The sequence below is a fragment of the Rana temporaria genome, chromosome 2, assembly GCF_905171775.1.
Source record: "Rana temporaria chromosome 2, aRanTem1.1, whole genome shotgun sequence".
NCBI classification, from domain to species: domain Eukaryota; kingdom Metazoa; phylum Chordata; class Amphibia; order Anura; family Ranidae; genus Rana; species Rana temporaria.
In genome coordinates this window covers 84,997,167-85,141,345 of record NC_053490.1, presented here as the reverse complement: position 1 = coordinate 85,141,345, position 144,179 = coordinate 84,997,167, and the positions used below count along the sequence as shown (strand labels likewise).

General features: G+C 40.2%; 1 protein-coding gene across 1 annotated transcript; it reads right to left on the bottom strand.

Annotated features, from left to right (window-relative positions):
* Window positions 1-29,815: 29,815 nt before the first annotated feature.
* Window positions 29,816-108,574, bottom strand: FLT1 (fms related receptor tyrosine kinase 1). Its single transcript, XM_040340474.1, has 13 exons — window positions 108,211-108,574; window positions 81,686-81,779; window positions 77,827-78,047; window positions 69,752-69,876; window positions 65,425-65,590; window positions 65,198-65,334; window positions 61,968-62,142; window positions 61,640-61,757; window positions 51,121-51,290; window positions 50,880-51,036; window positions 43,156-43,273; window positions 38,477-38,585; window positions 29,816-30,964 (listed from the first exon to the last, which is right to left on the bottom strand). Exons 1-13 carry the CDS (start codon window positions 108,269-108,271, stop codon window positions 30,567-30,569), a joined length of 2,049 nt encoding a protein of 682 aa, XP_040196408.1. The 5' UTR covers window positions 108,272-108,574; the 3' UTR covers window positions 29,816-30,566.
* Between the last annotated feature and the right edge of the window lie 35,605 nt (window positions 108,575-144,179).

Here is a 144,179-nt window from a genome sequence, read left to right as displayed (position 1 = left end):
GTATCCAAAAAACCATTAACAAATTTATTCGGGCAGGCAAGAAGCCTAGGTATAGCTACGCTCTCCTACACCGTCCACAGTTGAAAGGCGGCCTGGGTCTTCCCAACCTTTGGCATTATTACCTGGCCACTAAACTCTCCCAGTTATCCCAATGGTTCTCCCCACTGCAAGATTTACCTTGGAGGAGGTTTGAATCCATATCAGTCCTTCCATACCACCTCCAGGGCATATTATGGTCCAATACTGTACTTTATAGAAAACTATCCAAACTAAACCTAGTTGTTGCTCATCTCTTTAAACTATGGGTAAAAATTAAAGACACCCATCTTCTCTCTTCGCCTATATCCCCCCTCACATCATTTCTAGGTGACATCAGATTTAACCTTGCATACACAAATAGACCACATTTCTCACACTGGATTGACAATAACCTTATTACCTTAGCCTCACTTCAATCTAAATGGTTATTCAAGTCCTTCGCTACGATACAGAGAGACTGCGGCCTCCCCTACTCAGAACTAGAGAACTACAGGCTTATAAAATCCTTCTTCGCACAACACTTTTCACTCTCCACCCTCCCCACTAGAACCTTATTTGAGAGGTTATGCCTCTCCTCCTCAAGAGATAGAGGGATGATTTCTCGTTTATATAACTACCTTACGTACATAAATCTGAATGAGAAATCCTCTCAGATGCTTCACTGGGAAGAGGATCTGGATACCACAATTTCTCCGGAGGCGTGGTATTCTATGGCGGAAAATCTCTGCAAATGCAACAAAGCCATAGCCTTCAGAGAAACTCCAATTAAAATATTCTCCAGATGGTACTTTACCCCCTCTAAACTACATTCCTTCTATATATCCGTCTCCCCAAACTGTTTCAGGGGTTGCGCGGAGCTGGGCACACTACTGCACACCTTCTGGAGCTGCCCCCTCCTAGACCAATTATGGAAAACTGCAGAAGCTAAATTTGAAGCGACCTCAGGTCACAAAATTTCCCTTACCCCTCAAATAAGTATCCTCTACGCGGGGATCCCTGATATGCCCACTCCGAGCCTCAGACTATTACATTCCATGTGTAGCTCTATACAGTGGATGGTTGCACTTAACTGGAGAATCAACACGATTTCCTGGCAACAGGTATTGGACCGTATGGAAACTCTCAAACTCTCTGAAAGAGTCTACCACACTCTTAACGATAGCCTACATGTGTATAAAGCCAAATGGTCTAACTGGTCCTCCCATATCTAAGGATGGCCCCATCTACTCTCTCTCTGACCTCCGCTACTTATGCAAAACAATGTTCCTACTTTTATATATGATCCCTGGCTCCTGCTTTACATATCATGAGATTATACAATGCTATTAGATATCTTGTGCATAGATTTTACATTGCTGTTACAACATGATCAATGTACTCTCTGTCTCAATACTTAGCTGAATTTTGTTCTGTCTTTTTTTATTATTGTCTGTATGCTTGTTCACATTTGCAACTACAATAAACTTTGGTAAACAAAAAAAAAGTAGTGCTGAGCTGTTAAAAATATATACCGTAATGTGCAAAATAAATCTCAATGCAGAAGGTTCCAGGTATGGATGCTAATTGCTAAACAATATGGAACAAAATGCAATACTAATGTCATAAAAAACACTGCCTGTGAGAAAGCAATCTTACCAGCAAATGCTGTGGCAATGGTAAAGTGCAAAAGTGCTAATAAAAGTGCAAACATGCAAACGTGATGATTTAAATAGTTCTCAGTACAAAATAGTACTCAGTACAAAAAACAGCCTCTATCTTATTGCATGATAAACTGAACATGCAACTATAAGTCCAAAGGTGCACAAATGAAGTGATATGTGCAAAATAAGAGTAAAATAAGAGTGCTGAGTGCCGATTCTTTATATAGTATTCACACTGGGGTGCTCTTCTTGTGGTATTTATTTATTTAATTTATTTACTACTATTTGTTTGTGAAGCGCACATATACCACCAGTCGGTGGTGCCAAAGCGCTTTGTGACAGATAGCCCCGATGTTCTGCCGAGGGTAGCATAAATAAGAAAAACTGCAGTAGGGCGAGAGAAAAGATAAAGAAAAAAGAGAGGAGGAAAAGGGAGAAAAAGACAAGAAATCAACGAGTAGATGAACGTAGAAAAATTGGCCTAGGATTGAAAAGCTTGGCCGAATAGCCAAGTCTTCAGCTTCTTCCTGAACGTATATAGGCTTGGGGAGGTGCGAATGTTAAGTGGAATTTGGTTCCAGAGAGTTGCCCCCGACGAGCCAATCCGTTTTCCTCCTATGGAAATTAGCCTGTCGTTATTGCCAATGATTAGGGCTTTGTCGGCTGAACGGAGACAACGTCTAGGTATATAATGTGGGATCAGGTCTGAAAGGAACTGTGGGCCCAGCTGGTGGTAGCCCCTGTAGATCAGGCAGAAGATTTTAAAATCGGCACGTTTTATAACAGGGAGCCAGTGGAGTTCTCTGAGCACTGGGCTAATGTGATCTTGCTTTTGGAGATTGTAGATAAGCCTGGCTGCTTGATTCTGCACCAGCTGCAGTTTCTTGGACCATTTGATGTAGAAGCCTAGTAGGACTCTTTGAAAAGTCAAGGCGAGAGATAATTAGTGCCTGGACTAAGTCTTTCCTTTGATCTTGAGTCAGGAGGTGTTTAGCCTTGCGGATGAGTCGTAGAAAATGGGTGGCTCTCGAAACCGATTGTCTGACCTGGGGAATCATACTTAGTTTTTCGTCAAGGATAACCCCCAGGACCGTCACCTTATCTTTCGGATTTGGTATCAAGCCCAACTCGGTGGGCCAATTTTGAAGGAAGTCGGTCTTGCCTTTTTCTTGGTAGTAGATAGATAGCCTCTTACCTCACTGCTGTGAGGTTACAGCAAATAAATTAGCCCAATTTCGATCCAGCCTGGTGCTATTCAAAATATGGAGATGTGTTGCCTGTGTATTAGACACAGTTCGCCTATCCGTGGGGTATAGGATCTTCAAAAAACATAGGGTCTCACAGTGGCATTTCCAATTAGTGTGGAGAGGATGAGAAGGAAGCCCAATATAGTGTAGTATTTTCAAACTTCGCGTTTATTAAATTTAAAAGAATCGTACTCACATTTAAAAAGTAAAAACAAGCATAACAGATACGAGCGCCGAGCTCGTCCGCGTCACCTCTGGTGCCTGTGTTGTCCCTACGCGTGGCGTCATCAAACACGTGACTTCATCAGGGGATCCCCTGATGAAGTCACATGTTTGATGACGCCACGCGTAGAGACAACACAGGCACCGGAGGTGACGCGGACGAGCTTGGTGCTCGTATCTGTTATTGTCAGGTCACCTGTGGCCAGGTGACAAGTGCACCCCGTTGGGGTCAGGGATGCACCACAGGGTAGTGAACCCTACTGTATAGCCGACTGCTGCTATCAGAGAGGAAGCGTGAACCCAAGATTCCCCAGGGTGCGGAGTCTAAGACACAGCTTTGTGTTCACCAGAGCCTCTAGTGGTGAGGATGGCCTTCGCCGCAGCTCCGCAGGGAGAGAGGGGAAGCAGCAAGCAGGACAAGCGATAGTGATGGGTAAGCCGAGGTCAGGGCAACAGGCAGACAAGGGTAACCGAGGGACAGGCAAAAGGTCAGGGTCACAGGCAAACAGGAGAAGTCAGGGCGAGCCAAAAACGGTACACAGGAAGGTAATCGTAGCACACTGCAGACAGGAACTTAAGCTAACAACACGGTTGAACAGCACTGCAGACCTGTAGTGCAACAGTTAATATAGACTTCCTGGGATGGCCTGGGTGGGGCCATACAGGAAGGAGAGGTGATAAAAAAGCAACCAGAACAGAGTCAGGCCTGAACAGATGCCAGACTTTATTGCATTTCCATGACAGTTATGCTTGTTTTTACTTTTTAAATGTGAGTACAATTCTTTTAAATTTAATAAATGCAAAGTTTGAAAATACTACACTATATTGGGCTTCCTTCTCATCCTCTCCACACTAATTGGAAACGCCACTGTGAGACCCTATGTTTTTTGAAGATCCTCTACCCCACGGACAGGCGAACTGTGTCTAAAACACAGGCAACACATCTCCATATTTTGAATAGCACCAGGCCGGATCGAAATTGGGCTAATTTATTTGCTGTAACCTCATAGCAGTGAGGTAAGAGGCCATCTATCTACTACCACAAGAAGAGCACCCCAGTGTGAATCTATATATATAAAACTCAACGTGTGTGTGTGTATGTATGTTCCAGCATCACGTCCAAACGGCTAAAGATATTAACATGAAACTTGGCACACATGTTACTTATATGTCAGCAACAAACATAGGATAGGTGGTTTAACCCTTACCCACCCCCATTTGCCATGGTCGGGGTTTTTCTTTAAAGTCCCATTCAACTCTATGGGAAATACATGTTACTTCATAACTTCCAAACGGCTGTACATATTTCGATAACACTTGGTCACATGTTACTTATATGTCCACTTAAACTATAGGATAGTTAATTTATCCCTTAACTACCCCCATTTGTGAGGGTCGGGGTTTTTGTTTAAAGTCCCATGCAAATCAATGGGAAATGTATGTTCCCACATAACTTCTGTACGCCTGGAGATATTTCAATAATACCTGGTACACATATTACTTATATGCCAAATAAAAATATATGACAGTTAAATTAACCCTTACCTACACCTTTATATAAAAGATGGGTATATTTATATTACTATGATTTTCCTCCCCAAAAGGTTAAGATAGGAAGACCGGGCAACGCCGGGTATTCAGCTAGTACTATATAAAGAATCGGCACTCTTATTTTACTCTTATTTTGCACATATCATTTCATTTGTGCACCTTTGGACTTATAGTTGCATGTTCAGTTTATCATGCAATAAGATAAAGGCTGTTTTTTGTACTGAGTACTATTTTGTACTGAGAACTATTTAAATCATCACGTTTGCATGTTTGCACTTTTATTAGCACTTTTGCACTTTACCATTGCCACAGCATTTGCTGGTAAGATTTCTTTCTCACAGGCAGTGTTTTTTTATGACATCAGTATTGCATTTTGTTCCATATTGTTTAGCAATTAGCATCCATACCTGGAACCTTCTGCATTGAGATGTATTTAGCATATTATATATTTTTAACAGCTCAGCACTACTTTTTATATACACAATATTTTTTATAAGGTTTAGTTACACCTTTTCTAAGTGTTTTGCAGCAGTTGACACATCACTTATAGTAGCGGGGTAATATTTTTATACATATAGTGAGTGAGAATTGTCACCCTAGGATAGGGAATGTGTTATTGGCAGCATCACCATATGAAAATAAAAGTAGAAAAAGCTGAGAAAAAGAAAGCAAAAGCAGCTATCACATTTAACCACTTAAGGACCGCCTCCTGCACATATACGTCGGCAGAATGGCACGGCTGGGCACATGTATGTACAGGTACGTCCTGTACTAGTACCCAGCCATTGGTTGTGGGCGTGCGCCCGCGGCGCGCTCCCGCGACTCGGTCCGAAGCTCCGGGACCGCTGGACTCGTGGACCCGATCGCCGATGGAGTCCCGCGATCGGTCCCCGGAGCTGAAGAATGGGGAGAGCCGTGTGTAAACACGGCTTCCCCGTTCTTCACTGTGGCAGCAGCATCGATCGTGTCATCCCTTTTATAGGGTGACACAATCGATGACGTCACACCTACAGCCACACCCCCCCTACAGTTGTAAATACACTTCAGGTCACACATTTTTGTTTTTGTGTTTAGATACAATGCAACTACATAGAAACAAACTGCAAGCCTGTTAAACTTGAAAAGGAGCCTAAAGCTCCATCTTCTGAGGGAATGCAAAATATTTGTATTCAATAATTCTAATATATTTGACAAGAAAAAATAAATAACTGTAATTTTATTTTGCGAGTAAATACATGGCACATCAAAGCAGATTATTACATGATTAAAATGTTACAAGTCTTAAAGTTTTTTCTTTACAACACAGGGGACATGCTTTTCTACCATACTGTGACTTTTATTTAGAAAGAAAACAAACTGTAAGGTGTGGAACTAGACATGTGCAATTCATTTTTGCAATTTTGACCAATTTGGTGACTCAGAAACATCTGAATTAAGGAGAACCCGTTTAACGAGTTTTTCCGAATATTCGTAAATTCAAATATTTGAAAGTTCGTAAATTCATATTTATGAATTTATTTGTAAATTCATAAATTCAAAAATCCGCAAATTCGCAAATTCATAAATTTGTAAATTCGAAAACCTGAAAATTCGAAAATCTGAAATAATAACGAACTATTAAATTAGAATTATTGGAATTTCCTTTCAATTTTGTCTGTTAGTGAACATAACGAATATGAATTTATCCTAAGTTACGAAATATCCGAAATAACGAACGAATGCCTTATCTAAACGAATGGAACGTAATGAATTAATAATAATAAATAACAGTAATAATAATAATAAAAAGGTTTTATTATTATAATTTATTATTAATTTGTTCCGTTCCATTTGTTTAGGTGGAATCACAGGGAAAAAAAAAAGTCTAAACAAAGAAAACCAAAACCCAGCCTGATCAGTTCTCCCAATAGAATCCCCGGCTATTGTTTGTACACAAACTGGCCATGGATACACCATGGAGGATACCGCCACAAAATGACAGCTTTCCAGCTGGATTCTGTTTGTAAACGAACAAGCGGGAGAACCTTGGTGATATTTTTAACTAGTATTGATAACCCAGCTTCCCCGGTTAGTTTGTTTGCAAACAGAAGCTGGACGAGAATCTTTTGGCTGATGTAATGTGGCAGGACAACCTTGTGTTGCGGTGGGTCATCGTGACTCACACTGGATTCATGGCCACTGGATGACATGATTGATTTACATATTGCTTTACTGATACACATTGTTTACTGAATTTTATTTGCAGCAAAGAGCTTTATCAAAATAATGATTAATAAGGTGTACTCATGTACCTTGAGACAAATTTTCTCACCGCTCCAGGTGAGCCCCGTAGGCAATCAAGGGCTGTTGAACCACCAAGGTGCTGGCAATGCTATTAATAGCAACAATGAAAAGAACGAAGACTGGACAGCCGCACTCCAAAATCACTTAAAGAGATGTATTTTTATTTTTCAACTGTACATACAGTCACTGCAAACCAACAACATACAGTGTGGCCGACGCATTTCGCACTGGCAATCAGTGCTTAGTCATGGCTAAAGAGGTTCACACTACAAATAAAATATATACTAAAACATAACAATCATGTGATAAAAACCCGCCTATGGCAGGGCGGAGTTAATTAAAATAATCAAGCAGTAAGTCAAAACAGCTGAAAATGGGTCAGAAACTCCCTCAGGTGTAACACCTTAAAAAGAAAAAGGAAAAAAGTGAAAAACACATGTTTGTGTGGAAACACCTATGTGTATCAAAATTACATGAAAATACATATAAAAAGATACCTATAAACAGTCTCAGATATAGTCCACAGTATATATGCACTAGTATCAAAATTTAAAAAACAACACAAACAGTGATTGGTATTCCATGTTATTGGACCATAGTATGTGAATTATTGAGGCCAGCTAATTAATGTGCCCAATGTTGACGTATAGACATAGATAGACTGTGAAGGGGAGCAGTCAAAAGATAAATAAGTAAATAAATAAAGAAAATGATGATGCCCTTATGGGGCATACCAACATGAAGTGTTCATAATGTGATAAGAATCCATAGAGCCTGCAGTGTTCACTTAATGTGATATATTAATTGATTTATTTAATAAGAGCCTGCAGTGTTCACTTAATGTGATATATTAATTGATTTATTTAATAAGTGTAGGTCATTTTAATTTACATGTCCATTAACATGTGCCTAATATAATAGGCTATTCATGCCATGGGCATATTGAGAAATAAAAAAAAATAACGAACGAATGCCTTATCTAAACGAATGGAACGTAATGAATTAATAATAATAAATAACAGTAATAATAATAATAAAAAGGTTTTAATATTATAATTTATTATTAATTTGTTCCGTTCCATTTGTTTAGGTGGAATTACAGGGAACAAAAAAGTCTAAACAAAGAAAACCAAAACCCAGCCTGATCAGTTCTCCCAATAGAATCCCCGGCTACTGTTTGTACACAAACTGGCCATGGATCCACCATTTAGGATACCGCCACGAAATGACAGCTTTCCAGCTGAATTCTGTTTGTAAACGAACAAGCGGGAGAACCTTGGTGATATTTTTAACTAGTATTGATAACCCAGCTTCCCCGGTTAGTTTGTTTGCAAACAGAAGCTGGACGAGAATCTTTTGGCTGATGTAATATGGCAGGACAACCTTGTGTTGCGGTGGGTCATCGTGACTCACACTGGATTTATGGCCACTGAATGACATGATTGATTTACATATTGCTTTACTGATACACATTGTTTACTGAATTTTATTTGCAGCAAAGAGCTTTATCAAAATAATGATTAATAAGGTGTACTCATGTACCTTGTACTCATTCCCCTGGGGGGATTCCATATTCCAACAAGACCCTCGCAAACACCCACACAGGATGTGGTGAAGAGGCTCTTTCTCCCTTTAACATAGGTACAAGGTGCCTTGCAACATGGGGGGGGTGTTGGTTGCTTTGCAGCCCCCCTGAAAAATACTCTTCCAGTGTTGAAAGGTATGTGGCTTTAGTGAGGCTGGATTTACATTGATGGACATTGTTTAATATTTTTTTTGTAATGTAATTAAAAGATTTTGTCTAAGGTGTTGGTGTGTTAATTTACTTTAAACTTTTTTTTTTTAATGATTCAGGGTTCTAATGTACCTTGAACTTATTCTCTTGGGGGAGTGAATAACCCCCTCATTATGAAATGGGCTTCCAGATTCCAATAAGACCCCTTATTCCACCCCCTCAAACGACCACATTCCTATTCAATCCTTCTAGATTGTAAGCTCTAACAAGCATGGCCCTCTGATCCCTCCTGTATTGATTTGTATTGTGCCCGTACTGTCTTCCCTGATGTAAAGCGCTGCACAAACTGTTAGCGCTATATAAATCCTGTATAATAATAATATCCTGGGGCATGAAGTGGTGATGAGATCCTAGTCCCCCTCATAATGGGGACAAGGTGCCTTCCAAGGGAGATGCTTTGCTGTCCTCCCTTCCAAGGTATTCTCCCAATGTTAAAAAGCATGTGACTTATATTGGTCAGAAAAGGGGCTGCATTTCCTTTGCTAGTCATTCTCGTAAGAATTGTAAGGAGAACCCCACACTCATTTTTTTATTTTTTTTATGTCACTTTTAAAGAATTAACCTGTACTGTTCCATAACTTTATGTGGAGCTTTAAAATACCCCCAAGCGTTGCATTTAAAGGTTTTTATATTTTGTAAAGGAAAGGTATTTAAAATGTTTGCCTTTTAAGCTGCATTCAAAGACCCTTCCCCCGCTGAACAGTGTTTTTTTTTAAAACATTGTTTGTTACATTGGTATACATTTCACGTGTCCAGCTACCCACACCCCTTTTTAAAATAGCTCACAAACTAGCCTTAAAAAAGGCTAGAAAAAAAGCAAGACATCCCATAGTCTTAAATCGGGTTGGCCCTATGTTCAGAGTTAGCGGATTTCCTGCTGGGTTCTCCAGACCTCCTATGAGCTGAATCTTGCCCGGTTCACTCATCCCTACTTTTGACCTGTTATGACATTTACCTCCCTCAAAGCATTAGAATGATCTTCCTGGAGTTCTGCTCCATCTTTCTTGTTAAATAAGTTAAAAAATCTTTGCACACAACAAACTATCTCTTCTTATTTAAAGTAATTGAAGGACTAATAGCATTCACATGTTTGAACATGAAACCCTTTGAGACAGTGCGGTCCATACTGTGAAAATGTTGTATTTAAAATGTCTATCCGAATTCTATTAAAATTCCTAGAATGTTTTAACAGGAATAATATGATCTCAGGCTGGTTCTCATAACTGAGTCCATGATGCAAGCTTTCGTGGCCTGAGACGTGACCAGATGCATTTTCTTCAAATTTTTCTTCATCCTAAAAATAGGACATACACCAAAAGTGTTCAGAGAAATCAGGGAGTTTGTGCAAGTCTTCGTTCACATAAACTCTGTGTGATTTATTTCTCAAGAGTATAGTTTTTATTGTGAAGTTTTATTTAGAAACAGAGCTATATTTGTGTTGTTTGTCTTAGATGTCAAAGGGATTATTCTTCAGAAATATATTATGTGAGCCACTGCTCATTTGTTCAAATGAAACAAATGTGTGTCTTATTTTTGTTAAATCTGAACATATGCCACTGTGCTTTTTTTTTTTTTGGATAGCACAGGGAGGGGTTAGAACCTCTGTTAGCTTTGTATTACTGTCATCAATGGGGAGATATTCCATCCATATATGTTCTGCTGACAACATTTGCTAAATCTTCGCAAAGCTTATTTCCTTAATTGTGTCTTCCCAAGCGAATATTCTTTGCTTTCTGTCCCCATGACAGAGTTGTTACTAAAACATGAAGGTGAAGAAAAGGAGAAGATGGAGAGAAATCTACCTAACCATGCAAAATACTGCAACAAAACCTCAAGTTTAACCCTACCACACAGCAAATATCTGTGTTACCTTTCAAACATTGTCCTGTGTGCCCAGTTCCCAAATCCTTGGTGCGCACTGTTCATAGATCCATTGTGCTGCCACATGAGCTAATCTCCACCATTTCAAAGCTGCAGGCCCTGACCATTACCAATAAACAATTGAGTGTGAGATCCTCTGTACTTAGAAATGTGAAGGTTGAGGATGATTAAAAATTGCTAAGAAAGCAAAGCAGAAAGATGACAAAGTGATTGAGTAACAGCAAAGCTACAGGCACCACAGGCGATGGCTACTACTGAGATGTCTTTTTTTTATACTTTGTAGAATCACCTTTCGCTGCAATTACAGCTGCAAGTCTTTTTGGGTATGTTTTTACCAGCTTTGCACATCTAGAGATTAACATTTTTGCCTATTCTTCTTTGAAAAATAGCTCAAGCTCTGTCAGATTGCACGGAGAACATCTGTGAACAGCAATTTTCAAGGCTTGTCAAAGATTCTCAAATGGATTTAGGTCTGGACTTTGACTGGGCCTTTCTAACATATGAATATTCTTTGATCGAAACTATTCCATTGTAGCTCTGGCTGTATGTTTGGGGTAAGTGTCCTGCTAGAAGGTGAACTTCCACCCCAGTCGCAAGTCTTTTGTACAATCTAACAGGATTTCTTTTAAGATTTCCCTGTATTTGGCTCCATCCATCTTCCCATCAACTCTGGCCAGCTTCCCTGTCCTGTTGAAGAAAAGCATTCCCCTAACATGATACTGCCACCACCATGTTTTACAGTGGGGATGGTCTATTCAGGATGATGTGAGTTAGTTTTCCTTTCACACATAGCGTTTTGCTTTCAGGCCAAAAAGTAAAATTTTGGTCTCCTCTGACCGGAGCACCTTCTTCCACATGTTTGCTGTGTCCCCCACATGGCTTCTCACAAACTGCAAACAGGATGCCTTATGGCTATCTTTCAACAATAGCTTTCTTGACTTTCTTCTTGCCACTTTCATAAAGGCCAGATTTGTGGAGTGCGTGACTAATAATTGTTCTGTGGACAACTTCTCCAACTTAAGCTGTGGATCTCTTCAGCTCCTTCAGAGTTACCATGGGCCTTTTTTGCTGCTTCTTTGATTAATGATCTCCTTGCCTGGCCTGTCAGTTTAGGTGGATGGCCATGTCTTGGTAGGTTTGCAGTTGTGCCATATTCTTTCCATGTTTGAATGATGGATTGAACAGTGTTCCGTGAGATGTTCAAAGCTTGGGATCTTATTTTATAACGTACAATGCTTTAAACTTCTCCACATACAGCGAAAGAAGATGGCAATTTTCCTATTAAATCAGAAATCTAACACTGAGGCAGTACTTCAGCAGTTTGGCATGACTGAACTCCAGTCAGCCATAAAAAAAAGATAGTGGGCCAGATTCACGTAGCTCAGCGGATCTATAGATCCGCTCGATCTACGTGAATTAAGATCCGCTCCCGCAAGTTTAGGAGGCAAGTGGCTAATTCACAAACCACTTACCTCCAAACTTGCGACGGCGGATCCTAAATCCCCCAGCGGAATTCAAATTCTGCGGCTAGGGGAGTGTCATATTTAAATCAGGCGCGTTCCCGCGCCGATTTAAATGCGCATGCGTCGTCCGGGGAATTTCCCGGCGTGCATTGCTCCCACTGACGTCAATAGGACGTCAGTGGTTGCGACGTGAGTGGGACTTGCGACGCGCGTGTTCGTGAATCGGCGTACGCAAACGACGTAGGAAAATTTAAATTTGACGCGGGAACGCCGGCTATACTTAACATTGGCTGCCCCTGATAAAAGAAAGGGTAAGTATACGACGTAAAACCGCTACGGAAACGACGTAAAAACAATGCGACGGGTCCGCGTACGTTCGTGAATTTGCGTATCTCGCTGATTTACATATTATTTATCGTAAATCAGCGGGAACGCCCCCGGCGCCATTTTTAAATTTAAAAAAAGATCCGACAGTGTAACACAGTGTAACACTGTCGGATCTAGCCCTATCTATGCGTATCTGATTCTATGAATCAGGCGCATAGATAGGACCAGTTTACATCAGAGATACGATGGTGTATCTGTAGATACACTGTCGTATCTCTTTGTGAATCTGGCCCAGTGTGCGTTCCCTGAATAGCACGATTTGAAGTTGAAGGTTTGAAGTTTCAAAACAGTGACATTTGAATACACAGGGCGACAGAAAGGTAGGTATACATCCTGTTCTTTAGCAAGGCTGTTCTGCATTGTAAAAATATAGAGGAAACCTCGGACAGCCGCACTCCAAAAAACATTCCTTTTATTAAAACTGGTCACAAAAAATACATGCCACAGCAAAAAATAGAACAGAAGCTGACGCGTTTCACACTGTAGCCCAGTGCTTAATCATAGCTATTGCACATAACAGATGGATATAGAATATATACTCTACCTCACTGGTCACATGGCCAGTGAGATAACGGTAATTGGAGACCTGAAAAACAAATGGTTGATCAGTGTCTCCTGTGAACACAGGTGTATCCAAGCATGTGATTGAGAAACCCAACACACACACCTACTGCAAACCTACATACCTACATATATTGTTTTTTGTTTTTTGTGTTATAATGTGGTGTTTGTGTTTGCCCTAATGTGTGGTGTAAAAAACGAGCTAATGTATGTGTTGAAAAGAGAAATGTTAAAAGTAAAAAAACTAAATATGGCCATAAACTAGAAACTAGTATGGACAAGTGGTAATAGTGTGGATGTAGGTGTTGAAATAAAACATATAAAAATGTGTGTTGTGAAATATGTTAAACAGTGCCAGAGTGAATAGTTCATGTGTGTGAAAGTGTGTGTGAATGAACTACTAAGAAAAATTAATAAACAAAACAAAATATAATAAGTGCGGCAGTGTGCAAAAAATATAAAAAATGTCAAAATGTCAAAAAAAAAAAAATAATAAAAAAAAAAAAAAAAAAAAATATATATATATATATATATATATATATATATATATATATATAAGGCCAATCCCTTAGATTGAGACGGATCTGCAGTGAACCAGAGACCTTTGACAAAGAAGCTCAAAGCATGGCACTGAGGTTCAAAAACAGGGGATATCCTGACAATATCATCACCAAAGCCCTCTCAGCTGCCTGTTCTGTCCCTAGGGACAACTTATTGATAGGTTCCAACAAAAACAGTCATACTGGGTCAGTATCCAGACCCTTCGATAACACACCGGTCTTTTCCACTCCATTCAGTTTTGAGTTTCAGAAAATCAGAAACACAGTAACTAAGTATTTGCCTATACTTTACAACGATCCAGCTTATAGTGCAATACTATCTAGAGCAGTGGTTCTCAACCTGGGGGTCAAATGATGATTTGCCAGGGGTCACCAAATCCTGGGCTGTTCCTGAAGCCCGCACCCCTCTCCCAGCCTTTTTGCGTCTGACCAGCTGGGCTGTTCCTGGAGCCCACGGCTGCCCACTCAGCCTCTTTGCAGCCTCCCATTCAGTTCATGGCATGGCTGGGGGGCAGAGACTAGAGGTCCACTGACTGGTGAGGATTGTGAGGTGGGAGGGGCTGGAGGAGACCCTATCTCCTGATTTCTGCATCGGTGTCACTGCTACGAGAAACCACAAAGTCGGAGACAGTGGGTAACACTACCTGTGATTCTAGTTGCCATTAAAAGGCCCCACTACAGTTCTTGGATCAGCAGATGACCATGATCAAGAGTACCTAAGGGTGATCAGAACAACCTCCAAGCATTGCCACTCATCCCATCCCCCCCACCAAGGAGTAAGAGAAGGAATACAAATAGAGAATACATGGAAGGGAAAGGAATAAAGGGGAGGAAGAGAAAGAGTAAGAGAAAAGAAAATGGCTAGAGATAGATGAGGGAAAGACAAGAAATTTGGATAGCGAGAGATAAAAGGGAAAGACAGGAGAACAAAGAGATAGTGGTACATCCTAAAATGTACCATATAAGGGTTTTAATAGTGTACGAGTGGAGGGGCTCAGGGACCGCTAAATTTCCATGGCTACGAAAATAATTTTACTGTTGGGGGTCCCCACAACTTGGGAAATATTATCAAGGGGTCACGGCACTAAAAGGTTGAGAACAACTGATCTAGAGGCTTCAAAACAGTGTCCCGTAGGGCACCCACACTGGGGGAATCCCTTTCACCCAGCCTTTTTTGCAGTAAATCGGTTCACCACAACTGGCTAAAGTTTGAGGGAACTTTTAGGTGTGGGATAAAAAGCTGTGATTACTGTGGTTTCATCAAAACAGGCCAGTGTGTGACATCTTGCAGTAATGATAGAAATTTTGAGATCAAACATTTTATCAACTGTAATATCAGATATGTGGTCTACGTTATCACCTGCACAGCGTGCAATATACAATATGTAGGACACACTATCCGGAGGATCAGAGACCGATTAAGGGACCACCTGTATGACATTTCTGTAAATAAAAAAAACAAATGTGGCCCAACATTGGAATATCACACATTCCAAGGACACCTCTTGTCTCTTGATACAGGGCATGGAAAATGTCAAAATCCCCATTAGGGGAGGTGACAGATTCAGGATGCTATGCAAACGTGAGGTATTCTGGATCTTCTCTTTACACACCAGAATAACGTCAGGTTTGAACTTCAAATGGGACGTGTCCCATTATTATGATTGATTTCTCCATTACGTTTTTGTGAACCTTCAAGAATATCCCGGGATGTTCCAGTGAACATCTTGGAATGTTCATTAAGTCATGTTTCTATGCTTTAGACAGGAGTTCACTATGCAAATTGGTCCCACATTGCCAATTCCGACACACTGATTTATATGATTGTTATCATCACATCTTGTCGTCATTTTTCGGTCTTTTGACCCATTGGTATATCTATACCATGTCCTGTTGTCTGCTAACCTATAGTTCACATTTCTCTCATGAGATCATTACTAGCATGCCTTTGCTCCAAAATGTCTGGTCTCATACATTTCTCTTCAGGTTAATGATTGGGAGTGCGACCACACATGCAACGATACACACTGCCTATTGACTGTCCCTAGTTTTGACTGAAGACCATATTGGCCATCATGGGGTTTAACCTTTGACAAGAAAATAATGTTTTAGTCCTTTTTTGATTAGGTGGTGTAGTCTCTCCTTGTTTATTTTCCATCCGATGTGGGTTCGCACCCCTCTCAGTTCCACATGTAAGAGTTCTACTGTTTTCCCTTGCCCCCCATCTTTCCCTCCCCCCTTTCCCCCTATTTTTCCTTTCCTTCTTTCCTTTTTTTCTGCTCTTCTTCTTTCCTTTTCTTCCATCCACAATATTGTCCATCCTCCCTCGTTCATTTTCTTTTATTCTTCACGTCTTTTTAAACAAGGACGTTGTCCTGTTTACAGATCAATGGAATGACGGGGAAAGTTTAGACAAGATATATGCACCCACAGCACACTTTTTAGTGCTAAAGGTGTAGGGTATTGCATTTCATATATCTCAGTGCTTAGTATGAAAATACATATATATATTTGAAAAGAATAAAAAGAAATATCAATTTTTCTGATAGAGTTTATATAGTGTGTTGTACACATGTATTTGGTGACCATGGAATTCTGAAGTTGCATATGTATGGTTTTTATCTTTATATTTATTTTTGTTTTTGTTTTTTATTTAATTTATTTTTTGTATTTTATTCTGTGGTTGGGTGTATAGACCTTGCCATATGGATGGCTTGCGGCATATTAGGAACTGTTTTTATCGGGTCTATGGATGCATGTGATTAGGAAATACATCCTATACATAACAGTTTATCAACTTTTCACACGTTATAGACACAGAGTGCCTCACAGTATCCCCAATTAGTGGGACATCTGTGCATCCTGTCTGATGCCTTGGTCACTACAACAGTCTGCATACAATAACATCCATAACTACCGACATCAGCAATCTCAAAATATTAAGAGGAGGTGCAGACATTCTGTGTTTTTTTGCAATCAATCCCGCATATATGTTACATTATATACCAAATATAGCTTGGCAGTATTGCTTTCTAAACATATTATATACGGCTATTTTACATAAAATAGCCATACGAATAGCAACTCATGTTCCGTTTTATTTCCATATAGTGGCTTACTATTATCATTGTATTTTTTTACATGCCCTCGGCTTATGTTTATGATATGGAGATTAGATATGGCATTATGACAGTTTCACCACATAAACATAACATTACGGGTACACTTATGTTATTTTGTATAAATTCATCGTAGTCTCCTCAAAGCATGTCCTCGTACATCAGTGACTTTTGACCACTTGGTCTTATGACGAGATGTTTCATAAATTATAGTTATAAACAGAACTGAATCAAATTAAATTTTATTTAACTAAATAACATATACTACCCACACACTATCTCACTTTTTCTCTAAACCGCTATTTCATTTCTATTTACTACTTATATATATGCTTCGTCTAATTTCCTTTATCTTCAATATTTCTTTGCACGGTTTTTTAACCTAAGGATTCTGTACAATCATTTGTACAAATAATTCCTTGGATTACCCTACACGTATATATATATATATATATATATATATATATATATATATATATATATATATATATATATATATATATATATATATATATATATATATATATATTTTACATTTTCAAATTTTTTATATTTTTTGCACACTGCCGCACTTATTATATTTTGTTTTGTTTATTAATTTTTCTTAGTAGTTCATTCACACACATGAACTATTCACTCTGGCACTGTTCAACATATTTCACAACACATTTTTTTATATGTTTTATTTCAACACATACATTCACACTATTACCATTTGTCCATACTAGTTTCTAGTTTATGGCCATATTTTTTTTTTTTTACTTTTCACATTTCTCTTTTCAACACATACATTAGCTTGTTTTTTACATCACACAGTAGGGCAAACACAAACACCACATTATAACACAAAAAACAATATATGTAGGTTTGCAGTAGGTGTGTGTGTGGGGGTTTCCCAATCACATGCTTGGATACACCTGTGTTCACAGGAGACACTGATCAACCGTTTGTTTTTCAGGTCTCCAATTACCGTTATCTCACTGGCCATGTGACCAGTGAGGTAGAGTATATATTCTATATCCATCTGTTATGTGCACTAGCTATGATTAAGCACTGGGCTACAGTGTTAAACGCATCAGCTTCTGTTCTATTTTTTGCTGTGGCATGTATTTTTTGTGACCAGTTTTAATAAAAGGAACGTTTTTTGGAGCGGGCTGTCCAAGTTTTCCTCTATATTTTTGCATTGTCATTGCATTGCCGGCACCCATGGTTTGGATTCAGTGAAAAGGCTCTTTGGTATTATCTGAGCGGTTACCCTTTCCTCTGTTCTGCATTGTAAATGAAGTCATTGCTGGAGTGGAAGAGAAAGGAAGAGATTGCCAGCTGCTGGTGGAGTGAGACATAAGGTAAGTATTCCTCTACTTTAAACCTCCCTGAAATTTAACAAGCATTTAAACCTTGCTATTGAAGGAAGTGGGGGAGGAACCACCTACTGCTAATATTTTATGGCTGACTGGAGTTCAGCTTAAGCTGGAAATGTACTTCAAAGTTGAGGATTTCTTGGTTCCCAGCAAACAACTTAAATGGTTGTACTGTACAACTTCCTTAGTATTGTTTTTACTATTTCTTTTAGTGTAAGCTAATTCTGATACATTGTTTGTTAGGCTACTAGGAAATGAAAAAGAGGTGATCTAGCATTTAACATCCAATATCGACAAAGATACTGTTCATTGTCATTTGACAGCTTCTACTTTATTGATTCTTCCCCAACATATTTATCCTGCACAAAACTTGAATCTAGAGGAAATGCCATTGTTTACTTGTAACACTGACAAAGGCGATTCCCATGTGAAATCCCAGGCCAGACGTGGGACCTTGGTCTAAAAAATTAAAGGAGGAAACAGCTTTGTAGGTTCCCAACCAAAATTTGTTGTCATATTGTTGAAACTCTGTACAAATATAAATGTGTATCATTGTTACTATTTCTGCATTTTTTTTTTTTTTAAATCACCTATTGGTACTGGTCAATGGCATTGTAACCGCCTGACCCCCACAATCGCAACAAACCCATTGTTTAATGAATAATAGATTATTTATTCTGAAGTACAACAGGAAACCAGTCCATAACGTTATTAATAATCATCCAAATTTAATCATTTTTTAAAAGAAAAAACAGATTACAAAACCAATAAACATATCAAATCAATGGACACGTGAAAAAATAGGAAAGTTCTATGAACTGTTAATACATTTTTCAATATTAATTAAAATGCCATCTTAAAGTATGAAAATATATACAAAATAAATGTTGGACTGCAAGATAAAGACCCTGAAAAAGGTAAGTTAGACATATCACAATGTTAATGTATATATCTTAAGACCATTATCAATGTATAAATAAGTATTTTCCAAAATCTGACTTTAAATAAGTTATATATTGTCATATGAGTTTATATAGAATGAATATTAACAGCCGTATTAATTTAATGGAACATTTTCTTCCAGTTCACAGTGTAAGCTTCATGGATCATTAATGTTGATGTTTAAATCAAATTTGAATTTACTTTTGGTCATTATATATTCTACACTGAATATAGTATACAATACTATAAGTGTATTGAACTATTTGGCAATTCATTTTTAATTTACCTCTGAAAAACAAAAATAAAATGTTTGAAGGATAATGGTACAAAACCCAAAAAAACATTTTTAACGCAGAATGCCACCCAAAACTATTAATATATATTTTGGTGAATGATGAAGAGGTAGAGTGTTTTTAGATATTTTGCGCTATTTGCAACCCATATGCAGGCTGTCATTGTTAAATAACTGCCTGGGGTTTACTGCACTAAAGAAATAGGGGCTGTTCATTTTGCATGCTGAACATTAGTAAATAAAGCGAAACATAGTTCACCTTGAATACTCAATCATGTGCGAAGAAAAAAAAAACAGAGATTGTGCTAGCATATTGAAGGGGATTCAACATGAACAGAGCTTTACTTTATTTACTAATATTTACTTTGCTAAATGAACAGCCTCTTCTCCTTCTGTATATCAACCCCTCTGCCATGCTGATTCTTTGGCTTTAATACTTTGAATAACTGACTGGGAGAAGGTATTAATTAGGAGTACTGACTGGGTTAGTGACTTAGAATGTTTTGAACCCTGAGATAACCAAAGAACTAACATTTTAAGAAACAGTTAATGAAGAAAAAGGAGGGGGTTGGGACTTTATATGTGGCTTTGAATGAGGTATAACAATTGCCTCTATCTCTGTAATATGGAAATATCGGAGAGAGATCCATATAAAGTCCCAAACTCTCTCCTATATTTCCATTTTAAGAAACAGGTCTACAATAACAATTACCACATTGATCTGATAGCAAGTTTCTTTTAAAAGCATCTGTAAAGCCTTTGCATTGAAAGGGCAATAATAATTCTGGCACATTTCCTAGACATGCTTCATTGGATCATTACAAAAAAAATGCCCAAAGATACTGTTTAATGGTGGGCAAGAGCTAGAAGCAAAGACTACAAATGACATTAAGGAACACTGTGGAATTTAAAGCAAGGAATAGCCGAGAAGCATGGTTGCCTGTGATCACACAGGCTGCCTGCAATGGTGTACAAGGCTCTGTACATTCGTGTGGCATCCTGTAGAATGATCTGGAGCAGTAATGGCAAACCTTTTTGAGCCCAAGTGCCCAAACTGAAACACAAAACCAACTTATTTATTTCAAAGTGCCAACACTGAATTAAACCTGCCAGCAGCTCTGTACAGAGGATGGGACTGATCATCGTTCTGAATGAACCCTTAAGGGACAAAAAACGTACAATTTTTTTCAAACAACCGAACGCTCAGGTAAGGGCGGGGCCTTTGACAGCAATGGGGTTCTTCATCATGTGCATTGGTGCATTTCGTGAATCACGCAATTTATATACTATATGTGTGGACTGCAAGATGGAAATGGTAATTACATGTTGGTAAATAGAATTGGTTTCTACTGATGTCTCAATGGTGTCCTCCAAGGCAAAGTGCTGAAGATACAGCATGCACAGAGGCCCTGCACCAACTGAGCCTGAAGCGCATGGTGCTGCTTGGACAGTTTGCAGGGCTCCACCAGTTCACAGGCAGTACCCCCAAGAAGGGAGGCTTTATCTGTCACTGATGATGCATTCTGATGGGCCCCACCCGAGCCAATCATGGGGACCCCCCATGCGTCGGGTGGAGACAATCCGGCCCCACAGCAGAGACACTCACCGATCCCCAGGTAACCAACCAAGTAAAGGCAAAATAACCAGACCTTGTGTAGGGGAAAATTGTGTGACATTATGCACTGATACATAAGGAGGCATATAAAAAAAATTGAGGTTCGACTGCTGGTGGGTAGCGATCTGGCAACTTAGCTTGTGTGCCCACAGAGAGGGCTCTACCATAGGTTCGCCATCGCTGATCTATAAAGTGTGCAGGACTGCATAACAGCAGGAAACCAGGAAGCACCCTGCATTGTTTGTTGTCATGCCTGTACAGGAAAAGCAGGCTTCTGGGAGGATCAACAGGTATTTTAGCTTTACTCTTGAATGTAATAGAAAAACAAAGGGCTTGCAGGGTTACCTGATATTAGTATGAGGAGCCATCATAAAACTGTCAAATTTTTTGGGTTTACAAACACTTTACGTTTTCTAACAATGCCTTCAATGCACAAACTTTGGGGGGTTTACTAAAACTGGTGCACATAAAATCTGGTGCAGCTGTGCATAGTAACCAATGAACTTTCAGGTTTTATTGTTAAAGCTCAACTGAACAAGCTGAATTTAGAAGCTGATTGGTTACTAGCAGAGCTGTACCAGATTCTCCAGTTTTAGTAAATCAACCCCTGTTATCTTTCCTTTGAGGATTTGGGACATACCAAATTAAGTCCATAGAGTAGACACCGTTTCCTGATTAGCCACAACAGTTAGGAAAAAAGTTCACAAGAGGAACTTTGCAATATTAAATGTTGAGAGCATTTTTTTAAAATTAAGTAAAATCTTACAAAGAGCCTGCCCATTTTGCCCTTCAGTGCAAAGAAAATTAATAGTTTTGGGTTGAATTTTCTTTGTTTGCATAGACCTATGAAAATTAAAAAAAATCACAGTATTTTATTTTTGAAATTGCCCTTGTAAACAGATTAATTTCACAATCCTTCTTCTGGTATGCATCAATCCATTCCAAAACATTTACACCACTCTTTTAAAGCATTCTTTGTATCAATTAGAAGTTTAAATTACATAGGCATTATAAAAGTGAAGGAAATTTATCAAATCTAGTGCAAAGGACAAAAAATAAAAAATAAATAAAGCTTTGGCCATTACATACTTACACATTAAAAACATTTTCATGTTTATAAAAAAAACAAAAAAAAAAACAGTTTATTAACACACACAAACATCAAATGGGTAACTATGAGCAACCATAATTTTCTCTTGTAGGAAACTGCAAGTGACCAATTCGATTCCAGTTTTCAGTAGTACAATTAAGAAAGGAAGGGAATGATCCTATCGGATGCTTATAGCAACTTCCCTGTTGTTCCTATGCACTAGTTTTAATAAGCTACCTTTGCTGTCTAACATTCTATAGCACCCATCAAAAAAATCACCATAGCGAAATCCTTCACATTTACCTAATTATTTTGGCAATGTAACACAATATGTATGACAAGGCACTTCAAAACTTAACAATGCACATTCAACTAGCTTAATCCCTCCACAATTCCACAATAGTGTGTAATCACATAAGATTCCTTTAAGTTCTATAGGAGTAAAATAAATCAGGTTTGCTTTAACAAATTATTGTTAGACCCAGAAACAATTGGTACAATATTCCAGTACCTGCACTTTGGTATGAATGTTTGCTATGGATGAGTGCAATTGTTTGAATATCAGTGACAGTGCCTGTATGTGCAATAGACTCGTGCACAATGACCACTGAATGATTTGACTGCTTTTAGATGTTAGCTTGCTCATTGTAAAGCCCCATACACACAATCAGAATATCATGCAAAAATGTTTGCTTTCGATGCGATCGTATGGTAATTTGATCGTTAGTCCACAGCTATCGCCCAACATTTTCCAAAGGGTCAAACACGAAAATCTTTCTTGTATGATACCAGATCGTACAATTTTTGGTTAATCAGTACAATTTTCATCGGAAAATGCAATACAAATACACTACAATGCATTACATCACTTCCAAATTTTTATTCTGTCATATGGAAATTTTCGCACTTTAGTAACCTATTCTTTTTCGATATGGAGACTAGCATCCAAAAAAATGGACGATAATTTGTTTGATAACCTCATCGTGTGTACTAGGCTTAAGATTTGGTGTCTAAACATGTCTGTCAACAACATCCAATTGTTCATGTAAAAAGTGAAGTCAGAAGCATTTTGATAATACGTCTGTGTGTTTGTCTAATGATTATAGTGGGCAATTGTTGAGCTCCAGTATGTGATATGTGTCTGACATGCAAACTAAAACTATACAACTGTTAGTCTGGATCCTAAACAATTTCCCAGTGCATGGGTACTGTACAGAAAACTTTTTTTTTACCATACAAAGAAAATACATACGTGCTCCAATTCATACTTTCAGCCTTGCTACATATTTTTCCTAAAATCTGGATGACAAACTTGTTTATTTTAATAAACTGGGAAAACATTAAGTCATGCCCCATGTCTGCAGTTTGCTGTAGAATTCCATCTTGTGTGTCTATGCTGTTTCTGTTTTCTGTCAATCCATTTCTTCCTGTCCCCTTTCCACAAACATTCTATTTAATGACTTGTTTATTTTGGAATACTGCCTTAGCTAAATCAATCTAAAAACAAAGCTATATATGGGATATTTATAGATTCCCAAATGATTTAGACTGAAGAAGACCGAAGAAGCCTAAATGTTGCAGTACTGCATCATTTTGGCAATCAACTGCCCAGATTTCTATCTCAGGCCTCGTACACACGACCGAGTTTCTCGGCAAAAACCAGCAAAAAACTTGCTGGGATTTTTTTTTTTGCCGAGGAAACCGGTTGTGTGTACATTTTTTGACGAGGAAACTGTCGAGGATCCCGTCGAGCCAAAAAGAGAGCATGTCTTCTTTTTCCTCGACGGGAATGGAGAAACTTGCCTTGTCGAGTTCCTCGACAGCCTAACAAGGAACTCGATGAGGAAAACGATGTGTTTCGCCCGTCGAGTTCCTCGGTCGTGTGTACGAGGCTTCAGTAACAATATAGAGGAAAAGTCAGAAAGGGGTATGGCTGTGGAGATATTTAGATGTACATTTTCTGTCATCTAATGGTTAATTTAGCGTTAGGACCAATCATCTGTTGTACACACCACTCCTCCACTGCTCCTGTCCATTAAAATGAATGGCCAACGGCGCCGAACCGCAGGCAAAGCGCAGCTGCAGCAGGCGGTTTTAACCTTTTTTCGGCTGCTAGCTGGGGTTTAAAGCTGTGACCAAAAACCTCCGCAAAAACCACGGTAAAGCATCGCTAAAAATAGCGGCGCTTTGCCACTGACGCTCCAGTGTGAAAGCAGCCTAAGGGAAACCAGCAGTGAAGCCTTCAGGTTTTACAGGTCCCAGGAGGCCGAGCACCATTCAGAAAGTGCCTGCACGAGTCACGCTGCACATTCTAAATGGTCCCCTGTCTCCTGGGACCTGTATGTGTCACAGTAAGCAGCGGGGGGGGGGGGGGGAGAAGAAGGAGGGTCCGGAAATGCTCATAGTTTGCCTGGGAGCAGGTACCTGTCAGAACCAGGCACCCCTCCCCTCACCCAGAAAGTGCCAAATGTGGGGGGGGGGTTGCGAACGAGTGGAGCTTCACTTTAAGGCCTTATGTACACTGGACATTTTTCCAGTGGCTGTTTTTGGGTTTAGGCATTTTTTTCTGCAGCCAGTAAACGCTCCAGCATCTTAACCCATGTGACCATGCACACGTAGGCTTTTATCTGCGTTTTTGGCAAGGGCTTTTTCTGGCTGGAAAAAGGTGTTCGCTCAAACTTGTCTTGCATATACACGATCACACAAATGTTGTCAGAAATTCCGAACGTCAAGAACTCGGTGATGTACAACACGTACGACGAGCCGATAAAAATTAAGTTCAATAGGCAGTGCAGCTCTTTTGCTTGATTCCGAGCATTCGTGGATTTTTGTGCATTGGAATTGGCTACACACAATCGGAATTTACGACAATAACTGTTGGCGGAAAAATTGAGAACCAGCTCCGTAACATTTGTTTTTGGAAATTCCGACAGTAAATGTCCGATGGGACAACAAGCTCACATCGAACATTTGTTGTCAGAAATTCCCACCGTGTGTATGTGGCATAACTCTGAAAAACGCTAAAAAACACTAAAAAATGCTAATGTAAAAATGCTGCAAAACAAAGTAAAACTTTTTAATGCGCCATTCTACAGCTAAAGCTACTGCCGTTTTTTACAACATCCAGTGTACATGAGGCCTTAGTGCTCAGATTGGCTATCCTTGGGTTATTATTGATTTAAAATGCTCCAATCAGTGGTCTGTTTTGGCAGTGACTGGCAGTGACCTGTCAATATTGTTGTGCACGGAATGACTTTTTAGATGGACAAGCCATTCTAATTTTTTAATTGCCTGTCTACCAATATATCTTAGTCAGCCACTGCTGCCTGGCAACCGTTTTAGCTTTGCAAACATTCTCACATCTAGGCTAACTATTGTTGAGTTGAACATTAAGAACAATGCAAACCAGAATCTTCACCACATGTCCTAGTCATGTAAGTGTCTCTAGGCTATGTTACTGCTCGTGTTGGTATGAGAATCACAGTGTTCATTCCTATAGTTTGATTTTCCAAGCTGGCCACCCATGCTTGCTGGGTCATTTGGATATGACAGGTCTCAAGGGTAATACCTCCATTGAAGCATATCTAAATGGTTGTTTGAAAGAAACAAACCCAAGGTCATTAATCCTTGTTTTATAGCACTACTAATATTGACTGACATCCCCAGCTAGCATGTACTAGTTACCTCCACATCCTACATATACAAATAAAAATGGTAAAGCGCAATGCGCTTAGAGTGCAGTAATTGTGGCCATACATGACTTGATTTTTGCAAATGGTCAGATTAACTTGACCAATGCCTGAGTAATAATGAGTAAAAAAAGCTTTTCTTGTAGAGATTCTTCAGTTCATTCCAAAATCTCTGCAAATGTTTAGTAATAGATGTTTAGTAATAGAGGGAAAGAGTCCCTTCTATGCTTATAAGTTGCATCTGAACATTGGCCAAGTTGAACAAAAACTCATGGTAAATCCTTGCAGTGCGGTAATCCCAAAAAGCACAAGCAGGTCCTTCACTGCCCAGTATTCTCAGTGAGAGATCAGCTTATGTTTACGAGGCCTTACCCATTGGAACTACAGCAATCATTTCTTATCACTGTTTTAAGATGCTTAAAGGTAAAATCTGGGAGTTACTGCACTTTGCACATGAGAATTGCCTTTTTACGTCAGTTGACTAAAGTGAGAGAAGTATGGAGCGTGCCATTGCCTCCTCTGAAAATATTAATTGCCTGACTATGTCTGGCTTTAACTTTTAAGTTACGTATTTGGAACAAACATGCATTAAAAGTGTTTGAAAATTGTTGAAATTTCTACGAGGCCAGAGACTTGAGAAAAATTACAGCAAAAGCATCAGCATGACAGCCAGCAAATTTAGATTCTCAAAGAAGAGGTCAGAAGTGGCAGCTGCCAAACCTTTCTCATGAGAGAGCCACTTTAAGAAAAAACTTGACACAGAGGAAATACAGACAAAATCTACAGCAATTACACTAATGTGACTGAATGAGAAGGGAATGCCTCTAAAGCCCTCTTCATGGACAGTAAACAGCATGCATAGTTTTAAGCATATACATCAGTGCATTCCTTAGAATTATTTATTCTTTAATTAAACTTTATATTAACATATTACAACAAAAACTATGTACAGTTTGTTCAACACATACAAAAGTATAGGTTATTATTTTATTAAATATCTGTTGTCTTTTTTACAGTACAATAATTATAATCACGCAGAGTTTAAATGAACTCTGCACAGAACCATTTTATGTACATTATAGACAAACTTACCTATCTAGGTATAGCTATAGACACTAATCGAACGTTCTTAAATTTGCAGTCTGCATGTGTCTATGGGAAGTGCATGGTTACTGATGTCTGGCTACTTTGACAAGGGTAAGGTAGGTGTTTATAAAACTCAAGCAAACAAGATATGTGTTGCCCTTTGCAAACAGTGCCATTCCACCTGTCAAGGCAGGTTAGGAAATGGTGCTAAAATATACTTTGCAGCTAAGGGCATCTTCTTATATTTCTCTCTGTGTTTTATTAAAAAGCCTATTTTAGCTTTGGCTGTAGCTGTACAATGTCAGAGCCATTATTTCAAGGCTAGTTTAATCTGACAATTAGTAGCCAGTCAGAAATCATTTATTGGCTTTAAAAACTGGAAAAAAAACTACAATAAGTTAGTAAAATGAAATAAATTTTCAGCTGTTTTCTATTAGCAAAAACAATTATCCATTGCCTACTTTTCAGTTTAACGCTAAGCCTACCCCAATAGCTTTTCAGGTTAGAGAGGATGGCATTATCTGACCCTCAAGCTTTGTATATGTCACAAGTATTTCAGATGTGGAAAGTCTTCCCCTGAGTTTCTCTTTCTAAGAGCCCTAAAAAAGGACACTATGTGGAAAAAATAGCATTGCTACGAAATCCTGTTTGTTTTTAGTTATACTCATTTTAGAGAAACAATAACAGGAGCATATCAGCCTTGTTTGGCCTAGGTGGAGCACCAGAGGTCAAATGATTATTAGGTAACAGATTCTGCCAGTGTACAACCAAAAATACAATTCCAGGTAGGGGTGGGCTTAACCTTTATGTGTACCTGTAGACAACACAAAACTGAGGCAGCCATATTGTGATCATTTTAACCATCTAATAGCTTAAAGAGGTTTTCCAGTTTCAGACCTGATTTTGAGGGACACCATCTGTACTTACAATGAATGAACTGAAATAAGCCAATTTCTTGCCCGAACTAACTAACTATTTATTATTTAGGTCTACCTGTGAGTGGAAAGGTATCTATTTGAAAAACATTTTCAAAGTATTTTTTGGACTCTTGCAGTCTGAAATGTACAAGATATTTTACAATTTTATATACATAGTGATATGATAATAAGCCTAGGTGAGATTTAAAAGCATGACCACTGTATTACAATTTTTGCTTTACCTTAAGACTATCTGGTCATGAAAAGATAAAAATGAAATCGACAACAAGATTATCCAGCTAGTGTACAGTGTATTTGCAGCAAATATGTAGAGAACGTGTAGGGGAAAACTTGTGTAAAGGGAGGATTTAACACATGTAAGGGAGACAGCTGTGTTGTAAACAGGGATGGCCCAAGTAAACAAACACCTCTGACATTGCAGATAAGGAGGAAGATAATAGAAAGGATATTTGTTCTAGGCATAGAATCACATCTATAAATAGTTATATGAACCTGGAAAACCCCTTTAGATACAGATACAACCCACTATATTATTGCCTCCCCTGTGTCCAGACAGCAGGTACAACTCTGTAATGAACCTGATCCATCTTTTTTTAAAAGATAGCCTGAAAAACCTTCCAGATGATGTGCACACACATAAATATTACAAAAAAAAAGTTTTAAACACTTGCAATATAAATATATAGGGTGAATAAGGCTTAAGAAAATGGAACTGTTACAGAAGATGACTGATATGGTAGCCACATACTATTTCAGTGAATACATGAACTGGTTGATAGGTCCCCTGGAAAAAAGGCAGGAGACAGAAAATAAAGCTAAGTGAATACATCATGAAATAATCATGGTAGACATATATCCCTGACTCCTTCCTAAAAAAAATCTACAGCACCTAAAAACATTACTGAACACCTAAAAGCAACACACTATATTGGCCAGCCTGATGAAAATGCTTAACATGAAAAAATAGGTAATATTCCATGTCGCTTATGTGTTGCTTATGCTTTTAAGAAGGTTCCATAGCACACAATTAAAGGCCTCTGATAAATGGATATCCTGCCCCAAACCACTAATAGATATAACAAAAATCAATGTTTCATAGACTTGACAGTGCAACTACTTTCATGATACCTCAAGAGAACTATTTTAGAACTAAAAGCAATACCCACTGGGGTTGATTTACTAAAACTGGAGAGTGCAATATCTGGTGCAGCTCTGCATAGAACCCAATCAGCTTCCAGGTTTTATCGTCAAAGCTTAATTGAGCAAACTGAAGTTAGAAGCTGATTGGCTACCATGCATAGCTGCATCAGATTTTGCACTCTCTGGTTTTAGTAATTCAACACTATTGCTCCTATAATTTCCTTTAAGCCATTTAACACCTACAAAATGCTGCTTCTGCTAAGGGAGAATGCAAATATATCTTACTTAATTTACAGTACTCTTTAATGGCTTTTCTGGGAACCTAATTGAAAATTATTTTCAGGTGCAATTTCATAAACATTTAAACTAAAAAAAAAAACGCCATCTTCCATTTGTTAATTAATTAGTTCTCTGGTAGATTCTTGCCTGACACACTCACTTGCATGATATATATTTTTGCACTGACATATATATATATATAGCAGCTCAGTCAATAAGGTGCATTATAGCTACCAAGCAAAATAGTGAATGTTAATTTTCTGGACACCAAAATGTTTCCTTTTAAAGAATTATATCTCCTATAAATTAAAGTGAACCTGTGCCTAGATCATGCTCATTAAAGTATTTACATATTATGAATAAGCAGCAGAATCACTCTCATCCATCTCAAGCCCTCATCTATCTCTATATCTATAATCATTCTGTGGAAATTAATTTTCAAAGTTCACAACACAGGAATTTAAATATCATTATTTTTCTATGAAAGCAGATTTTGGCAGCTCTCTAATGAAAACACACAGCAAGTGTTAAACCGCATACACACTATCAGTTTTCCTACAGGTTTTTCTTTTCAGGTTTACCAAAACCATGTAGTGCAAGGGCCTGCCTAATTGCATACAAATTGAAACTCTTAAGGTTTGACCTCATATTAGATGGTTTTGGTAAATCTGAAGAGAAAAACCTGCAGGAAAACTGATAGTGTTTATGGGTCTTTAGAAACAGATCTAAACAGAAATCTAGAGTTGTGAACTTTGAGCATCTTTAAGAAGGAATGGCTTCACTTTACAAGCAGCTGAGGGGTTGTTTTAAAGTGATGTAGCTTGTAATGAATATACAAATAATTTAATGTCCATACCCTGGGCATAGGTGCACTTTAAGCTACATTTGCTTCATTCATTTTACACTTTTGCACAACTTTGATCGTTAATGAATTATATAGTATGTCTTACAGATCTCCAACGTTTTTAAATATGACTTAACCTTTCATTTGTTCTATCTTAGTATAGATTGTGTATGTCTGCAGCATTGACCATTTATCTGTCCAGTGGACCTGGTTCCCTTAAATCTAGATGCACTGCATACAACTAGATTAAAAGAATGGCATGCTCCTTACTAATGTACTCAGATACAATATATTGAGATACATGCCAAGAATATTCAGAGAATCCTGGGTACACTTATAGCTTGAAGAATTTGAAGATTAGTCTTTGGAGACCTTATCCTCCAACTTTGGACTAGTGTATCTCTGGAAGATTGATAGCTTCCTATACAATAGAGTTAGTATGAGAATGTAGTCGAGCAAGACATCTCAATTCCTTTCTGGAAGCATATTCAGTACCTTCATTTTTAAAATCACAATCTTTCATAACGATGATTAGAGTCATCTTAGTGGGCACCTCTGCTTTCTGTTGCATAATGTTTTCTTCTTTGTTTTGAGGTCCGTGAAAAATGTGTTCTTCTAGCCAGATGCTCTCCTGTGATAATAATTTTTTTGCTTTGTGAAACTATGTCTCCACTGTATGTGTTTGTGGCTCTGCACTCATACACCCCTGAGTCAGCCTGGGTGGCATTATGGACAGTCGCTGTTAGAATGGTTGAGTATTCTGTTGTTGAAGCACTTCTTTGTTTGCTGATGCTGTGGTTAATTGTACGATTCCCAACTTGCTTGCGCAGAATCCAGGTTATGTTGGTGTACAAGTATTTGTTAACTGAGCAAGTTAATGTCATGTTTTCACCTTCTTTTGGTACCTTGTCCAAGGTTATGTTAAATCCATTTAGTACATCTAGAGAAATAATAAACAATTTAATATAGGTAAAAAATAAAAAAGCTCATATTTAACACAGATGGTGAGAAACTGCAAGTAAGTAACTTCCTATAGATGTTGGCTTTCGGTCCTAGCTGTCACTGACAGCTCTACTTCCCACTGATTAGAGTGATTCCTGATCACATGATCACTATGTCAGCTATGACAGAGTGATGGCATACAGGCTGGTGGCTCCATTGACAAAATAAGTCTTTAGAGTTTAAATAAACACGGCCTCCTTCAGATGGCATCTATTACTGTACATGTCTGACACAATTAATAAAAAAATAATAATAATTTGCCGCATTTAGCAACTTATATTTGCTTTTGCCAAAACAGTGTTCTAAAAAAAAAATCTAACTTCAGTGTCAGATACAATGACAGCTTTAAAACAGTAATAATAAATACATGAGAAAAAAATTGTTTTTTTTAAACACATAATAAAAACAGTTTTTTGTTTTGTTTTGTTTTTTAGGTTTACCAAACTTTTCATAACTTAAAAAATATAAAATGTATTTAGGTATACAAATTAGTCATAGAATCATTATCAAGTTTGCTTTGAATTAGGTTTATGTTAACGTGTAAACAATTCAATGAAATTAGCCTCCTTTGAAGATGAACAAAATGTACAAGAATTCTCATTTAAAATATTTCCCTTATTTTCTCTTTGACAATATTGAATAAAGTGTTCTAAGAAAAATACGTAATAGCGTTGATTTACTTAAGGCAAATTGACTGTGCACTTTGCAAAGTTCAGTTGCACTCTGCAAGAGCAGTTGCTCCAGAGCTCAGTAAAGGACCAAAAGCTCTGCTGACATCCATCATCCAATCATGTGCAAGCAAAAATGCAGTTTTTATTTAATTTTCCTTGCATGTGATTGGGTACTTTTTGCAAAGTAAAGCTTTACCTCATTTACTAATGTAGCACCCTCTAGTGTGCTAAAATATGATTTTTTTGCAGTGTGGTAAATTGTCAGGCTTGGCTGTCAGCCAAGCCTGTGTTTGTTATCTGGGTCGGGTGACTGACTCAGGGAGGGCTGAATGACTCACAGGCAGCATCTCTGAGTCCTCCCCCTACTTCTGGAACTTGCTGGAAACTTTTAGAAGAATGGGAGTGGAGGTGAGGAGGAGCTGTCTGGAGTATGCTGAGGGGCCTGACCAGTCCCCAACAGATGGGTTGGCAGATGGCAGGCCCCCTCAAACACTCTGGGTCAGCCCTGACAGGGCAGTGGAGTTTGGGTGGAAGTTGAAGATGGAGTTTTAGGCTGCCGGTGTCCCTTGAGAGTGCCTCCTAGTCTGGGGGGGGGGGCTCGGGCCTGAGCTTGGGTGCAGAAAGGACCCTCTTCATGACACAGAGAGGTGTCCTGACTGGAGGCACAGGAGTAGGTGGAGGACAGCAGGAAAACACTGCTGGGAAAATCTGCAGAGAGGAAAACACCCAGGTGGGCTAGCGAGTGTTACAGTCAGGAGAGGATTGAGAGGTATGTTGGAGAGAGCAGTCAGGGATTCATGCAGACTTAATCTGGGAGGACTGTGGAGAAGTAGCCAGGAGGGCTAGTGAAAGGGACAGCTTCAACGAGGTGGGCTGGCAGTGCCTGAAGAGGTGGTGCTGGGATCAGTAGCCACAGGAGGACAGCTGGGCACTAGGACTTTGCTGCACAAACAAGGGGTCTGTGATAAAGGGATTTTGCTATTAATCTGACTAAGCTTTTTGTCAGATCATCCAGTAGTGTGCCAGTTGGTTCTGGGAGTTGTAGTGCTGCAAGCAAGAGTTGTGCAGGAGCCACAGGAGAAGTGTATATATGGACCGTATATAGTTATGTCCCTGAAGAGTCCTGATAAAGGTCAAGTGTGCATCCCATGAGACCCTAATCCCTATCCAAGTTTATTCCCCTCAATAAAAACATAAAACAAAGCACTGGACTGCTCTCTAATTGAAGTGTGCTGTGAAGATGTTGTGTGCCTGGCTGTGCAGGGTGGGGGATCCCTTTTCTACCTAAGCCTCCTTAGTAGGTGTGCTACACTAAGCTCTGGGTCAACTGCACTTTGCAAAGTGCACATTTACATTTAGTAAATCAACCCCAATGTATGTGACATACCATAATTTAAAATAGTAAAAGGAAACATAAAAGCCTAACTAATATAACCTTTTTCACCCAGAGGTCACTATAATACAGAACAAAATGTTATTTTAGGTGGGATGTCATATTTTATAACATTTCCTTGATGTCATTAGCAAGTAACACTTCGTTCTGAACAGTTGCTGAAACAGAGAAGGAACATTTTTGAACTGGAGAGCATAAAAAAAGCTCTGGCTTATTACACCTAAACCCAGAGATCAATGTGATGCTTAGCTGCACGGCTGCAATAATGTAAAATGGTTGTATTTACTTAAGTGATTTGAGACTTCCTGTGGAAATAGCTCCCAGGTTTCCTGATGGAAGATGCTGTTTATCTTTGCCAAGCACCACCAGGAATCTCAAAATAAAACGCTGTTTAGTGACATTGGGAAGCCAAGGAGATAAGCTTGTGCTGTTCCTGTCTCACCCTAGGTAATTGCAAACACACCCTCAGTCATGCTGTGTGCCAGCAAATGCATAAGAATGGACAGCTTACAGGTTATTCAGTCTCATGGACTGGACTGTCATCCTATCTGAAATGTTTCTGATGGTGAACAATTCAGGCATGTTTGGAATACCTATCCCATTGTGAATGTCAACTTCTACTACAGTTAGACAGCAACTATAAACAGGCAGTTGCATGGCCACCTACAAGGCTACGTCCTGGAGCACACACAGGGGTAAAGCAAGGCAGTCAAAACATCAATATCCAGCGGAAAGCAGCAATTTTGACTCAAAGGAGAGACCTCCAACTAGTAATGTTCACTAAAAACATGACAATGTGAGAGACGTGACCCTTGCTTTATTCTACCACTTTTTTTTCTTAAAGAAAAAATTGAAAAGATTAGTACTGGAGTTTGTCAGAAACTGAAAATAGCCTGAGCAACATTTCATCTACCAAACACAAACTCTCCTGGATCACGAAAAAACAATATTTTATCTCAAATTCTGAAATGAAAAAGAGGGATTTTTTTTAGGTAAATAATGTAGGCAGAGGACACACACCTACAACTCCCTCCAGTTACTTGGTTTCTGAATAATGAAAACACAAAATTGTATTTACAAATGCTTCTGTCACCACTAGTTTTCCTTTTTATTGGCTTCTCAGAACAACAAATTCTCTTATTTGGAGGTCGATAAAAGGTTTTGTGCTTGTACCACTTTTAATAGTTAAATAGTGAATTTAGATAAAGAAGTCTATTTATCAGATCAAAATGAAGAACAACCGAAGAATGCCAAACAGTATATACCAATTTTTTTATTTTTTAAAGAATACCAAATCGCGGGGCAAAGAAAAAAATGCATTTTTACTTGCACGTGATTGGATGATGAAAATCAGCAGAGCTTCAGTTCATTCACTAAGCTCTGGGGAACATTCTCTTGCAAAGTGAAAAGTCTGTTTGCCTTTAATAAATCACCCCCTATGGGTACACAATCAAGGGAGATCTGGGGGCGGACCTCCCTTTTTTTCTATACCCATACAGGGACAACAGAGGAAAAATAGTGGGACAAAGACATTCAGTTCCTTTTACGATAGTACATGGCACCGGTTAGGCTGGCAAATTACATCACGGGTTCATCTCCCCGCTATGCTTCCGAGGGTGCGCTCCACATTTGGTGGCAGTGCCCTAAAGTGAGGCATTTCTGGATTAGAGTATATAACTTTATCTTTTCCCTCACGCAAGTTAACCTGATAAAATCCCCCAAACATGCTTTACTGGGTGGAGTGGTGGAAGAGCCCTGAGATTCCAGAGGAAACTCATTACTTAAATATTTGTGTCTGCTAAAAGTATCATTGCCAGGTCCTAGAGGTCTGCGGCCATAGCGTTTGATCAGCTCAAGCACAAACTCTCCTGGATCGTGATAAACAATCATTTATCTGCAATCTTAAATGACAAAATTAAGTTGTTTGAGAGAAGGTGGAACCTGTGGATCCAATATCTGGCGGCTGATCCCAGGACACTAGCCACTTAAATTGTTTATTGATCTGTAAAGGTTGGAGTGTGGAGTCCCCCTACCCTTTCTCCCCTCTTCCCCCCTTTTTTCTTTTTTTACTCCTTCTAGCCTCACTTCTATTGGTAACTACAACTTCTCCATTTGACAATTCAGGGCACAGGCTTGTTTTAGGGGTTTGCATACTGTGATTGCCCCCCCCCCCCACGAAGGGGGCCGACAACCGTTGCGCATGTGACGAGTGTACTCCAGGTTTTAACTAGTGAACACATCTATTACTACAATAACATTAGGTATGGGCGACATGCTTTGGCGTAACATATTGAGGGTTGCTTGCCTTTGGTCCAGGAGCCGACAGCGATGTGTTACATCAAAAATGTAATTGTACCCTTGTTATACAAGAGAGACTAAGGGTATTGAGAGTATGATTCCTTAAGTCTAATCTAAATTTTGGTACACTCCTCTGAGTCTTATAATTTACAGTACCTGGATACCCTCCCCTAATGTTCCATGTTTTTTTTTCATCTCATGTGTTCTCCTCATGCATATGTTTTGTCTAATGGAGGTTCTATTTAATTGTCAATTTTTTCCTTTGGATTACTATTGATATGTCTATTTTATACCTTTTGTTAAAATCTTTAATAAACAGATTGAAACATAAAGACATTTAGTTCCAAAAGAGGGATATTTGCTCTAAATGCCGGACAGTTAGGAGCTATAACCATAGGTGGTCTGCTTGATATTTCAATTTCTGATAGATGCTGGAGAGTTAAAGTAAATGTAAACCCTAAAAATCTATTAATAGTGTGTTTCACTGTATTCAGTTTTCCTAAACGAATAATTTTTGTGAATCTGTTGGAAGGTTAGTTAGGCAATAATGCCAAGCACCACAGCTTCACAATTAGCAATATTGTTAGCCTGCCATACAAGCTCCATTGGTTGGCCATTTGGTTGCCTATCAAGTCTGCAGGAGGGATGCACAAACTTGGTAGGCTGCCCAGTTGCCAAATGTAGGCACATACACAGCAGGTTTACAGCACTGCTGCTAATTACAAGGCAATGGCTTAGACCTCTTTCACACTGCCGCCCAAGCATTTGTGGAAAAGCGCTGCTCATTTTAGGGGTGATTTGCAGCTGTTTGAGCAGGTGCTTTTCAGGACGCTAGCGTGGCGCATTTAACCCCCCACTAATGGCTGAAGAAGGGGTTAAAAGCGCCCGCTTTTCAGGCGCTTTGGAAGCGCTGCCCATTACTTTAAATGTGCAGGGCGTTTTGGGAACACTATATACAGCGCTCCCAAACCGCTGCAAAAGATGCCGCATGCAGGACTTTTCCTAACATTCCTAGTGCAAAAAGTCACACTGAAATGAATGAGAGGTTTTCAGGCACTTTACAGGTGCCATTTCTAGCGCTAAAATGCCTGAAAACCGCCTCAGTGTGAAAGTAGTCTTAGGCCTCGTACACACGACCAGTTTCCTCGGCAGAATTCAGCTTCCGACCGAGTTTCTGGCTGAATTCTGCCGAGGAAACTGGTCGTGTGTACACTTTCGGCCGAGGAAGCCGACGAGGAGCTCGACGAGGAAATAGAGAACATGTTCTCTATTTCCTCGTTGTTCTATGGGAGCTCTCGTCCCGCCGAGCTCCTGGGCGGCTTCAGTGCTGAACTGGCCGAGGAACTCGATGTGTTTGGCACGTCGAGTTCCTCGGCTGTGTGTACGAGGCTTTAGGCCTCGTACACACAACCGAGAAACTCGACGGGCGAAACACATCGTTTTGCTCGTCGAGTTCCTTGTGAAGCCATCGAGAAACTCGACAAGCCAATTTTCTCCATTCCCGTCAAGGAAGTAGAGAACATGCTCTCTTTTTGGCTCGTCGAGTTTCTCAACAGTTTCCTCGACGAAAATGTACACACGACCGGTTTCCTCGGCAAAAAAATATCTCCCAGCAAGTTTCTTGCTGGTTTTTGCAGAATCCATCAAGAAACTTGGTGGGAGAGCTTTTTTGCAGAGGAAACCGGTCGTGTGTACGTTTTTAATCGAGGAAACTGTCGAGGAACTCGACGAGGAAAAAAGAGAACAAGTTCTCTTTTTACTCGATGGGAGTCTCAATTTCCTCGTCGTGTTCCTCGTCGGGCTGGTTTTCGACGAGAAACACGATCGTGTGTATGCTAAGACACCCGCGCATGCTCAGAATAAAGTATGAGACGGGAGTGCACCTTCGGTAAAAGTAGCGTTTGTAATAGAGATAACACATTTTTCACGTTGTAACAGACTGAAAAGTGCAAATCGTCTCTTAGCAAACTTTTACTTAAAGTGGTTGTATACCCCACTTTTTTACTTTTACCTACAGGTAAGCCTATAATAAGGCTTACCTGTAGGTATAAAGAATATCTCCTAAACCTGTACGGTTTAGGAGATATTCCCCCCACAATGCGCCGGAACAAGATGACATCTCGCTCGGCGTGGACCAGGTAAGTTCTCTTCACCTCGTTTTAAGGTAAGTATTTCATAATGAGCTAGTATGCGGTGCATATTAGCTCATTATGGCTTTTCCTTTACAGGTGTAAAAAAAAAAAAAAAACAGGGTATACAACCGCTTTAACATGGAGTAACATGAGATTAGCAAAAGCAGCCCCAAGGGTTATACCAGTGGAATCAAACTTCCCCTGCCATTGTATGTGTTGTACGTCACCGCGTTTGAGAACAAGGAGATTTTGTCTTGACCGTGTACACGCAAAGCAAGCTTGTCGAGTTCCTCGACAAGCCTAACAAGGAACTCGACGAAGAAAATGATGTGTCTTTTCCGACGAGTTCCTCGGTCGTGTGTACGAGGCCATAGAAAGGCATCTCTGAAAAGAAATCATTTCATACTTACCTTTCCTTCCTGTCCTTGCCGAGGAACTGCAATTCACTGAAAAGGAAAACTTGCTGAAGAATGTTGAGGATTTAAAACACCAGAAGTGTTGGACACTGACATCTCCTACTATGCTTTGGAGTTTTATGAGTAATTATGTACGGGCCAGTGGAAGGAACCACAGAGGGAAGTGGGGAAGTGGGAAGGCATCCGACACACCCAGAAGCTAAGGATCTTTGAGTAAGCTTTCCCCTGCAACACATAGGAATTGGGGGCACAGGGAGTAGGACAGTTATTAAATGGTTTCTTTGCAGAGATGCCCTTAACTGTGTCACTTTATCGGTGTAAAGTATTTAGCTGCTTTATAGACGCTTGCTTTAACCCACCAACACCTTTGTGGATTTTTGCCTTAACTTGCATACAAAATATCATCTATGTATAGCTATAGAGGAAGAATGACAATGGAGTTAACATTTTTTTTTTTATATGGAAAGTAAAACAAAAGTTTTGTTAAATATTTTTATAAGATAATTTTCAGGATCAGCACATCTGTTCTTAGACCCTTACCTGAAACCAAAAAGCTTATATCTCTTCTCTCTGTTCCTATTTTATTGGATGCAATGCAGCTGTAAACACCAGATGTTGTAGCATCGTCTATAATAAGAATGCCTGCAGTCTGGAAAAATAGAAAAAAAAATACAATAGAGTATGTTAGCTATAAATAATAAGGCTCATGCACTGAATTGTGACATTTTCTTAAGACATAAAGGGCATATTTATAAAGCAGTTTATGTCCCATTCACCAATTATTCACTGCACGTGTATCTTTTCAGCAAATGTTTAGTGAATGTCACATCTACTTAAAAGCTATACCCTTCGTCTGGATCATCTGTGGGTATAGGATTGTGTATAAGGAGGTTTTCTATTAAAAAACACTTCATATTTAGGTGTGATGGACTTGTGTCTTTTTTCAACCTCACCTACTATGTCGCTATGTATATTCCTGATATGTGCCTGCTGTACCATGTACTTGTATGTAAAACTATCCTGTTCTCTTTTTTTATAGCTTCCTTTGTGAGGACTCCCCATCAGTCCCTCTGCTTTTCTATTAAAAACTATCCACGCTAGACATGAGAGCACAGCATGGTTAGTTCTCTAGATATGCTGGGAACTCAGTATGCTCTCCTCCAATGATCAGACGTGTCCAGGCGCTCCTCTGCTGCACAGCCATTCACTAGGAAGCTCAGTCTGCTGCTGTTTCTCAATCCCCCAGCTCGTAACTGAGGGCTGAGGAATTGCGATCACTTATAAAAAAGGGAAAAAAGGTATGTATAATGTTTTTTTTGTTTGTCTTTTACATCTATACACACATGTTTTGCCTTTCATTTCTATTTTAAACTGAATCGGTTGTTTTACAAGGTGATCGTTTACAAACAATCACTTTTTACGTTAACGACATGTGCCTTGTTTCAACCTGAATAACTATATAACTATATATGTTGTTGTAATGGTTTCTTTGTTGAATGTTAACAGTACTAGATGCAAAATATATGAAGAACCTTCATTCCTAAGAGAAAATGGTTAAAACAAATTTGATCAAAAATTAAATACATCAGCAAAAACTTTACATATAAAACTCATGTGCAAATGCTAACCTACACAGAATGAATGCAGTTTTATAGGAAGAATAGTTATGCAATTTTTTTTATATCATTTTTTTTAAAAGATATTTTTTCTATGTGTTTTAAAGTCAAAAGGAAGTAGGAGAAAAATAGAAAAAGTATGCTTTTTACCAACAGTGACCACATTTTAATAACAGCGAGAGTTATTATAGATATAAATGTACATATTTTTTGGATATGTTCTATTTTTCTATGACACTAAAATGATGCTTTAGTCAGTGACACATTGGGGTTGATTTACTACAATTGGAGAGTGCAATATCTGGTGTAGCTGTGCATGGTAGCCAATCAGCTTCTAACTTCAGCGTGTTCAATTAAAGTGGAAGTTCATGCTAAAACTAAAATCCCTGCATCTATAGCCACCAACATTCTAACATTCTAACACTAACCTATCCAGCCCTGTAAAGAAAAAATCAGTATACATACCTTTTCTGAAGGTGATTCGACCAGCTCTGCAGAGGATACACCCGACAACGGCTGTGAAATTAATGGGAAGTGATGTCCCCCATAGACTTACTATGGGGATTCTGTTGTCGGACGTGTCCCCCACATGAAGCCGTGGCTGACAGCTCAGCGTGGGTCAGATCGCCTGCAGAAAATGTATACTTCTTTACAGGGCTAGATATGTTAGATATGTGTTAGAATGCTGGTGGCTATAGATGCAGGGATTTTAGTTTTAGCATGGACTTCCACTTTAAGCTTTGACAAAATTGGAAGAGCAGAGTTGCACCAAATGTTGTACTCTCCAGTTTTAGTAAATCAACTCCCCTGGTTTTATAGAGACCACTGAAGCAGAAAGCTTTCACGGCAGCTCCTGCCTACACATAAGGGCCCGTATTCAGAAAGCACTTACACCGACGTATCTTTATATATGCCGCGTAAGTGCACAGATGCGCCATTGTATCTATGCGCCTGATTCTTAAAGCTAGATACGCCTGAATTTTGGCTCCATCCAACCAACGTAAGTCTCCTACGCCGTTGTATCTTGGGCGCATATTTACGCTGGCCGCAAGGGGCGCTTCCATTGTTTTATGCATCGAATATGTAAATGAGCGAGATACGCCGATTCATGAACATACTTACGACCGGTCGCTGTAATCTAAGGTTCATTTACTAAAGGCAAAAAGACTGTGTGCTTTGTAAAGTGCAATTGTACTCTGAAAGTACAGTTGCTCCAGAGCTTAGTAAATGAGTAGAAGCTCTGCTGACTCCCATCATCCAATCATGCGCAAGCAAAAATACAGTTTAAAAAAAAAAATCCTTGCACGTGATTGGGTACTCATTTACTAAGCTCTAGAGCAAATGCACTTTGCAAAGTGCACAGTCTATTTATCTTTAGTAAATGAACCCCATAGTACCTATACATGGGCATAAAAGATTGTTCAGAATGGGGATTCCAAACATTTAACATTATCTGACTGTTCTTATGTGTGCAAAAGGAAAAAGAGCAGCAGAGGTAGTTTATCTGTAAGTCCTCCACATAGCTACAATGTACAGCGAGTCTATTTCAGTTTTTGTCCATTCATGATTACACTGTAACCTACAGACCCCATAGATTTCACAGATGTGGAAGACAAAAAGGGAAATACATATGTCCATTCATTAAAGACAATACACTTCTCGTCACGTATTCACCACATGCTATAATTAGCAAGGGTGAGAAGAGCTAGAAGATTATTCCTGATCTGCGACGTGAGAATAAAAATGTTTTGGATATGGGAAGTGAGTCATTAAAGAAAAGTGGAAGTTGATATTTTATTAGTGTGTATCAACACTTGACTCAATGATAGGCTCCATTTCTCAATGTGCCTTTGCAAAGTGCTTGGCGGAAATCTTGCTAGAACACTATAGCTGTCATAAACTGATTGACTTAGTCATAATAGGACATGCTTCCTGCACTCCACCTTACACCAGTACAAGGTTTTTTTTTATACTTACATGGTAAACACTAAAAAGGTCAGGTATTCAAAGCGCACAGCCATGTTTAAAGTAGTTACGTCCAACATCCACATCAATAACACTTTAGACTTTATTGTTACAGTTAAATAATAACTGATGTGAATGTTTGAAGTGTTCACATAAGAACCTTCTTCAGTTTAGACTACAGGCCAATTAAAGTGGATCTGTCACTTTGTAGGAGACCTAACGTCACAAAAACAAGGGTACAGGATGCAGAATGTTACTCACTGAATCTCCATTTTGGATGACAAGTTCTCATCCAGGGGTCTACAAAACCAACTTTTCAGCAAATTAACACTATGGGGTTGAGTAGATGCTCACTTGGCTTAGTGAATAGGGCAACCTGTGTTCATTTCAGTCATTGGCTAGTCAGAATCCTGTATTTGATTGGATATTAAAAGCACAGTTTTACTTTGTTAACTTTTTCAAGTGGACATTCTCTACTGCCTTCGTTTTTTCAAAGTCAGTATGTCACCACTACCAAAAAATATATCAATAAAATGTAACCTAAATTTTAGAGACTAAGGTAACCTATAAAATTTGGACTGACAATTCATGACCAAAAGCCTTAATCAGTTATAGTTATCCCAGTGTTAAAGTCATTTACAAGGGGTGTTATCCATTTTTCATGGCCACTACAGGTGTGTGAGCCTATAGCGATAAGCACCAAGGCTTCAAATAGACCTGTACTATGGAACAAACATTTGCAAAAGTTGAAACATGCTTTAAAGCAGAGGTTCACCCTAAAAACAAGTATATACCATTCAAACCAGCATACTACCGACATGTACAGTATGCTGTTTTTTTATGTTTTCGGTTTACATACCGTAGTATAGGTATTTTGCCCCCGGCTTCCGGGTAGTGAATCCCTCGGGAGTGGGCTTTCCTATTCAGAGACTAAGTGATTGACGTATGACAAAAGCTTCACCCCCGGCGCAAAAGGCGTGTCACCCGTTTCCGAAAAAAGCCGAACATCGGTGCGCAGGCGCCGTATAGCGCCGCATAGAGCCGACTTGACGTTCTGCTTCTTTCGGAAACTGGTGACGCGAAATATGCGTCGGGGGTGAAGCTTTTGTCATACGTCAATCACATTCAGTCTCTGAATAGGAACGCCCACTCCCACGGGATTCACGACCCGGAAGCCGGGGAGAAAATACCTATACTACGGTATGTAAAGCGAAAAAAAACCCCAGCATACTGTACATGTCGGCAGTATGCTGGATTAATTAGTATATACTTGTTTTTAGGGTGAACCTCCACTTTAAGCATATGATACTACAATCTCAGTGCAGCATGACTACCATAACTATTTACTGTATGTAAGTGGGTTAGCAAATGAAAAACAACAAGTTTGTTTATTCCCATATACCAAGAGCTACAACCTCCCTGGTTCTCCTGAAATGTTGTGTTTAGCAGCATACATGTCAGATTTTTTGGGTGAACATGTTGTACTTCTTAAAAGTAGATTAATCTAACAGCATATAAAACTTACAGACTGGTTGTTTAGACAGTTTTTGTCTGGAAACAAGATATGGAATTAAGCATCCCTCTCAATGGTCTCTCTTTGCATGTTGACTTACAAATCATTGAAATGTAAAATGTTACCTTGTTTCTTCCTTGAATTGTGTAGACCCGTTCTGTGATACTGTAAACCTTGTTGTCTATACTACTGTTATATTTCCCTACGATTGCAGGGACAGCATTTTCAGGTTGGAGATCACACCTGTACAAGGGAAAACAATATGAATATTTTCATTACACTGAAACAATTTTGTAGCAGCATATGAATTATACATTATTCAGTGTGTCATTTCTTATCTAATACATTTCACATTTATAACAGGACTTTATAATATTTCCTATTTGTATACATTGTATGGTAACATAGCATTGTCAGCTCTTCATCTTCAATATTTATAGCTAGGGTTCCATACTGCAGTTTTCTGTAAGATTTTTCTTGGCCTCATTTACGAAAATTGGAATGGAATAAGACCGAACGGTTGTCTCTTAATATTGAGATTTCAATCAGCACCAAAACAAATGCAGAAGGAACACATTCTGACTGGTGACAATGAAGTATCACGATACATAACAAAACCTGCTGCTCATAATACAACTGAATAATTAAGATATGATAACACTGAAAAGATCACACTAGGCACATGCAAACCATACTGAATAGTCAACAGTAAACTTTATTAAAGGGGTTGCAAAGGTTCATTTTTTATTTTATAAATAGGTTCCTTTAAGCTAGTGCATTGTTTGTTCACTTACCTTTTCCTTCCATTTCCCTTCTAAATGTTTTTTTTTCTTTGTCTGAATTTCTCACTTCCTGTTTCTCCTCAGTAAGCTTTCCCTCATCATCCAAGCTGTTCTGGCTTGGGGTTAGTCAGCCAGAACAGCTTACTGAGGAGGAACAGGAAGTGAGAAATTCAGACAAAGAAAACAAAGAAAAAAAACATTTAGAAGGGAAATTAAAGGAAAAGGTTAGTGAATGCACTAGCTTAAAAGAATTTATTTTGAAAATAAAAAACAAACCTTTATAACCCCTTTAAGTGTAAATAAACTATATACAGTTCAGAGTAGGGCTGGTGGTAGCCTAGAAGCAATAATATACATTGACATTGGGCAACCTAGTCTTTTACGAGGAGTAATATGTAATTAAGGAGAGGGAACATGGTCTCTGTTGCTCCTAAATACACACGAAAGTAATGGACTTGGTTCAACCTATATGGAAATTCCTTTAATAATGCCGTAGGGAATCACATGGAAACACACTGTGACCATGAAGGTCTGAACAGTTTGGTTTTACATATAAATGGAATGGCTGCTCTTTCCAGCACTGACATCAAATCCTTAGACAGCATCTAAACAAGGTCTATTTCAGAGTGTCAGACACTGCTAACGAGCTTCCAGCAATTAGCATTTTTATATTAGACTTCATTCTACAAATTTTTTTGTCATCTACCTGATTATTTGTACATTATTGTATTTATTCAATAATTTATGTATTACAAGTATGTATATAGCACTGACAATTTACAGAGCACTATATATATATATATATATATATATATATATATATATATATATATATATATATATATATTTATATATATATATATATATATATATATATATATATAGTACATTCACACCAGTCCCTGCCCTCAAGGAGCTTACATTCTAGAGTTCCTAACTCACATTTAGACACATACTAGGGCCAATTAACCTACTAGCATGTCTGTAGAGTGTGCAGGCACAGAGAGAGCTTGCAAACTCAATGCAGGTAGGGCCATGGTTGGGATTCAGACTGACAACCCTAGTGCTGCATAGTGGAAGTACTAACTGCTTAGCCACTGTGCTGCTAAGCTGTTGTCACTAGGAATACCCAAATCCTTGGAGAATTTAACAAAATGAACACAGGATTTGAACTTGCACATAACTGGGTGATTGCAGTAAACACAGTTTTACCTTATCCACTGACTAAATAAGCATATACTTATTGCACTGAGCAGTCTAAGTTCCTGGATTCTATCCCTGCGGAAAGTTCTTTCTGGGTTAAGAGCACTTTGAAGGAGCAGGGGGGAGTAACACATCTTGGGATTATTTATTCTTGACTTTCCTGCAGTCTGTCCTTGACCATACTTTGGTGTTTTTCTTTCTGTTTGCTATGAATAAGGAGGAATTGACTTTAACAGAAGTCATCATTTCTATTTTAATATTATAAACCAAAAAGGAGGTGAGGGGGAGGAAGAAAACCATAAATCTGGCAGCGCACAGAAGCAGGAAGCTGAGAACCCCTGCAATTATGTTTTCAAAGATCTTAAAGCAATTCCACACTTCCACCAGGAATTCCATTGTTAACCATTTGTGACCATGAACATCTTTAATGCCCCTTCTATTATACTATATCTGCTATCCAGAATATCTCAATATGCATACTTATTTAATTTATGGTATACTTCACACTATACATCACTGGCGGCGTAAAAACTGGTTCTTATTTATTTGCTGAGAGCCCCCTCTACCCCAGAAACAGAAATTCCAAAATTCCACGAACAAAGAGAAAACGAGGTGAAGTATGATGTCAACCTAAAAATCTATTTTTTCATATTCCAGAATTTAAGGAGGACATAAGAGCCAGCATGGACTGACTAATCTGTTTAAATGAGGTATTTATTGATTTGGCCACAGCAACCACAAATTGACCTTTAACTTCAAAGTGGAAACTATCATCTTTAAACAGGAAGTTTCCTGGCTTCTTTGAGCCCTGTTGTCTTTTCAAATCTTTTGATCCAGCTCAGTTGCTTGAACATCTATTGATGGGCCACTGGCATGGTGGATTTGGGGTAAATTACCCTTTACCCCATCTATTAAAGTGTTCTGCCTAATTTGAAGCTCTCAGCGTGTGGCCGCTGCAAATGGTTGGGCTACTGATTAAACAATTTATGCAGATTCATCTGAAGCCTCCTGATACATTCAGTGAAAGTAGAGTTGACGGGGCAGTCAAAGTGATGTTTTTCAGGTTTGATGAAAGGCTCAAAAGACAGGACCCCATCTCTACAAAAATGTAATTTTCCTTATCATTTTTTTCCTGGGTTTCTGACACCTGCCATCAGAGAAATCTATGGACTGCCATTAATGACCCCCTTCTGAACAATTAAACAGTCAGTAATTTTATAATGCCTGACCTACTGTATATACCTGTTCTGGGTCAGTGACTCCTAACCTATTAGATACAGATATCTTTTAGTGCATTTAACAATTTTTGCACAGAAGTTCCTTCCATATTATCACTTGAACCCATATACTTTCAAGTTATTGCATGCAGAATTTGAATGCATCATATCATCTCCAAATCGTATGCAGCCACATTTTCCAGCTCCTTCATGCTCAAAGGGGTTAATTCTGCCTCGCAGGAGATGGGGGGTATAGTTGGACCCTTAAGAATACATAAAGCTTTTAAGGAAGTAAATTGTGCCATGTTTGAAGATGCAAAGATAACAGCAGTGCTGGGAACAGTCTTGTATAGGGGAGGAAGCCAAACAAGAAGAGGAAAGCAGCGTACGCTCCTGATTTCGCACAGGAAACTCGGAACACCTCCTGCCAAAGGGAGATAAGACGGCTCCCATGGCCTATTCTGGACCAGGCCACTGTTATCAACCTTTTACTGCTAGACTGTCCTCGATCTCTTCTCTCTGCTCACTCCCCGTGTTCTTAGCCATTTTTAAAAAGCTTCTGCTGCCATTGCTGAACGGCGTGCCAAACACAATAGAGTGGTATAATTATAACTGCTGAATGAAACAAAGTTTCCGGGGCAAGCGTGTACTTCATGTCACTCATATACAGTACCCATGGGCTGTTATAAATGAGCCTTCTGATGGAACAGTGGTGAATAGTAAACAGCGGCATAGTACTGAACACACTCCGATCATTTCCTTTCATAGAACTGCCTCAGTGTCAAGCCAAAGATATATTCATTTAAAGAGAACATGTCATGAATACTAATGCTTTCCTTTCATTTATTAATTCATAGCCAATGCACAAATGTGCTAAGACATCCTATTTTGCAATAGTATTATTGAGTCCCAGGATCATTGGTAGTTGCTATATTGTAATATTGCTTCAAAACAAATCTGAGAGGGCAGAAAAATGGAAGCTGTGATTCCTAACTTATTTGTAAAAGTTGCATATGGCAGGTGGTCTCTCTCATCCTTCAGTTACTATTTGGAAATCCTCTAAGAAAGTAGGTAATGGCATCATTGCATTGTTTGCTTCAATCACCAATCAAGACAAAATATATTTATTTTATTATTTACTTGCACGTGATTGGATATTCCATGTGATCATATTTTAACCTTCACTAAGCTAAGTGAATGTTCATATTGTAAAGCAAACATTTTGTGTCCCTATAGTAAATGACTCCAGTGGCTTGGAACACACATGCAGTATGCAAGTTCCGACTGTTCATTCCTAGACTTTTCTTTACAGAGGTTTCAATAAAATTTTAGTTTACTAAGGTCAGGATCACATAAACATAAAATAAAGCTAGCTAAAATGGGGTTACTGCATTGAGAAAATCGCCATTTTAAATAAGCCAGTTAGTAGCAGTGCAAACTCAAAGCAACCAGTCAGATTTTACTTTACTGCAATCAGATCCCTTAAGAGACTACTAAGGAATTAGATTGGCTGTAGTTCATTCTCCTCTGCGAGTCACCATTATTTATTTACGATAAATATTTGATATATGCGCGACAAAATAACAGGGTCTTAAAAACCCCCTCCTCAGTAATTCAGCTTGGTCACTGGGAAAAAGCAGCGAAGGCTCCAGACCAATTGTTGGAGCTCACACAGGGTTACTGACAGCTAAATCGAGTGATAGGGGAGTCAATGAAAGGTAATTAATTGCTGCTAAGGAGGGGGGAAGGGAATTAAAGTGTATGTATAGCCCAAGCTTTTTTTTAGTTTTAGATAGAGTAGGGAATGATTAAAACCCCTGTCAGGGTATTTTTGATGTCTATTAAAAAAATTAGGATAAGTTTCCCTGCACTTTATTCCCTAAAGATGCAACAGGATGTTAGAAGAAGACGTTCAGAATGAGGGAATTCCCCTCTTAGACAGTTGTTCCTGGAACAAGTGTCCCCTATTGGAAGATTTCCTCTTATTTTAGGGATAGCTCAAACATTTTGGGTTTCCCCTCTCTTTCTCAATGACAATGGTCGCCAATACAAATAGAAGGGTGAATCACCCTAATTGAAACACAGACAGCAATAAAAACGTGACACGGGTTCTAACCCTCCCCTACTCTACCTAAAAGATTTAAAAAAAGGGTTTGCCTATATATAAACTTTAGGTTTTCTGCATTGGCACAGGAAATTGTCACATTAAAGTGGAGTTCCACCCAAAAATTGAACTTCCGCTTTTCCGGTTCCTCCCCCCCTCCGGTGTCACATTTGGCACCTTTCATCTGTGTAATACAGATATTTTCTCCCACTTCCGGCGATAGATCGGCGCAGATTACGCAGCGATCTACGCCATGTCCGGCCCCTCCTCCGTCCCCCCCCTGTCTTCTGGGAGACACAAAGGTCCCAGAAGACAGCAGTGACCAGTGAGGAAATGCAGCGCGACTCGCACAGTAGGGAAGGCTTCACTTCCTGATTCCCTTACTGAAGATGCCAGCACCTGCATCCAGGAGCCGAGGGACAGATCGGGTTCAGGTGAGGACATTGCAGACGCCCTGGACAGGTAAGTGTCCTAATATTAAAAGTCAGCAGCTGCAGAATTTGTAGCTGCTGACTTTGAATTATTTTTTTTCAGCAGGAACCCCGCTTTAAGTCTGCTAGTCAAGATTTCCACATTACATGTGTAATTCAGTACATTATATTGAAGTAATATTTACTTTTTTAGCCAGTAAGCCTGAAAACATTAAAGTGAAACTTCAGTAATTTTTTCATATTTCCATCTATTAAATCTTTTACCCTTGCTGTTAACTTTGGATAGTAAAACTTTTTATTTCTGCCAGTAAATACTAAATAGGATTTTTTATTTTTTTTTAAAACATTTTTCAAAATTGTGGCTCTTTTTTTTTTGTTAATAGTGCAAAAAAAAAAAAAACACAGAGGTGATCAAATTCCACCAAAAGAGAGCTCTATTTGTGGGGAAAAAGTACATACATTTTATTGGGTACAGTGCTGTCAGTTAAAGTAACGCAGTGCCATATCGTAAAAAATGGCCTGGTCATGAAGGAGGGTAAACCTTCCGGAGCTTAAGTTTTTAATTTACTAAGCTTAGGGAATACTGACTTTGCAAAGTGAACATACACTTTACCAAGCGAATCTGCTCTATTCCTTTAGTAAATAACCAATGTTGCTTTTATTCCTCTGTCCCACAATACAAATGCAAAGTATAATGACAGTTTTAGAGTAGTGGTAAGCCAATCCAGCAAGCATTCCAAGAAGGCTATGGCAGAAAACCATGGTCAAGCATCCATGCCATTTCCTGTTGTTTTCCCCTTTTACTTTTCGCTTATTTGTTTTTTCAAATCTGCAAACTATCTGAAGAATTACAAATTAAGTAATTGCCAGAGTTTTTGGCAATGATTTTCTCATCCACATATAACACATTGAAACCAGATGGTTAAGTATGTAAGAGGGATTTTATATTTCGGGGGGCAGTTCCTGCTTGGATTTAAGGACTTAGTATTCAATTATAGAGCTTTCTTGCATGGTACAGAATAACAAATCTTAAGCAGTTCTCTCCATGAGCTATTTTTAACTTGGGACCTCATAAAATTACTCATAATGCACTAATTGCAAAACAGACAGAACGCTGTCACTCAGGACTGAGATACTTTTTTTCCTCACTAGAAGTACAATTTTAATGAAAATAATATATGGACGGGCATTGTTTTATGAACAAACGTAAAAATGTCCCTGTGGGCGCTACAACCACACTAAGCGTGACTCAGTCCAACCTGTAAAGTTAAAAGTAACCGATAACCAGTGCAGCCGCCAACCACTGGAGAATGGACAAGCAGACACAATAACAATAAACGCAGCGCTCAATGGATAAAGGCATAACATTTTATAGTAGGTATTACATGTAGTAAACACACACAGTGATTAAAATAATCATGTAAAAACATGATATATGGTATAATAATGGTAGTATAATAACTAATCTAATAAGAGTGCCACTGAGAAGTCTTTGATGAAAAGGTTAACATCAGATCCTGAATCACCCAGGTAGTTCTGTCACTCCTTTTAGTGCAGTGATCGCCGAGACACAGATGGAGAAAGCAGGGGCAGTGGCTCAAAAGTACCTGTTGTATCAATGGCCTGCAGCCAAAGATAGAAAAAGCGTGGTGTGAGGATCCCAGATGAAAAAAGGACCACAATAGCTGGCAAGCAAACTTCCACCGGGAGGCTCCCGGACAGCCTTTGAAATCGATGGGCTGCCAATGCACCAAAACACCCCAAAATTCTGATGTGCCACAAACTTTTTAACACAAAATACACTCTAACACTGCAGTGCTCGTGTTGGCAGAGTTGAGAAACAGTCTCACCCCTCAGTAAAAAAAATATTTTGCAGACAAGGGGAGGAGGGTGTGTCTGACCAGCGCTGTTACATTACAGAGTCGCTGGGTCTAAAACTGGTGGATATTGAAATGCACAACTGCTGCAACAGGAAAGTGGAGATGGGACTAGGAAAAGGGAGATTGATAGTACAAAGTCTGTCTGACTTTTTATATATTTTGTGACTTCAACTGGGCTGTAAATAACAAATATGTACATTAACCATATAAGTGCTGCAGACATAATGCTCACCTTGACCTAGAATAGTTTCTCGGACATGGATGCCAGGTCCAAGTTATGGTAGGTGGTGGAACACCATACACTGTGCATTTCAGTGTTTGCCTGCTGCCTAGGAAACGTGGATCTGGTTCTTGAATTGATGTTGATTTTTCATAAATGCGAGGCTTCACTGTAAAAAAAATCAATATAAGTGGCTTACTCTATATAACATGGGCACATGTTGAGAGAATGAGAAAACAAGTAAATAATTTACCATTCACTTTGAGGGTCATGGTTACGTTTTTGATCAGGTTCCATTGCTTTAGTCGCAGAACCACCGAGTAATCCCCTGCATCTTCTTCAGCTACATTTTTAATGGTTAGGCTATTGCCATGGATAAGGTACCGTGCACATTTATCTGCTGCTAATAAATTGTTCTTCAACCTGTGATGTAAAAACAATAGTAGGTACATATTTAGATGCAGCCAGTGGAATGTCCTAACCAATTCTGCTGGGGCCAAAAAGACTGCAAAACAACCTACATGGGTGAGCTTCTATCTACAAGCTATGAGAAAGTGCATAATAGATATTAAGCCCTGATAAAATAGAATATGTGCATAGCCTTTGAAACATTGCAAGTCAACTCTTGATAGACCATTTTATTGTGACAAATGAAGATTATATTTGGACCGATTCTTTAGACTTGGTACTCTCACCCTATCGCTCAATGTATGCTGTCTTTCCCAGGGACCCTGTTGGGGCTCCATTTGTCAGGAGAGTTCTACCACACTATAACAATCATCTAACCCATTCAGGATCACCAGCAGTCTTGAGAGTCCAGCACTCCACCATGTTAAGTCTGAGTCCAGAAAGCAGGCAGTTGCTGGGTGTTGTAGTGCCTAGTTCCATCTGCTCTTCAGTACTCTGAATGATTTACTATTTATAATATGGATCACCCATGGAAGCTATTACATTCTGCTCACTGACATAACCCTGTCTTTCAGTACATAAAAATAGCTTCAGATATTTTTAGAACATGGAATTTAGAACATTTGTGGAAAATAAATCTCTTTTTTTCACAAATTCCCTTCCTAACCCTTATTAATATGACCCCTACATTCATTTCATGGGAAACAATGTGTAGCTATAAATAAAGTAATCAAAGTTTACCAGTCTATTTTTTTTTGGACTCTTGTATATAAGATACAACATAGTGTATTCCTTGGAGAGCTCAAGAAAAATGCATTGTTTACCAGTAACATTTAAAAGGTAAACGTTTGGCAAAAATATTCCCTATTATTTTCTTATAAAAACATAAAATAATCACTGCGCTCAGTGTATAAATAAATAAACACTACAGCAGCACACTAATTAACTAAATTAAAAATAGATGTGCTATTTCTTTACATGATAAATAAATACTTACATCTACCTCCTAAATTCAAAATGGCAATTAATAAAACAAAAAAATACTGTATGTAAGTGAATTACAGCATATAAATCATATCCATAAGTGAAAACAATGCATATAGTGCAAACAATTATTAGCTCATGTCCAACTTTAGGACAATAAATAAATCTTGCAATAAAAAGAACATCAAGGGTCAGATTCTTGTCGAATCTCCGGCGGCATAGCGTAAGCCATTTACACTACGCCGCTGCAACTTACTGGAGCAAGTGCCGTATTCTCCAAGCACTTTCTCCGTAATTTGCGTCGGCGTAGTGTAATTGGCCCGGCGTAAGGCCGCGTAATTCAAAGAGGGCGGCTTGTATTTAAATTAAGCGCGCCCCCGCGCCAATCGAACTGCGCATGCGCCGGGCTTAAAATAGCCCAGTGCGCATGTTCCAGTTCTCGACGGAAAACGTCAATGACGCCGACGTGGGCGTCATTGACGTAAAGTCGTATTCGTAGACGACTTAGGAAAACGACGTAACCGACGGAACAAGCCGACGCTGACCCGACGCCATACTTAACATGGCATACGACGGACCTACGTAAACTTGCCCCTCATATTAGCAGGGGCAAGTTTACGCTTACGTAAACGTCGTAAATTCTCTGCGTCGTTCGCGCGTACGTTCGGGAATTGTCGTAAATTGCTTAATTACATAAGCGACGGGGAAAACTACGTCGGCGACACCTAGCGGCGGGAAAAAAAATGCATTTAAGATCTGACAGCGTAAGAGCCTTACGCTTGTCAGATCTAAGGGATATCTATGCGTAACTGATTCTAAGAATCAGTCGCATAGATAGGCCGGGCCAGATTAGGACTTACGACGACGCAAATGGCTTTGCGCCGTCGTAACGCCTTTGAGAATCTGGCCCCAAGTCTTTGAAAGAAGTAATGTGCCCATGACAAAACACAGTCCCACCGGCAGGCATGGTGATGTCACATACCACTCTCCACCCAAAGCATTTCATCCTCATCAGGACATTGTCAGGGGAAGGAACCTTTTTGCATTCAATCAGTGCTTGCAGCCAATCAGCTGCAGCATTGATCAGTGTATTGTGACAGCTGAGGAGTTCCGTGTCAGAATACAATAGCGGATAATATATCCATGGCCAGCTTAAGGGCACCCTCTCTGAACATTAGAATGGCTTTGGTGGGGCTTAACCAGGAAATTCGATACATCACCTTCCTGGTATGAAAGTGAAGCCAGTTTTCAGCACACAAGTATAAGGCCTTATGTACTTTGGATGTTTTTCAGCTGCTCCTAGGGGCATCTGGCATTTTTTTCTTACTGCCTCTAAATGCGCCTGCATGTTAGCCCTTGTGTCCATTAACACATTGGCTTTAAAGGAGTTTAGAGGCCACTACTGGTAGTGCAATCAGGAGTAGCGGCATTTTGGCAGAATAAAAGCTTGACGAGTGAAAATGTGTATAAACGCGTCTAAACGCACATTAACGCTAGCCACGTTTAGTGCTTAGGCATCATTTAATTTCAATGACCAGAATTATTATTTGAGCCAATTAAATAATTAACACCCAAACGCTTGACATGGATAAATGTGCCTAAATGCACTAAACGAGTTTACAAGCATCAAGTTTTTTTTCTGCAAGGAATAAAGGCATCTAGGGTGATAGATGCCTAAATAGCTAATTATGAGGCATTTCATATATAAGACATGCTACTGACTAAGTTGATTATCTTATTGCCCTATCCTAATAGATATCATTTGTCAGAATGGTGGAGATAAGCGGCATTAGTTATATACTGTAGTCAACAACCTGAAAGGCCTTGATAATAAGCCACAGTGGCCCTTGGATTTCAATTATGTAAAGGACAGGAAAACCACCATTAATTGTTTAGAACAAATAACATCATGTGAACTAGAATAGCTTCTCAGCTACAGAACCTTATGGGAAACTTGAGTCCATGACCTTAGGGCCACATTAACAATTAATTGTCTTCCCTTACTATTTCAGGAACCAAGGGTATGGAGGCTATTCCCACTTACTATATTTGTTTTCCTAATTAGATTTCTCACGCAAACCTTTGTTTCAGGTATAAAACATTAGGCCATTAATGACGGTGCTAAACATCTGATCAGCCTCACAGATAGCATTGTTTATCAAAAAAGTTTTGCGTCTTCTTTTTATAGTTTTAGAATGTTGAGCCTTACTGCCAAGAATTGACTACAATGGGTGAGCCACAAAGAGAATCGTTGCACAGTTTAAGAGACAAAAGAATGGCGCAATATCAAAATATATCCTAATCAGCAAATTATTGACTTAATGGCAGTTTGATGTTCAAGAGAAATAACAGCCTTCTTTAAAGCAGTGATTTTTACCTGCAGGTAAGACTATAATAAAGGTTACCTGCAGGTACAATTAATACCTCCTAAACATGCACCTCTTAGGAGATGTTCACCATGGATGCAGCCAGTGATGCCAGACCTTTAGAGCACTGTGCCATAACTGAGGGCTCCTGTGCATGCACGGGAGTGACGTCATCGCGGCTCTGGCCAATCACACAGTTGGACCTAGAAGGAAGACCAGGGGAAGATGGAAGCCCTCTCGGCGGTTTCAGCACGCCGCTGGAGGGCTTAATTTTAAGTAGATATGTGCATTCCCGTTCGTACGAATGTTATGTTCGTACGAAAATGTTCATTTTCGTACCCGCAGAATAATGTGTACATATGAAAAAATTAAAGCACCAAAATACGAAAACGACGGGATTACGAATGAGCCGCATAACGAACAACCGCAAATACGAACGAACGATCTGACGAAAATACGACAAAACGAAAAAACGGCAAAAGAACGAAAATTACATCTATAACAAAAGATTTGCATTCTGTATCCTGTTTGAATCCCCTCTCTGTTCGTATCCTCAGCCGCATGTTCACACGACATCCACAACAAAAGATTTGCACTCTGTATCTTGTTTGAATCCCTTCTCTGTCCGCATCCCCAGTCGCATGCTCACACGACATCCACAACAAAAGACCCGCACCCTGTATTTTGAATTCCTTTTTTCTGTTCGTATTTTGGATTCAACAGAATGCAAATCTTTTGCCACAGATGTCACACGAACACACGACCGAAAACACCAAAAGAAAAAGGACCCAAAACACAGAATGCAAATCCCTTGCCACAGATGTAATTTTCGTTTTTTTGAATGGGCAGTGAGTGTAGTTAGTAAAGCAGCTTCTCTTTTGTGCTGAGTAGTACAGTAAAGCCAAATAAACTTTTCTGTGGATTTTCATCTCAAGGGAGATCAGTTGGCCAGACTTTTGAACCCAAAAATGGTTTTCTGATGGAGTTTAAAAACGAACAAATTTTCTGAGAACGAACGGAAAACGATCGTTTTTATGTTTGTTGTTAAAAAAGTCTGACCAAGTGTATAGGGGTTAACAATCGTTAATATGGATGAGCCGCGTGTTGAAAGTGCCGCAAATCCCGCAATATATTTACGAAAGTACAAAATTACGAAAATCCTTTTTCTGTTCGTATCTTCAGTCGCATGCCCACATGACATCCACAACAAATTGTCATAGATGTCACACAAACACACGACCGAAAACACGAACAGAAAAAGGAATCCAAAACACAGAATGCAAATCATTGACGAAAATTCACGAAAATTATTCTAATTAGTCTAACAAGTAACGAACATGAATTAAACAGAATAACGAACCATCCCGCATGTACGAAAATAAAACGGTAACAAAAATACGAAACGATCGGAATACGAAAAAATCTCGTCGTCTGAAAAACGAACGGGAACGAACAGGAAAACGGGCGTCTTACTAAAAACGAACGGAAACGAACCTACGGAACGATACGAAACAGAACAAAAAAAAAACTAAAATGTTTTCTGTGCACATGTCTAATTTTAAGGTAAGTGTTTCATTATATTCTAGTATATGATGCATGCATACTAGCACATCGTGCTATTATTTTGCAGGGGAATGTTTTTTTTTGTTTTGTATTGCAGCAGTTTACTATTGCTTTAATAAGGGACTTTGAAGAGACTATGTCACTTTTCCTATTCAGGGAAAAGAGACAGGTTTTCTTGTGAGAACAACTCTCCTGCTCCGCTAATCTTTGGTGCTTCTCCATTCCACCATCAGTTGGTAGTCCAATGCTGTGGAAGCTCCATATTAGATAATGTCAGAGTTTACACAGGATAAATGACTTTGACAATGTTTGGACCTGAGGATTGTATGTTAAGACCAAAGCAATGCATTCTAGCAGGAGAACGTATGCTCTCCCATATCCAGAAGCACCAGGTATTTACTGAAGGCTCTGGTAAAACAATGAAGCAGTGGGGAGCATGGTGAAGATGAAGTTGGGCAATTGGCGGGAGTTTATTCTTTTAAGGGAGCCTGTTACTTTGTCATTTCACAAATCTCTTTAAAGGAAAACTCTACTTAACTAAAAGCACAAGAGGGGGCAAACATGGTAAATTAATTGTTTTCCAATAATACTGTTCTTCAGTACGCCAGCATGCAGTCTTCCTATATAGTGATGCCTGCAGGGTGATATCGTACAGAAAGTGGTAGATATTTCACATAGGTCAGATTAAGGGTCCAGATTTTACTAGTAAGATTCCATTATTACTAAGGAGAAGGAGTCTCATATTGGGGTAAAGGACAAAGAAGCCACACATGCAGCCCAGAGCATTAATGCCAGCCTTCTGTCAAGTGATTGAAGTTAAAGAGGTAATCTACTGGAAAAAAAATCATCTGGAGAGTGCAAAATCTGGTGCAGCTCTGTGTAGAAACCACCTTCCAGTTTTTTTGTCAAAGCTTAAAGTGGTTATAAATGTAGGAGGTTCTTTTATCTCAATGCATTCTATACATTGAGATAAAAAAACCTTCTGTGTGCAGCAGCCCCCCTCAGCCACCCAAATACTTACCTGAGGTCCATCTAGATCTAGCAATGATACATGAGTGTCTCGGCTGCCTGGGACTCCCCTCCTTATTGGCTGAGACAGCTGTCAATCAAAGTCAGTCAGCCAATGAGGAGAGAAAGGGGACGGTGCCGGGTTGCGGCTCTGTGTCTGAATGGACACAGGGAGCTGTGGCTTGGCTTGGGTACCCCTATAGCAAGCTGCTTGCTGTGGGGGCACTCAACAGAAGAAGGGAGCCAGGATCGCCAAAGGGGGACCCGAGACGAGGAGGATCTGGGCTGTTCTGTGCAAAACCACTACACAGTGCAGGTAAGTATAACATGTTTGTAATTTTTACGTTGAAAACCCTGAGATTTAGTATCACTTTAATTGAATAAGTTGGAAGAAAAATTTAGAAGCTGATTGGCTACTATACACAGCAGCAGCACCAAATGTTGCACTTTCCAGTTTTATTAAATCAAACCCTCTGTGTGGTACATTGTAGTACCAATAATTTAGAGTGGCATCCCAACTCATTGCACAGTAGGTGCCAACCGACCTACACTGCAGCACACCACATTGCATGTACCATTTAAAAGATTGGCCCAGTGCTTATTCCATTTTATGCTAAACGAATGGACTGCTTTAGTGCAACACACATTAACATGCAAAAATAGAACTTGTTCACGAGCATGGGGTACAGCAGCTCAAATTATTACCACAGTGTAAAGGGGTATTGACAAATTATTCACTAAGGGGTTCCTCCTTTTCCATGAGAAAAATATCAGGATTTTTAATATCAACATTTTCTTATCGTCACACTTGATAAAAGCCAACAAATAACTCCACCCATCTAACGTTTCAGAGCTCTAACTCTTATCCAAAAGTAAAAAATCGAATACACATTTGAAAATGTCTTTCTAACTATATTGCACAATAAATTGACTAATTGCACACTGGCTTTAATTCGTGGATATGATTATTTTATTACTTTTTATCAGCTAAACTTCACATTTAAATGTATCCAAATTATAGGGAAAAAAAGGGTAAAATGATGGGAAGAACTGTTACATAAAAATAGGTAAAAAATATGTAAAAGGTTAGATCAGCCTTTTTCAACCAGGGTGCCATGGCACCCAGGAGTGCCTTCTGGGATCTTCAGGGGAACCTTGGCAAAATGCAAAAATAATTTCCTCAAATTGCCCAAACTTGTCAGCAAGCTGGTAGGTGAAACTTGTCTGCATTTTTTGGTTACACAAAGCCACAGGTTTTAATTTGTGCAGCATTACTACTTTGGGCACCATGTGAGCCAGCTGCTGGGATTCTAATAAATGATGACATCATACATTGTTAAGAAAGACAATGAGCACCTGGGGATGTCCTTGTTTTGTTTGGCCTTCTCCCCCTGCACTTTGGTCACATTAGCTGAATATGGGAGGCAAACTGAGGGAGAAGAGAAACACTGGAATACTTAGTCAGTACCAGTGTGCAAAGGTGTATAAAATGTGGGATGTTTTATGTGTGTCGATGCAGCTACATTATGTAAAACCATTAATTTCTTTTACATTTTAGAATAGGGTGCCTTGAGATTGTGCATCATTTTAAAGGGGTTCCTTGACTGAAAAAAGGTTGAGAAACACTGGGTTAGATCTTAATATTTTGAAGAAACTTCAGCACAAAAAGAAAGAGTAACATCCAACCCTTACGAAAAATGACAACATTGTCATATAGCCTATCCTCCCCCTACAAATTAAGCTGTACAGGTGTTGAAAAAGAATCCTATATCCATACCATACAGTAAATATCCTATTTGAAACACAAATGGGGGCCCCTCATTATAAGTGCACACTATAAATTTTAAAAACGGCCATATTAATTGCTAATAGATATGGGAACAGTCTTTCAATTTACTGTAAATCAGGAGGTAAATTCCAAATATCCTTTAAATATCTCCCATGAGAAAAAAACATACAAAAATTATGTTATAATACTAAAGGAATAGAGGCTATTCAGTTTGTAAATTGAATGTTTACTGAGCTTAGTAAATCAGACTATGCCATGTTCAATTTAATAAACCAATAATGTGTGAGTAAAACTCCTTGGGTATTAAAAATGAATTCTGGTTCACCTTACTTACTATCATTCATTTTGCCGAGTGCGTATTAACTTTACTAAGTGAACAGCCACTACTCCTTTAGTTAGTCAACCCAATACAGAGGTGCCGCTCTCAGCCGAGTTTATAAAGCTCCCTTTTTTTCATCATCCATTATAATGCTTACTTAGTAGACAGTGTGATTTCCTGTGTGTAAGCCCTAACTATTATGTGGTAGAAGAGTCTGAGAAGCTGAAAAGTGTGCCTTGTTTGTGAATTAAATAGCATAGTGAGTGCAGAAAGGTTGCATCAGCGGGTTGTAGGGCAATAGAGAGAAAACACGCACTGTAAATAGAGTCTGGCCATGTGTGTAAAAGGACGTGACTCATTATTCATTGAAGGAAAGCCTGACGTGATGTCCATTCATAAACTACACACACTAGATGTAACAGGGAAGCATTAGTGACAGTACACTGCAACTTTCTTGTATGAAGTTAACACCTTTTTACTACAGAATCTTCTGCCGGGCACATATTAAAAAGATAATTCTGCCCAATACCAATATTTAAACATTTCTGCACATTTACAGAAATTCTCTGCAATAGTGAGCTATTGTTTTCTATTATATCAAGCGATAGATCACTGTTGCTGCAGAAGTAAATGAGGGGTGGAACATATGTTTGTGATTAGCCTTAAGCTACTGCAATTTTAGGGGAAGCGATAGGTTCACATTCCCCCCATACCACTGTGAGGTTAGTCGTGTTGCAGCGGAGCAAAACAAAAAAAAACCATGGGCAATGTACAGGTTCACAATAATTAAATGGTCAAGCAAAAGTAATTTTTACATAAAACACAACATTAAAGCGGTATTAAACCCCAAAACAAACATGTATTATATGGCAGCTTACCAATTCTGACATGTGATGGCTGCATCAGTTTTGTTTTTTAGGCTTTCTTTACTTTATTTTTACCAGATGATAGGGCTATAAGTCATAGGGCCACTGTAGGGGTGCTTAAAATGCTCAGCTTTAATTTATTTATGTGAATGAATGAATGAATGAATGACATGTATAGCGCTACTCATGCGAACTGAATCGCCTCTGGGCGCTTTTTCCAGCCAGAGTATGCTTGGCTGGTGCGGTCATTTTACCCCTTAGGATCTTGACATGCTTGGGACACACAGATATACATATATATACTGGGCCAATTTGGACAAGATCCAATTTACCTTCCAGCATGTCTTTGGAGTGTGGGAGGAAACCCACGCAGGCACAGGGAGAACATGCAAACTCCAGGCAGATGGCGTCGTGGTCAGGATTCGAACCAGCAACCCTTTTGCTGCTGTGCAGTGAGGAAAAAACCTTTTTCCTAAAAGGAACTAAACCTGTTTGCTGTAACTGCTTAAAAGGGTGTTAGCTGGAGTTTGTCTTCAATTTGTTAGTGTATCTAAATCGATTAGTACATTTATCACTCTCCTCCCCACAGATTGACAACGCTGTTGTCCAAAGCTGTCTCTGTGCTCCGTCATCCAAAATGCAGGCACTCTAATACAGGAGGTGTGTTACTGGCCAGACCACCATGGAGAAAAGCAAAACCAAAGAAAAATAAAGCAGTCCATACATCTAATGATTGGTAAGCTGCAATATATTACATTTTGATTTTGGGTTTAATACTGCTTTAAATAGCAATTAAAAAAGAAATTCCATGCAAAAATGAATGCTTTTTAGAGTACACACAGTAACTGCAAAAAAGTCAGAAAATTCACTCAACTTTCCATAATCTTAAACTGGCCATACACCAGTAGAAAAAAAAAATCTTCACCAAAGCATTATGTAGTGCCATCATTTGCACAACAAATTTCATATGAAAACACTGAAAAATGTAGCTTGAGTGCCATGCCAATGTTTTAATGTTACATTTAATCTCAGGATGCACTACAACAGGTATAATATTTCCCCAAAGAAAACCACATTAATCGTTAGACTTTCATTCATTGGAAAAAAATCATCCTTCTTTGATTTTACTCATCACTGCCATCAAAACCATATACTTGATTTGACTCCATTAACAATTAAAAAAATTGAACAAACTTTCCAAAAAAAAATTCTTCTGTTATATGGCCAGCTAAAGTTCTGTGTTCCCACACAACTTCACAAGCTCCTCAGAACACCTCCCAAGCACATCCTCCCAAGAAAAAAAAAATTGGTTTGACATTTCATAAATCATCATCCCATTCTCCCGTCCCATCCCTAATAAACTCCACTCTCTTGTCTCTGGATTCATTGCTGGTGCCAGTGCTGCATCACCACATTTTTCCAGGATCTATATTTCCTACAGAACCCAGATAATGGCACATCAAACTTACCATGTTATTTCGGGAGGAGGAAAAGCTCGCACTTTGACTGCAATACGAAAAGACTTCTGTCCCACTACAGCTTCTAATAAACCTGTCTTTATGGGTTTCACATTAATAAATGCTTCAGCTGCAAAGAAACAGATGAATAAAGATAAGGTTAAACTTTTCCCAATAATTAAAATTAATTTGTATATGTTTGTGTGTGATAAATTAACTCTCCAGATGGCAAAAATACAGATTTGGCAAAGAGTTGCATTTTATACATATTTAAAACTCTGGGGAAACTGTTGTAGACAGTATGAAATCGTCATGTGATGGAGAATGTTATATGGCATACCATAAACCCGAACTGTAGTGTTAATAGATTTGGTTGTTGGTCCATTCTTTACAGTACAGACGTATGTTCCCTGGTCAACTGTTTCTACGTTTGGAATAACCATCATGCTGTGACTTATGGCTTGGGAATCGGAAAGGGATATCCGCCTCACAAAAGAAGCAAGTTTTCCATATTTCTGCAATGAAAGTATAGATATATAGATATTATCATGATGCAAATATCAACATCTGACATTTCTTATTCTTTGTATAGCAACTAATTCAGCAAGTCAAGTTATAAAAGTCAGTAACCCATAACCACCAATTAGAATAATTAAGTGATCGGACTTTAGTAAGCCAAAAAATTATTAATTGCATTTTGCACAAAAACTTTATTGATTTATAGAACAGGCCTGTGCGTGCACCAAAGTGCTAGGCTGACAGACTAGAATGCATTTACAATTTTCTATATGACTTATTGAATTCGTGAATATTTTAAAGTGGAGTTTCCATCCCCAAATTTTTTTTTTCATTAATGTGCTCATTAGACCTAAAAAAGAAAAAAAAAATGTTTTTACTCATCTGGAAATGCCTGTTGCTATGAGGTCCCACGAAATCTGCCTTTGGAATCACCTAGGATTCTGACATCATCTCCCTCTAAGGCCTCGTACACACGACCGGACAGTCCGCTGAAAACGGTCCGCCGGACCGTTTTCAGCGGACATGTCTGGTCGGAGATTTCTGTCTGATGGTTGTACACACCATCAGACAGAAATGCGCACGTAAACAATACGCGGGGACGTGGCGGCGCCGGCGCCGCGCCGATGATGCAGCGACGTGGGCGGCCCTGGAAGTTCAAAGCTTCCACGCATGCGTCGAATCAGTACGACGCATGCAAAGGATGGCGGCCGATCGAACGTGTCCGGTGAGTCTGTACAGACGACCGAACACGTCCGACGGACAGGTTTCCAGCGGACAGGTTTCTTAGCATGCTAGGAAATTTTTGTCCGCTGGAAAAAGTCCGCTCGGCTGGGAATCCGGTCCAGTCGGCTGTACACACGACCGAACTTGTCTGCTGAAACTGTCCGTCAGACAAATATCAGCGGACAGATCCGGTCGTGTGTACGAGGCCTTATGCTCCTGGGAAATGTGTGTCATCATTTCTCAGGATGCAGTGCGCTACCCAATTATCACTCCCCATCCAAGACTTCCAGGAAGTAGTGCTTGTGGGCTTCACAATGCCCACAAGCAAAATGACAACGGTGTGGACATAGTTTTATAGACTATTGTTTTTGAATAACTATGCGGAGCAGCGGCGGATTGTAAAATAGTAAGTGACCGGATTTATATTACAAAAACGCATGATGAAAGGACATACATTTAAAAAATGCTAATTGTGGTTTAACTACCATTTACAGGATAATGTTCAAAACGTAATGTGTGGTAAAATTATTGGGCTGCCTTAACAAAACACGCATTAACACATGAAATGTCTGCACCTGCACCACAGCAGAGTAAAGGGTTCCAAATTGTGTTTAAAGCTAAAACGTTTTAACTTTTGGAAAGATTAGCAAAGAGTTATAACCCCATTAAACATTTTTTATTTGCTATCTGTGTCTTGTTACGTTAACAATGTACATACAGTAAATTTGCATAGTTTAATGCTAGTTATTTTGTGAACTAGAGTATACTGTATTATATATATTTTGATGCTAATGGCAGACAATATGCCACCCATAGCAGTGCATGCAGCACTCTTAGTTAATCTAATGTCTCAACAGTGACCTAATCCATCCACTGTTTAATGGAAGGTTTAACAGTAAAAATGCTGTGTCGCATTTTTAGTCATGTGCTTCTTTACAAAAAACTGTCTGTTGAGTATAGCTATACCCATGAATAAGACAGGAAGTCGAAACATGTCGGGGCGTGGCCTAATCCATGTTTGAAAAAAAGTTCCAAGTTACATCTAGGATTGTTTGCAGCCATCTTTCAGCTGTTTTGTACTATCGAGTGAAGGAGTTATCATTTGAGGTGGTGTGCTGTGCCAAGGATTGCGGTGAGATCATCCGGTTAATCGAGGGTCCGCCGTGACCACTAATATCTACAGTTAAGGAGTTTGAAGTGTGCAGTGATCTGCTATCACATAAAGCTGTTTTTGTGATTTTGATTTGTGAGTGCAACTTTTGAAGGTTCATTGGAGTGTTTTAATAAACTGGTCTTACGTTTTTACACTATTTTGCATTTTTCTCTTGTTTTGCATTATCATTTTGGAAACTTCTCGGAACTAACACTGGGATTTATATTGGTGACACCCTGGAAATACTCTTGTTACAAGCTCGTTAGCCAAACACGAGAATGGGAGGCATATGATTGTGGTGAGTGTCCACTGTGAGGGGGGATTGGAGCACTGAACACTGAGGTGTGGTGGAAGTCCTGGAAGAGTGGATCAACTATTTTTGAAGTCACATGAACTTTCCTTTTTGAATACGTCACGTTTTTTGTAGCATCACGAACTTTTTTTCACTTATTTGCATGTTTACAAGTTTATAAGTTTATTCACTTATATTGTGATATCACATTGTACACTTGTGTATATATATTTAGATTTGAATATTGATTTATTCTCACAGCGCTGTGGTTTTATATTGGCACTTGATGTACATAATATATTCCTTTATTTCACATACTATTTAATTTAAGCAGCAGCTAGGCGCTCTAACTTCTTTCCATTTGGCGCAGTAGTGGGTTATTAGTCGGGCGCAGTTTTTGATATCCCAATCATCATATACAGAGAGAAGGTTCAATGGAAGATTGTTTTTAGCAAGAGGTCTGTTCTACCAAGTATGCCAAAATAAAATTTACACTGCCAATGGAGATTTATTAAGTTATGCAAATGTGATATAACACCACTCAAAACTGAAAGAATAGCCTTGGGTGGGAAGCAGTGGAATGAATTATCTGCAGGTTTAAGGCTAGCTATAGACGTGAAACAGTGTGCAAATGGCCTCCTTCAGCATCTATACCCCCTGAGTGCCTGTGACATCTGACCTTGGTAGTTGGATATTAACGTTTGTCATTTGCCCAGGGTAGGCAGCGCCAGGATAAGACAGGAAAATAAGAAGTACAAATCTGGCCTGGCTGATTTAACCTTTAAAGTTTCAATTATCTACAGTATTCGGAGACTTTGGACGGAAAAATTGTGTCCTAAAGTTAGTATAACCACAGAGTGGATAGTAATAAGTAGAAACTTACTGAAGCAGGGTATGTCCACTGAATTTCAGCTCTAGTATTCAGCTCAGTAGTTGCATTGCAGTTAATAGACAGAGTCTTGCCACGAAGCACTTTGATGGAACTTGGTACGCTAAGTTGAACACTATGAATTGCAGTGGCTGCAAACAATCATTAACATGTTACCGATATAAATAAATGCAGAGCAAACCAGGCTACAATTCAAAAGTAAAATGGTATTAGTTACTCACATTGTTTGAATGTATAATAGGTCCTAGTGTGGGTGGCTCCATTTACCTTAGCCTCACAAATCAAGAGGCCAAAAAAATTGGGGTATGGTTTTCGGATGATGAAGCCTTTTTTACTATCCCAGACAGCAGACCTGGCACCAGGTTTATTCAATACATTCCGATTGTTCTATAAATGAACAAAAAAATTCTTATAAATATTTTTTTTTTCTATTCATCATGTGAACAATGTGTGTTACAAAATTTGGTCTGCCTGGCTAAAAAGGAGCTCTATGATTACTTTGAAAATGGCTAAAGCTCAGATCAATTGTATTGTCTAAGGACATGGTTTAAAAAAAATGCAAACGAGTCCTTTGTAGTAGCTTGTAAAACAACTCACAGTTTAAAAATACCCACAAACCCAACAAAACTCCCATCTTGTAATAAAATAGCATCAAATAGGGTACATGGTAAATGTCATCCTCATTCTCTGAACCTCTTACAAAACAAAGTTTAACATGTCTTGCCCGTGTTATGAATGGGACACACGGGCACCTGCTGTGATTCTCCCTATAAGATAGGAAGTCGTGAAGAGTGACGTGCTTTTATTCTTAGCCTAGAACGGTTTCCCATACAACTTGACGGTCCAGCAGACAGGCCATTCTAAAGATATTCCTGAGACTTCAGAAAACTCTGAAAGGTCTAAACTTCCTATACCTATAAATATACATGTTTATTAAGTGGGAACTAAAATGGGCCTGTGTCTAATCTTTACAGTCATTAGGTTTTCCACGCAAAAATGTCTTGTTTGTCACCAAAGCAATAACAAGTACTATTTTTAGATGTTTTGTGTAGTTATAAATAGAATGCTCTTTAAGAGCAAGGAATGCAATGGGTTGTTAAGTATTTCTACACAGGTGTGTCATATGGACCCCATAAGAATTCGTAATTGACTGTCTATACACATTTACCACTTTGATGACAGTTGTATGTAGAATATTTAGTAAAGGAATTCTAAAACAATGTATTTTAACTCTTAAAGTAGAACTATGGGAGGGGGGGAATCACTTTGGATAGAACAAGTGAGGGTTATAACCCCTGACAGATTTGTTTAATCATCACTTCCTGTCTCATGGCCAAACAGGAAGTGAGAGGAAATTCCTGCAAATTAAGGGAATTCCCCATTGGAAGATTTTCCCTCTATTACGTTTCTGGGGACAACCCAAAATGTGGAATTTTCTTTTACTTTATCCTAAATTATAATGGTAAACAGGACAAATAGAGAGGAGGGATCTCTCTAATAGTTATACTTTAACTGCTTCCGGACAACCCCCGCGTACATTTACTGTGGCAGGGCGGCCCAGGTGGGCAAAATCACATACCTGTACGTGATTTCGTGCATCCGTTTTTGGAGGCGGGCGCGGCACGCCCCTGATTGGACACAGCGGGAGGCAACCAGTGGGTCCGGCGGCTACAATGGCCACCGCGACCCGCCAATCTTTTAAAGGAAAGACGGTGCAGTGGTGCACGAATGTAAACAAAGCACACCGCTGATCTGTCAGGGAGGAAAAGAGAGAGATCGTCTTTCAGCTAAGCTGAATCACAATCTCTCTTTTTCTCCAGTGAATCTACTCCCGTTAGAAAACACCTCCCAGGGAACACATTTAACCCCTTGTGTCATTTATACAGGTATCAGTGCATTTTTATAGCACTGATCACTGTATTGATGTCACTGGTTCCCAAAAAATGTCATTTGGGGTCAGATTTGTCCACCCAAAATGTTGCAGTCCCGCAAAAAAAAATACAGATTACCAGTAAAGACAATGAAAAAAATTTAAGTTCCTAAATCTATCCCCTATTTTGTATACGCTATAACTTTTGCGCAAACCAATCAATATACGCTTATTGGGATTTTTGTACCAAAAACATGTAACAGAATACATATTGGCCTAAATTGATGAAGAAATAATTTTTTGGGGGATATTTATTATAGCAGAAAGTACATTTTTTATTTATTTTTTTCAAAATTGTCACTCTTGTTTATAGCGCAAAAAAAAATAAAAGCTGCGATCAAATACCACCAAAATAAAGCTCTATTTGTGGGAAAAAAAGGAAAAAAAATATTTGGGTACAGTGTCGTACGACCTCGCAATTGTCAGTTAAATCTATGCAGAGCCGTATTGCAGAAAATGGTCTGGTCAGGAAGTGGGTAAAACTTTCTGGGACTGAAGTGGCTAAAGGCATAAAGTAATGCATGTGGCTTTCACCAAATATTCACTGGTGGTGATTTAATCAATATTATTTTAAACATGTAGATTTATTTGCACTGAATGTTCGGTGAATGACAGATTAACTGCTTTATAAATATACCAGCTAAAATGTTTATTAAGGCTCTATGCTTGTGTTTTAAGCTCCTAGAAGCTGTTATTGGCATTTTTTCTGCTCCTAGAAGCTAAATCATATTTCCATGAACACTACTTTAGGCTATTAATGTTTTTTAAGCTTCAGCGTCAAGAAAAAAAAATAGTTGTTGCTCTTAAATGCTCCTAAATGCTACTAATAGCTTTTTTTTAGCTTTTTTTTACTTTTACTGCAAAAACGCTAATAAAATGCTAAGGGCTCTTTCACACGGGCGGACCATTCAGGTTCGCCTGCCAGTTTTTTAGGCAGACCTGATCGGGCACTCCGTGCTCCTCTATGGAGCCACGGATGTCAGCGGTGACATGCCCGCTGACATCCGACCCGCTCTGATCCGCCAAAGTGTGATGGAGGAAAACCCTATTTTCCATCCGTCTGGCGGATCGGGTGACAACGGACTCTACGGTCCATCGTCATTCGATCCCCCATAGGGGAGAGCGGCGCTCTGACAGGTCTGTCCCTGCACAGTGTGCAGAGACAGACCTATCATCTGCCGGCTCAGCGGGGGGTGGACGGAGCGATCCCCGCTGAGCAAAATTTAAGTTCCTAAATCTATCCCCTATTTTGTAAAAGTTATAACTTTTGCATACACAGACACGGACCGTGTGAAAGAGGCCTAAGGCCTTGTACACACTATCAGTCCAAACTGATGAAAACGGACTGAGGTTCAGTTTCATCAGTCCAAACCTACCGTGTGTATGGCCCATCAGACTTTTGTCCTTCAGTCCAAAGTTTTAGAACTTGCTTTAAAATCGGACTGATGACCGATCGGTCAAAAACGATGGTTAGTACGCAAAAGCATCGGTTCAAAACCCGCGCATGCTCAGAATCAAGTCGACGCATGCTTGGAAGCATTGAACTTCGTTTTTTTTCAGCACGTCGTTGTGTTTTATGTCACTGCGTTGGACTCGATCAGATTTTGAACTGATGGTGTGTAGGCACATCAGACCATCAGACTTCAGCCTTCAGTCCGTTTTCATCGGATGGACTGATCGTGTGTACAGGGCCTAACACTCCTAAATGCTCCTAAACATTGCTAAAACGCTGCTGAAACACTACTAAAATGCTGCTACAAAAAGCTATTTCCAGCGTTGAAGCATTCTGTATCATTTGTGTGAAGAACATTCACCCTCTGCTTCCATTTCATTTTTAAAACATGGAATCACTATGAAAAAGTCCAAGTATGGTTGAAATCCATATTTTTATTTTTTTTACATTTTCGATAAACACATTTTTATTAATCAAATAAATATAATCTAAAATATTAAATGTGACATTAACTGGGAGATATGTGTATTGTGCACTGAAGGTTATTATTATTATTTTTTTATTTTAATAGCACATCAGGAGTCTCCCTTCCCTCCTCCACTAGAGACCACAGAGAGGAGGACATGCCCATGTCCTCTACTGGACGATGCACAGAAGATTTTGATCATCTGACCAATAGGCATTTTGGGTGAGCTGTCATAACATGCAGTTTGACTTGTTCGAAAAAATAACAAAAATTGCTTATCCAGAAGAAAACACTAATACAAAAGTATACTAACCATAAAGCTCTTTTTACAAATATTTTGGAGGAAAAAGTAAGTAATATAATTTTGAAATAACAAATGTCAAATCAGCTTTTTGTTTACCGAGTTTCCCCCTACACAAGGAATAAACAATAGAGTCTCTAAATCTAGGCTACTGAAGTGTGAAGAGCTGATTTATTTTTGAATTTGTTTGCACCTAATTAGATGTTGGAAGTTGAGAAAGGCTCACTTTATTTCACTTCACACTTTAGTAAATCAAACCTCTTGCATCTGAGGGAACCAAAAAATAAATTTCAGCACCTTGAACAGTGAACAGTGCAATATTTCTATTTTTATTTCCAAAAACCATTATAACAACAAGTAAAAAATCCCAAAAGTACGGTATGTATTTATTCTAGTACCTGTTTTAATGTGACTGTGATGTTGGGGGATGTAACCCGACAAGGGATAACTAACTTCTCTCCATCGTTTATGGTAATTACTTGTGGTTGTTTCATTTCCATATCTACAAAAGCACTGTTTTGTTCTGCAAAAAATAGGAAAATATTTAGAATATAAAAATTTTGGCAAATATTATAAAAGACAACAATCAGTAAAAAAATAAATAAAACAAATCGAGAAGGAGGGACAGTTTAATTCTTAAGGCCCGTACATACAATCAGATATTCCGACAACAATTGTCCGATGGATGTGTTTTATCAGATAATACGACCGTCTGTATGCTCCATCAGACAATTGTTGTCGGAATTTCTGACAACAAATGTTGGCTGTGCATGCTCTCAAATTATCCGACAACAAATGTGTTCCATCGGATTATCCGATCGCGTGTACACAAATACGTCGGACTAAAATCCAAAGTACAAACATGCTCCGAACCAATGCTAAACATCAGACAACAATAGCAGAAGTTGCCCATAGGGTGGCGGTAAAGAGCTGAAAAAACATGTAGTTTGGTTTATGTTGGCTAAAAATGTTCTGCCGTCTTTATGCAGAACAAGTTCATGGACAACGCCCTTCGGATTTGTCCGATGGAAGTTCAATCGTGTGTATGAGGCTTAAGGATGCCAACAAGCACTCGTAGCTACCCCTCAGGCCTATTGTTACAACATGTATTGTTTTTTCATTAAACAATATAAAAACTGTTTTGTTGCACAAAAAATGGTTTAGTACGAAGATTGAGGATGTGCATTGCAACAAGAAAAGAGGTGGAAAATTGAGGAACTGGCCTTGAGGTGGGATGACTTCACCCACTGTTGAAATGGAACAGTAACATGCTAAAGTCAACCGGTTCATTCCTCCACATGTCCTAAGAGAATGAAAGAATGTAACTACTCTCTGATTGGAGAATACAAGAGCGTGAGGCACACACACCCACACAAAAGCAAAGCTTATTGGTGGAGGATATCAGCATATCTTACTCCTAGAACAAAGAAGGGAAATTGCCCTGCAATAAGAAAGAGGAAACTCCAACATAAGCTATTCTATTTTAGTGACAAGTTTGATTTTTTTTTTATCAATTAGCAAACCCCATCTTTTCTTTTAAGAACAATTTTCTAAAAGAGCATTGCTATAACTAATTACAGTATCTTTACAGCAAGTTTGTCATGAGAGAAAATATGTAGGTTGCCATTGCTGACCTGCTTCTGAAAAGGCTAGTTGAGTGGCCATTATGCTGATCCACTGGCTTTAGTACTTTGAGTCAGTGACCTGGAACAAGTATTCAGATAAAGAAAACTTCCTATCTACATACCTTATTTTCTTACGATATGGCTTCCACGCTCTTGCCATAGCTAACAGGATGCTGTACAGCTGGAGCACAGAAGAACCTGAGATCTAATTTTTCATTATGGTGTAGACTGGGCATTTGTTTTTCTTTTAAATAAAAAAGATCTCATCCCCAGGGCTGATTTACATATATGCATTGAAGGAACACACACATTACCACAAGGTATACATTGATGCATTGCAGTGACATTTATTTTGAACACACTAATGCCTCCAACACTTTCCGAAGTCAGACAGACTTTTTTTTCTCGGAAAGTCCGGCCGTGTCTAGCCTCCATCTGACTTTTTTTGTCAGAAGTCCGACGGACCATAGGCCTCGTACACACGACAGAGTTTCTCGGCAAAAACCAGCAAGAAACTTTCGAGGATCTCGTCAAGCCAAAAAGAGAGCATATCTTCTTTTTCCTCGACGGCAATGGAGAAATTTGGCTCTCCGAGATCCTCGACAGACTAACAAGGAACTTGACGAGCAAAACGATGTGTTTCGCCCATCGAGTTCCTCGGCCGTGTGTACAAGGCTTCAGATAGAGAACCTGTTCTCTATCTTTCCGTCGGACTTCTGACGGACTCACGGCAGACTTTTGCATGGTCAAAAGTCTGACCGTGTGTACAAGGCATAAGACACGTTGCAATGCACCATAGTGCGTTGTGGCAAAAATTGTGATGTCCAATTTTATGGATGTTTTCGGGTATCAGAAACCCACTGAGTTCAATGGGCTGCCTTAATACAATGTATGTTAACACCTGACATAAGGCACATTAAGACAACGCACAAATGTAAATAGGCCCTTAAATATTTTATGCGCTTCAGAGCCTGCCTCAATCGTCCATCAGGTAGTGCCAATTGATAAATGAGAAGCACATTCTGTAAAGGCCTTTTCTCCCTTTATTTTCATAAGAAGGTAAAATATTAAGGTATAAGTCTTAAAAAAATATTCCAACATGTTGGGCAACCCTTTATGCTCATAACAATTGCTTCCAATTTTCTAATCCTTGAATTGGACCTATAGATAGTCCATAAATAACCTACCTTCAGCTAATACATTTGGTAGTCCGAAAAGCAAAGGTAGGTGCTTGAGTATTTGACAGGCAGCTATTCCAGTGATTGAAGAGTAAGGGGTCACTTTATAAGTATCAAAGACCTGACAGGTTCACAGTTCATGGCTTAATTTCTTGGCTCTGAATGTATTCTTTGAAGGACTATCAAGCTCAGAAATAAAAGGAAATATGTATTATGAAACTCGACCATGGCAACCTTTTCATAATACTCGAATTCATCCTATTTTTGGGATGTTGAAGGACTTGTATAATGTAACAGGGAAACAGGGCTGTTGTTTTCCAGGACTGGTGATGTGTGAAGAGGTCATTAGTTCTCTACTTTTAATCATTTGTAGAGCTGATTACTGCCCCTCCCCAAGGGACATATTCATTCATGTCAAGGGATTAACATAACAATTCCAACTTTTGCTAGTGCTGTACAGCAATTTCCTGTATTCTATCACAGATAACACTACAAGGTGCTCAACAAGCTGCCCTGCAGACATCATGTCACCATTCGCTGCAGCCGTTTCTTTTATAGACCTTAAACACTTAACTCTATACTTTTCTCTATGTTTACATCTCTATGGATAAGTTCTTCGAAGTCTAATTGAACTTTCAGTTTAAATACGCTTAATAAATTCCAGCTGCATCAAAAGAAAATGTATGCAAAGTTTTCCAGCTTGTTTTCCTTAGAAAGCTGCCACAGCCTGAGTATAAAGCCTGTCCCTTGCCAGCATTCTGTAGAGTGGGACCCTTGCTCCCTGTATGGAAGCAGTGTTCTCTATCCAGAGGGCTAACATATTTTCTGCTTAATTAGAACAACAGCTCTTCAGTCAGTGCAGCTGATTATAAATCTATAGGTCCGAATCAGCGAATCAGCAGGGGGTATGTTAGACCTCTGTAGAGAGGCCACTGCTTCCACAGAGAGAAAACGTCCCTTTCTACAGCTGCTTGCAGGAGAAAATGAACTGTATGATATTGCACACCTTTTTTATTGATTGGAATGCATTTAGCTAATTTAAACATAATGTTTAATGGGGTTTAAAGGGAGCGTATAGTGTATGCAATGTTTTTATTAAATGTGGCTACTGTAAATACCTATGTTTGTCTTAAGATCAGTGTCTTGCAATTCCCTATACAGTAGCACTCTGCTGGGGGGGGGGGGGGTTGGAGAGGTAAAGCACTCTTTTACAAAAAACATGCTGACAGGAGGAGAGAGCAGAGGAATGACTAATTGTTATTCTGCTGCTCCTTTACTGACCAATCACACTCTAGGGGTGGAGAGGTGACCTAGTTATATGTTTAAAGTAGTGGTAAATTCATACATATAACCAGTGAAGTGACTAGCCTCAGGTGATAGAGAGGAAACAAATCTTCCTACATAAGTTGTACCTGTTTATCTACAGCCCTCTCTTCTCTATAGCCTTCTAAACCATACATTTTACAGAGCATTTCTCATTTCCAGAAGGCAGGTGGCAAAGACATGATGTCAAAAAGCATAGAACAGGGAGCTGAGTGTAATCTGGGACCCAAGTGGAAGGGAATAGATACACTCCCTCTACACAGTCTCAAAGAAAAGCATGCATTGCTGAAACTGTCAGTCACCTGCTATGTGCTGAAGGGGGAGGGGCCCATTCCTGGGATTGTCTGGAGCCAGCATAGACTGACAGAAGACAGCAGAGGGAGGAGACAGCAGACAGAAATCACACTTAATGAATCAAGGCAAGTATACACTATAGATAGAGGGATTTGTTTTGTACATTTTTCATTTCAGAGAATTATAACAACTTCAGCAGTAGAGAAAACCAGGTCATCAACCTAACCTAATCTGCCTTGTTGTTCAGCACTGGATGGACAGAAATACAGAACCTTACATTGTAAGTAAACTCCCCATCGTTTTCAGCTAAGGAGGCTGCCATCTTTGCCTCTATTTAAACTACAACTGCCATGATGCTGCTCATGTGATCAGTTATGACACCAGCCATTGGATGGTTTGACGGTTTGGTTGAGAGCACAACCAATGGGAGTGTTACATTTCCGGCACGTGCCGGAAATTAAACTGTTTTATGGATGGGTTTACTTCTGCTTTAAAGTGGAGGTTCACCCGAAAAGTTAATTTTTAACCTTGATGCTCATTTTGTCAAGGGGAATCAGGTAGTTTTTTTAAAATCGAAGCTGTACTTACCGTTTTAGAGATACATCTTCTCCGCCGCTTCCGGGTATGGGCTGCGGGACTGGGTGTTCCTATTTGATTGACAGGCTTCCGACTGTCGCATACATCGCGTCACGATTTTCGGAAAGTAGCCGAACGTCGGTGCACAGGCGCCGTATAGAGCCGCACCAACGTTCGGCTTCTTTCGGCTACTCGTGACGCGATGTATGCGACCGTCGGAAGCCTGTCGGACGCCTGTCAATCAAATAGGAACGCCCAGTCTCGAAGACCATACCTGGAAGCGGCGGAGAAAATTGCTCTCTAAAACAGTAAGTACGGCTTCGATTTTAAAAAAACTACCCGATTCCCCTTGACAAAATGAGCATCAATCTAAGGTTAAACATTTTTTTTCGGGTGAACTCCCGCTTTAAGTAGGTAAAACTGCTGTCATATAGGTAATCTATCTGTTTATATAATGGTTTGCCTACAGTTCCGATGTTTGATATGGTTATACATTTACAAGCTTTTTCTTCCATGTATTTGTTATTGTGTTTAAAATAAAGATGTATAGATTTAACACTAAATGTGGGGTAGATGAACCAATAATCGGTGATTGGTTTATCTCACTGCTGTTAAGAAATTATATCAGCCACTCAGTTGGCCAAGATATAGGGTTGCATTGTTAGAAGGAACAGTAAAGTACAACCACTGTCCAGTGCTGAAAAGTTAGAGCCAAACCCAAGTTTGTAACCAGCAAACATGACTATCTTATATCTTTAGATATAATACAAATTATACATAGAAACAAGGTAATAAAACAACATTAACGCATTGATAACATTATTTACATCAAGCTGATCTCTTTAAATACTTTTTAATAAAAAAGCAGCTGAACACACAATACATTCCCTTTAATGGAAATGTACCTGAACAAAAATACTATTCCTTCTGCCCCTAATCTGTAATTATATGAGCTTTGCCCCAGCTCCAACGAGTGCATTAAGATTAGCTATTGGTTATGTTTGACTACATTAAACAACAACTTTAGCCAATACAAAATCTAAGCGTCAATACAAAAAATAGAACAGATATACAGTATTATATTGTAATGAAGATGATCAAAGTAGTTCTAAGGTTACCTGTGTCACAAAGAAAGCATATAAATAACGCTAAACAACATTTCGTGTAATTAACAAGTTTATAATTTCCTTTCCACACAAACACAGCCAAAAGACCTTGGGCCGCATCATTAATGCAGGAACCATTGGCGCCGTCCAGCACAAAGTGAAGGAGAATCTGCATCCTTCCAGTAAAACAGCCAAATTGTCAAAAGCCAATGTTTTTTTTCCAGTAAAGTATTTTTATCCACATTTACCTCCAGCCCATCGCATTTTGGGCATGGAATTACAAGACATAAGCCATTGGGATATCATTTGACACACTTATCCTCCCCAGCTCGCAGCTTCCTGATCCAAAGACACTATCGGTGGGGATGTCTGGCCCTCAGGAAGTTTGGAGTTCCAGAGGATGAAACAGGGAGGACAAAAGTTCAGCCAAGGACTGTAATCGAGCCACCAGTAGGCAAACAAGGAAACAATAGCTCGGGATTGAAGGGAACGCGCTTTGAGTCCGATGTAACAACTTTTTTTTTTTTTTTTTAGAGCAATGGACTTGATTTATTGAAATGAGGTGAGGTCCTGAAGTAAGGTGACCAATACATATTTACTTATTCTAACATATTTACTTGGCTCAAAATATTCTTCACCCCTACCCCCAAGCAGCTGGAAAAATGTTATTAACTCTCTTGATAATACACAAAATCCTAATAAAGATACCAGTGCTATATCTTCCCACAACAATAATTACTTAAATAATATGTGATAACATGCAATGTTGAAATATAGTTAACACTTGGTACATAATAAATTAGTCTTATACGAAAAACAACTAAAATCAGCTTCCACACCTCAAACAGTGTGTATATTAACCCATAACATAAAATCTTCCATATAACATATAATCTATAATTCACTGTGAATAATCAGTAAAAGTCCATAATTCACTGTGAGGCCTCGTACAAACGACCGAGGAACTCGTCGGAAAAGACACATCGCTTTCCTCAACGAGTTCCTTGTTACGCTTGTCGAGGAACTCGACAAGCTTGCTTTGCGTACACACGGTCAAGACCAAATCTCCTCGTTCTCAAACGCGGTGACGTACAACACATACAATGACAGGGGAAGTTCGATTCCACTGGCACAACCCTTGGGGCTGCTTTTGCTAACCTCATGTTACTGCGTGTTAAGTAAAAGTTTGGTAAGAGACGATTTGCACTTTTCAGTCTGTTACAGCGTGACAAATGTGTTATCTCCATTACAAACACTACTTTTACTCCCGTCTCATACTTTATTCTGAGCATGCGTGGGTTTCTTAGCATACACACGATCGTTGAAAACCAGCCCGACGAGGAACACGACGAGAGATTGAGACTCCCGTCGAGGAAATAGAGAACTTGTTCTCTTTTTTCCTCGTCGAGTTCCTCGACAGTTTCCTTGATGAAATACGTACACACGACCGGTTTCCTCTGCAAAAAAGCTCTTCCACCAAGTTTCTTGATGGATTCTGTCGAGGAAAACAGTTGTGTGTACGATGCCTCAATTAAACATTCCTCTTTCTTTCTAATGAATCCCATCTCCATGCTTAGTGCTTGAAAAGCAAAAAGGATCACCAGATATACTGTATATGACTTCTTATTTTTAAACAGGTCATAAATTGCCCAAAAAAATTATTGGGACACATCCAACACCTCTTCCATATCCTCTCACCTATCCTGTCCACCTCCTAGGCTCAGTTTTGTAACTTGCTCCTCTGCTCATCCACATATCACATGCATTTAGAAACAGTCACCAAGACCAAATTTTCTCAGAAAAAAAGCTTTAATTAATTGCCAATAGCCTCCTTACATAAAATCACGTGCACACTTCTCAAATGCCCAGTAATTGTTCCTGCATCTGATACTTATGGATTCCCTAAGTGTCTGACCTCACATCTGTCTCAATGCGTTTTGTCACAAAGAATTCTTCAGGTTTGCTATCTCCTGAGGAAGTCCTTGGGACTAAAGGCGAGGGGAACCAGAAAATATCAGATTTTTCAGATGCGGGAACAATAACCTAGCATTTGAGTATACAGTATATGAACTATTCCCATGCCTGTCTAAAACAAATTAAATACGTTTTGGCCTGAGTTTGACTTTAAAGCCCCATACACACTATTGGATTTTCTGCAGATTTATGTCTTCAGATTTACCAAAACCATATAATATGAGGTCAAACCTTAGGAGTTTCAATTTGTATGCAATCAGGCAGGCACTTGCACTACATGGTTTGGTAAATCTGAAGACAAAAATCTAGAGAGAATCTAATAGTGTGTATGGGGTCTTAGTGTTCACCTGAAATTACATACTGCATTGACATCACACAACAGTAAATTCATCTTTACCTGTAACATATATGTAGACTGCAGAGGTTTTCTTGGATAAGGTGAGGTGCTTGTACTGGCATCTATAGAATCCAGTGTCACTGATCTGTGCTTTGTACAGAGTTAAATTCATTTGGCACAGGACATCAACGCCTCCATGACACACATTCCCCATCATATGGAACCTGTTACTTTCTTTCCTCGAGGCTGCTGGGAATTTCCAGGAAAGCATTTGATCACCACTGTGAAAAGCAGAAAAACATATTAATGACATCCAATGGTAAACTAAGAGCATTAGAAGCAGGGGCCCGGATTCAGAGACAAGTTATGACGGCGTATCTCCGGATACGCCGTCGTAACTCTGAGTGGCGGGGTTGTATCTATGCGCCTGATTCGTAGAATCATTTACGCATAGATTTCCCTAAGATCCGACCAGCGTAAGTCTCTTACACCGTCGTATCTTAGGCTGCAAATTTACGCTGGCCGCTAGGTGGCGCTTCCGTAGATTTACGCAAGGAATATGCAAATTAGGTAGATACGCCGATTCAGAAACGTACGTCCGCCCGGCGCATTTTTTTATGTTGTTTGTGTAAGGCTTTTTGCGGCATAAAGTTACCCCTCATAAAGCAGGGGTAAGTCATGTTAAGTATGGGCGTCGGAAACACACGAACAGCGTCGTATTTTACATCGTTTACGTAAGTCGTTCGCGAATAGGGCTGTACGTAAGTTATGTTCACGTCGAAAGCATTGACTTTTTGTGGGTTAATTTGGAGCATGCACACTGGGATACGTTCACGGACGGCGCATGCGCCGTTAGCCAAAAACGTCATTTACTTGGGGTCAGCCATCATTACCATACAACACGCCCACTGCATGGAGAATTTGAATTCCGCGGGCTTACGCCAGACCACATACGCTACGCCACCTTAACTTAGGGCGCAAGTTCTTTCTGATTATGGAACTTGCGCCCTAAGTTACGGCGGCGTAACGTATCTGAGATACATTACGCCCGCCGATAGATACACAATTGTATCTGAATCCGGGCCAGGGCAAACAATGTTTTTGAGCAAGTAGAAGAGGAGAATTAAAATAACTTATTTGGTAACTCTAGGCAATCTAAAGAAACTATCTACCTTTCAATGATCAGACAAATTTGATACCTATTGGTTTCTAGGGATTACTTTGTGCATAGTTACAGTGGGGCAAAAAAGTACTTAGTCAGCCACCAATTGTGCAAGTTCTCCCACTTAAAAAGATGAGAGAGGCCTGTAATTGTCATCATAGGTATACCTCAACTACGAGAGACAAAATGTGGGAACAAATCACATTGTCTGATTTGGAAATAATTTATTTACAAATTATGGTGGAAAATAAGTATTTGGTCACCTACAAGCAAGCAAGATTTCTGGCTCTCACAGACCTGTATCTTCTTCTTTAAGAGGCTCCTCTGATCTCCACTCATTACCTGTATTAATGGCACCTGTTTGAACTTGTTATCAGTATAAAAGACACCTGTAAACAACCTCAAACAGTCACACTCCAAACTCCACTATGGTGAAGACCAAAGAGACAATGTGATTGGATTTGTTTCCACATTTTGTCTCTCGTAGTTGAGGTATACCTATGATGACAATTACTGGCCTCTCTCATCTTTTTAAGTGGGAGAACTTGCACAATTGGTGGTCGACTAAATACTTTTTTGCCCCACTGTATATATCTAAATACAGAAATAACGCTTAGCTGTGACTGTCTCCTACTTACAGAGGGCAGAATGGATATGCAACCTACTAAAATTGGCAACATAGCCTTAGCTCTTTAAGCATCAAACATTAACATAAAACCATTTTGATTTTGTCCTTAGTGCTAGTGCTTTTTATCTTTTATAGACCACAATTCAGATATGGTCCTGTTGATCTGCCAATAATTTTGGTTCAGACATTTAAGATGTCTGGTCTCCTATTGCATTTTGTGGTTCCATGTGATAGCACATAATGTTAACATAGTGGACGTCACAAAGAACCACAGTGCACAGCTGAGAAACGGGCAAATGGCACACTTGGAACTGTCAGATGCTTAAGATCCTTAAGCCAAATTATAACTCTTAGGCCTCGTACACACGACCGAGAAACTCGTTGTAAAAGAAACATTGTTTTCCTCGACGAGTTCCTTGTCAGGCTTGTCGAGAATCTTGTCAAGCTTTCTTTGCGTACACACTGTCAAGACAAAATCTCGTCATTTTCAAACGCGGTGACGTACAACACGTACAACGGCACTATAAAGGGGAAGTTTGATTCCACTGGTGCCACCCTTGGGGCTGCTTTTACTAATCTCATGTTACTGCGTGTTAAGTAAAAGTTTGGTGAGAGACGATTCACGCTTTTCAGTCTGTTACAGCGTGACGAATGTGCTATCTCCATTACGAACGCTACTTTTACCGAAGGTGCGCTCCCGTCTCTTTATACTTTATTCTGAGCATGCGCGGGTTTTTAAGCATACACACAAACGTGTTTCTCGTCGTAAACCAGCCCAACGAGAAACACGACGAGGAAATTGAGACTCCCGGTGAGAAAAAAGAGAACTTGTTCTCTTTTTTTCTCGTCGAGATCCACAACAGTTTTCTTGACGAAAAACATACACACGACCGTTTTCCTCTGCAAAAAAGCTCTGCCACCAAGTTTCTTGATGGATTTTGTCGAGGAAAACGGTCGTGTGTACGAGGCCTTAGGCCTCGTATACACATTTTAATTGTTGTACGACCGAGCGTCTGATTTTTGTCAAAAGCACGTGTGCATGATTTTGTCTGGAAAATCGTGACGTACTACGAGAGTATAAAGAGGAAGTTAATTTCTCAAGTGTGTTCTTTTACATTTTAATATGGTGATCTGAGATCATTTAACAAGTCTGTGATCTTTAGCTAGTGGTTTCAAAATATAAATATAACATTTTGACTTTCTTGTGAAAAAAATGTATATATATATATATATATAAAAACACAGTCATTATATGGCTATATGTGTGGCATCTGATCAGTTTTCTTACTATCTATACACACATATTTTATCACACAGTATAGATTTTGTTTCTTTAGCCATTGAAGTGATTTTCCTTTCTGTGTGGTCACTGCTACAGGAAATGAGTAAAATCTTTCAAACAGTGATAAATATATATGGCCTTGCTTTGGGTTTTAAAGTGATTGTGTTAATTCAAGGTAAAGTGCGGACACCTAGAGGTACACATATCTGCAGCACCTGAAATTTCCCCCCTACACCCTAATACCAGACGTTGTGAAAGGGCAAAGATTTGGCACTTCCTGTTACTGTCGGGGCTTAGTCATTCCATCTTCCCCTCTTCCCCCATACACACTCATTGGTCCATAACGATGATGGGCTGGCATACTGGCCATTTATAATGTGTGGGAGGTGGGAGGGGACAGGCAAGTCTCAGCACTACCAGGAAGTACACAAAGCTTTGTCCAATCAAAATGGCTTGACATTTGGGCAGAGTGGGGCACTTTGCTCAGGGTATGTGCAGGTACCTCTAGATGCCCATACTTTACAGTTGTCAACAACTTGTTTTTGTTGTTAAAGTTATAGAGTCATTTGAAGTAGTATCTTCATGTCAAACTTTGCTCAGCAGAAATTTCACTTGGCTTGTTATTCGTGCTAATTTCATATAGTGTGCGGCCACTTTAATGTCACATTATTATTTGAACCAACTATACCCAAACTTAAATCCAGTAGCCATAGGTATTAGATGATTGCAATCCTATTCTTGTTTTCAACAGGCAATAACAGACAGATTTTGTCTATGGGCAGCTTTCAAGTACTTCTATTCAGATTTAAGAAAACATGTAAATGTAACGACGCACACGATTTCTTACCTGCATGAAAGGTTGATTGGCTGTCCTGCTTGTACAATCAACTCCTTTGCTTTTACATTCAACACTGTTGCAATCTTGGAACCAGAGCTGTGTCCTAGAGGATCAGAAAATAATTCATATGATTACACTGAAGACTTGAGTGGCTCATAATGTATTCAAGGGTGAAAATAGCAGCCAGGTGACTTCAGAAAGTGGTAAGCAATTACATCCCCCATATTTTGCTCGGGAAGTATTTTATTTATATTGAAGATTATTAAAGTTGAACTAAACCCTCCTATCCTATACAGCTTAGGCATGAATTGGTACCTGCAGGGCTGCTAATAGTACAGCCAGCCATCCTGTATAGGGTCCAAGCCCCATCATTTTAAAAGGGGGGTTCAGGCACCTGAAGAGCAGGAGGGTAGGCTTTACTGCCTTACTACTGAAACTGATCCCCTTGAAAGTTGACAATAAAGAATTTCCCATTATTTTTGTGAATGTTGTTTGTGCATGAGGACCACAAAGACAGACTAACAGCTAGTCATAGAGTTCATCTCAATACAATTAGGAAGGTGGGACTTTCACAGGAGCTAGTACAAAAGACCCATACCCTGACTCCCTCAGTACCACCACCACCAACATTTTTTATCAAATTTAGTAGGACAGTCCCTGGCTATATAGGTTAATCTATAGAGAGGCAACATTGAATTCACTAAATGTTTTCAGGCATTAATCTCTTGGAAAATATTGTTGGAGCAGTCACTATAAATTGACAAGAGCACGCATGGGCCCAGCAAAGAAAGAGCATGACATGTGCATGCGTGGGTCCGGCAAAAAAAAGATTTTGATAAGAGCATGCATAGGCCCAGCAATTGAAGTTTTGACAAGAGCATGTGTGGGCCTGGCAAAGGAAGTTTTTGACAAGAGCATGTGTGCCTCCAACCTGAATGTTTTGACGTGTGGCTCTGTGATATAGTGAGTGATATACCACTGGACTAAGAACAGGTGACTATAAGACTAAAAGGTGGGGTGGACTACTATATAAGTGTGTAGACATATTCGCCAGCACACCGAGGATCATTTAGAAAAACGTCCAGAAATTCTTTAATGCATAGAAGCGATCAAAACAGCAACGTTTCGAGGTCGCACAGGACCTCTTCGCCAGCCAAATGATGAAGAAGAGGTCCTGTGCGACCTTGAAACGTTGCTGTTTTGATCGATTCTATGCATTAAAGAATTTCTGGACGTTTTTCTAAATGATCCTCGGTGTGCTGGCGAATATGTCTACATGATTTCCTTTCCGGTTCCCAGCAGGTAATCGCTTCAGCACCCTCTTTTCTTATTGGCCATTTTCCAGGAAGGTGTGCAATTGGAATATTTTTGATACTATATAAGCGTGACTGCATTAAAAGTGCAATAACATTTTTATTACCGTATACACTTGAGTATAAGCCGACACCGAATATAAGCTGAGGCACCTAATTTTACCACAAAAAATGGGAAAACTTATTGACTCGAGTATAAGCCTAGGGTGTCCATCTGCATGCCTCACTGTGCCTCACTTTGCCTCACTGTGTCCATGTGCATGCCTCACTGTGTCCATGCCTCACTGTGTCCATGCCTCATTGTGTCCATGCCTCAGCCTCACTTTGTCCATGCTTCACTGTGTCCATGCCTCACTGTGTCCATGCCTCACTGTGCCCATGCCTCACTGTGCCCATGCCTCACTGTGTCCATGACTAGCCTGATGTTTAACATAGTAGTCTATGGAATGGGTGCCTGGCTTTGAAAAATTGGTGCTCCCTAGCCGCCGTAGGTCCCCCAGACAACTTTGCACACTTATAGAGGAGAAATGGGGCTACATGTATGCCAAGTTCCGGGTCCAGAGGACCTACGACTGTTGAGTACCGGGTCCCCAAAGTCACCAGAGAAATGACAATTTAACATGGGAGTCTATGGAAGGGGTGCCCGGATTTGAAAAATCAGAGCTCCCTGGCCATAGGTCCTCTGGACAACAAACTTTGCACACTTGTAGAGGAAGAGTGGGGCTCAGTATCGGTATCGGGTCCCCAAAGTCTGGGAGATCAGGCGTAAAAAGGTGACTTGAATATCAGCCGAGGGGGGGCATTTTCATCACAAAATAATTTGCTGAAAAACTCGGCTTATACTCGAGTATATACGGTACTTTACAAACTAAGGTTATTATAGCCTTAAAGCCTGAGTGTGGTTACAAGAGAAAAAAAGCACAGGTGACAGTACTTACATTCAATGAGGAGGGTCTCTTGTGCTGGTGGCTTTTGCCACAGTGGAAATTTTAAGCCCACACGACCCCCCCATACCTCTGCAGTAGTAATCCTCCAGTGCTGCAGGGGTTAACAGAGCTGCTGGACCTATCATAGACACTTGTCAAGAAGCTGAACCACAATGAAAAGCACCTTTCATTCTTCTGCCTGTCCTCCAGTCATAGAGCTCTTTTCATTGTATGATCTATAGTACAGAGTCTATGAATAGAGGAGGAATATGGAAAGGGCAGGCATTTTTTCTTTCTTTTTTGTTAACTACCAAATTTGCTTATATCAAGTACATAAACTGCACACATTTCGTAACCTTCTCAGGATCCTAAGGCTATAATAAAGTTAAATAAATTTGTACTTAAGATGCATGCAGGCTGCTGTTGCTGAAATGCTGTCATGCTGGTCCAGTGCTGGTCCAGTACTTGCTGAGTAGTAATGAGCTTGGATATGTTCAGTCTAGGGTCTGAACCCACAGGTGGAAGCCTGCCAGGAAGGTGTCACCTGGACAGGTGAATTATCTGAAACCAGGGCATTCCTAGCCCCCACAGCTGCCCAAATACAAGGGGCATGAAAACCTACAACTGCGGGGTGGTGAATGCCCTAGCTACAGATGATTGGCCCATACAGATGACAGCTTCTTGGCAGGCTTGCACACCTGGGTTCAGGTCTCAGTCCGAACATACCCAAACGTCAATGAGCTGGAACATATATGCCAATTGTTATTGCCGCTGTGCATTCCTGTGCGATTCACATGCAGTTCTGTGCGGTATGATTTCAGCCCATTCATTTTGAAAGAATGGGCTGCATTCTTTCAGGACCTGTGACATGTCCCAGAAGACTGCAGGGAGGGGGAGGGAGAACTTGCTTGGATCGCCTATGATATCCCAACTGCAGTGTGTACTGGGAGTGGGTACCTGTCAAAACCAGTATCTGTTCCCCTTAAAAAAAAAAAAATAGCATGCCAAACACGGAGGGGATTTGGGGATTACTTAAAGCGGATCTTCCCTTTTTGGGTGGAGTTCCACTTTAATGAAAATCTGTCTCCAATAAAAGATCTGTCTGTCATGTAGCTGTTCAATATTCAAAGCAACATGTTTCATAGTTCAGCCAGTGAAAATGTTACAATGTAATACAATGTTTACATTTGGCTATGCTCAATATGGGGTGGATTTACTAAACTCAAATAGACTGTGCACTTTGAGAGTGCAGTTCCACTATGCAAGTGCAGTTGCTCCAGAGCTTAGTAAATTCGATAAATTTTCATTAGCAAAGAATACCGAATTAGGTGCATGGTAAATAAAAAAAAAAAAAAACAGCTATTTGCTTGCACATGATTGGATGATGGAAGTCAGCAGAGCTTCTGATCATTTACTAAGCTCAGGCGCAACTGCACTTGCAAAGTGCTAACAGTCTATTGGCCTTTAAATCGACCCTTGTGTATCTATAGGGGTAGATTCACGTAGAATGGCATATGTTTGTGCGGGCGTAACGTATCCTATTTACGTTATGCCTCCGCAACTTTTACAGGCAAGTGCCATATTCTTAAAAGAAAGTTGCGGCGGCGTAGCGTAAATAGGCCGGCGTAAGCCCGCCTAATACAAATTGTGAAGAGGTGGGCGTGTGTTATGTAAATTAACCCTGACCCGACGTGATTGACGTTTTACACGAACGGCGCATGCGCCATCCGTGGAATTTCCCAGTGTGCATTGCTCCAAAGTACGCCGCAAGGACGTCATTGGTTTCGACGTGAACGTAAATGACGTCCAGCCCCATTCACGGACGACTTACGCAAACAACGTAAATTTTTCAAATTTATTCGCGGGAACGACGGCCATACTTAACATTGGTACGCCGCATATAGGCCTCATATAGCAGGGGTAACTTTTCGCTGGGAAAAGCCTAACGTAAACGGCGTAACTGTACTGCGTCGGCCGGTGCGTAAGTTTGTGAATTTGCGTATCTAGCTGATTTACATATTCTAGGCGTAAATCAGCGTACACGCCCAGTGCAGTTAAGATCCGACGGCGTAAGAGACGTATGAATCAGGCGCATAGATACGACCGGCCAGACTCAGAGATACGACGGCGTATCTGGAGATACGCCGTCGTATCTCCTTTGTGAATCTACCCCATAGTGTCTGGGTGCAGAACAGTGTCCTAATGCTGACACTATATGAAAAATCGTCCGAAAATTTGGTCGTTGAGACAGTTCTTTCGTTTTTTAAACAGTTAATGAGCACAAAATCGATAATCGTTGGGAAGTTTTTGAGCCCAAAAAAACGAAGGACAAGTTTGGAAATTTTCTGCCGAACGAACGATAAATCGGAAGGTTAATTTTTTTCCGTCCGAACTTTCTGCACTAGGTATATGTAAAAAAAAAATGTATTTATGTCCAATTTATCGGTCATTACATGATGGCAATATCGTTTGCGCTCACGGCAGAATGTTCGTTTTTCGAAAGTTCGTTCGAACAATTTTTCGTAGAGTGTATGGCCAACATTATTGTACATGCCTTTTGTCAAAAATATAAAAAAAAAAGAGGCACCACATGTGCTTATTTTCCACTGCTGATTACTTAGCAATGACAATGTGAATTAAAAACATAAAACAATGACTCTTTTGTCTGCCCAGCAACAGTGCTCTTTCCTGACATATGACCGGTTCCGATCGGTTACTCTCTTTTTCTCACAATCATCTAATTGGTTGCCATGGCCAATAATCCACATTTTCAGTTTGATAAACAAGCGCGGTAGAATAGTCCGGTGGATCCGTTCAGATGACTCATACAGCGTGTAGTGATGCAGCACAATACAAATGTACATAATTGTTCATTAGAAGAGAGATTAGCAGGGAACTTTGTTCACCTGTTATGCAGCCTTGTCAAGATCAAAGCACCCACAAAGCCTAATACTCACTAAATGAAAACAACATGAGTGGATTTGCTGAGCGGCATGGAACAATGCTCACATGAATGCAATGTGCTCAGAACATCTGGAACACTGGAGTGTGCTGAGCTAGAAACACGTGCTGCAAAACACCGACAGCACACCAGCAGTCACACGGTGCTGGCACATTGCATCGTTTTTGCTTTCCAAAAAAAGAATCTTGTATTGAAGAAAAACCTCAGGACCACCTGAATGTTCACAAATGCCTCTCGAAAAACACAACTTTTATTTACTCTTATGGAACAAATTCAGGCAACAAGTACGCTCGGTGAGTGAATTGTAGTACAGCATGGTATCCAATGTCTCCAATGCCTTCTTTTACTCACAATCCATATGGCCATTGAAATAACTGGGATAATGCATCCAGAATGCTGTCTGCAAGGCTGGGTCACCCAGTGCAATGTAGAGCATGTCAAACCCTAAGTACACCCATTTGGTTCAGTACATCCCTCCTAGCCCAGTGGTTGGGGGCAATTGATAAGTATTGAAAGTCGGCGAGGAGCAGGTAATACCATTGCACAAAGCGGGTAAGTATAATATGTTCATTATTAAAGAAAAAAAAATTATGCCTTTACAACCATGTTAAATTGTATATATAACAGACCAAAAGGGAGTAAATGTGTTCAGTGTTTGGTTTTACATACACTTGAAGGCCTCATGCACACTGTAAGAGTAACCTCTTGACGCCGGCTGTACACAAATATGCGGCCTCTCAATGGGTGGGCTTTTTGACGCCAAGTAGCTTCATATATGTGACACTGTGTTTACAACTTACCTTGCTCCCTGCGTGCTCCCAGAACAGTATCTGGGATCGGTAAGCTCCCAATGCATACTTGCGATTGGGAGCTTCACAATCACGTGACTGCTGTGAGAGCCAATCACAGCATGATTGGCAAAACATAAATCTGTTAATTCATTTACATTTATAAGAGTTACTTTCCTGAATGATTATGCCTTTTTCTACTATACTGTTGTACATGTTCTGTTAATGGAATATCTATTTATATTATATTATTGTAAATGCTCTGTTAATGGAATTTTGTTGATAATTATAAAATTCAATAAAATATTTGAAACAGAAACTTACCTTAGAACAAAGCCCTCCAGCGGCGCGCTGTCACTGCTGAAGGTGCCTCCATCTTCACCCGGTCTTCCTTCAGGGTTTGCGTACTCCGGGCTGTGTGAGTGGCCAGAGCCATGATGACGTCACTCCCATGCATGCATGCGTGCTGGAGTCGACGTTTATGGCACATGACTCTGAAGGATGGGCGCGGTATGTCGTTCCTTCAGAGAGCATGCACTGGTGCAGTCACCGGCTGCATCTAAAGTAAATATCTCCTAAACAGTGCACGTTTGGGAGATATTTACTGTGCTTATAGGTACGCCTTATTATAGGCTTATCTGTAGGTAAAAATCATACAAGGGATTTTACTCCCACTTCAATATTTTCCTAACCTGGGGAGTTAATGCAGAACTAAAGCCACAGATACTTACCTCTCTAATGACCAGATGTCTGCAAGTTTCCTTGCCGGAAATGTAATCTGAAGCTGCAAATGTGCATGAGATGGTGTACATTGTGGAGAGGACTGTGAGCAGGCAGGTAGGTTTATTTTTTTTTTCAGAAGACACATGTCATTTCTGCTTTAACCCCCCTGGCGGTATTCCTGAGTCTGACTCGGGGTTAGATTTTTGTGCTAGGATCAGGAACCCCGAGTCAGACTCGGGCTTGCCTCGCTGGATCCACAGACACTGTTTACTTACCTTTTCCCTGGATCCAGCGATGCCACCGCGCTGTGTGAGCGAGCGGGTCCTTGCTCGATTCACACAGCGTCCTCCTGTGCCGCCGATCTCTGTTCCCTGCGACGTTACGACGCACGGGAGCGGAGAACGGCGCCAAATTCAAAAACGTAAACAAACACATTACATACAGTATACTGTAATCTTATAGATTACAGTACTGTATGTAAAAAATCCACACCCCTTGTCCCTAGTGGTCTGCCCAGTGCCCTACATGTACTTTTATATAATAAAAACTGTTCTTTCTGCCTGCAAACTGTAGATTGTCCATAGCAACCAAAAGTGTCTTTTTATGTAAAAAATGGTTTTAGATCAGCTAGAAAACAGCGATAATAAATTATAATCACTTGCAGAATTGTGCGATAGCTATTTGTGGGGAAATTCGTCATAAAAAAATAAAAGTAATGACAGCGACAATTCTGCAACTGAGCAAATTTCAGTGATTTTGAGTTGATTACATTATTGAATAATTTTTATTATAATTATATTATTATTTCTTATAATTATTTATAATTATGTATTATATTATAATTTATAATTTAGTTTTTTTAAAAATGTCATACCCGGGATGCCTACCAGACTCTTGTTTGGTCAGATTTACGTGAGTTATTCCTAAAAATTACAGGCCTACAGTATAAAACGCCAAATTTCCTTGCAAATAATGGTACCGCTTTCAGCACCTTTTTTCTGAAAGAATCATACCGCCAGGGAGGTTAATAGCCTGTCTGCTCCCAAAATTTATAAATTGGACTTTACTTCCTCTTTAACTATATCAACCAAACATATTTCAATTCCCTGATTCTTGGAAGAGGAGTTCTGATTGGTTGCTAACAGTTATTTCACTTTGTGCATCATCAATGCTTTCTTCACTGCCTTACTAAAAAATCCCAAAAGCTGCACAAACATTGTAACACAGCACATTCCAGATTGTTGGAAACCTTCCCAAACTATTGTAAAAAAAATATGTTGTCCGTAACAAGAGTATGAGAAAGTTCACAGGAATCTTTGTCAGTAAGAAAAAAAAAAGTCACATAGCCGCTTACACACAAACTTAACAATGAGAATTCCAAAAATAGCAGTGGAAGTCTAGAAAACTAGAAAAGTAGCTTGTATAAAAACCTCGAGAGGGACGAGGGCTGAATGGACAGCACTAACAATTGCTTTACAGCAGATCCAGATCTGCTTCTTTCTATTGTTTAAGCTATTGTAGGAAAAGGATTCTGACTGGCTGTATCAATGAAGAATATTAGGGCTCATTAAAATGAATAGTGCCCTCTGAAATTACCGTAATTGCTTTTCAGACGGCATTTGACAGACCGGTGGGAAGTGAAGTGTTATGTTGCCTCCTCACCACCTGATTTGACCCCCAAAAGCCCACACCACCGTGCTGCAGGAAGGTTGCACTTCAATGAACTGCCCACTGAACACAACATGGGGTATAACTCTTGCCGCAGTGTAAAGCAAAGCATTGCAGCCGTGGAAAGCATGCAACCCTCTCTGGCTGATGGGCAGTAAAAACGTAACTCAGTCTCCCGTTTTTACTGCTGTTGACGAAAAGTGTAAACTTAGGAAGGCCATACATGGTCGAATTCCGAACAAATTTTCATTTCAAAATCAGAAATTTTGTGCATTTTTTGATCCGATGGTGCCGCCATCGATTTTTAAAATTCGACCAACCAAGCCTTCAATTTCACCTCATGTTGCTACAGAAAAGAATGTGTCTGGGAATCTTTTGTTTCCGGGAATTTTCCTTTCTTGCACTCATGTGCATTCCTTTTTCTATTACATTTTTCAGACGATTCTCCCATCATTGATTAGAAAATCATTTGTTTTTCCAAAAAAAATTTACATGACCGATTGCTCAAATTTGTTTGCCGCACGAAAATTGGCTGTTGCTGCAGTCCACTAATGGTGTGAAATTCGAACGAAAATTCTTAGATATGATTTTCGAAAGAAAATTATTTTCCAAATTCGACCCGTGTATGGCCAGCCCTAGCCTTTTTGTCTTATATTTCTCTACAGACTTTGTGCAGCACCTTGCCGAAGGTTTTGTTAATGATAGCCAAACATATCCCTTGCTTCTTTTCCCTGCAGAATAATTGCTGAATCTTGGGTGCTGTTAGCAACAGCGTCATATGTAGTCCTAATTCCAATCAATGAATCCCAGGGCCCTTTATTTCCTATTTATGACCATTATTAACGTCAATCATGATTATTATGGGAAAATATTCATAAGCAAGTATATTGCAGGGTGTGGGAGGGGACAGGGAGGTAACTTGTACATGAAATCTGCTTTAGACCTATTAACTAAAAAAAAATCTGAACCTCCAATCTGCCATCACTGGAACTTCTAGCTGTACTCCAAGCAAACAGATAAGTACAAAAGGTCAAGTATAAAGTGTTTCTGAGATGTACACAGCTCTACCACACAGCATAATTCTGTCTTTTAGGGCAGGAGACCTGATTTTTGTCTGCAGCAGATAAGAGACCCTTAAACACACTGGCCGAAAGTTAGCCAAAATTGGTTGGTTCCAGTCTGTGTGTCCCGCAGAAGCCAATCTCACAACTAGCTTCTATCGAATGGGCATGCATCCGACTGGGGACCAATCAGTGCTGGCACCCAATGGGGGTGAGCACTGACCGGTGTGTTCTAGTGGGGGGGTGGGCGTCAGAATACAATAGCCCAGCCTAGAGTTCAGCTTTAACTGTAATGCTGGCAGTAGCCATACAGCTGACAATTTGCAGGCAAAATAGTAACTTAGTACTGAATGTGAATAGATTGCAAGTAAAAAGAGTGACTTTAATCAAAGGAGCTCGCATACCCCACATGTATAATCAGAACTTAACTCCACAAATACTTGCTCCTGATTCAACAATCAGATACCCTCGAGTTCCCTTTCTGGCTCTAACATTTTCTCCCTGACTTCTTCCAGGTTGTCTATTTTAATATTGACTCTCGTTCAAAAGATCCCAGTGTGCATTGCTCCAAATGGCGTCGCAAGGACGTCATTGGTTTCGACATCCAGCCCCATTCACGGACGACTCAGGCCCCGTACACACGTCCGAGAAACTCGACGGGCAAAACACATCGTTTTGCTCGTCGAGTTCCTTGTGAAGCCGCCGAGGATCTCGGCGAGCCGAAATTTCCCATTGAACAACGAGGAAATAGAGAACATGTTCTCTATTTGGCCCGACGAGATCCTTGTCGGCTTCCTCGGCCAAAAGTGTACACACGACCGGGTTTCTCGGCAGAATACGGCTCCGATCGAGTTTCTGGCTGAATTCTGCCGAGAAACTCGGTCGTGTGTACGGGGCCTTACGCAAACGACGTAACTTTTTTAAATTTCGACGCGAAAACGACGGCCATACTTAACATTGGCTGCGCCTCATATAGCAGGGGCAACTTTACGCCGGGAAAAGCCTAACGTAAACGTCGTAACTTTACTGCGTCGGCCGCGCATACGTTCGGGAATTCGCGTATATAGCTAATTTGCATACTCAACGCAGAATTCGACGGAAGCGACACCTAGCGGGCAAAAAAAAATTGCAGTTTAGATCCGACGGCGTAAGAGACTTACGCCTGTCGGATCTAATGGATATCTATGCGTAACTGATTCTAAGAATCAGTCGCATACATACGACGGGTCAGATTAGGACTTACGACGGCGTACAATAGCGCTGCGCCGTCGTAAGTCCTTTGAGAATCTGGCCCACAATCTTTTTTCTGTGTCCCAGGCACTATTTTGTCTAAATAAAGTTGGAAAGGCAAGCAACACACCATTAAGTAACACCTACTGTTTTGGCCATTTCCACCATTTGGCTACACCTCTATTTTGGCCACATCGACAGGTGTGCCACTGGTGGGGGTGCTATAAACACTGCATTAGCCCCAACAACTTATACCCTTCGCCCAACAAAACTTTTTTAGAAGCTGCCCCGCCTGGGGACAACTCTAAAATATATTTTTTATTCTTGGTAAAAATGGTCACAAATACAAATAGAGAGCTGAATCTCCCCACTGGTGACACAGACAGCAATAAATACATGACAGAGTTTTTTGTCTTTTGTTCCATAGGAACTGAGTCAAATGTGAGTAAATCCTAAGATTGGAAGAAATAAGAACTATTTTAACAAACATATTTACAGCGCAAAAAGATTTTCTCTTATTTTCTTTAGTTTTTGTTTTCAAAATAGTTGGGGGAATTTAGGTTTGCAGAACTGTCTACTATATATTTTTTAAAGTGGATGTAAACCCACTCTCATCCTTTCTAAACTACTGCCATGGTGCTGATCTATAAGGATATACATGCCTCATGCCTTACCTTACCACATTTGTATGGGTTCACAGTCAACTGAAGCAGACTATTATACTCAGATGTGCTACAGTACAGAATGGACTTATCCCAAGTGACACAGAAATGAGAAAGCCTCCTAAAGCAACATTAAGCCCTGGTTCACACTGGGCTGCGGGAGTGAAGCCGTGCGAGTTCAGCTGAACTCGCACGATTTCACTCCCGCTGGCACTCCCAATTTCGGCCGCGATTTAAGAGACATCTGTGCAGGTTTCTGCACAGATGTCTATGTAAATCGCGGCCCTAAATCGCAGAAAGTAGTACAGGAACTACTTTTTGAAATCGGTGCAGCGCCGCAGATGCGGCGTTGCACCGATTAGGACGGTGTCATTGCCGACAATTGCCGGCAAATGCCGCCAATTTGAGATGCGATTTCACAAGTGAAATCGCATCTCAAATCGAAGCAAATCGAACCCAGTGTGAACCTGGGCTGAAACACATTATATGGACAACATCACACTTGCCTACCGTTTTATGAAAACCTAATGAACAAGAAATTGATTACCTAATGTGAAACTCCAGAAAAACAGGTAAAAAAAAAGTTAAAATACATATAGGTATAGGAATGTATAATTCTGATCAGCCAATCTTCTGAGGTACACACCTCTGCCAGTCAGCCAGCCATAACATTTCACCCATTTATTCCTCAATTGTTTTTGGTGGTCAATATTTTTTAGCGCTGTACTTTCTTGTTTTAATTTCACTGGACACGTTTCTTGCTCACTGACCAATAATCAGTATTGTTATGGGAATTACAAGCCTGGCTGAACAGAATTACAAATGTTCTGGCAGGTAAAACTCTAACCATATATCATATATAAACTGTGTTTTTGTGCTGTTTGCATAGTGATTTACTTTTGTCTGCTAAGGCAAAGAAAATTCGGACATTGAAACCCTGGGTACATATAAGCCCTGTACACACAATCGGATTTCTGATGGAATCTAATCCGATGGATTTTTTCGTCAGATATCCAATGAAGCTGACTTTCATCAGTCTTGCCTACACACTATCAGACTAAATTCCGACCGTGCCAAAACGCGGTTATGTAAAACACTACAACGAGCCGAAAAAAATTAAGTTCAATGCTTCCGAGTATGCGTCGAATTGATTCTGCGCATGCGTGGCTTTTTCTCCGTTGGAGTTCCACACAGACGATGGGATTATTCTATCGTTTTTTTATTCATAGGAAAAATGTAAAACATGTTCTATTTTTTAACACCGATGGACAAACCGATCGTGTGTACACGGCTTAAGTGTGACTGTTTATCTTTTTCTTAGAGAAGCTCAATGATTACTGGAAACTGTGTCATTCATAGCAGTGACAGTGACACGGCGCCATTCAGTAGATGATGAATCACATGGTATTACGTGAGTGATACAAATAGTTCTAGTCACTAATTCATGAATCACACAGTGCTTGAAAGTAAATTTTAACAATAAACGAGGAATCAGTGTGCGGCCAGCTAATAGCATCTTGCTTGTCTCCTGAACCTTGTGTCTAAAATTCGGCAGTCTATTTTTTTTATTTCATTTTAAAAATGTAATTATAAAAATAATAATATAATATAAAACAGGAGAAAAAGACTGACCATCAGTATTAATTAAAAACAACTATAATAATTAAGACTATAAGGGGAAAAAAAGTAGAAAAAGCAGAAACAATAATAGAAGAGAACGATAAAAATAAGAAAACAACTATGGTTTGAGCACAACTTAAGGTAGCAAGTAATTAGTACATTCAGGGTCAGATCCTATGTCCATCTAAAGAGGATACAAAGGGCAATAAGAAAGATCACTTCTTTGGGCACGTCTCCATCAGGGTTTGATGTTTGTCTTTAGTCTCATAAGCAGAAACCCCTTAGTGGGGTCCAGACTTCCTCAGCTGCAGGACGATGCTCAGGAAGCCACTGCCTCCTCCTGGCTATTAATAAAACCATGTCAGATAACAGGGATTACTGGTTTAAACCAGAAATTTAAGGGTTAATCCCCAAAAAATAGCAAGGGAAGACTAAGCAAGTTGTTGACCTTGAGCTTGTTTAAGGTAATACTGCTCAAAAACTATGCTGGAGTTTCACATTAAATAGATTGCCATTAGAACATAAATTCTCCAGCTCCCTTTGCAAATTTAATGAAGCAAATCTAAGTATACTGTGTGATCGTGAGGAAATGTTAACATAACTGAAGAACATACATAGACTAAAACTAGAATCTCATCAATGCAGATAAGAGAAATGCCACGTACACATGATCGGTCAAACCGATGAGAACAGTCTGAAGGACCGTTTTCATCGGACCAAACCGATCGTGTGTGGGCCCCATCGGTTATTTATCCATAGGTTAAAAAAAAGCAATCTTGTTTTAAATTTAACCGATGGCTACCTAACCGATAGAAAAAAAACGATCGTTTGTAGGCACGTCCATCGGTTAAAAATCCACGCATGCTCAGAATCAAGTCGACGCATGCTTGGAAGCATTGAACTTCGTTTTTTAGCACGTAGTTGTGTTTTACGTCACCGCGTTCTGACACGATCAGTTTTTTAATTTGGTGTGTAGGCACGACTGACCATCAGTCAGCTTCATCGGTTAACCAATGAAAACGGTCCATCAGACAGTTTTCATCGGATGGACCGATCGCGTGTACAGGGCTTTAGTCTGCATAATGCCCCGTACACACGATCCGAAAATTGGACAACAGATCGTCCTTTTTTTTTGCATGCTAGTCGTATATCGAACCTGAAGAGTTTACTAAAGTTACGAAAATTCTCGTACAACAGAATAAATAATCGGAAGTGATGTCATGTGTTGTAGTGTATTTGTATTGTATTTTCGGACGACAACTGTACTGATTAAACGAAAATCGTATGATCTGGTATCGTAAGAAGAAAAATTTTCGTGCATGTCCAATAAAATATTTCCGGATGAACTGTCGCGACCGGCTCTCGAAAGCTCTGTGCTAACGATCCGATTATAGTACGATCGCATCGAAAGTGGTATCTTTAGTCCGATTTTCGGATTGTGTGTACGGGGCAGAAGGCCCACCACCAGTTACAAGGGACTGCTTGATTTAGTACAAATTGATTAGATAGATTATGTAGTTCCTTATGTAGGTTCTCATATTACATAGCTTTTTAAAAATGTTAATGTTGATTGTTCAAAGATTGTACAGTCAAATAGTAACACGTAGGCCTCAAGGCCCTGTGTTGAAAGGATTTTGTTTGCTTCAGAACTGCTTCTCTCCCCATATAAATCATTGATTATATAAAAGCAGATGAAGGTAGCTTAATTCAGCTTACAAGGAGGTTAAAGCAGAACTTAACTCTGGAAAATACTCACTTCCACCCTCTAGCAAGTCGGCCGATACTGGCCTCTGTCATTGTCCTCGTTGGTCTCTGTCATTGTCTCTCCTGGCTCCTAAGTGCTGGGTTTTCAGCCTTTTAATTGGCCTGTGGGGGATGAAGTTGTGTGTTAAATAAACCTATCCATGTACTCTGATTGATCTCAAAAGCATCTGAAACTGATGTCAAATGCAAGAATGCACCTGAAAAAAAAACACTGAATTTGCTCATCAACACAAGCCCTTAATTGGTTGACAAGCTCCAGTTCACCACATAGCCAATTCCAGCCATGTATTTTATCTAAACCATCAAACACAGAGTTTGTCTGAGATAATAGAACTGTTTTAAAAAGATTTAACAAAGTTCATTGACATTGGACATTACTAGAGGGTAAAAGGGGTGTATGGAAGAAAGCATTCAAACTCTGCCTAGTGTATGGTTGTTCTGTAACCACAAGTACTTTTAGGTGTCATATAGGTTACAGCAGAGCTCAAAGCAAACTAAGGCAGGAGCCTAGGGTCTAGCGGATGCTACATCTTTTATGTTCCTGCAATAAACCAAGGGATCAACACAAATGCTCAAAGCTGTACACCTGCCTGTCATTGGAGAATGCACTTGCAGGCAGTAGGTGTCTAATGGGGCCACACAAGTACAGACAATGGAAATAATATGGCTTCCCTGTGCCCATCATTGTCAATAGAAGGGACAGAAGGGCCAAAGCTGCCATCTTGCCTATTGCCCCATTCTGCCATTCTCCCATTCAAAAACGTTACTGTTTCTTTTCACACTACAGGTTTGTTGATTCATTGAAAACAATGCAATATGGCTGATATTTTAACATTTATTAAAGTAGATTTAAAGCCCAATCCTTTTTTCCTTAGGGGAGGATTAGAACACGTCAGGTTTTTTCTGTGGGAGTCACCCACGGTCATGCAATGATTTAAGCTGAGCTGTTACAGTGGGAGTCTATGTAAGAAGTAAGGCAAGGGCTGTCATGTAATTCTCATCCATTTAAAGGGAACCTGTCACCATAAAACAGTGCTTGACATGCAGTGGTTCAAACACTGCTTAGATAAGGAAAAAGTTTCCTCCAAGACAACGTTGTTAAATAAAAGGTACTAAAAAAAATCTCTACTGCTGGATAATATGCAATGGCATCCTGAATAGTAAAAGAAAAAATGTATTTTGAAATGTCTCAGTTGGCTCTCCAACACTGTGGCCTTGCACATTGAGGGCCAGTTCACATCACAAGCAGTCCAGTGTGTTTTTTTCTGCAGGAAAAATACATGGATAGTAGTTTATATGGTATTCAATGGCATAGTTAACACCAGTGCAGTCCGTTCCAATGCGTTCCAGTTCCAGAAAGAAAAAGTAGAACATGCTGCATTTTTTATGCACTGAACTTTACTGGAATGTGGTAATATGCATCAAAAATGCACTGAAACACACATAAATGCACAAAAAATGCATTGGAACACATATGTCCTTATTTAAAAGTGAAGAAAAAAAATGGGGGGAAAAATGCACTGGAACATATCAAAAACGCACTGGGACACATGGAAAACATGTCAAAAACGCAAACGCATCTGGACTGCATTTTCTATGGATGGAACTAGCCCTGAAAGTTGGTTGAAAATGGTAAGAAGTGCCTTGTGTGTGGTCAATATAATGCTTTATAAAGCAAATAACTTCAGACACATCTCTAAAAAGGCTTAAACATTTAATAAACATTTTTGTAGTCTAAATGATGCTGCAAATTTTTTTTTTTTTTTATCATTCAAAACAGAATGACATAAAACATTGTTTGGTATGAAGCGTATCTATTTTGTAATTATTACTGGAACACTTCAGTGTTTCTAATCCAAAAAGCAAAAAATGTAGCCACAAGCATTTGGATTTCAACAGAGATAAATTCAGCCAATAATTCAAGTCCTATGTTCAGTGATCCTAGGTCCTGAATCATGTAACTAATTGCTGAAAGAAATGAACAGAAACAGTATAAGACTGGTATCCCGTGTTGTTGATAGCACCTGATCAGGTCATTGCTCTAACATGCATTCACTTGGGAATGGAATAGCCAACGAGAACAGCAGAAATATTCCAGATGGAAAACATTTTAAATAAGCCTCACAATCATGAAAGTTCAGAAAAGAGACTTCTATACTTCAACATTCTTCCATGAAAAAAGGTTATTTGGAAGCTCATCCAGCCCAAAACAGGGTTCAACGCTTAGGAAGGCACACTTATCCTAATATTACCTATGAGGCCGGTGTGTTGTAATAAGAAAAAAAAGGAAAAGCATAGCACTGTCCTTTATCTGGTTACTTAGGACCGGTGGCATCACAAAGTAGATTGTCCAGTCAGACAATTTTTCTCCTTTTCCACAATACAAGTTCTCTGTGGCAACAGATCACCACTCACAAGCCTCATCAGTAGCTCTGATTCCTGGCTATCAAGTGAAAATTCCAGATCGAAGCTCATCCAAGCTCACTACAGTAAAGTCCACAAAATGAAAGACACTGAATAATCAGGGCCATCTTTAAGGCAGGGCAAACGGGGCAGCTGCCCAGGGCCCTGTCATTGTTGTGGGGCCCAAAGCAGCTGTCTCATACTTGTCAACTATCCCAGTTTAAATTCCCTTGTCCCTTGACGTTTTAGTCCTGTGCTGAGTCCCGATATCTCACTGTGAAGTGCTGTTACTAATGCTGCCCAGCTCTGCCCTATTGTTGTGTACAGGTGACTCACCTGCAGATCCTGTGTTTACATGTAAATAACCGCCATTCGTAATAACCGGCAACATTGATATGTAAATAGTGGCATCATTCATATGTATATCATGCCCCTCTGCAGTGAAGAGATGATGTGCTGTAACCTCTAGCAACCAATCAGTGAGCAGTATTACTGTACAGTAAACTTTAGCAACCAATCAACAAGAAGAAATCATGTGCTGTAACCTCTAGCATCTAATCAGTGAGCCGTAATGCGTGCTGTAATCTCTAGCAACCAGTCAGTAAGTGGTAATATGCTGTAACCTCTGGCAACCAATCACAATCACTGCCTGATCTGATACATTAAACTGATTTTAAGTCTAGCTTATATTTATTGTATGTCTCAGAGCATGTGGAGAATGAAATTGCATGGGGGGGGGGGGGGGAAACGCAAGCATTTTTTTGCCCAGGGTCCAATCAACATTTAAGACGGCCCTGTGAATAATCCAGTGTTCAATAAAACATAATTCTTATGTATACACGAACAACAAAGCCCCACCTGGAACCTCCATCACTATGATTAAGCCCCTCTTTGAGTTAAATGCTTCAGGATGGGCTTCCTTTTTAATGTCTCTGGAATAATAAAGTTTTCTTGATTACTTGAATATTTAGTAGGGTAGAATACAGCTGTAATGACATTTAATGCCAAGTGAGCAATAATTTTCCACCTCATGCATATGGCCATAAGAATGAAGGTGTAGCATCATAGCATAATCTGGGTTTCACATTGGAGCTTAATCTCCATCATTGTCTTGTTAGGAAAATGCAAAATGTAATACAGTCTGTGCGACACCAGTCTGGATTTGGGGATTTCATGCCAATTTCCAGAGAACTAATCTAGCACTTATAGTATAATACATAAACTCTATACGTGTAGCAACATGTAATGACTCCATGGTGATGTGGTTTTACAAATACAATTTTGTTCTGCTTTCGGTTTCCTTTTTTATACCACATTTCTTGGTATTGTGGTGTCATAAGCTGTAATCACTCCTACACCTTATGAGAAATGTATAGCAATGTGCTGAATTCAACTTCAGCCTTTCCCAGTATTCCACTGAAATTGTCAATGCTGCCCACGTTAAGCCATCTTCTGCTCATATCCCCAATGGAATTCATAACCTATCAATCTATCTATGTTCGGGACAATAAAAAATGTTTGGGAAAAAGTGCCCTTATAGGGAATAGGCCAGAAGGTCTCCACCACTTAATTTGGAAATCCAGGTATTGGTGTTCCATTGCTTTGTACTTCCAGGCATAACTGCCCAATGTGCAAAATATGTAATTGTGATGTATTAGCAAGGAATGGGCTATGTATGGCTTGCACAGGGGTTACTAACAATGCATTAGATCACCATACGTGTTTAATACTGCACAAAAATAATTTTTATGCAACACTATTACTTGTGAACATTGTTACAGTATATATCCCCTAGAGGCTAAAATGTGTTTGAGCACAAGAAAACATTTCACCACCTATTGTTCTCTGTAAGACATCTTTCAATAAATGGCCAGTCCTTTTGCTAAACACAAAGGATTCTTAGTAAGTAGTAGTAGATTTACAATTCTATGCAAATAGAATTCAGATGTGGTATTTTGTAGAATTGCAGGAGAATAAAAAACACTTAAAGGAAATCCACAAAAACATGGGAGAGCATACAAACTCTACACATGGAGAGCGCATTTGTGGAAGACAGGGTGCTGCCCACTCAGAACAATCAAGAAGACACAGAATGGTGCATATTAAGAAAGCATCAATTCACCAACAAAAAGTAGAATGTAGTCAATGGCGCATAAGACTATCTGCTCTTAGCTTCATGTCTGTATAGTAACTACAACTGCAGTAGATGGTTCGGCTCCAGATGGTGCTACATTCTAAAAATAGTGAGATCATACAACTTTAAAAATACAGTATACTTTAAAAAGAGTCCTTGTTAGGATTGAACAAATCCCTGATGTGATAGTGGTGACCCAGTGAGCCACAGTGTTGCCAATTAACATGCCTGAAGTCCATAAACACTTTGTATAAAGTATAACTCCAAATTATGTTTAGATAACTAATTCAGAATATTCACCCAGAATGTAGTTACTGAACTTTAGTTTTTCCAGCAATGCAAGCAACTTTGCATTGAAATATGACCAAATCATTGTGGAATGCATTAAAATACAACTGGTAATGAGGTCTGAGGGCACAATTTGGGCTTCAATAGTTAGGCTCCTTTGTACCATGAGCTTTGTAACAATTATGTAGACTCACAAGTTTTATTGTGCGCAACAATGTTTTTTTTTTTAAACAACATAAGAAAAACAAAATTATAAAAAATGTTCTCCATACTGAACAAATAAGAGGTAAGTAGTTAGAAATCTTATAAAGTGAGCTAAGTTCTTCGTTCTAGCAGGCTTCTGGTGCTTTCCAGATGCTCAGAGGTGAAATACCTAGACACCACCATATGTGTAAAAAGTATTAAGATTTACAATTGCGCTTACAAATACCTAAATTACAAACTTGCAACAAATTTTACATTAGTATTTGCCACTGAATGTCGTATTGTTTTAATTTTGACTCCAATTAAAGAAGATTATTGAGTACCCCCAAATTCCTGCAGTTTGTGTAATATGTGGGTCACTATTGTATCTGTTTTGGGTCTCTAATTTCAGATCAGCAACAGTCTAAATTACTGGAATCTGGCCCGTCCCAAACATCACAATCTACGACAATCTATTTCTTATGATGACTTCTTAGGAAAACATTGTTTTCACAGAATACTGCTTAAGTTTAAAAATGAAAAGTCAAACATTCGTGTACATGAAGTAGAGTTCCCTTTACACTAATGAAGTGTTGGCTTGATAAAGGCTTGGGAAGTTTGACTTCCTGGCTTACACTCCTAGGAAGGTGAGTCTTAGTCACCTAGATAAAAGAAGGCAAGGCTGGGTATCATGGAGTGTTACAGGAAATTAAAGTGGAAACAGAGAGGCAGCAAGGAGACATGCACTCAGGTAAAAGGAAGTCAATTGGTCTATTTATAGGTGATAGCTGGGAACTGGGAAGAACACAGCCTAGGATATGGGAAAGTCATTTCCTTTGATATCAGGAAAAAGTCTATTTAAGGTAATTAGGAAAAACAGGGATGTCCACTTGCGTAGTAGAGACAGGAACAGAGAAATAGCTGGGACAGACTGTGACATGAGAGGCCTATACAGACAGGAATCAGAGATGGAGATGTTGCACTTATAAGTTTACTGTGAGTCATTCATGAGAAATGAGTGTAAAGATGGACCAGATAAAGTGTAAAATTTACTACATCTTACATGTCTATTAATGCAAATCTGGAGTCAGAGAAAAGTTAGAAGTCCCTATCTGCTTGTTCTGGGTCACAAATTGAAATGTATTGAAGCTAAGGGGTCAGCATGATAGCCATCCAACAAATATTTTTATAAGGTGAGTTTGGCAAAGGTAGTCTCTGGGGTTGATTTACAAAATGCAAATAGACTGTGCACTTTGCAAATGCAGTTGCTCCAGAGCTTAGTAAATGAGGGGAAGCTCTGCTGACTTCCATTATCCAATCAAATGTTTTAATTTTTCTTGCGTGTGAGTTGGATTCTTTACAAAGTGAAGCTTCACCTCATTTACTAAGCTGTGGAGCAACTACTATTGCAAAGTACACAGTCTGTTTTCCTTTAGTAAACAAACCCCAGTATATTCTTCTTATAACACTTTTTTTTATTTATAGTGGGGAATGATTTGTTGCAAGATGGTTCAGGTCAATCATGTGATCATTAAGGAATTTCCCTATGCAGAAGCACCCAAATAAGTTAGGTTTGTATCTGTCTTACACATAGGAGTGCGCAGCCTATTGGATTAGATTGTGCACCCCAAAGCTCCAACACATGCATTTGACAGGGTAGCAAAGAAGCACATGGGGGACCCAGGCAACAGAAGGAAGAGGAACAGGGAAAGGAGGGGTGGCATATATTAGTCCCGATCCACTATACTAAATTCCCCCCTCGCCGCCTCTCCTGTCCAGGTTCTGAGGACCGGAAAGGAAGGATTGCGTATTACCAGTCACCTGCCTACCATTGACTGGTTGCCAACACCAGGATTAGGGTGTGCCCAGGCACACCTGGCACACCCCTTGCGCACGCCTATGGTCTTACACACACTATTTTTCTTACAATCAATGCTTTGATATTCAGAAACGATTCCATTGGCAGATACAGAAAATTACTGAATTGCACATTTTTCAAAATAATAAACTGTTAAAAAAATAAACAAGTTAAAGATGCTATTTCTTTGCTTTTTTTTTATTTTATTTAAACTCTTGATATGGTAGTGATGTAGATTAAATAGTTAGATTACATGTTCAAGTTTCAACTGAAACAGTTCCAGATCACAAAATAGGCACTCTCACATGCTTCATTGGGACTGGTGTGCTTCTTGCACTGTAGGAAACAAACTACCAGCGTAGGATGATCTAATGGGCTGGACAAAAAGACATCTTACAGCTCATTGAACTGTATGAACTAATGCAATGGAATGAGCCACAATGTTCCCTCTGACTGAGCAGACTAACACATCTATGGCTGTGGGGCTGCCTCTAGCATCTCCAACAAAAAAACACCAGCCGGGAGCTTTGGGCAGTCTGTGTACCCAGAGGTCAATTTCTCCAGGTTTCTGTACAAACACATGGATATCACAGCATGCCAGAAACGCTAATTAGATTCTGTTCGGAAGATTGCCCTGTAAAAGAGTTAGGACTAGAAACATACACCTTATTAGAGCTCTATAGGGTGGGAAGCTTGAGGTAGAAACCATTGAGGTAAGAGCATGCAACTGTGCAGCCATTTCTAAATCCAACGTTTTCGTAAAATCTGTACAGCTGTCCACCTAGCAAAGTAAAGTAAAGTAGCACATATTGCGGGTCCGGATGAGATAAGGATTCATACAGCTAATGAAGTTAAGCACCCGAGACCCTCCCATATAAAATATCATTCACTTCACCATAATGGGTTTAATATTGGGGCTTCCCAGCAATGAAGAGTCATTTTCCAATAATTCAACGCACAAGAACGACCACTGTATACTCAACATACACATACTCCTCAGAGGATGCTAAAAAGTGTTGCGTAGGCTATAAAGTGCAAAAGCAGCTGATACCACAACTCCCCCAATACAGAACAATAAGAGAGTGGATGAATATTATCTACTTTTTTTTGGGGGGTATCCAAAAATTGTCAGTTTAAATTTCGTAGACTGCCACATAGCTACCCTCAGTGTAGGTTGTATTTCTACTACTTGACTAGGTTTATAGAAATAAAAAGACAAGATCACTTTTACTAACACAGTATTTAAGTCACACACAGGTCCTCTGAGCTGGCGTAAAAGATAACATCTTAGTAATAATCTTTCTCCAAATAATGGCTCCAAACTGAGAATCAGACATCTGTTAACATAAAGCAAATGCCATGACCTTCATTTAAAAAAAATCTTTAGACATGCTTATTACACCAATACAAACCTGCAGGGAGTGATATGCCATACATTCCGAAAAATGTACAGATTAAAAGTCAAATTTGTCATGCAGTAATGGTACCTTGGCAAGTATCTGAATGTGATTTGATATAGAAAAAATTATAACACGTAAAAAGCACTCATTGCTTATGGACACTGCATTGGTAGTAATAATACATGATATTAACTTATTGATGATTATGATGATGTATATTACAACACATCTTTTCAATATTAGTTAGCTACTGATATACATTGTAATACTCAGTGAAATAATAATTACTAACTGTAGCGTAAACTATTTATGGTTCTTTCAACCTGTGATGGTTTGAACTGAATTAGAATGTGAAGCTTTCCAGTTTCCAAAAGATGCAAGAGGTCAATGATCGGAGTCTCCTGTATGTTTTCTTATCATTCCAGAAAAGGTGTTGGCTAACAAAATCAAAAGTAATGAGCTTGAATGAACTGACTGAAGTATTCTTCCAAATTTTTGGAAGTATCTGCTGTAGGACCTCAACATTTCAAACTCAGTTGTGTAAAATCTAGTATTGCATTCTACTATGAATAGTGTCAGTGTTAACACTGTCTCATATATCTTTTCCATGATGACCAGCGAACAATGCCCAGGGATCTCTTTGCCAGTTCATCCAATGGCAGGTAGTTGCATAACATGTGAATCAAACAGGCTTCAATGGAGTCAGTTCACACATGTCTGGCCAGCCGCGGTTTGTTTCTGAAAAGGGTCCTGTGCGATTTTGAGTTAGGTTTAGGTGCAAATTTAGGTAACAATTTGCACCTGAATTGCACCTCAACCAGTGAACAAAACTGAACCAGACTCTGGACTGCAAACTGCAGCTGGACATGTGTGAACCCAGAATTTATTGGCAAAACAACACTTACATAACTGCTCTCAATCATATACCATTGGCTGGCCAATTACAATGAGATTTCCTGCTACACAACCACAGATGCTACTTTTCATACACATGCTGGTATGTGTCTGATAAAAATAAAATATGTAATTCTATAATGATAAAAATGTTCCCTCAATCTCAGAGATTTTTGGCATCCTGTGAATATTTTTATTTGAGTAGTTTTGTGGCCAACCAAACATCTACTGGCTCTTCTACACACTTTAACTGAATGTATGGTATGTGCATCCCTGTTGTTCAGGGCTGTTGGAAACCTCTACCATCTTCACTATCTATCATCACCTGTCTCTCAGCCTCTTCTATTCTACCCCTAATCTTGTAATCTTGTCTTGGTTTTAAAGGACCAGCCCACCCAAACCAGATATTGTAAGTTTTTGCACATTTTTGGGGGGCCGATATCATCTCTTGGGGACTCCAGGGCTGTGAATTCCCTGCTGTTGGCTCAACAGCCTCTCGCTCATCCTACTGCCGCAAGGCAAGTCTACCACTGTCTACCACTGTCTCAGTAACATCAAATTAATAAAACTTCCAGAGGGATGCCTATAATAAGCTTTGGAGGGTGAACTGCCTTGGGAACTTCAGACTTTTCACCAATGAATACCTAAGAGATACAATAAGCTGGACAAAAAAACTTTATTTGAATGACCTTAAAACTAACATGATTAACCCAGACTTTCTCTGACAAACATTTACATGATGTCACAGTAACAAAATCAAACTATATCACACACCATTAACCAGTCAGAGAATGCCTCAGTGATGATGAAACTAATCTCCAGCTTCCAGGTGCCAGCTGTCTTACTAAAGGAATTTGCTTCTTTCCAGCCTATGTTCACAAAGGCATATTTAGGGGAATTTACCAAATAACAATATCCTTTGCATCTGATTAGGAATTTGAAGTGAACAATGTTAAGGAGTGAAAGTACTCCTTTAATAAATCAGCTTCATAAAGGTTGAATCTTCACAATACTGAAGAGCCATTTGTTAGGGTGCAATACACTTGCCCAATCATGACATGTTATGACCATCAATATTAACAAAACATAATATCCCATTCAGATTCTTTTACACCCAAATAATAATTGATCTACTCAAATTTTTAACTACTCTTCCAACTGGTAACAGCAGGATCCATAAAGCACCAACATACCCCTAAAAAAGTAATCATTATAACAAAATAAACAAAAAACGATTTCACCAGCCACATGGAGCTAGTACATACTATAAAGACATAAAGCAACTCTGATTTTGACACTTTTAAACTGCTCCTAGACTCGTTGATCACAAATTAATCCCTAAAGGTTGCCACAATTTTTTTAAATTGCACAACTATGTAGAAAATATTACATGCACATGCTATTATATATTCCACATTTGTGACTGTAATCAAGTAGAATCCTATGATAACAATGATATGATAAGCTTAAATGGCATTATATGGAAACATCACACAATGTTTAACACTTCTAATTTGAGAATACTATATGTTTTAAAGTAGACATACGGGTTGATAAACTAAAGGCAAGTGGATTGTGCACTTTGCAAGTGCACAATCCATTTGCCTTTTGTAAATGGATTGTGCACTTTGTAAGTGCAATTGCACTCTTCAAAGCGCAGTTGCTCCAGAGCTTAGTAAATGAAGTAAAGCCTCACTTTGCAAAATATATCCAATCACATGCAAGAAAAAAGAAAAGAAAAAAAAACATGATTGGATGATGGGAGTCAGCAGAGCTTCCCTTCCTTTACTAATCTCTGGAGCATCTGCGCTTTGTAGAGTGCAACTGCACTTGCAAAGTGCACAGTCTATTTGCCTCTATTTGCCTTTAGTAAATCAACCCCATAGTCAACCTGTAAGTTCCTAAACTTTACAGAACTGCTAGCTTTTTGACCGCCTAAAAGCCAGAGTAAATTTGTCTTAAAACCTGGATATAGGTAGTTCTTCAAGGATTAGCAAGTTTTTAAACCAATAAATCTTACTTATTCATAATCATTGTTTAATATTGATGGTAAGCTGGGATTTGTAGGCTTTCAGTGGCTTACACAACCATACACAAAGATACACCTACTATCTCAAACCTTTTTCTTCTACATCACCCAGTTTTAGGGGTTTCAGAACAAAAATATGTCAATTTGGCAACTGCTTTCAATTTGAAATGTATAAATGTCCCCATTTTCAATACATATGGTAATAACAGAAAGCAATCTGACGGATCTGTGCATCACTTGTAATGAATGGGCCATGTAGGCATTGTGAGTCTCCTATTATGACCTCCAGATCTCTTGCTCAGCTGGATGGTAGCGGGTCCTTGGTAGGTCCTTTTGGTTTGAAAATTCAAGTGAGTGCGGTCAGATCTTTCCCATCGTTCTTGGTGGTGCATTTACACCCTCCTCAGCCAACTTTAGCCAATAAAGGAAGGCAAGTTATGATGGATTAGATTCTGTTCCAGGTCACCCCAATTTATATACTGGTTCCACTGTTGAAGTGGAATTCTGAAAGTTCAATTGTGCCTATTTGTTTCATATCATTGTTTAACAGCCATTCACCAAGAAAAAGCAATGGAGTTAAAAATCTAGAAAAAGGTGACAGGTGAGATGGAGAGAAACTTGCACCTACCTGTTAGCATCAGGCATCCAAGTAGCAGACACAGCATGGCCACCGTGACACAGCTTAACATGTCTGAGCAATCCTAGTTCTGTCCAAAATCCCACAACTGTCAGGTAAGTAGCTGCTAACACACCAGCAACAATAAATAAAGTGTTGTGAGTTTCCAGTAGTTAATGCAGCACCTCCTCTGTGGTCCACAGACTGATGTAAGCGTATCCTGTACTAGAGCAACTTTCCAGCAGCAGCACTATGTACGGTCCTGTCTCTTCACCAGATTCCTGCTGAATGCCTACAACACAGCAGTGTGTCCTTAGCTGCAGAGTGGGATGGAATATCCTGAAGGATAGGGACACAGTGCTGAAACCCCTGGGACATATCCATTCATTGTGCAAAGGCAAATTCTCACACCCCTGATATAACCACATGTAACTGATGGCATGTGTGGCCACCTCCCTGGCTGTGACATCACCAGTATAAAAGGACAGTTCACCCTCTGTGTCACCCAGCACATACAGACCAGTCTAGCATCGGTCATCCCTACAGATGTGGTTTAGCTAGAACTGTCCTGTGTAGCCCCATACTGAACAGAACTTTCCTGATCGCATCTATCTGAAGGCACACATTTCTCAGTGTTTTTACATACAACTGCACTGTCTGTACCTATATATTATTGTCCTACTAATACTGTATAATTAATTGCTTGTGATAGGCCATATAACACAGATGTTGGTTTTGGCAATAACAATGTAAACCATGCTATATAAAGAAAAGATGGTTAATCTAAATACAAATTAAAATGTTTAGGAGCTGTATGCATAAACAAGAACGCCTTCCTACAAAAATAACATATAGGGCTCATTCACATGAGCATATGCCTATTTTCTGCACAGAGCACAGGTTCTTTCTTGCATGGCTAGCAGAAGATCCTGCATAAAAAAATATGCAACCAATGTCCTTGCATTTAGATACATTTAGATGTGTACAGAATTTAGATTCTTCTAGTGACTTTACATGTGTCGCACTTGCCCCCGAAGGAGCTGCTGGTTTGTTTTGGGTGGCATGTTACCCCATGTTCCTCCGCCATCTAGGGGTATTTGATGAGAGTTGAAGTAATAGAATGTCCACACAAAAGGTGTCTTTTTCTGTGCTCTTTATTACCCAGCCGGGTAAAAACAGTAAAACTTGGTGAAGAGTAAAGATTTGGTAGAAATGGAAATAGCAGATTCAGGTGTACGTAATAGGAAAACAGTCCTGCTTCCAATGACACATTCTTTCTCATCATCCCAGCCGGAATGGGTATAGCGCACCCGGACAGGCCTCTCTCACCAGCCTGGCAGCCAGAATGTCACTCGGAACTTGGGGGAAAAAGTCTCTGCCACAGACCCTCCCTATGGTTGAAACAGCGGAGTTAATCCTCTTTAGCAGACTTGACACCTGGATCTCCTTCAGGTAGTTTAGTAGGTTACCGACTGATAGGCGACCAACGTCCAGCCTCTCAGCACCTGGTTACCTTGATCCCCGGTGGATGGTCGAAACCCTCTTGGTACGCCAGCCTCTTTTGGCACTCCTCAGGCAGACTTTCCACCGAAAAGCTTCCTCTAGCAGGACTAATGCTTGGGACCTCTTTAGATCAGGGACCCAGTCGATCACTGGGCCCCAACCACAGCTCAGATATTCCGGACCAACGTGGTCCCGGAACCAGGAACACCGCGTGGCACGCACACCCCGGCCCGGAAGGCCATTTTGCCGGGTCGCCGTGGTATGGCTACCCTGAAGGTGGGCGCCGCGCAGGAAGAAGACCCAGGCAAATGGCGTCTGCCTCATAAATACCCCTTCACAGCATGCACAGCGAGGGAAACTCATCCTGATAGGCTGCTGGGAAAAAGGACTCAAATCCTTGACTCCACTGCTGCCACCTGTCGGCCTGGGGTGTGATCAGCACCCCAGAAATGACAGAATAAGCCCACAGCACAGCCAAAGCTGAGACAGCGGCTTCAAATTTGAACCAATTAACATGGTCAGAGTTACTTAACTCTCTGACCCCCTCTAAATTTACACTAGCACCAGTTTTGGAAAGTAACCAGGCGCTACACACATATATAAGTTCTACAAATGTGCCCCAGGAGCAGCTGCATCAAACTTTTTTTTACTGCTAAAAAATAAATCTTTATTTGTAGATCCGGCCTCCTTGATTCCTATAGTGCTGCTACATTTAGATAAGAACAAAACTATACGTTGTACACATCTACACACAGCATTTTAGATGCATGTGTGAATGAGCCCATACAAGTTTCTACAGGGCAATGTCTTAATAAATTTAGTAATATAATACAAAAACTACAGTTTGTTTACTATCATGTATTAAATAAATTTATAGTAAAATAATGCATATTTTCACCTACTATAAAATAATTGTAGAACAAACGAATAAGCCTGGACGGCAGCACTCTGATACAACACCTTTATTAGGTAGCTTAACTTAAAGCTGAACTCTGTGGAAAGTAAAAATCCTCCTGCCCTAGCACTGCAATGGATAAATGATCAGTCATATCTATGGGACTGGGAAAAGCAGTTTTACTTACCTGATCTCCCACAGGGTCCTACACACTGCAAGACCTGTCACACAGCTTCTTCTTCTTGCCTATGCTCCAGCAGTTAGATGCCCTCTGACATCATCAAGGTCAATCCAGGGCCCAAAGCCCTTCATTGGGCATGAGGACACGGGGTAACAGTTCACTGCTGGAGCTCAGGGAGTGGTAGGTCAGGTAAATGCTTACCTGATCCCCTAGTCCAGGGGTCTTGAATAAAGGTCTGGTCAGCAAAATTTCCTTCTGAATCTCGTTAGTGCTATAAGACATGACCCCCCCTCCCCTGTACTTCAACATCTTCAGTCCCCTTTACTTTACAGTTTCCTTTTTAATGCAGTCCCACAGTGTCCTTAGTTCCCCTTCACATTACTGCCCCCCTTTACACACAGTGTCCCTTAACACAACACAGAGGACCTTTTAAGGAAAGCCTGCTCTGCACATTCCTATGGCAGTGGACACTAATCATCCTGGGATGTCTTGGGTGGCCACCAATGTCATCCTCAAAGTAGGTGGGGGTGGGATGAGCTACAGATCAGGACTGAGGGGTGGGAGCTGCCCAAGTTATTATGTTAACAAGTTGGTGATTATCTGGCTTGTTAATATGAAAAGTCTCCTGCTCTATGTCCTGATCTGCAGCACCAGTAAGTTTGGTGGCTGGGCGGGAGGTCCGGGAGAGAACACCCAGCTGTGGCAGTGGCACAGCCATGGTTCGGTCAGGACTTTCACTATGTCTGGTTCTGGACAGTGGCCCTCCATTTAGTGACCGCTGCCCTAGTCCTAAACAAGCATTTAACCCTTGCATTGCACACAAGGAACAGTTTTTACTTTTCTAGGAGTTGGGCTTTAAACTCACTGAGATCTGCTGGTATTACGTATCTATTATTATGATTCAAATTTTTTTTCCCTACCCCCACCCCTTTTTGTTTATTTTTTTATCTAGGGGGGTGGGAGAGAGCCACAGGGACCAATTGGGGGGGAAGGGGACAATCCCTTTTTATTTTTTTTCTGGGGGGGGGGTGTATAGGATATAGATAATGATGTTTACATTATTATAATGTTTTTGATATGTGATATATTGTTAAATGGAATTGTTGTAAAATCAATAACAATTTTGATAATGATCCGAATATAACAATAAAAACAGATCAAAATATGCATGTGTGCGTAGAAAGGTATTTTGAACGGACCTGCGTACACAAACGAGTGTTTGTAGGAATTCCCCAAAGCCCAAAATACCTTTATATGTAGTGAGATATGAAGGCTGTTGAAGTTAAAATCTCAGCTTTTAATGTACAGTTGAGAATGGATCTACCACTCTCACCTACCTAGTGAAGTTTCATTGTGATTGGTCCTTACTGCTCCTTTAGTAGGAAGGCTCAGAAAGAAAGAAGGACGGGGCAAAGCTTGACTTTTTATGACTGGTCAGGATTTGCTCATGAATCAAGACCAGGATCTTTGTTTAATGTGCAGTCTACGTCGTTCATTTTTGTGACAAATGTACTTTAAAGTGCAGTACTTCATTTTTGAGTTTATTTAACTGTTATAATGTAAAAGAGAATCCCCCAAAAGGGCCAGACATTTTAAATAACTAACACAAGACATTGTGTATGAGTGCCAACTCTGATACAACTTCTGTGCAGGCTCCTGCATGGGTATTTGAGATGTAAAAAAGCCAAAAATGTTCCACTGCCAATTACTTGCTCAATTAAAAACTAAAAACAATTCCACACCTCAGTAGTAGGACACAAATTACAAAAATGTTCTGAAAACATTGTAATTTTACATCATAATTTAGCATTTTTTTGTTGTCTGTTTGAGTAAAGGGGAACTTCATCCAGAACATGCTTTATTTCACATGTTAAGGAGGAACTAAACTCTGGAGGTTGTGCTCAAAAAAGGCAGGCAGAGGCCAAAATTACATATTTTTTATGTATTTTTGTATATTATGAATTTATAATAAATTATCAATTGTATCCTTGTTGTTCCTAGTCTGTGACCCACCTCATTTAAAGTCCCATTACCCCTTTTTTGTCTTTATATGTATAACCCGGGATGGAGGTGGGCCACAGTGTATGTCCCAGATAATTTTTTTCTTGTTTTGACTAGTCACTGGTATTGCCTGTGGTCTCCCTGTAGCTGATCTTTCCCCATTACTGACTTACTAAGCACTGATCTGCGCTGTGTGGAGGCGGCCATCTTGGTAAAGGCAGGGCTTTGATTCCTCATGTCAGGACCTCCAGCAGGGAGAACAGTAAGGAGAAAAAAAATCACCACCAAATCTTACATGAAATCTTCACAAACTAGTAGTCACAGTCCACAGTGCCTTAGATCAAAAACTATCGCAAAGATATCCATCTGAGGCTGTAGGCACAGGAGTGCCTAGGCTCACTCACATGGAGTGAACTGCTATCATTTAGGAGGACTTACACCGAAATGGTGCGCTTTTCTGATTAAATGTTTTTTAATTTAGGTCCACTTTATTGTAAAATTGGCTGCCAGCATAACACAAGGTGGACCTTCAGCATTTTGTCTTACTATTTATCCACTTGCCGACCCGCTGCAGTACATATACTGCAGCAGTCCACTCATAGCGTCGGCGGTAAAACTCTGCTATTTTCACAGCCGACGCTATGGGCAGATTTGCGTCCGATTTCGGACACTAGCGGGGCGGTTTTACCCCCTGCTAGCGGCCGAGAAAGGGTTAAAACCACCCGCAATGCGCTGCTGCAGCAGCGCATTGCCAGCGGTATAGCCACGCTGTCCCATTGATTTCAATAGGCAGCAGCGGTGAAGGAGCGGTAAATACACCGCTCCTTCACCGCTCCAAAGATTTGGCTAGCAGAACTTTTTTTACCGTCCTGCTAGTGCAACGCTCCAGTGGGAAAGGTCTCAAGCTTTCACACTGGAGTAAATGTGACAGCTGTTTAAGGGCGGATTGCAGGCGCTATTTTTAACGCTATAGCGCCTGCAATACGCCCTCAGTGTGAAAGGGGTCTGAGATTTACCCTAAACTATGTAGTGCAAGGGCCTGTCTAATTTAATACAGTTGAAAGCTGTTTAGTTTTGACCTTGTACAAGAAAATTGAACATGTATGACCAGCCTTAGTCAGCATGTACCAGCCAATGTTCCATGGCCGGGACCTGCTGATCAGCTGTGTCCAATCACAGCCCAGAGATCTGTGTTGACAATCAACAATGGGCTCTGTACAGGGAAAACGATCTCTCTGTTTCTCATCCCTGCAAAACAGGGATAAGAAACTACGAGAAGAGATATTTTATAAAAAACAGCACATTGCACACATTACACCCCTTGATCACCCAAAATGTTAATCACTTCCCAACCAGTGTCATTAGTACAGTGACAGTGTATATTATTAGCACTGATCACTGTATTAGTGTCACTGGTGTAGTCAGTGGCAGTTAGTCAGTTCCCACACAGAGTCAGTTAGTGTCAGATTTTTTGCTACACTATCGCAGTCCTATTATAAGTCATTAATCATTGCCATTTAAAAAAAATAATAATACAAAATGCCAGTGTATATACCATTGTTTGTAGACCCTATAACTTTTTCACAAACCAAAGTCATGTAGCAGAATACATTTTGGTCTAAATTTATGAAGATTTTTTTTTTATCTGATATGTTTAATAGCAGAATTATAATTTTTCTTTTTTTTTTTCCGTTTATATTAAAAACATTAAATAAATGAGTGGTGATAAAATACCACAAAAAAAGCTCTATTTGTGTGAATTCCATGTGGGTACAGTGTTGCATGATCTCAGACTTGCCTGTTAAAATAGTGCAGTGCTAAATAGAGAAAAATGCCCTGTTCATGAAGAGGGTAAAAACTTTCCGGAACTCAAGTGAATAAAACAGGCAACTGACATCTCTGTGTTGCTTCTTGGTAGCATTTAAAGTGTATGTATAACCCAAACGTTTTGGTTGCTAGTTTAGGATAGAATAGCGAAGGGTTTAAACCCCTGCCATTATATTTTTGTTGCCTGTGTTCAGTTCAGGAGATTTCCCTTCACTTCCTATCCTGAAGACACAAAGTGAGAGATTGCCTTCTTAGGCCCCGTACACACGAGAGGATTATAAATCCTCTGGTGGATTTTGATCTGATGGTTGTACTAACCATCAGATCGAAATCCGTGCGGAATCCATCCGCGGTTGACGTATCGCGCCATCGCCGCGATGATAACGCGGCGACGTGCGCGATGCTGGAAGGTAAAGACTTCCCACGCATGCGTCGAATCATTACGACGCATGCGAGGGAGGGGATCGGACGGATTGATCCGGTGAGTCTGTACAGACCACCGGATCAATCCACTGGACAGGATTCCAGCGGATAGATTTCTTAGCATGCTAAGAAATTTTTATCCGCTGGAAATCCATCGGCCCGAAAAATATCCGCGGATAAATATCCGCTGGGCCGTACACACCACAGGATCTATCCGCTGGAACTGATCCGTGGATAAAAAACAGCGGATAGATCCTCTCGTGTGTACGGGGCCTTAGACAGTTTTCACCAGAACAAGTGTCCTAACTGGACACCTGTCCTCTGGTGACAAATGTAAAAAAAAAAAACAGGATTTCCCATCAATTTCAGTCTCAATAACAATGGTCACCAAGAAAAACAGAGTGGCTGAATCTCCCTAATTATAGACATAAACTTTCAACAAAGGTTTGGTTTAAAGAATCACCTTTTCATGTAATTTAATCTGAATGTGAAGCTTATGTTTTTTAAAAACAGATAGTTTTCCAAATTACAGTTTGCCATCAGGATCAAGTAACAAAAAGACAGAGTTCCCTTCACTGGAACTAAGGGGCCAAGCTCAACCCCTGAAAAACACCCCCACACCATAAACCCCCCTCCACCAAATTATTTAGACCAATGCACAAAGCAAGGTCCATAAAGACATGGATGAGCAAGTTTGGGATGGAGGAACTTGACTGGCCTGTACAGAGCCCTGATCTCAACCCGACAGAACACCTTTAGGATGAATTACAGCAGAGACTGCAAGCCAGGCTTTCTCGTCCAACATCAGTGCCTGACCTCACAAATGCACTTCTGGAAGAATGTTCAAACATTCCCATAGACACACTCCTAAACCTTGTGGACAGTCTTCCCAGAAGAGTTGAAGCTGGTTTAGCTACAAAGGGTGGACCAACTTAAGATTGAACCCTACAGACTAAGGCTGGCCATTAAAATTTATGTGCATGTAAAGGCAGGCGTCCCAATACTTTTAACAATATTATATATATATATATATATATATATATATATATATATATATATATATATACATACTGTATATATATATATATATATATACATATATATATATATATATATATATATATATATATATACATATATATATATAGAAGAAGGCCTGTACGGTGGCCTGAATTTATTGGAGGAGTCCGGGGGGTATTTAAGCATCCCACTCATCTGCATGTGTAATCTTGCGATTCATTATGCTTTCTGTCCTGCGACCCTTTTGATACCCTCCCTCGCATTCCCCTTTTTCAGGGCATTTCTCACATTAATTTCTCTCCTCAAACAACTATCACTTATCTTGGGTATGCCCCCTTTTTTGGTATACCGACCAGCAGACCAGGGCACACCTCAGGTCCATTTTAATGATGTAAGTCTTATGGCACGTTCATGTGATTCACATCCATCCCGTCCGAAGGGTTTTGACCATAAATATATATAATCAATGCACTCATACATTTTATCTAGGAAAATTAGTAATCTCCACCATATATGTCTATATCACTTATAACCATTTTTTTATTTTTTATTTAATTAGTAATAGTAGTAATAATAATTTAAAAAGCCCAGCATGCACTGCTTCTTGTCTGAGGTTTAGATTGTTAAACTATGTACATCTGACTGTTACAATCAGGTTGGGGTAATTCCAGCGTTTATTTTGTCTATGGACATAGGAATTTGTTGCGTCCAGAGATCACCCTGTATTATAAGTAAAATTTCAATAATTGGGCAATGCCACATGAACAATAGTGAGAAGAGAGGAAAGAAAGGTTAAGTGTGATGGTGATACTGCAGAATACACAGCTATCTAATGTCTTTGGCTAATGTTGTAATTAGGATGCACATTAGCACCTATTAGTCAGTAAGTATCATAGAGAAGCAATGAGGCATGAATGACCTGGGTGACCTTGCCTTGCCGTGCCCCGCTCCTACTCATGTGCCTGCCAAGACACTTATCAGGAAAAGGGTTAATGACATAGGAACTGAGAGTCAGCATCCAATTTCCATTCATTGCTTGGTCACTATAGGAGTAGGACAATAGCTAATAAATGTACATATATAGCCCAGAGCCCCACCAAACTCTACAGCCATTTATTTTTAGAGTCTGCTGTTGGCTGCTTTTACTACCCCACAGGGCCCTGGGCAATAGTCACTTCTGAAGGTCTTAAAGTCTCGGTTTCCCGGTGTGTATTAGTAATAAAACGGGAAGAGCACGATACAAGTTAATTTCTAGCTCAGAAAGGAAACGCTGTTTCCTGTATTGTACAAATCTGGTGCCAACAAGACGGACACAGAGCTCCATTGTCCTGCTAACAATTCCATGGTGGGGAGAGAGCCTTGAGAAAAGCCACCTTCCTTCAGCTCAGGCTTTTGATGTCCAGATAGAGGGTGACACGTATGATACCTTCTGTGTGACACGAAATACGCCAGCACTAGCAATAGGAGGAGGAGAGACCCCCAGGGCTCAGCTAAGTCTTATCGGCTTAACATATGAGACTATTCATACACAATGCAGGGGGTAAGAGGATAACCCTTCCTGTGCCGAGTTCATTCATCTAAAATTCCACCCCTCTTGTTGTCTCTGGTTCATCTCTATTCAGGTCAGGTCTTTGACATGGAAGTCATGTGACTTCCAACTTTTTGCAGCAAGCGCATAATTATGAAAATAACGCAATGAAAAGTCAAAGCGCTGTCAATAGCAACCAATCAGATTCCAGCTGTGATTTGTCCTCTGCAGGGGATGTCCAGCCTTCACTAGTGAAAATTATGAAACAAAGGGCTTTAACGTAAACCCGATCACTTAAAGGGTAACTCCACTTTCGTGGGAAAAAATAGCAAATACTGTAAAAAAAAGAATGTGTACTGAACACACCCAAGAAACAGAATTTCCTGCTTGTGTGATTGGCTCACTGATTTTTCCAGAAGTCTGCACTAAGATACAAGTCCGAATTCAGGCATCCCCTGAATCACATTGATGAGTCATATTTGGTGAGATACCGTATTTTCCAGCGTATAAGACGACCTTTTGTGCTTAAAAACTTGCCTCAAAACTCGGGGGTCGTCTTATACGCCGGTACCAGACCTCGGGCATCCGTTATTCAAAAGCTGCGCCTCCTCCTTGTGCTGTTCCGTGATGGACGGAACACTCGTTTTCCCAGCAGAGCCTCTGTTCGGTGTTACGCCTATCACGGATGTCTTCTCATCTTTGGCTTCGGACGAGAAGACATCCATGATAGGCGGAACACCGAACACAGGCGCTGCTGGGAAACTGAGTGTTCCACCTATCACGGAACAGCACGAGGAGGAGGCACAGCTTTTGAATAATGGACGCCAGCAGTACAGGGATAAGGTATGTCACAGTGAGGCATGTTGATGGCACAGTGAGGCATGTTGATGGCACAGTGAGGCATGTTGATGGCGAAGTGAGGCATGGGATGGCACAGTGAGGCATGGGATAGCACAGTAGGGCATGTTGATGGCACAGTGAGTCATGTTGATGACACAGTGAGGCATGTTGATGGCACAGTGAGGCTTCTTGATGGCACAGTGAGGCATGGGATGGCACAGTGAGGCATGGGATGGCACAGTGAGGCATGTAATGGGCACAGTGAGATTTAAAAAAAAGCTGAATAAAGCATGTTCCTGTCAGCGTTTTTTCCTGTCAGTAGTTGTTCCGGCTATCCCTCAGCTTCCAGACAGACTAGTAGGAAGGGGGTCGTCTTATACGGCGAGTATATCCCAAAACCAAAATTTTAGCTGGAAAATTAGGGGGTCCTCTTATACGCCCAGTCGCCTTATACGCCGGCAAATACAGTACTCCCAATAGGAAATCACGTTGAAAGGGGTGCAGACCCTGCAGTGCAGTTCCCCTCATTAGAACCCTGCAGGTGCAGCAGCTGATTGACATTTATGAAACCACTCCCATTAGATTCACTTTCCACATGGACACAGACAAACAAACAGTGATTTCTTCAGAATAACAAAAGGCAAGAATCTGCAACAAAGTTTGTTAAAATCCGTGTGCATAGAAGGTAGTTTTTTTCTCAGAAAAGGCAGGGTTACTCTTTAAATCTTAAATAAACTTTAAAATTTAAAGGTAAGGTCAAAAGGTTTTTTTAATCTTTCTTTCAGTAAAATAGAACCTGGTGATCCTGCTATTCAGTTCCTTGTTCAGGCTACCGGCTACAAGCAAACAACGCTATGTCCCTGTATTCTGATTGGCTCCTGTGTTATCACCCTGTCACATACATGACTATAAGCGGCTGTGTTGACGCTCACCAGGCAGACAATTTGCACCAAGATATGGCATACAGCTACTGCTGCAGACAGGAGGAGGTTCCAAAAAGGCTGCAGGAGATCAGCAGCACTGAAAAGCAAAAAGGGAAAAAAGGGAAAAGTAAAAGGTAAAAGTAGTAATCCTTCTGCCCACGTATATATAGATATAAAAAAAAAATCCACTCCTCCGGCAGTTAACACTTATTTATTATTTATTTATTAGGGGCGGGGGAAGCCGTCCCCACCAGGAAAATACAGTGATAATTGCTAGCGGCTATACAAGCCACTAGTTATAATCACATGTAAAATCTGGCAGGCTGGTTGTACCCAAGTTGATCGATCAATCAACTTGGATACATTCAGCCCGCCCATACATAGATTCAAACCGTCTATGACCAGTCTAATGCCCCGTACACACGATCCGAAAATCGGACGACAGATTGTCTGACATTTTTTGCTTGCTAGTCGCAAGTAGAGTTTGAATAGGTTACTAAAATGACGCAAATTCTCGTAAGACCCAATAAAAATTTGGTAGTGATGTAATGTAGTGTATTTCTATTGAATTTTCAGAGCACTGTACTGATTAAACAAAAACTTGTCTGATTGGATAATATCGGATGAAATGTTGTGATCAGCTAAAAAAAGCTGTGCACTAACAATCCGATTATCGTACGATCGATTCAAAAGCATTGTTTTTCGTAAGATTTTCTGATTGTGTGTACGGGCCATAAGGCTGCATACACACAGTGTGCCAGGGCAGGTGGTTTATTGCATTTTAAAATGCGTATCATCATAAGAACACAGAAAACAATTGTTTCCTGTGTGTCCCATCCAATTCACTTGGCAATGCAGCCTGGGGCTGCACTGCAGTGTGCAGCAATAAAATGCATTTTATTGCAGTGCACTGTGCAGAATCGTATAGCATACAAGAATGTAATCAATCTCGCTTGCCCACTCCTTAGATCAGGCATGTTCAAAGTCCGGCCCGCGGGCCAAATGCGGCCCCCCTGTTGATTTAATTTGGCCCCCCTGGGGATTTGCATATACATTGTTTGTGGCCCCCAGGGCCACAAAAGATATACACCGTATTTATCGGCGCTGCCTTGGAGGGGACAGGGAGGGGGCAGGACGAGCATGTCAGAATCTCCTGTTTACTCAGCAGCGTCTGTATTGGAAGTCCCGTCTCCTGGGATGCCATTGGACGACTGTTCTGTCTATCATAGGAGGCGGGACTTTGTATTAAAGAGGCCACAGAGTACACAAGAGATTCTCCTGTTTGCAATCTGTCGGTACTCGTCTTATCCCCCTCCCTCTGCCCTCCGAGGCTGCAGATGGGCATTGATCAGGCTGCATTGATGGCACGTGTGAGGCTGCACTGATGGCACGTGTGAGGCTGCACTGATTGCACTGTGAGGCTGCACTGATGGTACATGTGAGGCTGCATTTATGGTCACGTGTGAGGCTGCATTTATGGCACGTGTGAGGCTGCATTCATGGCAATGGTAAGCCTGTGCGTGTTATACGCTGATAAATACGGTATATCCAAATAACACGGCCAAGCTCATCCTTAGTCCTGAGCAGCGCTTTGGGATTCGTTGGAGCCACAAAAGAAATATACACAGTATATCCAAATAACATGCCCAAGCTCATCTCTTGACCACACACAGCCACAAAGGCAAGAGAATTCTTGTTGGGCAGTGTATTAGTGCTCAGACGAACACACTTAGACCAAATTTTAATGGTTCAAAGAATGTCAGGCAAAATAGTCGGCCCTCACGCATGTTCACTTCATCAAATCTGTCCCTCTTTGAAAAAAGTTTGGACACCCCTGCCTTAGATGAACTAGAGACTATTGACTATGGGATTTGTAGTGTGCATAGAGCAGTGCACATGACCCCATCTAATGTGCACTGTTCATTCTAAACAAAGCAAAGTGGCATAAGGAGAAGTTTGGCAGCTCACTGAGAACTTTACAAGGAGGCAGAGAAGCGCTGACCAATCAGAATTGCTTGGATCCATCCCAGAAGCCCTGAAAACCCCAGAAAGAAGAGGATTGCAAATCCCTGAACTGCTATATAGGTAGCATGAGCAGGACAGCTCATCATCCACAGAGTTAAGGATAAGGGGAAATGTGAAGGGTGTATAGTGTTAGTTCACCTTTTCATTTTTTCTGAAAGGTGAACTAACCCTTTAAGTAGAGGATGTGAATAGATTATTTTCAGAGAATATAGGAATTGTTTAGTGTTGCTCTAAAGCTAGGGTTAGGTTTTTTGGGGGGAGATGTAAAAGTGTAAAAGTGTTAAGTGCCAGAATGGTGGATTTTTTTTATATCTATATATACATGGGCAAAAGGACTGTGAGCATAGAAAAAAGGACACCACCCCCCCAACTATATATTTTTAAAGAAATACACAAAAAACTCCAAACTTCCAAACAGGAAATTGGAGTTGGGGGATGTAATAAGTGTTACGCAACACAAACTTTATTAGTAGAATAAAAACTCAGAAATGGTTAAAACCAAATCTATATCCTGAATACACAATCCAAGTGCTTCATGAGGATCCATCTTCCCTTATTTCAGAGGGATAGGGAAAATGTTCTACAATGTATTAAAAACATACATTGGATTTATTTTATATAGGAGGTGTTGGAGTAGGAGTCTGGCTAAGCCCCATTAGAGATGCTGTGTGACTTAATACAAATGTCTAAAGAGAAGTGTCAGGAACCATGAGACAGAGACAGAAAATGCAGCAAAAAAATCACACCTTTTAATAAAATAGTAAAAATGGTAAACATAGCCAAAGGTTCTGTAGCCAAATCGGGTAGTCAGAACAAGCCAGGAAATCAGGAAGCCAGAGATCAGCGTAGTCAGAGGCAGCAGACAGGAGCAGGAACCAGAAGGGATGTCAGCCAGGCAAGTCTTCAATAGGAACATAGCAGAGAGTCTCTAGATATGTTGACCAGGTCAAGGCATTTGAAGAAATGAACCAGGCAGTTTAAATAGCAAGAAGGGGCTGGCTGTGGGCTTGACTGACAAGCAGGAGATGATTAATAGGTGAGCCACTGTGGAATGATGAGTATTGGCATATAAACTGACAGCTGAGAAACCTAAACACAGAGAAGGAAGGGCTGAGAGCCCAGCCCTGACAGTACCCCCTCCTCAATGACCCCTCCCCCTTGGAGGACCACCAGATTTGAGGGGAAAATGTCTATGGAAAGCATGGAGGAGGACAGGAGCATGTCCATCCAAGGATGAGACCCAAGAGCGTTCCCCTGGACCGTACTCTCTCCAATGAACCAGGTACTGTATGCACCCCCAGAACCTACGGGAGTCAATGATCAATTGTATCCCACACTCCTCATGGTTCTCGACCTGCACCGGGCGAGGATGTGGTACATATGAAGGTGGTGAAGCGGTTGCACACCAAAGGTTTTAATAAGGTGACATGAAAAAAACATTCAAAATACGCATGTTAGAAGGAAGGTCTAATGTGTAAGCCACTGGGTTGATCCTTCGGAGAATACAGAAAGGCCCAATAAATTGTGGTGCCAGTTTCAGTGAAGGATCACAAAGTCGGAGGCTACAAGATGACAGCCAGACCCTCTAACCAACCTGGTAGGAAGGCGTCGGCAGGCAGCATGGAGTCTGTACCTCTAACTGTCACGTTGCAAGACTCTTGCACCCAAGTGGAACGAAGATGGTGGAGATGCTCCTCTAACACAGGAATTCTTTAAGGAACAAATGAGTCAGGCAACATGGATGGTTGGAAACCATAATTCATAAACGGAGATAATTGGAAACCAGTATTGATGGCACTATTGTGAGCAAACTCCACTCAAGGTAGGAGGTCTGGCAAGTTGTTATGGTGGTCGGAAATACAGCAGTGTAGAAAGTGCTCCAAGGCTTGGTTGGCTTATTGTGTGGCCCCATTGGACTGCGGGTGATTTGCAGAGGAGAAGGTAATCTGAAATCCAAACTGTACACAAAAGGCTCGCCAAAACCTGGATACAAACTGGGCACCCCTGTCAGAGATGATAACCTTGGGTAACCCATGTAACCCAATGATCTCCCAAACAAAAACGGATGCCAGTTTTTTGAATGTGGGCAACTTCTTTAGGGGAATACAATGTGACATTTTTGAGAACCAGTTAACCACCATAAGAAAACAATCTATAAACAGTTGGGTCCAAGGCCTCTCTCCTGACAAGAAGGAATGATTGCTTATCAGTTGCAGAGATGCTGAAAACATGCTGAAATATTTTGGCTTTGCCGCATTGCTTGCTGTTGTTGAGCCACATATTGCCAACCACAGAGGGCCTGACTGTTGCCAATGGTGCCCAGTTTGGCCACATTTATGCATTACATTACTAGAAATCTTAGATCATGTATGACTGGTTTTAAACCAGTCAGACCAATGACACATGAATTGTGAGGGACTATGAACATTGCTTTTTACCTTATTAAAGGGGAACTCCACCCTACACTGTCTTGGAGTGGGGAAGGCTCAGAACCTCTGTCTAATTATTCCCCACTCTATCCACTCTATCCAAAAGCTAATAAAAGGTCTTGACTAGAGCTCCAATTTAAACACACTTATACAGTGCTCAACATAAATGAGTACACTCCAACAGATTTGTCAGAACACCTTTACTTTCCTTTAACCACTTCCATACAGGGCATTTTTACCCCCTTCTTGCCCAGACCAATTTTTAGTTTTCAGTGCTGTTGCACTTTGAATGACAATTGCGAGGTCATGCAACACTGTACCCAAATGAAATCTTTATGTTTTTTCCCCCCACAAATAGAGCTTTAGTTTGGTGGTATTTGATCATCTCTGCGGTTTTTATTTTTTTGCGCTATAAACAAAAGAAGAGCAACAATTTAGAAAAAAACACAACATTTTTAACTTTTTTATTTAATAAATATCACAATTTAAAAAAAAAAAATTCCTCAGTTTAGACCGATACGTATTCTTCTACATATTTTTGGTAAAAATCGCAATAAGCGTATATTGATTGGTTTGCACAAAAGTTATAGCGTCTACAAAATAGGGGATAGATTTATGGCATTTTTTTTTTTTTTACTAGTAATGGTGGCGATCTGCGATTTTTATTGTGACTGTGACATTGCGGCGGACATCGGACACTTTTGACACGTTTTTGGGACCATTCACATTTATACAGTGATTAGTGCTATAAAACTGCACTGATTACTGTGTAAATGTGACTGGCAGGGAAGGGGTTAACAACAGGGGGCGCTGAAGGGGTTAATATGTTCCCTATTGAGTTATTCTAACTGTAGGGGGAGGGAGACTCACAAGGGGATGAGACCGATATGTGTTCCCCTGTACTGGGAACACACATCGGTCTCCTCTCCTCTGACAGGAGGTGGATCTGTGTGTTTACACACACAGATCCACACTCCTGCCGTGATCGCGGGTGCCCAGTGGACATGCGCCAGGTCACGAGCGGTGCCGCGAGCGCTGCTGGCAGCGCGCACACGCCCCCTAGATGGCCGGGAAGAAAGGACGTCATATAAGTGAGGGTTCCTGCCTGCGTCATATTATTATGGCCCGGTAAGGGGGGGGGGGGTTAAGAATCAATATTTTCTATGGGAGACTATAATACAAAATACTCCCACAAATGCGGGCCATTGGATGCAACCAAGATTTGCTCATTTGCACACACAAAAAAAGTGTTTTTCTTAACAAATTCATTCAGAACCATGTTGCAAAAATGAATACACACCAGTCTGAAAGTCTTAGGAGCAAAGCTACATTTTAGACAACAAAATCCTCATCAGCAAGAATTCAACTACAGGTTAACACCTTGACAGGAGCGTCTTCTGATGAGAATGGTTGAAGAAAATCAAGTTTACTGCAGTTAGCTAAAGAAGTAGAAAGCCAAACTGGGGTGATTGTTTCCCCATGACACAATACGGCATACACTGCAGAGGAATGGCATGCATGGGTGTTGTCCGCGAAGGAAGCCTCTCCTAAAGCCTATGCACAAAAAAGCCCATCTAGAATTTGCCAGGGCCCATGCTGAAAAAAAAAGACTTATGGGACTCTGTACTCTGGAGTGATGGGACCAAGATAAATGTTTTTGGAAATTGTATGGCGTTGCAAAGGTGGGGAGTAAAAAGAAAAATGCATGGTGCCTACTGTGAAACATGGTGGTGGCAGTGTCCTTCTGTGGGGCTGCATGAGTGCTACTGGTGTCGGGGAGCTGCATTTCATTGACGGGATCAAGAATTCACAGATGTAAAGCTCTATATTGAAAGAGAAGATGCTACCATCACTACGTGCCCTTGGTCATCGTGTACTTTTCCAACATGACAATGATCCAAAATACACATCAAAGGCCGCTGTTGCATTTCTGAATGGGGTGAAAGTGATTCAGTGGCCAAGTATGTCTCCTGATCTGAACCCAATGGAACATCTGTGGGGAATTCTAAAGAGACAAGTTGAGCATCACTCTCCATCCAGCATCCAGGCTCTAAAAGAAGTCTTTCTCGAAGAATGGAAAAAGATAGATGTTGCATTATGTCGCCAACATGTTCATTCCATGCCTAGAAGAATTGGTGCTGTCCTTGCAAATCATGGAGGTCATACAAAATACTAGATGGAGTAGTTTTTGTTGTGGGGTGTATTCATTTTTGCATCAACCAATTTGAGTAAAACTTAAGATTTTGTAATGTAAGTTATATTATTAACCTACTTTCATATAATGAGCTAAACAAATGTTCTATAAAACTCAGTTTTGGCAACATTTTGGAAATAGCTCTTACTTTTCAAAGGGGGTGTACTCATTTATGCCGAGCACTGTATGTGACACCATACACAGAGTTGGTGTTACATAACAGTATGTGGAATAGATATTCCTGCTGCCCGCCCCCCTCTCTCTATCCTACTTCCCTCTTATCCTCCATCCTTCCCTTTCCCATAAAGTCTTGCAAACATAAAAACAAACAAGAACAAGCAGCAAACTTCAAAGTGTTCTCCCAGTGTAATACACAGGTCTTGTGACCCGGAGATACAGGAAAAGGCCTTGATTAAAACCCTCAAATTTCAGCGACACACCCCTTATACCTTGCATCAGGACCATACGGATATTACATTTAGATAATAACAGGAAAAACAAGTGTGATTGTGATTCATCCTTTACTGCCGTAAACTAAATTCAGATTGGTTTCCATGACTGCACTTTTCACATAAACACTGCATTTCCTTAACGTGACACTAAACACTATTCTTAGTGTCCAAAAATAATCTATACTCATCATCTACTTAACTGCTCTGCAATCCATTACTTAGTTCATTTCTAACTGTGTTTTTCTGCCCCCTTGTAATGTCTTCTGCACGCCCCCAAACTTCTCCTTTTCCCTCTCACTTCTGCTTGTTTGGAATGAGCAGAGCACGTTGGTTGTGGTCACGTGCACTGCTCTATGCACACTAAAAATCCCATAGTCCCAAGTCCATTTCAGGAGCGAGCAAGACGGTGAGGCCATGTTCCTACATACAGTGGGACTATGGAGAACGAACGTAGTCACCCTAGAACAGGAAGTCAGGTCACAGCAGCAACAAAAATAAATGTGCAATTTGGAGAAGGCTGACAGCCAAAGACGGCACTTTTTAAAATTAAACCGGTTCTAAACTTAAACATTTTTTTTACCTTACTGCATTCTCCCCTAACACATTTCATCCAAGGGTGGGTGTCATTTTTTTATAGACACTAAACTCTGGTTTTAAGTATGTATTAAAGTGTTACTAAACCCATTAAGGTGAAAAAACATCTTACGGTCAACGGAACACCAGCCCCCCCTGTTTTACTTATCTGAGCCTTGGAAAGTCCCCCGTCGCGAACGCGCTCTTCCTTTTCTCGGTCTTCTGGTCTCTTCATTGGATAAATTGATAGCAGCACAGCCATTGACTCATGCTGCTGTCAATCAGCTCCAATGACGCGGGGCCAGAGGCGGGGCCGAGTTCTGTCGGCGGCGGCTATGGACACCAAATACAGGACTCGGTAATGCGCCTGCAAGGTAACTCTCTTGGGAGAGCCGAGACAGCTGCTGTGGGACCCCAGAAGACACCGTTAATGGCCACTATATGCAAAACTAGCTCCACAGTAGAGGTAAGTATAACATGTTTGTTATTTAACCACTTACCCCCCGGACCATATTGCTGCCCAAAGACCAGAGTACTTTTTGCGATTCGGGACTGCGTCGCTTTAACAGACAATTGCGCGGTCGTGCGACGTGGCTCCCAAACAAAATTGGTGTCCTTTTTTTCCCACAAATAGAGCTTACTTTTGGTGGTATTTGATCACCTCTGCGGTTTTTAGTTTTTGCGCTATAAACAAAAATAGAGAGCCAATTTTGAAAAAAATTAATATTTTTTACATTTTGCTATAATAAATATCCCCCAAACATATATAAAAAAACATTTTTTTTCCTCAGTTTAGGCCGATACGTTTTCTTCTACATATTTTTCGTAAAAAAAAATCGCAATAAGCGTTTATCGATTGGTTTGCGCAAAATTTATAGCGTTTACAAAATAGGGGGTATTTTTATGTCATTTTTATTATATTTTTTTTACTAGTAATGGCGGCGATCAGCGATTTTTTTTTCAGTATTGCGACATTATGGCGGACACTTCGGACACTTTTGACACTTTTGGGACCATTGGCATTTTTATAGCGATCAGTGCTATAAAAATGCATTGGATTACTATAAAAATGCCACTGGCAGTGAAGGGGTTAACACTAGGGGGTGGGGAAGGGGTTAAGTATGCCTGGGTGTGTTCTTACTGTGGGGGGGGGGGGTGGCCTCACTAGGGGAAACACTGATCCTCGGTTCATACATTGTATGAACCGAAGATCAGCATTTCCCCTGCTGACAGGACCGGGAGCTGTGTGTTTACACACACAGCTCCCGGTCCCCGCTCTGTACCGAGCGATCGCGTGTGCCCGGCGGCGATCGCGCCCGCCGGGCACACGCACGGGAGTCGGGGGCGAGCGGGGGGCGCGCGCGCGCCCCTAGTGGCGGCTGGGAGAGAGGACGTCATATTACGTGCTCTCGCCCAGCAGAGCCACCTTGTGGACGTATATCGACGGTGCGCGGTCGGCAAGTGGTTAAAAAAAAAACTATTTGAACATTTAGCCCTGGTTCACATTGATGCTACTTTGAAATCGTGCTACTTCACTTGAAGTAGCGCAATTTCGAAGTATCCAGGTCAGTGCGATTTCAGCTGCTACTTGATAGACATCTGTGTCATACACAGATGTCTATTGAAATCGCACCTGAAATCGGCAAAAGTAGTGCAGGAACTACTTGTAGCGCCCCCTTACTTTCAGTATGGGCACTACGCTAAAGTTAGTGGGAATAGGAGAGTTACTTTGCTCCTATTCACAATTTATTTAAATTGGGACTTCTGTCATTCTAGAAATGTCCACTGGGTCAGTCTGTGCTCCAGGGATGCAATACCATCCCTGGCCAGCAGTTGGCGCCAGAGGGGTTCTGGCAGAGCAACTTTCCCCAGCAGCCAATTAGAGGAGTTTTTCCCTCGCGGGGCATGCTGGGAGAGGGTATATCTGTGACAGTTGTCATGTGCTAGGCAGGTTTTCGCGGGGTCCCGGGTCCAGGTGCGGCATCCACCTTCAGGGTGCGCGCATTCCATGGACCCCGCCAGCGTGGCCCACCAGGCCAGAAATGCAGGCTACACAAACCCTCATCCGGAGGTTAAAGGGGACTCCAGTGACTTACTGGGTCCCCGGTTCTATTGAAAGGATCCCAGGCTGGGTGCCGTTCAATTGGGGGGTCGGCTTGAGGGGAACCTGCAGGCAGGTTGTCCAACAGGGCTTGAACGAACCAATCGGGGATCTGGTGACCGGAATGCTGACAGGTACGCTTTGCTGTCTGGTGACCTATGCTAAAACCTACTGGGAGGATTCGCTCCATTTATCCATCTAGCTCACCTAAAGTAATTGGCCTGTGGCAGAGGCCTAGAGCCAGGTCTGTGAGAGAGATCTGTTCCTCCCAGCAAATCCAAAGTGACACCTCGGCTGCCAGGCTTCTGAGAGGGGTCTCTCCGGGGGCACTTCACCCACTCAGAAAAAGTGGCGACGAATTACAATCTGATACTACTGAGAGCAAGACTCGGTTCATATCCAGGCCTGATATCGCAAGGTTCTCCCTTTTCTCCTCATCAACCTTTTCTTCCCATTTTGAAGTTGATGTTGGCCGAGTTGGCCAGGAAATAAAGCATTGGAAAACCCTTTGTTCACTGTCTGGACCTTCGCTCACTGCTTTGTTCTCCAATTGCACCTATACGCCACATTAAGGTAACTCAATATGCCGATCCCAAAGACAAATCAGCGGCTCCTGCGGGGGTAGCGCTACATACTTTTGCAAATCAGTGCAGCGCCGGAAAATCTGTGTCACACCAATTGGAACAGTGCCATTGCCTCCAATAGACTGCGACTTATCATGCAATTTGATCTCTCAAATCGCATGACAAATCGCTCCAATGTGAACCTAGGCTTAGTATCACTTTAAAGAACACAACATACAGGGATATGGGAAATGCTATAGACACTGACACACGTACACCTACACAAGTTGAACTGGTTGGACTATAGTCTTTATTCAACCTCACCAACTATGTAACTATTACTATGTACAGTAACTATGTAAATAGTGTAAGTACCTAAATTTGATCTGATATCAGCCTCTTGCAGTCCATGTACAGCAGGGCTGGAGTGTGAGAAGAAGAAGTAGCACAGGGAATTAATTAGAGCTGGCAAAAAGCAGGCTGATAAGGGGTGAGAGCAGAATGACAGGGAGATGAGCTCATCACTGTGCTACTTTTTCTTTCACTGTCCAGTCACAGGCTGGGATGGGTCCAGGATGCCCTGGGCTCAGAAGAAGTGGGTTGAATAATGCTGACCATCAGACTGAGGACATTTAGTGGCAAAAAAATACTGTGGGGGAATCCCTGTCACAACAATGGTTCCCCCTGAAGTTGCTAGGGGTTCCTTAAGCAATGAGCAATTTCTGCCTCTCAAAAATGTAACCACTTAAAAAACAATTATCTCTTTAGCTCTCTGTAAGAAGGGATTCTTCCCACTGACCATCATGTTAATGTATCATTAGATGTAGACATAGTAGTTATTAGCAGGGGTTCCCTGAGACCAGAATGTATTTATGTGTTAAAAAGATTGAAAAAGGTTGCACTGGACTGCAGGTGAATTTTGCAGCAAAATCTGGATTTGTTATTTTAGTTTTTAATAGGCTATTCATTTCTGCCTTGTTATTTTTGACTGGAGTTCTTCTTTAACCACTTAAGGGCCGCCTAATGCCGATATACGTCAGCAGAATGGCACGGCTGGGCACATAGACGTATATATACGCGCTCACGACCCGGTCCAAAGCTCTGTGACCACGCCCGCGGGACCCACCGACCCGATCGCTGCCGGTGTCCCGCGATGGGGTCACAGGAGCTAAAAAACGGGGAGAGGTGTGTGTAAACACACCTTCCCCGTTCTTCTCTGTGGCAGTGTGACTGATCTTCTGTTCCCTGTTATAGGGAACGACGATCAGTGACGTCACACCTACAGCCACGCCCCCTACAGTAAGAATCACTCCCTTAGGGCACACATAACCCCTTAGCGCCCCCTAGTGGTTAACCCCTTCACTGCCATTGTCATTTTCACAGTAATCAGTGCATTTTTATAGCACTTTTCGCTGTGACAATGACATTGGTCCCAAAAATGTGTCAAAAGTGTCCGATGTGTCCGCCATAATGTCGCAGTCACGAAAAAAATCACTGATCGCCGCCATTACTAGTAAAAAATAAATTATTAATAAAAATGCCATAAAACTATCCCCTATTTTGTAAACGCTATAAATTTGGCGCAAATCGATAGACGCTTATTGAGATTTTTTTTACCAAAAATAGATAGAAGAATACGTATCGGCCTAAACTGAGGAAAACATTTTTTTAATATATTTTTTGGGGATATTTATTATAGCAAAAAGTAAAAAATATAGAATTTTTTTCAAAATTGTCGCTCTATTTTTGTTTATAGCGCAAAAAATAAAAACCGCAGAGGTGTTCAAATACCACCCAAAGAAAGCTCTATTAATGGGAAAAAAGGAGGTCAATTTTGTTTGGGAGCCACATTCGCACGACCGCGCAATTGTCAGTTAAAGCGACGCAGTGCTGAATCGCAAAAAGGGGCAAGGTCCTTAACCTGCATAATGGTCCGGGTCTTAAGTAGTTAAGGTTTAACTTATTGCTAGGTAGCTGAAACATCACCAAGACTTTATATATTAGGAATTCTAAAAATTGCACCATGACATCAAAAAACAGGGAGGATCTTTGATCTATTTTAGAGACAACTTAGCCAAAAGCAAAATAATTCCAGTGCGGAATGTACTGAGTGTGCTGTGCTTTAAGCCCGTTTAATAAATAAAAAAAAAAATGCAAATTCACAGTGCATGAGCTGTTCCTGGAAGTTTACAAATTTGTATGGTGAGATCAGAATGTTTGAAAGCTCAGAATTCATACCATCTTAAACCCCAAGGCCTGATTCAGCAGACTATGAGCTTCCCAGAATTCCATTCATTCAGAAGAGGTGAATCACTCTACAATGAACCAAATGTGCCCTTTTTCCTAACAAAGATCGTCTACATGAATCCTGCTGTGTACAGCGCCCAATTTTCACCTTAGGGCTTGTTCACACGGGTGGTAGTAAAAACATGTAGTGGGGCTGATAGGATGCAGTTGCTGTTCAGCCAATAATTTTGCAGCTGGTTAAAGAAGAGGTCCGGTCAAATTTTTTTTTAACCACTTCCAGACCGCTGTACGACTATATACGGCCTAACTTTAAAGATACATATCTCGGTAACGGCAGCAGCTGCTGCCACAACCGAGGTATCTATCTTTACTGTCAGCGGTTCTGGTAACGATAACGGTGGTCTCCGCCGCGAGATCGCCGTTATCGGTGGCGGGAGAGGGCCCCCCCTCCCGCCGCTCTCCCGAGCCCTCCGCCGCTTACCGGAGCCGTCGGTAGCGGCGGAGGAGATTGCGACCATTCGGGAGCTGAGCGGGGACGAGACTGAAGGAAAAATCTCCTTCGCCCGTCCCCATAGCTCGGCTGGGCGGAAGTGACGTCAAAACGTCAGTCCCGCCCAGCCTCTTAAAGAAACATTTTTTTTTTTTGTCATTTGAAAAAATGACATTTTCCAATTTTTTTTTTTTTTTTTTTTGCATTTTAGTCTAAATATGAGATCTGAGGTCTTTTTGACCCCAGATCTCATATTTAAGAGGACCTGTCATGCTTTTTTCTATTACAAGGGATGTTTACATTCCTTGTAATAGGAATAAAAGTGATCATTTTTTTTTTCCAGTGTAAAAAATAATAAAATAAATTTAAAAAAATAAGAAAAAAAAAAAAAAATTTTAAAGCGCCCCGTCCCGACGAGCTCGTGCGCAGAAGCGAACGCATACGTGAGTAGCGCCCGCATATGAAAACGGTGTTCAAACGACACAAGTGAGGTATCGCCGCGATCCTTAGAGCGAGAGCAATAATTATAGCCCTAGGCCTACTCTGTAACTCAAAAAATGCAACCTATAGAATTTTTTAAACGTCGCCTATCGAGATTTTTAAGGGTAAAAGTTTGACGCCATGCCACGAGCGGGCGCAATTTGTAAGCGTGACATGTTGGGTACCATTTTACTCGGCGTAACATTATCTTTCACAATATATAAAAAAATTGGGCCAAATTTATTGCTGTCTTATTTTTTAATTCAAAAAAGTGATTTTTTTCCAAAAAAAGTGCGCTTGTAGGACCGCTGCGCAAATATGGTGTGACAAAAAGTATTGCAATGATCGCCATTTTATTCTCTAGGGTATTAGAAAAAAATATATAATGTTTGTGGGTTTTAAGTAATTTTCTAGCAAAAAAAACTGTTTTAGTCTTGTAAACACCAAATCTGAAAAACACCCAAAGTAGAGAAGTGGTTAAAGTCAGCAGCTACTAACACTGTACCATCCTCGGTGAGGGAAACAGGAAGTGAAGCATTGCGGCTTCACCGCCCGATTCCCTACTGCGCATGCGCGAGCCGCGCAGCACTACGTGAATGGGCGATGTCTCCTGGGACACACACAAGGTCCCAGAAGACACCACTCCCCCATTCCCCAGGAGGCAGCGCAAGGAGGAGACGAATGAAGACGGACCGGGAATCAGGAAGTGGCAGATTAGGACGATCTGCCTAGCAATAGGCACTTCAGGTATGTATAAAAAAAAATCAGGGTGGATCTCCGCTTTAAATGGAGTTTTATGGATCTTGAACTCAGAACCAAAAAACACATTGGGGGCATAGGTGTGCGCAGCCTATTGCATTAGGGTGTGCACCCCAAAGCTCAAACATATTTGCATGTGTATATACAGTATACTGATGTGTCAGCAGAGCGGTGGACGGTTTCAGTAGGGCAGTGGACAGTGTTGGTAGTTTTTTATTTTTATTATATATTTATTTTATTTTAGGAGCCCCATTAGGGTGCTTTGGTGAAATATCAGGGGTTTATTTCTGTGCGTTACTGCACACTTAACGCAGTATATTTATGTGCATTACTGCATGTTTAACACAGTATATTCCAGTGTGTTGCTGCACATTTAATGCAGCATATTTCTGTGTATTAGTGCACGTTTAACGTTGTATATTTCGGTGTGTTATGTGCCGTTTAATGCTGTATTTTCCTGTGCATTAGTGCACGTTTAACGCAGTATATTTCAATGCAATCTGCACCACACAGGGTGATAAGGGTGTGCCCAGGCACACCTGGCACACCCTGTGCGCACGCCTATAATTGGGGGAGACTTACTAAAACTGGAGCGTGCAAAATCTGGTTCAACTCTGCATGGAAAGCAATCACCTACCATGTTTTACTGTCAAAGCTTAATTGAAGAAGTTGAAGTTAGAAGCTGATTGGCTACCAGGCTCAGCTGCACAGGATTTTGCGTGCTCCAGTTTTAGTAACCCCCCCCCATGTTTTTAGGCATTCTGGAATTTCTTTCTTTTTTTACTGATCTAAATGCAGCTCGTTGTCTTTAGGCTACATTCACATGTTCGTGACATAGCCCTAAACTTATCATTAAGCAGGAAGTAAAAGTTTGAGTAAATAGATCCATTTTGTTAATGCACAAAAATTGTCCTGGTTCTTTTTTCAATGGTGTATAATATATAATCATTTGAATACACATGAGATGCAGATTTTTGGATTCTGTGTTATGGATCTGAACACAGTGCTTGTTTTTGCACCTGTGTGAATGTCTTCATTGAAATAAATGCAGCTGCAAAACCACTTAAGCGAACGCATACGTGAGCAGCGCCCGCATATGAAAATGGTGTTCAAACCACACATGTGAAGTATCGCCGCAATCGTTAGAGCGAGAGCAATAATTCTAGCCCTAGACCTTCTCTGTAACTCAAAACATGCAACCTGTAGAATTTTGTAAACGTCGCCTATGGAGATTTTTAAGAGTAAAAGTTTGGCGCCATTCCACGAGCGGGCACAATTTTGAAGCGTGACATGTTGGGTATCAATTTACTCGGCGTAACAATATATTTCACAATATAAAAATGTAATTTGGCTAACTTTACTGTTTTCCTTTTTTTTTATTAGAAATGTGATTTTTTTTCCCAAAAAAGTGCATTTATAAGACCGCTGCGCAAGTACGGTGTGACAAAAAGTATTGCAATGACCGCCATTTTATTCTCTAGGATGTTGGAAAAAAATTTATAATATTTGGGGGTTCTAAGTAATTTTCTAGCAAAAAATTTTTTTTTCAACTTGTAAACAGAGTCTGAAAAACAGGCTCGGTCCTTAAAGTAGTTGTAAAGGTTTGTTTTTTATTTTCTAAATAGGTTCCTTTAAGCTAGTGCATTGTTGGTTCACTTACCTTTTCTCTTTCGATTTCCCTTCACTTCCTGTTTCTCCTCAGTAAGCTTGCCCCCATCATCCGAGCGGGGGTTAGTCAGCCAGAACAGCTTACTGAGGAGGAACAGGAAGTGAAAAAATTCAGACAAAGAAAACAAAGAAAAAAAACATTTAGAAGGGAAATCAAAGGAAAAGGTAAGTGAACCAACAATGCACTAGCTTAAAGGAACCTATTTAGAAAATAAAAAACAAACCTTTACAACCCCTTTAAGGACTGAGCCTGTTTTTCAGACTCTGTGTTTACAAGTAAAAAAAAAAATGTTGCTAGAAAAATACTTAGAACCCCCAGACATTATACATTTTTTTCTAACACCCTAGAGAATAAAATGGCAGTCACACCGTACTTGCGCAGCGGTCTTCAGTGGATTCTGATTTCAGGCAGTTCAGCAGGATCTGGTGGGGAACTTGATTTAGGCAATGTAAGTTCCACCTCTTGTTCTGACTCCTGCATAGATTCGCTTTGATCAAGCTTTTCTTCTGGTTTGCTTGGCATATTCACTTCACAGCTTTCAGGGATTGGTGTTCTGGTGATGGTCTCTCATCAAAATAAACACTACAATGTATTGTCACTGTGTCAGTCTTTGGGTGTATGATTCTGTAACTCTTAGTTTTCTCGCTATAGCCTACTAGAATCCTCTCTATGGCTCTGTTCTCCAGCTTGGATCACTCTTCACTTGGATTATAGGCATATACTTTACATCCAAATACTCTGATGTGCCCTAAGCTAGGCTTTGATCCATACTACATTTCGAATGGAGTACTTCTAATGGCTCTTGAGGGTAGTCTGTTCTGTAGGTAGATTGCAGTCATTACTGCTTATCCCCAGTATTTGGTAGGTTGGCATCCGACAACATACACCTAGCTATTTCAATAAGAGCGCGATTTTTCCTTTTTGCTACACCGTTTTGTTCAGGAGCGTATAGTGCGGTTGTCTGGAGTACTATTCCTTGTCTCTTCAGGTATAAGGCCACTTCACTGCTTATGTATTCTCCCCCAATGTCAGTGCATATTTTTCCTGGTTTGCGTTGGAATTTGTTGGTAAACATGGAAACAAACTTTTGACATTTCTCTGAAGTTTCATTCTTGTGTTTCATCAGATAAGTAGTTGTGTACCTGGAATAATCATCAATGAAAGTCAGTAGATATCTGTTTCCGCCTGACGTGGGAGTTTTTATTGGACTGCATACGTCACTGTGTATGAGCTGCAAGGGGTGGGTAGTTTTTTTTTGAGATGCCGGGGGAAGTGGAGCATGTGTGGCTTTTGCTTATATACATCACTTGCATTTTATGAGCACTTTGCAAGGCATTAATGTCAAATTTTCTGATAAGCCTCTCTTTATAATGTCCTGTATAGCTTCTGGACTTCTGTGCCCCAGCCGTTTGTGCCATAATTAAACACATTTTTTGTGTATGTCATTTGAGACTATATTGGCTATATTCAAGTAATCGCTTATTATTGCGAATTGTGCATTCACCACCATGGAATTTGTACTCACTGAGTTGCAGAGTTTTCTTTCCAGTGCCTGGGTGCTGCTCCATGTGCTGGGTGTCTGCTGGGCCCATAACCTGTTGTCAGAGTATTGATATAATGCGCTGGAAGCTTCTTGTTTTTCTTTACTTTTATGGCAAATTATCAGAACATATCTTATATCATAGAATACATAGTATAACACTAGAATACTACAGCGCAACCTGCTCCATAGATAAGTATAACGCATACAGTATCTCACAAAAGTGAGAACACCCTCACATTTTTGTAAATATTTTATTATATCTTTTCATGTGACAACGCTGAAAAAATTACACTTTTCTACCATGTAAAGTAATGAGGGTACAGCTGTTTCTTTGTGTGCATGTGCCGATGACATTGGCACATGTCGATACAGTGCAAGTTTAGGAGATATTTACGGTACCTACAGGTAAGCCTTATTATAGGCTTACCTGTAGGCAAAGGTGGTTATAAAGGGTTTAGTTCCAGTGTTTTTCCTTTTTTTTTTTAAACACCCCTGTGTTGATTGCACCTAATACTATACCATACGGATAAGTAGTTAATGTAGGTTTTAAAAAAAAATATTTTTTCACATTGCTGTCCCCATGGAGCACGCTCTAATTTTTAATGTGGGCATCTGAAGCCCACTGGTATATCCTTCCAGGATATGGTGCTGCTGGCTACCCAGCATGCACCTTCTGATCTCATGCATGTGCATATTGTACAAGGGGAGGTGCGGCATTTCTTAAAACTGGCGGATGCTCATTGACTCCTGGGATTGAAGACACTCATATTTCAGGAGCCAATGGGTGCGTTGACATGACATACCCCGCCACGGCAAGGTACTGCAGAAGCAGAGGATTTATAAGACAAAAAAAGGTATTTGTACTGCAGAGAGGAAAAAATGCCAAGTAGATAATAGGAAGTGATCACGAACACGAAGGGGAGGGGTTGATAAAATGCCTGGAACTCCGTTGTAAAGCTCCCCACTTTTTTTAGCCTGCTTACCCTCACATGCATTCATTCAAGTACATAAATGCACCTGGCCGAGTACACAAACTTCACTTGCGAAACACATGTTACATATTGCTGCACGCCAGAGTGACAGCAATAATTCTAGGTCCATTATTTATAGTTAACCAATGACCTATAGTGGCTTTTAAAGCTCTGGCTATGTAAAAACTAGGGTGCCAAAGTCCGTCATCATTTTGTGGGTACACATAAATTTAAAGCTTGACATGTTGGGTATCTATTTATTAAGTCTAACCTCATCTTTTATATTTTATAAAAATGGGTAAGATATTGTGCTTGTGTGCCCTAAAATGAACATTTGTTTATTTTTTACTGAAATTTTGTGCTTGATAAACCGTAGCACAAGTATCGTGTGACATAAAAAAATTGGAACCACCATCATTTCATTCTACAGGTTGTCTGATTTCAGAAAATATAAAATATTTGGGGGTTTTAACAAATCTTCAGGCCTAACAATTATTTTAAAAAACAATAAACCCTGCAAAAACTGTTATGCCACGTACACACGATCGGTTCATCTGATGAAAACGGACCGATGGATTTTTTCATCAGATATCCAATGAAGCTGACTTTCATCAGTCTTGCCTACACACCATCAGTTAAAAATCCGATCGTGTCCAACGTGGTGACGTAAAGAACAACGACATGCAGAGAAAAATTAAGTTCAATGCTTCTGAGCATGCGTCGACTTGAATCTGAGCATGTGTAGATTTTTGACTGATGGATTTCCCCACAGACGATCGCTTTTTTCTATCGTTTTTTTTAACCATCAGAAAATTTTAAAACAGGTTCTAAGTTTTTTCACCAATGGGGAAAAAAAACTATGGGGCCCACACACGATCGGTTCGTCCGATCAAAACGGTCCTTCGGACCGTTTTCATCAGACGAACCGATCGTGTGTACAGGGCATTAGGATAGTGAAAGAGTTAATCCCAGTTTTGCAAATTACAAATGAGTCTATCCTAAGGTCTCACCATGATTCATATCACTGTAGAAGAAAGAATGAATGCGTAAAAACCCCCAGTTAAAGCTTTTGTGTCCCATAGATGATCCCATTCTCAGCAATGCCATTTTTTATCATAGTGTGGAGGAGTGGAGGGTGTGTAAAGTCACCATATTGCAGCATGTGTGATGGAAGAGTCATATGGATGTGACTATTCTGTGCAATATCAGAGTGTGTGGGGGAGAAGCTTGCAGCTATAGGAAGGGTCTTCACCTAAACGTCACATACCGGGAGGAAGTTGGTGTTAAAAACATCTCTCTGTGGGAATGAGAAAAGAAAGGAGAAGGAAATGAGAGGAAGGTGACAGTGGACACTGGGAAGGATGAAGGTGAGGAAAAGATAACAACAAGTAACGTGGGAAAGGATGGCATTGTGTTGACAGAACGTGCTTTTAGACACTTCCCATTTAGTTGCATTTATTTGCTGCACACTGGCTATGAAACACCTCTTATTGTACAGAGAATGGAATTATTATATTCCTTGTAGTACTGTAAGTCCCATTCACTGCCCTGCACTGCTGAAGATAGCTTTATAGACAGGTAAGTCCACTGAAAATTGATAAAAGGGGCTGCTCAGTGGGAAGAAAATCACCTGCTAGATCAGGGGTCTCTAAACATTCTAAACAAAGGGCCAGTTTACTATCCTTTGGTCAGATTGTGGCCACTGGCCAGTGGGAGTAGAAAATGTCCTGGCATCAGTGGGAGTAAATAATGCCCCATTCTTTGGTGCGTTAGTTCATTAGCAGAGCTTTAATAATAAACTGTGAAGGACTGGTCTAAAAATTGAACAGGATGAAATGTTTTAAATGCCCCATTCAGCCCATTAAAGAGGCACAAGAAACTAAAAAAAAAAATCCTGCAAGACAGTCACGGCATGGCCTCCCTTTGGAACGGCACAATCGCTGTTGCTAAAGTGCGCCTGCGCTGATGTCTACGGACATCAGCACCCGTGATTTTAATAAATATATCCTAAACCCAGGAGGTTCAAGAGATATTTCAAGCACCTACAGGTAAGCCTTAATCTAGGCTTACATGTAGGTTAAAGTGGCTGTAAAGGGTTTACAACCACTTTAAAGGGATGCTCTGCATAAATGACACACTCTTCATAAGTATTTTAAGAAAAGGAAGATACGCACAGAATGGACAATTTACTGTGCCCTATTAACTAAAAAATTGGACTAAAGCTACCATACATGTGTAAATTTCTCTTGTCTGGCAACCCCTGGACCGATTGAGAGAAATCAATCAATTCCTCCATCCACACAAACAACAGAGGCCTAGCCACTGCCAGCTATTGTATTCAGCAGCCACTGTTCCAGCAGCTGCTGAATACCCAGACAGTACCCTCATCCGACTAGGTCAGGGGTCTCCAAACTGTGCCTCGAGGGCCAGATGTGGCCCTTTGCTAGCCTTCATCCGGCCCTCGGGGCACAATTCCTCCCACTGATATGAGGCACTATTCATCCCACTGACACCAACAATGGGGCACTATATATTCCACTGATACCAATAATTGGATACTATTCCTCTTACTAATAGGGGGAATACCTCTCCTCCTATTGACGACCAAACTCAAGGCCATATTTATTCTCACTGATGCTGGCCTGTGACATTTCCTGCCCCTGTTGGCCACAATCCGGCCCTCCTAAGTCTGAAGGACAATAAAGTGGCCCTGTGTTTGAAAAGTTTGGAGACCCCTGGACTAGATGAAGGCATCGTTCAGTCCGAAATTTTCCAACTGGCTCCTTTGACAAAAGTCAGGGCCGGCAGGGTCCCCCATAGCTCTTGAACTGTGTATAGCACCTTTAAAGTTTTTTTAAATACTAACATTGATCTCTTATTTCCTCCCTTTTGGGTTGTTAAATATACCAATAAAGGCACTTTGTAATGTCTGTTCGATAAGTGCAAAAAACATAACAATACTGTCAGAACTCTAGTAAGCTACTAAATTCATGTAGTGAGCTGACATTGCTGCCCTAAAATCTCAGATGTTGGGGCAGATCCACAGAGAGAGTACGCCGGCGTATCTACTGATATGCCGGCGTGCTTTCAAATTTCCTGCGTTGTATCGTTGTTTTGAATCCTCAAAACAAGATACAACAGCATCTGGGTTAGATCCGACAGGCGAACGTCTTCGTACGCCTTTGGATCTAAGATGTAATTCTTCGGCGTCCGCTGGGTGGCGTTCCCTTCGTTTTCAGCGTTGAGTATGCAAATTAGCTATTTCCGACGATCCACGAACGTACGAGCGGCCGGCGCATTCCTTTACGTCGTCTCTAGTTGGCTTTTTTCAGGAAATATAGTTAAATCTGCGATTTTGTGGCGTACTCAATGTTAAGTATGGCCGTCGTTCTCGCGTATAATTTCAATTTTTTTTTTTTAGGCAAGTCGTTCGTGAATCGGGATGGATGGAATTTACGTCCAGGTCAAAACCAATGACGTCCTTGCGACGTCATTTCGCACAATGCACTGTGGGAAATTTAGGGACGGCGCATGCGCAGTTCGTTCGGCGCGTGGAAGCGCTTCATTTAAATGAAACACGCCCCCTACCCGCCCAATTTGAATTCCGCGCTGTTACGCCGCTTGAGATACACTGCGCCGCCGTAACTTACGGCGCAAAATCTTTATGGATTCGAACCAAAGCCAGGTAAGGTATGGCGGCGTAGCGTATCTCAGATACGATCCACTGGGTCGTTTAAGAACAATTTAACAGGATTGGTCCCAGCACAGAATCCTGTGGGACCCCACTACCCACCCCTGACCATTCTGAGTACTCCCCATTTATCACCACCCTCTGAAATCGCTTTTGTAGCCAGTTTTCAATACATGTGCTCACCCTATGGCCCATGCCAATGGACCTTACTTTGTACATTAAACGTTTATGGGGAACTGTGTCAAATGCTTTTGCAAAATCCAGATACACCACGTCTACGGGCCTTCCTTTATCTAGATGGCAGCTCACCTTCTCATAGAAGGTTAATAGATTGGTTTAGCAAGAACAATTCTTCACGAATCCATGCCGATTACTGCTAATGATACAGTTTTCCTTACTAAAATCTTGTATATAGATCCTTATCATCCCCCTCCAAGAGCTTGTATACTATTGATCTATTGATGTTAGGCTAACTGGTCTGTAATTCTCAGGGATGTATTTTGGCACTTTTTAAAATATTGGTGCTCTTTTAGCTGGTACCATTCCACTCAATAGACTGTTAGCAAAATATAGGAACAATGGTCTGGCAATTACTTGACTGAGCTCCGCAAGTATCTTCGGGTGTAAGCCATCTGGTCCGAGTAATTTATTAATGTTAAGTTTACCAAGTCTATTTCTAATTCTGTCCTGTTATGCCCCGTACACACGATTGGGCTTTTGCCCAGCCAAACTAACATTGGAATTCAATCGGAGTAAAAGAGAACATGTTCTCTATCTAAACTCCAATGGAATTCCTGGGAAAAAAGTCAGCTGAGGCATACACACGTTTGGAATTTCCAATGGGAAAATGTCAGTCTGACTTTTTCCATCGGAAATTCTGTTCGTGTGTACGAAGCTTTAGCCATGAGGGTGCTTCCTGTGATGCGTCATGAGGACAAACACTGCAGTTTTGGCTACTGAAGCCCCCCAATTCCCTTGTGAAGACTGCGTAGAAGAATACATTCAATAGCTTCTCCATCTCCCCATCCATTGTAACCAAATGTCCTACCTCATTCTTTATGGGGTCAGTATGGTCTGTCTTCCTTTTTTGCTGTTCATATACTTAAAGAATTTCTTGGGATTTTTTTTTGCTCTCCTCCACTATGTGTCTTTCGTGTTCTATCTTAGCTGCCTTAATTGCACCCTTACATATCTTGTTGCATTCTTTGTAAAGTCTGAATGCTGATGATGATCCCTCAGCCTTGTATTTTTTGAAGGCCTTCTCCTTTGCTTTTATATGCATTTTTACATTGGAATTAAACCATCCAGGACTTTTGTTCGCTCTTTTAAATTTATTTCCCAATAAGATGCACTGGCTAATGCTCTTATTTAATATCCTCTTAAAGCGAACACATCTCTCCTCCGTGTTCTTTGTTTCTAAGATTTTATCCCAATTTAAATCTTCTAGCAAGGTTCATAATTTAGGGAAGTTGGCTCTTTTGAAATTCAGTGTCTTAGAGTATACAAACTCTAAATTAAACCACGGAAAGCTCTTTGTGATATCAGTTTCATAAAAATCTGTTGACCCTGCCAGAAATCAAATGAGCTTTTATCTTCCGCTCGTCAATGGATATCATGATGCATCTGCTGCACATAAATCCCAATGAGTCTTATAAGCTCTGGCCCTGTTACCACTGTGAACTACAAATCATCTACCCCAATGTTATGTAGACGAGGCGAGGGGAAGTTCTTTTTTTAATCCTAACATACTTCTTGTCCTGAGATAACAACACTGCTCCTCCTTAGTTACAGTATGATGAGTAAATGTTGCCACCATAGTGTTCCTGACAGGATCACTAGGTGAAAATAAAGAAAGAAGGCCTGAAAACAAAAAAGGTATGCAGTCACCATATCTAAGGATGGATAAGCTGCATTATATTACTTTATTGGGGCGTTAGATACACTTTAATTCAAAAAAATTGGAGGTGAAATATCAGCAAATCCTACAATATTGTAAAATGAACAAGAATCTGAAGGAAGCTGTGCAATAAAACACAGTCATTGTTCCTATCTAAGACAATATAAATGTCTACTAGGATGTGAGTAATAAGGACACATTTGTCCTCATTTATTCATATACTTTGTCAGAAACACAAGACAAGGGGCCAAATGCTGACTGCTGAAGAACAGTGTGAGGGCTTGCTTCCTGGATAAGGAAAACAATGTATAATGAATATATATCTGTGAATGATATGATCATTCAGTGTGACCATCTGCTTAAGAGCTACTTCCAGCACAGACCTGCCGAACCACACATACATATAAAGCAGACGTAGTGTTGGTGTGTTTGTCCAATGTGCTTGTTGATGCATATCTTTTTATATACAGATCTACATGAATCTGCACGTAGATCACATACTGTATGTAGTACATCAATTGAGTACTAATAAACAATTTATTGGTAAAATAAAAAAGATGAAGTTATACCTGGTGAATAGATACCCAACCTAACACAATCCACAAGGAAAATGGGGAGAAGAGAGGACCGTGACTTTGAGATACCAGAAAAAAGTGTATAACATGTAATATAGCATAAAAGGCAGATATTTTATTGAAAAATATTAAAATGACCCCTGTGAAAAACACAATTAGGGAGAGTGAATATAAAAATTGA

What these genes read in the sequence shown, in the direction of transcription:
- FLT1 (XM_040340474.1), bottom strand. Translation starts at nt 108,271, where the DNA reads ATGTTAAGCTGTGTCACGGTGGCCATGCTGTGTCTGCTACTTGGATGC. An exon ending in CACTACAGTTCGGGTTTATG is followed by an intron (nt 61,758 to 61,967) that starts GTATGCCATATA and finishes GTTTCTTTGCAG; the next exon opens with CTGAAGCATTTATTAATGTG. An exon ending in CCTCCTCCCGAAATAACATG is followed by an intron (nt 51,291 to 61,639) that starts GTAAGTTTGATG and finishes TTTACATCACAG; the next exon opens with GTTGAAGAACAATTTATTAG.